At 39.2% G+C, this 144,179-nt stretch overlaps 3 protein-coding genes and 1 non-coding gene across 4 annotated transcripts; 1 reads left to right on the top strand and 3 right to left on the bottom strand.

Moving 5' to 3' along the window:
* Window positions 1–36,779: 36,779 nt before the first annotated feature.
* On the top strand, window positions 36,780–106,686 carry LOC139739250 (A disintegrin and metalloproteinase with thrombospondin motifs 3-like). Its single transcript, XM_071649868.1, is given in 24 exon segments — window positions 36,780–37,098; window positions 62,290–62,329; window positions 63,151–63,587; window positions 83,219–83,375; window positions 83,932–84,182; window positions 86,741–86,824; window positions 87,436–87,583; window positions 90,153–90,258; window positions 90,889–91,032; window positions 91,618–91,750; window positions 93,265–93,378; window positions 97,449–97,526; window positions 97,528–97,586; window positions 98,293–98,356; window positions 98,882–98,993; window positions 99,322–99,455; window positions 99,664–99,790; window positions 100,179–100,259; window positions 101,573–101,736; window positions 102,087–102,324; window positions 103,824–104,094; window positions 104,232–104,442; window positions 105,151–105,292; window positions 105,728–106,686. Coding segments are annotated over 24 exon segments (3,555 nt in total). The 5' UTR covers window positions 36,780–36,993; the 3' UTR covers window positions 105,883–106,686.
* A 5,028-nt stretch (window positions 106,687–111,714) lies between these two features.
* LOC139739241 (small ribosomal subunit protein RACK1-like) lies at window positions 111,715–125,440 on the bottom strand. Its single transcript, XM_071649861.1, has 7 exons — window positions 125,249–125,440; window positions 116,986–117,157; window positions 116,293–116,440; window positions 115,535–115,630; window positions 114,244–114,354; window positions 112,965–113,105; window positions 111,715–112,549 (listed from the first exon to the last, which is right to left on the bottom strand). The coding sequence occupies exons 1-7, from the start codon at window positions 125,364–125,366 to the stop codon at window positions 112,379–112,381; spliced, it is 957 nt and encodes a 318-aa protein (XP_071505962.1). The 5' UTR covers window positions 125,367–125,440; the 3' UTR covers window positions 111,715–112,378.
* Window positions 115,894–116,049, bottom strand: LOC139740064 (small nucleolar RNA SNORA17). The gene has a single exon (XR_011711540.1). It is a non-coding gene; the product is annotated as a small nucleolar RNA SNORA17 (small nucleolar RNA).
* Window positions 125,441–132,992: 7,552 nt separating the features above from the next.
* LOC139738757 (serine/threonine-protein phosphatase 2A catalytic subunit beta isoform) lies at window positions 132,993–143,773 on the bottom strand. The gene is made up of 7 exons (XM_071649399.1): window positions 143,534–143,773; window positions 140,942–141,151; window positions 137,167–137,340; window positions 135,475–135,564; window positions 134,917–135,078; window positions 134,253–134,371; window positions 132,993–133,227 (listed from the first exon to the last, which is right to left on the bottom strand). The coding sequence occupies exons 1-7, from the start codon at window positions 143,633–143,635 to the stop codon at window positions 133,155–133,157; spliced, it is 930 nt and encodes a 309-aa protein (XP_071505500.1). The 5' UTR covers window positions 143,636–143,773; the 3' UTR covers window positions 132,993–133,154.
* Between the last annotated feature and the right edge of the window lie 406 nt (window positions 143,774–144,179).

Here is a 144,179-nt window from a genome sequence, read left to right as displayed (position 1 = left end):
GAGAGAGAGAGAGAGAGAGAGAGAGAGAGAGAGAGAGAGAGGAGAGAATATATAACTCAATTGGTAGACGTATTGAGTACAGCATTATTGAATTGGACGTTAATACCCGATCATTAATCCAATTCTGTGTACTTCCGACAGGATTCTATGCGCATTGCAAAGGGTGGATGATAGTGGTCCTCCTTGGAGTGGGATGGCATCTTCTGAGGGAGGCATCTTTCTGGGCAGCAGGTGCTCCGGGGAGCATTGACAAGTTTTGGTTGTTTCAGGAGGCAAAGACATCTGGGGGGTAGTTTCTGAGTCCGGTGTCTGGAGAGATGAGAGAAGGGGTAATCAAGGGCACGAAGATCCGTGTCGTAGGGTGGAAATTAGGCGATTGGAAAGTAAGCTCACTGAGAGTAGATGATGTAAAACGCTGTCATGGAAACAAGATGACTGGGAGCGTATCATGTACTAGTTTAAGTACAGAAAAGAAGATAATCGTTTATATCAAGTTCCTATACAGTGTATCCGCTCTCCTCCGCAGATAGATTTTATCAGGGCTTGTTGAGTATTTCATTCTGATCCAATATAAAATGTTATTACAAATATTCGATGTCCGGAATGGAGCACGAGATATACAAAAAGCACCGACCTAGTTCATTAAAGCGAACAATGTTAGTCCGTTATAGATACTATTCACTGGGGGTTACTGCATGGCAGCTCCCGAGTTCAACAGAAAGTAAGGATATTTTCCCTTTTTTTAGCGTCGATATGCGCAGATGCATTTGCTCTTCAGGGTTGAATAGAAAGGAATATCTAGATGTATTGCGTTGTTAGGATTGTAAATTTGATGTCAAGGGGAGAGTTTGTCTTCTGTGTGGGACAACGGAATCTCAAAATAACACCCGAACTTTGCCTAGTCCACGTAATATGACGATCATGTACAAAGAGTACTGATGTATTCTTTTCAACGATTGAGCCATAAATTTCTTGTGTAAACCAATATTCAATTCCAATTCGATTTCAAAGTTTATTTCATTTTCCGACAAAACATATATTTCACTTCCTTTGATAACAGAGAATCAGGTAAAGTGAACATTGCAGAATAAAAAGACTATACAATAATTGAGGAACTGTAATATGATTGATATAAGTAGACTGCTAAGCCTGTTGGCCATCAGACATTTATTATTACCTATTATTACCTATAATTTTAAGTTTCAATTCTAAGCGTGGAACAAACATAATGTTTGTTCGTTTGTTGTACATGTCAAGTCCTCATTACAGTCTAAGTGGGGTTTCGCGTTGTCGAAAATGTGGAGTCTTGGTTATTTTTCTGAAATTGAAGACAACGTGCCTACCTTTTTCGAGGTTAAATGTCCTTGTGAAAGAATCATGGTAGTTCTATCGAGAAAATATAAATTGAAAATGTTGCTATATCAATTTGCTTTAAGATTTCCTATGACTTTCCCATTGAAATCTAAAGTGCTTCGCAACTCCTTATTGTCGCTTTATAGTGTTGAAATGCTTTCTTTCCTGTCATGACAAATTACAATTATTTTCCATGCCATTCAAGGATATTTGAGACGATTTCTTCATATCAATATATTTACACTGATAGTCATAGCAAGGTCTAGCTCAGGAAGCGAGCTCATGACAAGAACGTGGTCTCTAAAACCACGGACTACATGACAAACTTCTTCATTGCGTAACTTTTACAATTAGTCACGCAGTCATCTGTGACACCCCTGCACTTGCACCCTTTCCCCTTTTTTGTGAGTAAATGCTTGAGAATAGTTTTCTAGTCGTTTTGTCACGAAGAAAGGGCGTTCATCTCATTAAGCACCATTAGACATGATTATGTTTATTGTGACCGCCCCTGCAACCTGGAACATGTCATGAAAGAGATAATGCAATTATTTGCTCTAATTTGTATATCTATATGATTTATTGTTTTAATTTGTTTACAAAAGTTGATTTTGCTTAGAAAATCTTAATTTACCAAAATCTCTGTTATTGTTGCATTTCCGTTTGTACATTATATTCTTAAAAATAAAAAAAAAAAGTTGCGGAAATAAACTGACATGAAATTGAAATCCATATATTACCTGAACCAATCATGATTATATCAAGGTATAAAAACGAAATGCTTCAATTACCTTTTATGTGTTTTGGTTTATTCCTCAACATCAGACATGTGATGTTCTTTCACCTGCTCACTCTATGTCTCTGTGTTTTATCCTTTTTCAAAGCTTCCCTGTGCCTCTTTATTTCCATTGATTCCCCAAACTTCGATTTCATCGTTTTATTTCTATCTTTCTTAGTCGGGGATGCAGTTATGTCACAAGATCATTTGTCGTTTTATTTTTGCCTTTGTAAGTTCTCATGCCATCCGTCTTCTCTCTTATCGAGCTTAGCGTGCCATTTTTGTCCTCAAAACTCATCTCATCGCTTTTCCTCTCATTTTCCCCTCTGCTCTTCTTTCTTTACATCATCCGCTTTTTCATTTTCTACTTTCACTAACTGTGCTTTTAATAAATCATGCCGTTATAACTCGGGATGAAAAAGCCATAAATTTGTATTCCCTACAAAAACCCCTTCGAATTCAAGGATCGTCAAGGTTGATGAATTGTGCCGAAATATATCACAAATCAATTCTTTGTGGCGTTGAAAATGTTCAGCCTTTCGGCTGATTTGATGAGCTGGGATTCATAATTGACTTCCTTCCTTCCTTGTACATGGTGTTTCCTTTCAAAAATTGATTGGTGGAGGAGGGAATCACATTAGGACATCGTCTTCAAAAGGGTTTCCATCTAAATTATGCTCGTTAAAACTATTCCCATTATCACGAGGCCGAGGGAGAAAGCGTTTAGAGGCACAAAACCAAAATGCCTGACAGAACACTAGGGACCTTGAATACCCTGACTTTTGTCATGAATTCGTCTCTCACGCATGATTAAAGCTGCGCGAATTTGTCGTCGAAGTACACAAAGGCCCATCACAACAGTTTAGAAGATGAGAGATGGAAATCGTCAACATATTGCAATAAAAAATGCCCGGAAACTCGCTAAGCAATCAAAATAATTGTGGATGGAGTGTCACTTGACTTTCGAACAGGCACTGCATGTGTCGCTTGATATCTTACCTTGACCTCGGTCCTTAATCGTACATGTGGAGTATGATTGGTTGATAATGATGTCACAACGCCTCTATACTTTCCGCATCCTGTCTCCTTCCTTCTTTCCATCTCCCCCTCCCCCGTCATCACTTCTTCCCATACTTTCTCTTTATTGTTCTTCTGTTTCCTTCTTCTTCTTCTTCTTTTTTCCTCTCACTCTACAATCCATCTTTCTTCGCAAGTCTCATCTTCACTATGCGCTTCTTCTCACGTGTCAAAACGCACTCTTGACTTCTAAGCTTTGTTTAAACATTTGTGTCAAAATCACCAAGTACTCTTATCTAAACATTGTTAGTGCTAAAGTCACAAGATATTTCCTTTCATGTCTGGTATTTAATTTGATTATTTCAATTGATTTGATATAATTTTCCATAATCATTAATGATATACAAAGGAACCTACAATAAAAAAACAGTAAAAAATATAGAAACGATACATATTAGACAATTCTTCTCGAACTTGAAAAAAGGATGCAATAAATCATTATGGCGGGGACCCTTAAAAAGCATATCTTGCATAGTATAAGTTACGCATGAATTACGTAATGGACATGATATTGATAAATACAATACATCCTCCTTCTTAAATGGATAATTAAACACAAGCTGAAATTAATAGTATTTTCGTCTGAGCTTAGTACAGCTGTCTGTTTAGTCATTTTATGACCACGCAAGCCCGATAAAATTCTGAACGAAATAACTTCAAATATAGAGTAGCTGGTCTTGACTAAAGCTTCTAGAAATTCATGGGCGTCACCAGGGGGGGTGCGTTGGGTGCGAACGCACCCCCCTTCAGCCCCTTAAAAAAAAAAAAAAAAAAAAAAAATCAGTCTGAGAGCGACATCAACGCCGGACGCTAAATAATTATTTATTTATTTATTTTTTTTTTTTGCACCAGGGACAACAAATTCGTGGGCAAAAACAATTCGCACCCCTGGCTCTGGCAGCACTGATTTTATACATATCTACTAGTATACAGTGTTTACTATTTATCGACCGTACTGTACATCCGTACGGTACGGAGCACGTACACGTTTGCATGTTACGTGTGCTACTTACAAGTTAGTATAGGGTCTATGTACGTTACTTCTGACCAATCCATATTGCCAGCCCAAGTGCGAGCCTTAGCCTCATTAAAAATAAAGAATAAAAAAATGCCCACCTCCCTCCATAATTCCAGAGACGAGAAGAATTCCTTCTTACCTTTTTTTTTTTTTTTTTGGACAGAAAATGCCCCCATCAAAATATTGGAGGAGCAAGCATATTATAATTTTGCACCCCATAATCAATATTTAAAAATTAGTAAATGAGAAGATTTTTCTTGCTTTTGAAAGAAAAAAAAAAGTGGTGCCCCCATAAAAATATTGGAAGGCAAGCGCACCATTTGCCCCACCCCACATAATCATAATTCCCGCGATGAAAAGAAATTCTTGCTTTTTTGTTAGAAATATGTCCAATTATTTCACCCAAAAGCAGTGGCGTAGCTATGGAGGGGGTTTGAACCCCCCCCCCCACCCCCATCCGCTGGTTTAAAAAAAAAGAAGAAAAAAAGGTAATTCAAGGGTTAGTAAACTGCTTTTGAAATCGACATGAAATGGTGATCAAGAAATAATATATTTTCCTTTGATTTCTTTTAACCATAATTCAAGAGGTATAAAGTGTGAAACATTGTTCAAAATGCCCGGAGCCGACAAAAGATTGTGATTCAGCGTGATTCCTGGTTGACATTCTGCATAAAGCAGGATGTGCGCAGTGTACTCAGAACATCCGAACGGCAAACAGAGTCGGTGCAATTAAATGTTGCGCAATGTGATGTAGAATGTACACCTTTAACCTTACGCTTTGTTGTATCAAAGCTAGATCATTGATTTTGCAGTGTTGCTTTACATACTAGTCTATATAAAAATGTCTTGCATTGCCAATAAAAAGACTTGACCTGGGCTAATTCCTAACTTTTCCATGTATATAATACATACACACAAACAAACACTCACACTTAGGGGATGCTCTAAAGTGCAGATTTTGGACATCCTTCCCCTGCTTGGTCACTTCGATGCCACCTCGCTGGTCATACCTCCCCCAGTCATGAACATAAACCCACACCCTGGACTACCAGTGGCGGATCGAGGAGTGGGGGGACGCAACGGGCGTCCCCCCCCCCTTAATTTCCAATGCGAAAAATTATAGTTACAAACGGCAGTTTTTGGACTGTAAAATGTCAAAATTTTCAAGCTCGCTCGCTCCGCTCGCTCGCATTTAGTCGTAATGCCATTTTCCTGACGTTGCTGCCAGTAATTGCCAGCAGTTGCGCCCGTTGCGCCCCGTCCCTTTATTTCCAAAGCGAAAAAATATAGCTACAAACGGCAGTTTTGGGACTGTAAATAAAATGTCAATATTTTCAAGCTCGCTCTCTCCTCTCGCTCGCATTTAATTGTTATGTCATTAGCTGACAGTAATTGCCAGCAGTTACGCCCGATGCCCCCCCCCCCTAATTTCGAAAGCAAAAAAAAAAAATAGCTACAAACGGCGGTTTTTGGACTGTAAAATGTTAAAATTTTCAAGCTCGCTCGCATTTAATCTTTATGCAATTCTCCTGATGTTACTGCCAGTAATTGTCAGCAGTTGCGCCCGGTGCGCCCGATGCCCCCACCCCCTCTAATCTCCAAAGCGAAAAATATAGCTACAAACGGCAGCTTTTGGACTGTAAAGTGTCAAAATTTTCGAGCTCGCTCGCTCCGCTCGCTCGCATTTGATTGTCATATGCCATTCTCCTGATGTTGCTGCCAGTAATTGCCGGCAGTTGCGCCCGGTGCGCCCCCTCCTTTATTTCGAAAGCGAAGAAATATAGCTACAAATGGCAGTTTTTGGACTGTTAATGTCAAACATTTCAAGCTCGCTCTCTTCGCTCCCTCGCATTTAATCGCTATGCCATTCTCCTGATGTTGGTGCCAGTAATTGCCGGCAGTTGCGTCTGGTGCGCCCCCTTCCTTTATTTCCAAAGCGAAAATATAGCTACATAGGGCAGTTTTTGGACTGTAAAATGTCAACATTTTCAAGCTCGCTCTCTTCGCTTGCTCGCATCTAATCGCTATGTCATTCACCTGATGTTGCTGCCAGTAATTGCCAGCAGTTGTGCCCGGTGCGCCTCCCCCTTAAATTCCAAAGCGAAAAAATATAGCTACAAACGGCATTTTTTTTTACTGTAAAGTGTCAAAATTTTCAAGCTCGCTCACTCCGCTCGCTCGCGTTAAATTGCTATGCAATTTTCCTGATGTTGCTGCCAGCAATTTTTCATTTCACACCGTCATTCCATAATCCATTGATAGGGGGGACCACAACCTCCCCCCTTGTTCGCTCCGCTTGCTCGGGCTCGGTCGCGTTCATGACATTAGTGTAAGAATTAATACTAGAAGTTTATTTAAATGATACTGTTTATAGGCAAATTGTTCAATAACAATTTACTTCAAAATGTACTGATGCCTTCAACAAGTAGGACTGTTTCGAGTCGATAAAACACGCAAAAAAACCTGCATCAAATTGCACACTTTACAACAGCAAAATGCAAAAAGTGCTCACCGTGGGAGGGGGGGCACTCCCTCCCACATCCTCCCCCTCGCTCACTCCGCTCGCTCTTGCTTGGCCGCGTTCATGAAATTCAGTGTAAATATTAAAACAGGAAGTTTATTGGGATGATACTATTCTATAGGCAAATTGTTCAATAATAATCTACATCAAAATATACTTCTACCTTAACATGAGGGATTGGTTCAAGTCGATAAAACAAGCAAAAACAAGCATCAAATTGCACCATAATTACAACATCACAATGCAATTTCAGTTCTAACCGTGGGAGGGGGGTTGGATCCCTCCCACATCTTCCCCCTCGCTCGCTCCGCTTGCTCGGGCTCGGTCGCGTTCATGACATCAGTGTAAGAATCAATACAAGAAGTTTATTGAAATGATATGATTTATGGGCACATTGTTCAACAACAATTTCCATCAAAATGTACTGCTACCTTAAACAAGTGGGACTGTTTCAAGTCGATAAAAACACGTAAAAAAACTGCATCAAATTGCACCATTTACAACATCAAAATGCAAAAAGTTCTCACCGTGGGAGGAGTGGAAACAACAGGGACTTCCACACCCTCCCCCCCCCACCTTGCTCGCTCCCTCGCATACTAACACCCCCCCCCCCCCCCAAGATGAAATCCTAGCTACGCCGGTGCCCTTTCCCCGCTTGGTTTCCCTCAAAAAAAAAAGTCTGGGGATTGAGAGCTTCCTATATTCCAAATGTCTGTCCAAAAAATCGCGCTACATTTAGTGTCAAAACGCACCCCCCTTGAAAAAAAGCTGGTGACGCCCCTGAAATTACCCAGTTAATTGAATCAAAGTGCTTCGAAAGCTGGCCGATCAAAGACGCCACTGTATCACGTGACGTTCCCATAGCGAACGTGTCCCGAGTGGTGTTGCCGAGGTTTTGTCACAAGTTGTCAGGAGTTGTGAAGTGATTATTGCATTCCATCTTTATGTACACAGTTGTCATCGCAATATTTCTGACAATGTTGCATCACTCTTCGAAAAAAAAAATGACTGCCTTTTAAAGCCTAAGCTCACCTACACTCAAAAAGTTAAAAAGTTATCTTCGCACTCTATTCGCACCCTCCAAAGTTATAACAGTTATCTATGTATATTTCATTTCTTGCATATTCATATTCAAAAAGAATAAATGCATTTCTTTCTCTCTATCTCTGTCTGTCTGTTTGTCTCTTTCTCTCTTTCTATCTCTCTCTCTATATATATATACATATACACATATATATATGTATGTATATATATACATATTATATATTACATTGTATTATATCACATTATATAATATCAGATCATATACAGAATATATATATACATATATATGTTATATATTACATTGTGTTATATCACATTATGTATCAGATCATATATATATATATATATATATATATATGTGTGTGTGTGTGTGTGTGTGTGTGTGTGTGTGTATGTGTGTATGTGTGTGTGTGTGTGTGTGTGTGTGTGTGTGTGTATGTTTATATTTCTTCTGGTGTGCTAAGCAGATGAGAACCATAAGATGGTTATATCTACTCGTCGCAGTAAATATCGCCGTGTTATCTGTCGTCAGTCGTTAACATTGACATCTACCTAGCAGGGACAATTTACCCGAGCTCATCTCACATTCTGCACGCATCATCGCATTGCAATCAAACCATCAATACCAGGAAGAGGGAAATCCAGAGAGAACTGGGTCTTTCTTCACAATATTTCCCGCTAATCGCGTGGCGCTTTGAAAAATCGGTGATTAAAAGGCCGTATGGCGTATTTTGATTGCGCGACGTTATAGGCGGGGAAATATGGGGTAGAGTTATTGATTTCGAGCGGGGCTCAACCCACATCTGACTAGTATCTGCTTTAGAAGACTAGTTGGTAGAATCAGAGTGTGTTTATTGATTTGAAAACATGTGACATCGCCCTGAAAATGCGCTGATGAATTATCCATGGGTCTCTGCTATCACCCGCCCCGTAAAATCACGATTTATACATCCCTTGTAATTGTGTCGCGCAGGTAATGACATTAATTGCTATTAAAACGACCTTCCCTTATTCCCTTCAGAGGATGTGTCTCGCCGAATCCAATCTTACAGGGTATAGTCAATGTCATAACCGTCGTAGTTATCTGGGGTGGTGACGCGATTTCCCGCACATTGTTCTTAAAATGTCTAGCATGCTTAATGATCACTGATGAAAGTGTATTCTCTGTCATTTTCTGGCGCCAATCAATAGTTTGGCGCAATCAGGGACTTTCCATACAAGGTTTGATTCATCTCGATCGCTTAAAGTATACTGACGAAAAAGAGTGTCACGTGACTACCTGTAAATGTACAATATCGTAAGTTAGGTTAGAGCGTCGAAGCTCAACTAATGCATTTTCTTAACAGTTTGCAAAACTGTCTTGAAGGATAACGGCTTTATAGTTTACATAGCTACATTCTGAATGTGTTTTTTCATCCTTCCCTATATGGTCTTAAACTTTACTTGTAAACGTAAGAGTGGTGAGTTCTGATAGCTCTAACGCTGTTCGTGTCGTCTTATTTCTTTTCTCCAAGGAAATAAACATAGGAAAGACAATGAGACCCTCCACTGGGAAATAAATTACGCAGGGTACAAATAATTCATCAAAACAATGACGGAGAAACAAAGACACAAAGATGCAAAGATATATATATATATATATATATATATAGATATATATATATATATATATATATATATATATGCATACATATGTAATAGGTAGGCAGGTGAATAGATAAATTGGTATACGAAGAGAGAGATGTTTAAATAGGCAGATGAATAGATGTGTTTGTATGCCAGTACAAAGATGAACAAATATAGATATTACATTTTTATTTTCCATCCGAGTGTGAAACAAAATACAAAGCATGCTCATGCATTAAGTCTATAGAAGTCTATAGAAGTTTTACGCACAGATATCATTTTTGATGACGTTCACTTAGAGCGTGTATCTCATACAAAGTTTCTCGGTATTACAGTGGACGATAAACTTTCGTGGAAGCCTCATATTATTAATATTAGTAAAATAATTTCGCGTAATATTGGTATTATTAATAGACTTAAATCTCATATCCCGTTGTCTTCTTTGCTGACGTTATATTTTTCATTAATATTACTTTATTTAAATTATGGAATCTTAGCATGGGGCAGTGCCCATCAAACTTTATTAGATAAATTATTGTTATTACAAAAAAAAGGCACTTCGTATTATTCATGGCGTTTCTTCACGTTCCCATGCAGATCCATTATTTGTTAGATATAAGATTTTAAAAATCAAAGATTTGTTTTTCTTTCAGCTGGGTCAGTTTATGTTTAATTACAACACAAATGCACTTCCCAGCATTTTTGATTCAATGTTTCCACGAAATCAATCTGTTCATAATTATCCCACCAGGCGATCAAATGAGTTTCATTTACCCCTTCTGAGAACGTTATTGGCTCAAAATACATTTATATACACTGGCCCTAGATTTTGGAATTCTTTAAGTTGTGATAAAAAAAAAATCTTTATCTTTGCATTCGTTTAAGCGTAAGTTAAATTTTTTTTTGTTGAACTCATATTAAGATATATATGATTCCTTACTTAGCTGGTCTTTACAGCCTAAGGGTTCATCGTCAATCATTGATTTCATCATTGTGTATTTTTTACATTATCTGATCGAGCTGAAACACCTCAATTCCCTCTTCTGATCCAGATGTTCAGCGTATTGGCTTTTCCTTTCATTTCCTTTTTCTTTCTCTCCTTTCTTTCCATTATTCTTTTGTGTTTTATTACTGCAATGGTATACCCTACTGTAAAGTCATGTAATGTCGTTGTATTTCTACTGTCTTCTTCTGTCCTGTCTTGTTCTGTCCTGTCTTTGTAAAAAAAGGTTTAATGTATTCACAAGAATCCTTTGAGTGGTTCACAATTTACAAGCATGCTTCTCAGTGAACCTCTCAGTTCTTTCTTTTTGTTTTTTCTCCAAACATAACTTTGTATTTTGCCGGTATGCATGTATAATTTCGTATTTGTTAACCATTATCTACCATGTAAAGTCGATTACATGCCTATGTTATATCTTCTGATTCATTTCGTGTTATGTTTGCCGAAAAAGAAAGAAGGAATGAAATAAATGAAATGAAATGAAATGAAAATTACACAATCTTAAATTGTTTAATCAATTAAAAAAATCGCAAGACGCAGTGTGGATAGTAGAGTTTATGATAATTAAGTAGAATAACTAAGAAAACCATGTATATACTTTGAAGGTTGACAGAAAAGTAAATATGGAAAAGAGTAGTCCACTAAAAAGCAAGGCTTGTATCGTGGATCATTCAAAGCATAATGTGTACTGTAACTATATACATCATCATTCTTAACGGTAATTATTTTTAAAGTTCAAAACATGTGTGGTATATCATAATACAGTAAACTGATATTGTAGAAAAATATTTTAATCCGAGAATAGATTCACCTCATGAGAATGAAAAAGTTGATACTTAATTTTTTTACACAATGACTATGAGCAGCATTAATCAACTAAAAACTTCTCTCAGTCTTAAGCATGTCTGTATTCATAAATATGTTTGTCTGTTTTTATATTGTGTGGTAAGGACTGTCATTGTCTCTGTAAGACACCCGACGGCTTTCCGCACGTTGTTAATAAATGGGTAAATCAATACGGCCGTAAACTTGTCAACTACAAATTAGCGCGCCAAATTTATTCCGGTGTTTAATACTCAAAACGCCTGTTAATATTTCTATTGATATAGAATTGCCAATTTGTGGGTTTTCTGAAATCAGATACGGTCGGGGTGCTACTACCGGTGACTGGCATGATCTTGATAATGTATCACTGTCCAAAAAGAAGCTAAAAAACAAAGAACTCCCCCTGAGGAGAGAAAAAATACGTAAACCCGATACTAGAGTCTCCATTTCTTGGCATTTGATAAGTTTTGGATCCAATTTCATCCCTTGTGCCTGAATACAAATATGAAGGGCGGGAGCGAATGTATGAATTTTAACGTTCATTGAGGCAGGTTTCTGAGCCATATCAATTGCGATAATTGGAGGTAATTTGAAATTCCCGTCGGAAGGGGTTTTTGGCATACTTTGAGGTTGAAAATAACAATATGAAGTATAACTGAGATACAAGCAAAAAGGACGTGTTGAATATATCAAGAAATAAGTTGTTGTTTTTATAGTACGTGTTCACATACATTGGTCTTGCACCTCGGAAAATATCAAATATCTAATGAATATGAATTAGCAGCATTATAACGCGGAAAAATGACACAAGAATGATGGAAAAAGAACATTGCAAAGTTCTGTGAGCAAAAAGAAAGTGAATTATAGTAATTCTCTCAAGGTTTTGTAGATATAATTGTGAACAACATGTAATTCAAATCGCCAGTTGTAATTTGTTACACACGTCTTGGTGTGAAACAGACATTGAACAAAGCAATATAGGTCGAGGACTTAATAGCTTGACCTGTACTCTTGAAATGACATCACAAACACAACCGTGGACCCTGTTGCATATAGTTGAGATTAAACATACGTCAGAAAATCACACAGAAACAGGGTCCAGATCCGTTTGCATCATAGATTCGTTGGTCTTTAGGTGTCTCCCTTCAAGAGTTTACAATACCTGCCTTCCTACGAATTTCAGTAACTCTGAGACTTATCAATTACTGTGCATTCCATGGTGAACATTTGTATCTTGTGCATTTGCTGGTTGTCTCTCTGTAATTATATTTCATGGATATAAATTCCATGCTTTATTTTGTTGACGGAAAAATATAAGAATTGGATATGAATGCAAATATCAATATCTCTGATTTTAGATAATGATAAGTAAATAAGTACATATGTACAGAAGATCATTCAAAGATATAGATATTGATAGATATAGAAAAACTGAAACAGAAAATAAGTACGATGAAACGCAAGCTTAGTCTGAAGTGCCATGAATATACGATTGGATAAAAGTGCGGAAAGGCGGAAAGGCATTGACGAGGCTTGACCGAAAAGCAACGCGTATCGCTGCCTTGACGGAAGGAAAAGGAAAACAACAACAGAAAGAAATTACGAAAGTGATTACGGCAACAGAACAGCATGAATCGACGAGGAGATGTAGCTGATGGAGGACCGAATCGGCACGATTTTTTAATATCCCTCCTTCAGGTTTTTGTGACGGTGGTGTGATCCGGGTTTTGACGGGCTTTCAGCGCCTCACGTTTTCTCACTGCCCCGCCATGCAAACATGGATCTGTGTAGCACCGGGCAGATGAACAACTATTTGCACTTCATATATCCACTTTTTCAGTGAGTCTACGAGTCCATGAGTCTTACACAAGAAATCCGACAAGATGACATGGTCAGAAGAGCTCTCCGATCTTCAAAATCAGTGAGAAAAAAGAAATGGAGAATGACGAACAGGCAGGATGTTGTGCGCCTGAGAAGAAGATGAAATCTCTTCAACTTAATTGATAGCGATGTCTTGAAGTGGCATTCATGTCAAGTGCATGTTGATACTGGATGGATGTATAGGAGGAATATTCTATCAAAAGGGTGGAAGAACGAATATGATTCGGCTCTTAGAACAAGAATAACTTGAATCGGATGGGAACAGTTTCAGTATAAAATAGAAAAGAAACTCACAAGTGGTCAAGGTGATGATGAACGTCATTTGCTCCTAAAAATTACCCACCCTCCCCGTGCTTATTGTTTAACCTTATTGACTCACCTATCTCTTTTTTCTGACGGTGAATCCAATAATGTTTCATTCTCTGAAGAAGAGAGCTATGTGCTATATAAAAAAAACAAAAAAACAAACATACAACATGTAACAAGAGGAGAAGACACAATATCATCAGGACAGAATTTATTTTGTGGGACTGCATTCGTGAAAATGAAATGCGTGAAGTTGAAAATGAACAATATAATCAGTAAAGGTGTCAATAATCATCAGATGAGCGTAAGATAACAGAATGTTGTATGCATGAAAAGTTTGATGTGCTCAGTAAATTGTATTTCTTTTTAATGAATTATGATCTTGAATTAAATCTGAGCTGTACTGACATTTCCACTTCCGTTTCACAAAACCAATTACGACTTTCCTTTTCCTTTTTTTCACTTTTGGACAATATCTCCAGCTATTTCAGTCACGATATGGGATGATGGGAGGTAACGCTCCGGGGATCGCCAGCGATACCTCATCCTCCCCGCAGCTCTGGGGGCTCCGAGTCAAACGACTCGCTACTGACATATCGATCGCTATATGGACATCTCATTTTCGAATAATTTGCTTCAAGAAGCGTGACAACCCATATGACAAGTCCGAGACTGGGAATTTCATGCATCGGTAAAGGCTGTAAAAAACGGGAGAGTCTTTAACAATGGGGAAAAGGGGAAATAAAAATTGAGAAGAATTTTGAGCGGTTGACACTGTTCGAAGCACGCCTTCATTGCGGCTCCTCGCGCAATCACCTCCAATGTTTGGCTACGAACAACTGTGCAAATTCGGTGGATAGTAATCTTTTTGAAAAGCGTTATTTTATTCATGATTTGCGTGCATAGTAACTCGATCGGGTTGTCTATTGGGGAGAACCCCGTTGAGGAGTAATAACCGCCAGCTTTCAAACAATGCTATAGGTCGGGTCTTATCTTAGCGCAGAACCCGGATTGCTTATTTGGAGAATTTCGGCTGCTCCGTGTGGAATAAACGACGCTTCCTATCGGGGGCACAACCCTTTCACACTGCCATGCCACATCGTCGTGTGAGCATAGATTGGATGGACAGAGGGTGTGGGGTGGTCGGTAAGTTATAAAACAAAACTTTTGCTTTAGTGAGGGTCTAGTCCATTGTCGTTTTCTTACAAGAATAAAAACAGAGTTAAAGTGCACATTTCGTTCTGAGAGTGGTATTCATAGAAAAATTGCCTTGCCACTCAACGCAGACCAGCGGTGGATACGTATCTAATGATAGTTGAAAGGGACCACTTCATAAAATCAATTGACACATTTAAGCCAAAACTTTCGAAAAGTATATCGATGTTTGATCATTTAGAAAACGCTTTACGTATGTATCTTACAATAATTGGAAAAGAGAATAATTGTTTGTGTGTGCTGGCAAAAAAACAACAACAAGAATTTCTTCCTGGAAAAAAAAGAATCCACTACTGCATCCCACCATCAGCACCGATATGTTTTATTTTTATTATTTTCTCATTAACATTCTCTAAAGTTAGCATTGTGTACAGATGAGTTAGTTTCTCTCTCTCTCTCTCTCTCTCTCTCTCTCTGCATCACTGTGATTATCATTATTACCACCACACCCCCACCAAGACCACCGTCATCCTCGTCATCATCGTTGTCGTCATCATTATCATCATCAACAAAGGACTATCCATTATCACCTTTCTCGTCAATAATCTCTATGAATGTAATTTACTACAGCTAGTTTTCTCTGTGCAGCACGTTGATCATGATAAGTAGCAACAACACCATCACCAGCACTACTACCTCCATCATCAAATCATCATCACATCAACAACACCATCACCACTACTATACTACCTCCATCATCACATCATTATCATCACCATCATTATCATAATCATTACATCAACATCATCATCATTGTTATCATCATCAGAAGTAGTAGCAGCAGCAGCACCATTACCCAGCACTACTACCATCATCATCTCATCAACATCATCATCATCATCATCATCATCGTCATCATCATCATATTCTTACTGATATTCACTATCACCTTTTGCACCATAGCCACTATGAATATTAATCTTTTCTGTAGCTTAGTAGTATCTGTGTGTGAAATCTCTGATCATTATCACTAACACGAACACCAACACCATTACAATCATCATCAAATCCTTTTCCGCAAACAATCATAAAATCTGATTACACCAGATACATCATTAATGATATGATATATATTTCATTCATTCATTATTATGACACGCTTCGCTGGAAAGTCTGCTCTGCATTTGCATGGCTTGTTTCTATTTTGTTTTATGGACATTGCTACAGTAATGCCAAACAACTCTCACAAGAAAGCGATTTTAAAAGGTCTCAATACAAACCCTTATATACAAACAGCAAGACCTAAATAATTTGTACAATATCATTTTTTATCATTATAGTGGCACTCCTTAATATCTTAAGTACACAATGAAATCACAAAGATTCCCCACGGATTCCCAGCGATCTTTAAAGGACAAGTTCACCTTCATAAACATAAGGATTGAGAAAATGTAACAATATTAGTAGAACACATCAGTGAAAGTTTGAGGAAAATTGGACAACAAAAAGTTATGATTTTTTTAATTTTTTGTGTTGGAACCGCTGGATGAGGAGACTACTACAGCTTGTGAGTCATATGCGTACAACAGTATAAAGAAAATGTAAAAGAAAATTCAACATATTTTCACTTTTTTTCACATAATAAAAGAGCACTTGACTTGCCTCTTTCTAAGGGCAGGGGGAATGATATTACCCATAACATTTGTCGATAACGAGTCAGAGGAATGTATACTTTTTTCAAAAGATGGAATTTGTGAAATTCTCTTTATATTTTCCTTATATTGTTGTACACATGTGACATCTAAGTTATTCACACACTGCAGTAGTCTTCTCATCCAGGTAGTACTGCACAAAAACTTCAAAAATTCATAACTTTTGAACGGATTGTCTGATTTTCCTCAAACTTTCAATGATGTGTTCTACTAATATTGCTACATTCTCTCAATCCTTATGTTTATGAAGGTGAACTTGTCCTTTAATTCGTGCTTTACTGTAACAGCCAATCTATCACTACATAACATGTATTATTTCGTTATAATGGATTGCATAGATTGGAAATGGTTAAGGATGGCTGGGTTACATATTGGGCCTTGAAAAATATGCAATGCCCCGAACGAAAAAGCGATTCTCATGTTTGAATATTGCCATGATCGACCAATTCCACGTTCAGAATAATGATTTCACCTTATCATATTAAGGGATTATGACTGGCCTCAGACAAAGCATTCTGGGTAAGTGACTGGCTTTTGAGCAGCTGGCAAGAAAACAACAACAACAACAACAACAACAACAACAAAACAGAATAAAAACGAACCCGGAAAAAAACAACAACAACAAAACCCTTTTATGGATCATCTAGTTTGTGCGTGACACCTTGTAGATTTTTTTTTTGTCTCAATTATTTTTACAGCAACGAGGAAAAGACAAAAGTATGGTCATATATTTACCTTTAAAGATATTCTTTCCGGGCTTACTCTCAGAACGACTGTTGCTATACACCCTTTAATAGTACGCGAGTCCTGTAAACGAACTCCTTTATAGGCCCAATTGTTCCTTCATACCAGAAAAAAAAATCTATCACCATTACGATCAACATAACTTGGGGTTCATGCGCAACAACGAATACATGTATAATAATCATTATCTGTGTTATGAATTCTTTTCATAGACGAAAGCTTGATGAGCCTCTACCTGACCTTTTGTTACTGCCTTTTAAAAGGCAAAGACAAATATGCTTTTTTTTTCCTACTCTATAACTTCAGGAATTTATGAAAAAAGGAGGAGAAACAATAATTACATAAAACGATATTCCTAGAATCTCAATGACCGCATGTCAGTGACAGCAGTTTGAGTTCAGCAAGCTTTGAACGTAGATGGCGCCAACACACATTACGGGCTGGCAATGCTGGCAATTTTTCTATCTACTTTGCACACAACCTTTTGTTTTCCGTTAAACATTGTATTATAGTTATATTTTGTGTCATTACAATGTAACAATTTCATTTGATTTGTCTGAATAAAGGCTATAAAAAGCGTCCAAAAGAAAAATGCCAAAATAGATAACTGAACACTTGAACCGTCGAATTATCCACAAAATTTACAATTCAAAGAGACAACAGGAAGCAAGGAACGAAGTCAACAGAGAGAAAAAGAGTCAGACATACAGATAAACAGAACTTGCTGACCAAACAGTCGTCAACAGGAGCACACCAGAAATGAAATAACTCTAAAATGCTGTGAATATATAAATGCAGAGCATAAGGGTCATTACTTCGACATTACCGCTTACTTATACACTGTATATCTATCTGTTAATTACAGTATCATGTTTGCATTCATTGAATTATTCTGCAGGGTTGGCCTATTCAGATTTACATAACTACTTTACAAAGGTGCCCTGCAGTTTTACATGGATTCATACTGCATGAAAGTACACAGAACATAACTTACATAAATTAAACAAATCAAGTTACAAATAGAGATTGAATCAAACAATATACATTATATGTATCAAGCAGATACAAAGTCAGAATATCAAATATATTAGTTGAAGTGGAAGAAACCATGATATATGAACACACTCAAAAAAGGCAGAGGACCGAAAAAAAAGAGGAAGAAGATTAAAGAAATGCATTCATTGAATGGATACTGACTTGTGCATTTCCTTCCGCTCAAAAAAAAAAGCCAAATTCTAAAGCTTTGAAATATTTTTTAAAAGTATGGAATGACGTGCAATTCTGAACATTATAGGGAGTGCATTTTATAAGATAGTGGCAACATATTAATAGACAATTTTCTTTTATATTCCGTCCTTGGACGGGGTACAGCCAACAGAAACAAACGTACCAAACTAGCGTAGCATAGTACAGTAGTATTACTCGTAATTGTGATTAGACGTATACAACCTTGATTAATGCACATTGGATTATCTAGCATGATAGTCGCCCAAGTTGCCTTTATAATGAAAACATTTAAATTCTTTACTGAGCTTTGATGTGTCCTCGGTGTAAAAATGAGAAGGTGGTAATTTGATCGATCGATCGATCTATCGACTGGCCGTGCGTATGTTCAACACAAACAATAACAACAATAAACTCACTTCCTCTCTCATCATTGATATCTTATATGGAAAATCTCTCTACTTTAAGAGAGCAGGGCGATCAATGAAACACTCGGTGAAAGTTGGGCAAGAAAAGTGCAAAACTGTAATCATTTCTTTCTTTTTTTATCGCCACTCTAACAATGCGAAAAAGGCAAGAATCTTTTGAAATCTGAATTGTCACCGATATAAAAGTACAACAAATTCAACTCGATTTAAATTGCACAGCTAGTATTGGAAAAGGACAGGTACACTCTCTGCATGCTCTGTTAACAAACAAACAAACAAACAAACAAACAAACAAACAAACAAACAAAAAATCAAACATATACCATGTTCTGCTGGACAAAATAGAAATAATTTAACAAACGAAATAGAAAAATAGACATACTTATATAAATGACTTGTTAAATAGCATAATGAAAACGTGAATATATCTGCGTACATAATTGTGCTAAACTGTTGACCTGGCTATTTAGTGCTGCAATGCCCGTCACTCTCATAAGATTCATCTGAGGCGCCAAACACACATCTGGCTTTTCGCAGGCCCGGCTTTTCACTTGATTATGTGAAGGTGGCAAACAAGCATACTCTTATAGGAAGCATCAGCTGATGTACTGTATCAGCGAAAATTTGCGTGTGTGTGTGTGTGTGTGTGTGTGTGTGTGTGTGTGTGTGGGAGGGGGGTTCTCTTTTGCGTTAAGAGCTTAAAATCAAATTCTAGTGCAAAATCTACTTTAAACGTTGCCAATATACTATTTGAGCAATTGAAAAATCATCATATGTGGTTTGCTTATGTGATGCGCTATCATGGTAATTCTCCAAGCGCCCATACTATCATTATAGTTCATTGAGCCACAAAGGATCTGATTGTGCCCTGAAAATACATTCACAAACTTTATGTCTCACTTCAAAAAAGTGACATTACTCACCCCATGTTCCCTGCCACACCCTATACCAACAGGTCCTCAAAAGGATGAGCCTTGAAAGGTAACCAGTCAGTCACCCCGATGGTCGCACCGATGGCAAATAGGAAGTAATCAACAATCATTTGAGACTCACAAATTCGTTTCAATGACGACCATCTTGCCCAGCATAATGTAGAACCAACGTAGAGGACCCCATACCTAAGAATATGCTTGTGTTATTGATCGAGTAAGCAGTGATCAATCAATTATTGAGTTATCAATTTATTCATTTATCTATCTATTCTTTTTCCTTTTCATTTATGTGTTTTCAATTTATTTATTTACTTATTTTTATTGCAAGAGGGCATTTCGATGGCAATTCGTCTTATAATAATATGAAAACAAAAAATGTGAAGAATAGAAGAGTTATAAAGATTCCTCCGACAAATGTTCTCCAACTATCTAATGACAAGCAGTGAGTGATAATGACAACATTATTACAATGTATAATGATAATGACAACGTTATTATAATGATAATGACAACATTATTATAATGATAATGATAACAACGATAAGCAGAATGTCATAATGATGACGGTGATAATAACAATCAGAAGATGACCAGAATGTGAGATTAATATAGGAGAAACACCAGTTTTGCCATCAAGCTCTTACGTCATCAAAATCGACATCAATCAGAAAAAAAAACAAAAAGATGATTACCTTTGATTCCTTGGTCTATGTCGTGATAGATTAATGATCTCGCGATAACAAAAGGTTCAGAGGAATAGATGAACTTGTCTCAAAACCCAACAAACACAAAACTACTGAAAGAGGCGATCAGATGGGGTTTTGACCAGGAATCACTCATTACATGTGTGTGTGTGTGTGTGTGTGTGTGTGTGTGTGTGTGTGTGTGTGTGTGTGTGTGTGTGTGTGTGCGTGTGTGTGTGTGTGTGTTTGAATCAATAAATACCGATTAATTTTTCTATTACGTCCATGACCATGCTCGCCCAAAATAATCATTATATTTATCAATGCGTTCAAACAGGTTGTTGTAGATAGCGCAGTGCAGCTGAATAGCGGTAGATGACGAACTGTAAAGGAAGCGTACTGATACTAGAACAATCTTGCACATCTCTCAAAGTCTTGTTATTCGTTTTGTTTTGTTTTGTTTTTTCATTGTTCTACGGTATCCTTTTATCTCTGAAAACGTAATACCACACCAATACGCCTATGACTGCGAGTACTAGGATGACGACTGAGACGATGAGAGCGACGCAACAGCAGCGATGCTTTCTGATGTAATACCTCACCAGAAGTTTCCGTCCCGTCAGCTTGAACTCACGTGCCTGTAACCATGGTAACAGAAATAAGGACAGGATTATTGAAACTTGAACGTAACTGACTTTAAGGAAGATCACACATGCACAGACACCTTGTGTATTTAAGCTCATTTGTGTCAAAAGCAGTGTCTTTGTCATGATTTGTTTGTAATTTCACTATCTACAACAAAGCTACCCAACAGGGACGGGATTGATATCAGACTGATTTCAGACTGACTGAATGAAATGTTAATCCCCCCCCCCCCCAAAAAAAAAAAAAAATGCTGGGTAAGATGGGAGGCTAATATTATCAGAAGAGTTCTATATGTTTTGTTGCTTTGCACTTTTGTTTTTTCCCTTGCAAATCATAGCCACTTTAAATGTGATTCTGCCTCATGCAAACAGAATATTTTCTTTGGAAAAGGGACGCCCAAGTAGACAAAAAGCTCAACTGCATTTTTTTTTAATGTATGTCTTTATTGATGTTCATAACAGTTGCATAACAAAAATAAATACGATCAGAAATCACAGAATAATAATAGTGTAAAAAAGGGGGAGCGAAAAAAAAAGAAAAAAAGGTACAATATTTAAAAATAAAAAAGGGGGGTTGGGCCAAGTAACATTAGTTCAACTGCAATTTGCCGTTTACTGTTGTACATTCTTGTTTTAGATCAGTTCTAGCATCCAAGTGGAATTAACACCTTACGACTGTACCTCTTTGAATGTTTACAGTGTTTAGTATGTTTTATCGGCACTAGGGGGATTTATGATTATTGAGCATTTCATCTGGAGTGCTGCATAGCCGTCAAACATAAAGATAAGTTTAGGAACTGCACATTGATCTGTCCTTGATGCATTCAAAACACCCATGGTATCGTATGTCCCCCCCCCCAAAAAATAAAAAAATAAAAAAATAAATAAAAATAAAATAAAAATAAAAATAAAAATTATACAACGGTACCCTCAGCAATGATAACTTTAAAAACAGTGCTCAATCGAAATACAATTTCAGGGTATGAAACTTTAACTCATTGCTCACATCTTACAGACTTGACAGAAGACCACATTCGATTTGCTTCAGTGGTCGAAGAGAAATGAGGATCTTTGTAGAGGATGTCAGGAATCCCTTCCATCCAAGTTATCCTTTGTGTTCACACATTAATGTGCAGTTCCAAGAGCATCCAAGTGCTAAACTTGAGAGAAACAGACCCGTGAGATGTTTGTTTTACAACAATCCACATTTCTTTGTGATCATTTAACCAAACTGAATGGGGTTTTCTGCAAAATATAGGTAAGATGTTATATTTTTAGACCCTGCAATAGCATTCATAAAGTTTAATCATATTGAAAGTTATCAATGCGGAAATCCGTTGTTGTTGTTGTTGTTGTTGTTGTTGTTTGTTTTTTTTTTTTTTTTTTTTTTTTTTTTTTTTTGGGGGGGGGACATACTGTATATTGAAAAGTAAAGGCCGTGTCACACCTTTCCGGGTAAGCCTTGCGTGCGACTTGCGAAGAACAATTTTTACTACCCGGGGGTCCCCGCAGATGACCCGCACATGACAGTACCTAGCACGTATGTCACCCGTAGTCGCCCGGAGGTGTGCACGCAAATCCTTTTTACCCGCAACCATGTTTAGGCCCTGTCACACCTTTCCGGGCAAGCTACGCGGGCTTGTTGCGTGTGGGGATTTTCCAGCATACCGGACAATTTCTGAGGGCGGACAAGGATTTGGGCGAGTTTTGCATGTGTCTTACTTGCTGGACGCGTTTTACTTAAGTTCTGCTTGCGAGTATTCTGTGTGACCTGCGTGCCAGGCGCGTGGAGGCTGACAACTCAGTGAAGGAATTCCTCTGAAGGAATGGCAGAAGTCCCACAGAATGTCATTATCTTGGCCGCATAAGGGGACTGCGAAGTACCTGCGTGGGAGTTGCCTGCGAGGTGCTGCCGCTAAGGGCCTCCTACTGGCGTTCTGCATGGACCTCTGCGGGCAATCCCCGCGACTCACCCGGAAAAAGTTTTGGTCATGCTCAAAACTTGGCTGCGGGTAAATCGGACTTGCGTGCGCACTTCCGGGCACCTGCGGGCGAGATACGCGCTAGGTACTGTCAGGTGCGCACCAACTGCGGAGAGCTCCGGGTAGTAAATTTGTTTCCCCGCAAGTCAACCCGCAAAACTTCCCCAAATGCGGTATGACAAGGCCTTGAGCATGCTCAAAACTTGTTCCGAGTGAGTCGCGGGGGTTCGCCCGCAGAGGTACAGGCAGAACACCAGTAGGATACCCTTACCGACAGCACCTCGCAGGCAACTCCAACGCAGGTACTTCGCAGTACCCTAAGTGGCTCGTAACAGAGAACGGATCGGTTTAAAAGCTGTCACGCAGGTCACACGGAGTACATGCAAGTAGAAGGTAAGTAGCACGCATCTAGCAGGTAAGATACAAGTGCTAAGCTCGCAAACATTCTTGTCCCCCCGCAGAAAATTCTCCTGCGTGCTGGAAAACCCCTACTCGCAACAAGCCCGCGTAGATTGCCCGGAAAGGTGTGACACGGCCTTTAGAAATCTTGCACTTCATGTGGCATGGTTTGTTCAAACATCTGCAAATCTTAGAACAAGTACACTGTATACGAGTCTATACATCAAACCGATCCAACAGCGCTATAAGCATAACCAGAACTCACGAAGTTATCGTACAAGGTCTGTCTCTAGGCACGCGCGGGACGGGCCAGGCCACAAACTTGGCCAATTCGAGATTTAGATATCATAAGGAGGTATTCCTCACCGCCTGGACAAGGTTGTCTGAAGCAAGCTCCAAGTTATCTATGTTTTCACCCCTCTCTATGATCCTATCGACGCCGACACGCATAATGTCGACAATCTCGTCGACGTCTCTTTGCAGTTTTTCGATCGTTTTCCGATCTTCAGAGCCCGTGACGATGAAAATGTATCCGGGGTCGGAGTCGGGTTGCCTAATGCCATCCTTGGCATGAGCTTGATCTCCGTTGCAGCTGCCATCACCTGTAGGATCCTCATCAAAGGCTTGAATAGATGGACTTCTCACATCTAGTTGGTCATATCGCTCTTTCGATGTCTCCGGTACCTTGGTATTCTTCCTGTCCTACAACAACAAAATTGTGTTAGAAGGCGAGAAGATCACGAGTTATATCTGACACATGATAAACATAGAAAAGACACCTAACCTACGGTGCGGTGTCCTAGATTTACTGACTCTTTGGTCAAACTGCGGATCGCAATCAAGAACAGATAATTTCTCAAGTCTTCATAACGACCAGACCCAAGTTGACTGAGACCTGGCGACACGAAGTCAAGATTGTTGTAAAAATAAGAATTGCTTTGTCAAGAAACCAAGGTGAGGATAGCAAGTGTACCGAAATTTAGTACAAGGGAAGCCTAGCGTTGGATCTATTCACTATTCTTCGTAATGACCCACGAGATGAATTTATGTGAAACTAGAAACTTCGTTTGATATTTAAAGATATACTCAGAATTCTCTCAATAAATCTTTATACTTTTTTCTTCTCATGTCTTTTAATTGGCAGTACTATTTATTCTCAGTAAGATTTTAGAATGTTGAAGTATGTGTTTTAATCATGCAAATCTCTGTTGTTGTTGTTGTTTTTTCCTACCTGACGGCGACTGATACAACTTAATCTGAGGCATCGCAGACGACAATTCAACTTGGCGCGTCGTGTTTATTGTATTACTCTGTTATGATCTATTAGTCGAGTTGTCAATGGTATCCATCACAACGCAACGTTGTTGTGACACATACAAACGGAGATATCATTATCAAACAAACATCAAGCAGCCTCTATTCATTCCGTCATTAATAATGGCGCCGTCATGGACTGCACACGTCAGGGAGTTTGGGGTTTGAATGGGCTTTGAATATCAGAGAGGGCAGCATTGCACATCGGAACATAGGAGATGGAGGTAAGATTTGCGAATTCTTTTATGCAGTTCCCGAAACGCGGATTTAGACGAGAAATGTTAGAGGTTGCTTTGCAAACAATGAGACTCAATATAATGACATTAGAATCATGAATTGTGTAAAAAGATACGATATGTTTCTGTTGGAAGTAAAGAAACAAAAGAATAAATGAATGAATAAATGAATGGATGATTGATTGCGATATGATAATTAATAATGATAAAAATGATAATCATAAAATAAAATCAAAGTAAAACAGACATCTCAACACGTTGACAGAAAGAGATATACAACGTAAGCTTTAGTAAAATATATAATATATATATAATATATATATATAAATATTTATCTGTATTTTGTGTGAATGTGTGTGTGTGTGTTTTATGAATAGGACCATACCCTTCCAACCTCCTTTTCTGGGCCGATTAGCCTTTTTCGACTGAACAAATTTCACTACGTCATTTTAGCCTGCAACATAGGAGAAAAGCCTATCGTTTTTGATGGTTCATGAGAAATGCATAACCTTTCAGTGCTCATCAAGAACAAATACAGAAAAAAAAAAGTTCCGAAAAGGGTTACGTTTATCGCCATGAAAATGAAAACACAAAAATAATCATTTGAACTCACCGTTGAATTCACCCCAAAATTCACTTTTTTTAATACTTTCGACGATGCTTTAACTGATATGCATTTATATAACATATGTGATTATATATATACATAATTACATATGTGTGTGTGTGGGGGGGGGGATATTATGCTGGTCAAATAAGTGAAACGCTAGATATTATCGTCGCATGCAGATTCGATGCGGTAGCCATTGAAGTGCATGATTATTTTCATTGTCTTGTATGATTGCACTTGTACCGCAATATACCTGTGTACATGTCTAAACAATATACGGATAGACAGACGCATAGATCTGTTGTATATGTCATTCATAGCCGGAAGAGAGGAAGGAATTTCACAAATTGTCACCACCCCTCTTTTTTTTCCGCACCCCACAATTTTGATGGTGATCCAACAATTAGTCTACTCCCACTTTGTCTAATTGTTTAGTCTCGACTCATATGGTCTAATCCTGTTTCGTCTGCAACCAGCACGTCTAATGACCGTACAGTCCAATTGCCACTTAGCCTCATTACCAGTTGGTTTACTTCCAGATGGGTTATGCCCATGTCGTCTAAGACCCATAGTATATTAGACGAACTTGGAAAAATCCAAAATTGCGATTATTACACCATCTGGTCATTAGAGACGAAACGGAAATTAGCCAAAACTGGGCGTTAGACAAAGGGAGGATTGGACCAGATGGACACTGGACAAAATTGATAGTAGACCAAGTGAGTTTAGCCTTAGTGGTGTTAGACGAACTTGGAAGCAGACCATCTGATAGTAGACCAAATGATTAATGGCCATAAACCATTTTGATGAAGTGTACACATGCAGCAGACAATACGTGTAGTCTCTTTCAGCTCTGTGTGCTCGGGAACCTGACTAGGGTGGTAAAAGACCGTCAACATCACTTACCGATTTTCCTGGCATGGCGTCGAGCTTTCTTGCAGATCTAAAGTCCTCCTGCTCAGCTATACTTGCCCAATATATTAAGTCTGTGATGTCGTGAAAACACGACCAAGATTCCAAAGTGCCGTATTTTAACTCAAACGCTCAATGTTATGACTGCCGAATGGAAGACTTATCTGCGCATCGTGAGGTATCACCGTGTTTGAACAGGGAGGTAGTTTGAATCAGTCCTGTGAACACACTGTACCACGCAAGCTCAGCATCTCATTATGGAAACTCGGGGAATTCCAAACCCAAGAGTTGCCGCAGCATGGGCAACTAAGTTTTGATCGGAAAGACTGCAGACTTGGGAAACATATTAAAGACCAGGAAGGCGTGAAAAAATCGATCGTGATTCCTCGTTGTACGAAATGCACAATCCGAGTGTCAGGCACATTATGCACTTGTTTATGGCTACAGAGAAAAACACTACTGCCTTTTGCGGTTTGGAGGCATTGTGAAAGTACATGCATATATCCTGAAAAACACATTAATTAAGATAGATGAAGAAAAAAGAACCGTTGGTTTCGAAACTTACAGTAGGTTTAGCTAGAGACCCATTGTTCTGCACACCCGACAGAAACAAACAAAAACAAACAAACAAAACCCCGGATGCGCTATTGACAGGTAACTTTGGTCCGACGATGCCTGCACATTTGACCTACAAACAGTCAGTGTCACAGATGCGCATAAGAGTAATCAAAGATAAGGAAGAAATCTATTTTGTTTACACGCACCTGGATGAAACAGACTATCACATTAATCCTCCGTATCGGTCATGTTTCCAACAAGTGCATGCGCTGCCAAGACAAGCATGCTGTTAGGGGAATCCCCGGCGTTACGTCATATCTCACCAATGAACATCGTCTCACCATCAAGCATTCCTTGAAGGCATACCAAGGAGGTTAGGCATACCATGGAGGTTGGCTAACGTATGCTGGATAAGGAACCTGCATAAGAATGAGTTCAAGTGTCAGCAGGAAAGGGGGGGGGGGGCAAGGGGTATAAGCATAAAGGACTATAAATTCAAAGGTTTGTTTAAAAGGACATTCCAGACGATTTTTATGATTTCACATCATGAAGTATTATGTTGACAGTGCCATGTATAGATTTGTGAAATTTATTGCGATCTTAGAGCAGAAAAACCATAAGATATAATACACTGAACAAGGATGATGACACAGGAAGCTCACATATTCCAGTAATGTAGCAATGTAATTCAAGCATATAATACCCCTTTTCCTCAACTTCACCTTTGTAGAATTTATGCATGCTTTCTTCTTTTGTTCTGCTACCTTGAGCACCCACTGCTGTGTCATCATCCTCAATCACTGTGATTTGTGTAGCTATGCCCAGTATAACCGACTGAGAGATGTTCAGATGCTAAAGTCTGAAAATCATCCCTGAGTCTCATTTAAGTGTCATTTGAGATCACTAACCAAAATTCAAGATATCAATTTAGATTTTTGTTTTCATATTTCAGCCAACTCATTTGCATTTTTCTCGGTTTTAATGCTTGCAATAGTTTTAAGAGCTTTATCAACACACTGATAACGATTCAGAGTTTTCTCTGATAATCTAATCTATTCATGAATGACGTATATGATAATTTCGTGTTAAAAATGAATTTACGTCAGAAAAGGAGGAAGAGCTCGCTTGGGTCCAAGGCCGTCACAGCTTGTTGAGATTTGTTTATGAGTTTGGTTTTGTGTTGGCGTTGGTAGTATGGCAACTGATAATCAGAACGTGGGTCGTGCAAGGGTGTGTACTCTTGGTGTCCCGCGCAGCAGGCTACTAAAACACGGTTATCGCACGGGGATTACCCGCAGATGGCCTGACGGTCCCCAAGGCAGCCAAGGAAAGTTACCCACATTTTGTGGGTTCATTGAATGCAGAAATATTAGTCAGACACATAATGATAATGATGATGATAATGATGATGAAGAGGATGATGATGATGGTGGTGGTAGTAGTAATAATGATAATATCAATAATTATAATGATAATGATAAGAATAATTTGATTTTATTTTATTGTTCCACATTTCAAAACATCAAACATGATACGATCGATTGAACATAAGATCGAACATAGCGTCGTAATTACAAAGAATACAAGAGAAGACAATTTAACAAACATGAAATGTGGGGACCTACTAAAAAGCAAAGCTTGTAATGTATAGGTCCCTGTATATATGAAAGTGTTGGTCTTCTTAAACAACCTAGTAAAGAAAACTATGAAAGGAAGGAAAGGGACGTAAAAGAAAAGAGAGCGAAAAGAGCAACAGAAAAGAATAAAATACACGAAAGCATAGCGAAATACAAAGTAGCCACCTGTAACGCACTTACAAGACTCCTTGTCACCCGAGCAACACAGTTACGTAACTGTAAGAATGCGCAAAAATGCACATGATACATAATGATTCATTAATTCAGGAATAGCCTTGACATGACTCAGTAAAAGCCTTGACATAAATGACTCAGTAACTCAATAATAAAAGCGATAATAACAATAATATGATTTATATTGCGCCAAAGCCACTGTGTACAATACTCAAGGGATCAGTGAAATTAATTTTGATAAGACGGATAAAAAGGCTGCAATAATAACTTATGTCGGAGTACAAAGAAAATATAAGGAGAGTTTTATAATATCTCTACTTTTCTATGAAAAAGATAATAAAAGGGCTCTTTACTTTATGACTTCAAAAGGTATGATATTTTTGTGAGATTCCAAATTTTCTTTATATCACCCTACTATTGTGTCATCACAAATTGTTTTAGTATTCTCATCCAGCGATGACAGCGAGTGAATTTAACCGAACATGTAAGAGTTCATTACTTTGATGTATTTCTGAGAAATGTCTGCAATCACTGTTTGGAATGTGACCTTAGCGTCAGGTTTAATCGCGTGATTCGAAGCCGATCATCTTACAATACTATGTCGCAAGACTTTGAAAGCTTGGTGTGTTATTCCTCTGTAAATTCCTCGAGATATGAAACCAATCCTATTATCATTTCTGTTGCTTGTTACAAAACATAAAAAAACTGTCATCTCTTTTTTCCACGCAAAAGAGTCTTTCCTGAGATCTGAAAAGAAAAGAACAAAGAAAATGACATTTTCAATTTTTCATGTTTATGTATGCTGTTATGATCGCTATTCACTGAAATCTTATGCCGCATTCAAACACACACACTTATAATTCTCACTTAATGTGTCTTATCATTTCAGTCTAAAAATCAGTCTCGTAGATTTCAAATTTTTAACTAAATTATTTCATGGCAATCTCTAAGATTGAATTCTTCCAACTTTATCAGCATTAGGGTACCGTGAAAATGGTTGTATGTGTGTTTATATAGTTATGTTTTCATAGAAGGGGAAAATGTAGGTTAACATTCTGTTAGTGACACAGTACAGAAATGATGTTCAATAACGTGTCTGAAAACACTTTTCGGCACAACGTAGGCCTATCGCTAATTTTCTTGAAAGTTTTTACCAAACTTACTAAAAACCCCAAACAGCCATCAGCAAAACAGTCACAATCTTTCACAGACAGCAGGGAAACTTTTAGTTACTCAAATTGTTTGTCAGGAAATAAAACAAAAATACACTTGTAAATTTTTGCTTAGCCCCGGACCAACGGTGGGGCTAAGGGGGGGGGGGGGGGGCCCTTAGCCCCACCGTTGGTACGGGACTATCCTTAGCCCACTTTCTGTTTACACTCGTTTTTGCCAAAGTGGGCTAGCCCCACCGATAGTACGGTACTATCTGGCCCTGCAAAATAGCAGGGGTTAGCACCGCAATTGCGGTGCCAAGCAAGTGAGTGTAAACAGAACGAAAAAATAATCCTGGGCTAAGCGACGGAGACGAAGTCCGACCCTCACTGACCAATCAGAAACGAGGTAATCAAGTGCTGCCGGTGCGTGCGTGTACGTGTACAGTACACAGCGTAATTATGAATATTCATGTGGTTTGGAAAGTCCGGGGCTAAGAAATACGAGTGTAAAAAGGTCAGTTTTCTCCTTAGCCTCGGACAAGAGATAGTACGGGACTAATTGGCGAGTGTAAAAAGCTGAAAAAATTGGTACGGGACTAACGATAGTCCTGGGTCAGAGAAAGTCCGGGGTTAAGAAACACAAGTGTAAAAAGCCCTTTACATCCTCATGACCTATGACATCCAACAAGTAGTTGACGGTTTGAATCTTTTCGGGTCAAATGACAAAATATTGTGTAATTCCTGATCACTGGTTGTTTGGCAATCGGCAACTCTTCCAAACACACAGCAGCCGCTCACCAACAGATAACTCGGCCATCAATTGTGTGTGCGCGCACACGCGCGTGTATGTGTGTGTGTGTGTGTGTGTGTGTGTGTGTGTGTGTGTGTTGGGGGGGGGGGGGGGCTAATTTTCATAATCGTGATAAGGGCAGAAATCGGGGAGGGGGGGAGATGACTTGATCATGAGAGGGCGCTACATGATTAGCTGCAGTAGAGAAAGGACTTTGCCGGCACACCGTCGCCGTCGGCTCTGTCCGAGCTTTGTTCACTTTCAGAGATGAAGAAACAAAATATTGAAAACAGGAGGTTGTCTTTTCACCTGGTCGCTGCGAGTGGTTATACTGGGAAAATTATCGGTAAGAATGGGAGTTACTTTTGTTTGTACATGTATGTATTTAGCCAGGTCTCCACACTAACTTTTTTGTTTGGTGGCCCGATGGGACCACCAAAATCCTCAATTTCAAATTTTTGGTGGCCCGAGAGAAATATTTGGTGGCCCGAAAGAAAAACAATTAAAAGCATTAAAAGTCCAGTTTTTTTAATGAGCCAAATATTTAAGTTTTATCATAGTAAGAATTGGAATTTGGACATATCTACTCATAAATAAACCTCAACAAACTCACAACACTCACTCTCAGGCATTCATTCAGTCCTTCTCATCCATCCTTTAAACAAATTGATTTAAATGCTAGTTTCCTGCGCAAAAAGTAACGAAGTTTTTCAAAAAAATTTAGTGGCCCAAGGTGGGCCACCAAACTTGACCTTTTTTTAATTTTGGTGGCCCCGGGCCACCGGGCCACCGGGCCACCGGGCCACCGGGCCACCGTTAGTGTCGAGCCCTGATTTAGCACATGATAAAATTCTTCTTTCTGTCGGTGATAGGGACAGAGACAGAGAGCAGAATCCAGGCATTTAAGACCAAGTGCATGAGGAGACTGCTCTACATTTCCTACTACAGGGAGCACAAGACCAACAATTACGTGCGGAACCTGGTCACAAACCGAGTCGGAACCCCTATGGACCCCTGCCGGCGACGCCGGTCAGACGACGGAAGTTGGCATGGTATGGCCACGTCTTCCGTCACAGCACCCTATCCACACCCACATTACAGGGTACTGGTGAAACAGGGCGCAGACGAGGACGGCGGAAGAAAAGCTGGTTGAAACGATATAAAGGATTGGACCAGGATGACGATGTCGGATCTCCTGACGACCAACCGTTAACACCCACTAACAGAACGAACTGGAGAACGACTGCTTCATCTTTCTCACTCATACTTCCCCCACAACCCCAATATTGTTATGGGATTGAGTGAATGAGTGCGTGAGTGATAGCGACATTGGAACTGAGTGTTTTAGTGCATTTTCTCCTTTCAGACGCTACAATCACTTTTTCCCCCTCCACAACCATTTTCTGTTTCCCTTGATACGCTTCTGTCGAAGATCGCTGTCTCTGTTGTGCATTTTCGTTTGCTATTTTGTCTTCTATTTGTTCATCGTTTCCATTCCGTTTTGTCCCGTACAGCCTTTTCTTCAGTAGTTGTTTTGCTGTCTAGTCTTGTTTCATGTTTTTTCGCGTCTGTTAGTCTTGTCCATCCCGTTTTGTCCCGTACAGCCTTTTCTCCAGCAGTTGTTTTGTTGTCTAGTCTTGTCCTATGTTGTTCACGTCTGTAATAGTAAGTGTATTTATCTGTGATTCTAGTTCTCAGTGGGCTTCCAGACTTCTTCCTCTTTTTTCCCCTCTCCTATTGTATTTATAATGCTTTAATTAATTTTTCCATTGATGTTATTATTCCAGAGGGACCCACATTCTACAAGCTCTGTCTTTTTAGTGGGTCTCTCCATTTTTCGCACTTTAAGCAAAGTTATACATGTACTATATTTCGATCACTTCTGTTTTTTTTACTACAATGTATAATTACTATGTGGTCCTCCTCAATTGTTTTATATTCTTTTCGCCGATACATAATGTTCTGTTTACCTTATTCTCTGTTGTCAAAAGAAGTGTAACTTATATGTTTTGTCGAAAAATGAAATAAACTTTGAATTGAATTGAATTGAATTAGAAAAATCAAGGAAGAAGAGGAAGAAAAAAGAAAAGGAAGAGGGAAAAAAGGAGTAGAAGTGGTAGTAGTAAGTATAGCAGTAGAGTGAATGGAATAGAAGACGAACACGAGGAAAAGTAAAAGAAAACATTGATAGTACTGGCATCATTATGGAGTACGTGACGTCATATTGTTACACCCGGTGAATTAAATAACAAAGACCTGTCAAAAAAAGAACATCAAAGCGATGAAACCAAACGGCTTTTTATAGCATTATTATAGGTCATCACAAACATGGAATCAAAAGCTCGCTGCCATCAGAAACTTCGCAATGTGTACTTGGAACAAGGAGAATTAAATATCTTCCGTTAAACGTCTGCTTTTTGATTATAAACAAACAGGAACATAACTTAGCAGCACGCTCCCTTCTGTAAAGGATTTTTTATGATATAACCCTTTACTTTTGAGTTGCGTAGACTTTTTTAATTTGATTTAAAAGGCAAAATCAATGACATTTTCAGATCAAACCTTTTATTTTCTTTTTCTCTCAACATACACAATGTAATAACAAGTTTAGTTTAAAACTTCGTATACATGCTCTCAATGAGATGATTATCTTCAATTTTCATCATACTGTCACCGTTTGTGTACTCAAGATCATTTGTAACTTTGTTTTTGATATATCATATTCTGTGGAAGAAAAAAATATATAACTTGGATTAAACTGAGTTTAATTAAATTGAATTGAACTGAACAGAATGCCACAATCATGAGACCAAGAATGTCAGCAGTTGTTTTAATCATTACTCGTTTGACTGGTCACATCTATTCTTTCTTTGCTTCTCCATGTCATTGCAGTAAAAATAAAGCTACCATTTAGCAGATTTGTCTTTGAGGTTCATGAATATGAGTGAAGGACATTACGATCATGGGCACCATTCGAAAAGCATACATGCAGGTGTGTCCCCTCATCAAAAGGAGAACTCGAACCCTAATCACAGCCAAAGTAGGTACAACATGATATTCGCAATAGCGCCACCACGTGAAAGTTTTGCTCCGCTCTTCTCGAGCTCGCCCCGTACTTGGCTGTTCGGTGTAATAGTGGTGATAGAGATAATCACGGATTCACAGATTTATGGTATGCATGTCATAAAAGTCACATTTCAATGTTGGTTTATTTTTCCGTAACCACAAGATTATACATGTGTAAGTGGTTTTAGTGCATCAGATTTTTTGTATTGAACGTCTCTGTGTCTTCGAAACAAGCCTAGGGAAAGGAAAGAGCGAGTGAAGAAAGTTTCTTGACCTCACCAAGCAACTACACTTACAGCAATTTTCCTTCTTCAGCAGATGCCACTTCAAGTGATGAGGACTCATTCATTATTATTGTTGGTGCAACTAGAAGGGATCTGGAAGATGACAGAATATGTCTTACAAGTGTGTATATCTCAAGTAACCCTTGAACCCATTGCGTTTCTCTGTATGGTTCCTGTGCAAAGTACAAGAAAGTTAAAGATTCTCGTGTGGAACGGGTTAACTCTTGTAACTATATGCAGGGACAAGAAAATTTCAATCAGTTAGAAGTGATTTTTCAGCAACGTCCGATATGATTCATTCTAACCTTTGCAAGACGCTTGGGAGTAAAAGATGATAATACATGGTGCCATGTAGAAACATATCGACGAAATACTTTGAAAGTGCAGCACGCCCGAATCATACCTAAAAAATTGAGACGTCATGCAGTAAATCCTTTATCAAATCTTGTTTTGGGAAACAGAATACAAGAATAATTTCTAGGAAGCAATCTACTCATTCAGATGCGTCACTCCTGTATCGTTGACGTTAATACTTAAGCAATTCAAGAAGGAAAGAATTCTACTTTCTGTTTTCTGTCTTCTTCTCTCACTGTGGGATCCGAGCACGTGGGTGGAATCCCAAATCCAAGATGTTCTTCTCTCAAACCGCTCCTTTTCATCAAGGCCAGGTCGAAAATGTGACATCAGCGGCGATCGGGTGACAGGAGAATCTAATCTTGTCGAGGCTTGAATATGATGCCCATAACGAAAAATAGGGGAATAGAATCGAGGAGACTATACCTTGGGAAATAGAAGGGGCCGTCAGACGCTATATGATACATGACGTAAACCTCAATGTTTGTGGATGTCTTAAAGAGAGAAACTCAAATGCTGGAGACGTTAATAGTAAGAGATTGACTGAGTGATGAGGTGTGATGTGAGTCCAACGGACGGTCATTCACCCCGTTTAGCAGTGAGCTGAACGACTTTTTTTTTTTGTCTCGTTTAGCGTTTTCCTTGGGCTTGCTTCCATCTCGCTCCAGTCAATTTGCCCATGAAGATACTATATGGTTTAACTGTTGATCTCACTGCATAGCATTACTACAATAGCTCGGATTAATCTGTCTAATGCGTCAAAAATTAGAGGGCATTGCCCACAAAAAAATACACTAGACAATCACGTCAGACTTGGAGTATTTCGCTCAAACAGAAACGATAGCCAAACCGGAACATGTAAGATAATCATATCCGACAAAAGTGTAGATCATTTTGGTTTTCCAATCCTTTGTCGAAGTATTGAAGTTTTGTTGTATGTGCTCTATCCATTCATTTATCTGTCTATCTATCTATCTATTTATCTATTTATAGGTGGATAGATAGATAGATAGATAGATATCGATCGACTACTGTATATGCATCTGTACATGCGTGCTTACGTGTGTGTGAATGCGTGTGTATGCTTGTGTGGAAAGAGAAAGAGTTCTTTATAATCTCTACTAGCCATTTAGAAAAAAAAGGGAACGCGATCATGACAACCCAATGCTTTAGATTGCTGCTGTCAAAATTGTCTGAAACTTATCATATCAAAAATATCATTAACATTACTTTATTGAGTCATTTATTGGTATCCCCTCTTTAGATGTCTTAAGCCTTGCGTGCCATTTATATTAACGCTCTGCTTGCCACATTATATCACCTGCCTCTAGGTTGTGTGTGAGAGTTGTGCGCATTTGACTCATTGGCATGCAAGGAAAAGGTAAAACATGCTGCTGTCATAGCCATTAAGGGTTGGATTATTAGTGAAGAATGTTTGCTGTATACTTCTCTTCTAATGAAGTGTGTATCCACTGACTACAATCAAGTGTATATCCTGGTTAAAGTTATAACGCGAGCACAAGGTGCACGTGTTTGACTTTCCAAGTTGCCATGCCAAGATGGTTCCTCCCCTGGGCGAATTCATGTTTATTGAACACTTTTTTTTTGGGGGGGGGGGGAAGGGGTCAGAGTCACATGACCACACGGCATCCCTATAGCTACCACTGATCTCTCAGCCAGCAGTGTTGTTTTAGAGATCATTATCCATATTTTTAAAAATCCCTGCGAGATATAGTAAGCCTCCCAGACCGACCCAGGGCCGATCCCAGCCTTAGCCCGCAATTCCCGTCATGCGCTTGCCATCTGGAAGACCAACTCCTGCTGACTTTGCTTGATTTTCGGAAACTCACTTTTTTCCCCTCTCCACTTCCCCCAGATTTTTACCCTCAATTCGCTTTGACAGTCTCTCTCACTCTGTCTATCTTTCTACCTCCCTCTCTCTCTGTGTTTTACCTTCACAGATTCTCATAATCTGACACGAGCCTGCAATTGGACTTCCTATTTACAGCGTGGAGCCTTTCATTGCTCTGATTCCGTCATTGACCCCTTAGCTCTTATTCCTCCTGTCTTTCTGACAAACACACACTTTTATGTCCCATTCTCCCTTCTCTGGTTGCCCCTCTAGATCTACAGGTACTAGTGGCGCAGAGTTCGCGGATGTTGCTGCGTGGGACAAACGACCGACTTGTTGTCAGCGAGACTGGCACGCACAACACTCCTACTCGTACTCCCCAGCCCACTGTCATCATTCAGAGCGTAGCTGTCACTTCAACAGCATCACCTCGGCTGAAATCTGCTCTGGACACTCATATCACACGCATGCTGCAACCTTGGGAATTGCCGATGAGATATCGCTACACTATATGATACCAAACTTGTTCAACGTGAGCCAACCATTAACAGCGTGTACTTGCAAGTTTCCGTTTTTCCGGAAGATTATATACGAAAAAAAAAATATCGAAAGTAACTTTTCCATGACCGTGTGTTTTTCCTCATTTGGAACTACCATACTTACCACACAGCTGCTAACTGTGTGTCTGCCGCCTGTACTCTGATTGGCCTATAGAGGAGAATGAACGGGAGAACAACTTGGAAGACCGGTATACATGGTATAACACACATAATGAGGATTGTACTGTGTTTTGTGACCACATTGCTTCTTCTTGGTGTTACAAAGGTGAGTTTAGTGATTTGAAATCATAGCCCTGCTCTTCCACAAGAACACTTTCATGGGAGATGGCGCTGACTCGCAGCATTACATCCTTTCTCACAAAGATAGTTCAGGAATGATATTGGGATACACGTTTCGTTTCAATGCGCGTTTTACTTGCTGTCTTCGCTACATATGATACGTACGATATTCACAATCCAGACATGGTAGGCAGGAGATGTTTGGGTTCAGACCGTTCCGTGTCACAGAAAATTGAATAGTCTTATTAAAGACTTAATCATGTTAATGGTAAGGTTCTCTTGTAGAATGCTGAGGCAGGAGAAACTGGAAGGATTCCATTGATTTGTCTCTCCAAAACAAAGATTTAAAAGATGAGAAGGGGTCAGCAGGTCTGATGACAGAGATCGGGTGAATTATGACACGATGTTGCTCTCATCCAACGTGATATGCGGCAATGTCACAGCCAAATAAACACAGGAATGCTTGCTCCCGCGATGTAGGACCCCCCCCCCCCCCAACTGTATTCAAAGTTTAATGTCTGTATGTTTACCAAGATGTGCACTTGTAAACTGGAGGCAGATATGCTGCGTCACTTCGGTTGAAGCATTCAAATATGAATATCAACTTTCACACAGAAAAGAAAATATATTTGTACATTACTACATATTGATATAATGTTTATATTTGTTGAGATCCCCTCTCTGTGTTGTCGGTAAAAGTGCAGATCCCAAATATCATGGATGCAAAGTTTGGGAGATGGGTCAGAATTCAGAAAAGAGAATTAGGGAAATGCCATATCACAAAATGATGTACATGTGTTATTGCTATTTATGATGCTCAACCATATCAAACACTGCTCTTTGTGAACATGATGAATTATCCTGTAGAGGGTGGAGACTACCAGCTGAGTTCCGAATATTAACATCTGTATTTTTCTGTAAGTTTTCCACTTAATGTTCGATGGACGAAAGCTTGGTAGAGGATGAAATTGAGGACTTGAATATAATAGTAGCATAGCGGAAGATAATGCAGTACCAGTGGATATATAAGCAAGAGTTAACCCGTTTTTATAAGGCTGCCCTTTTATAAATAACCAAATGACAAAATCAAGCAAGCGAATGTCCTATAATAGTTCCTAACAGATCCATTTTATCGCTGACAAGAATTGAATTTTAAAACATTCGGACTTGTATTTCTTGCTTTGGTTTGGTGTTTTGACTTGTACGAACAAATTGACAACGCTCTTCGCAAATTTGATAGCACTCTGCTGGCTGTGGTCTGTTTCTTGTTGTTTTGATCGTGGGTTGTACGTTGAAATCTTTGTCTGGTAATCTCGCTCCTACGCATGTCATTATACAAGCCCTAAAGAAGGAAAAAGGAAGCGGCTTCAAGATAGGAGAGTCAGGTGGTATTACTGTATAAAGAGAGCGTGTGGTAGGTACTCGTACTCGTGCGAGCTGGGAAGCTCAGTCGTATTTTCCTTCCCTCGAGACAGGTGCATGGGTGACAGTGTTCCCCTCTCAAAGTTCCTGCCAACCTTCTTCTGGAAGGAAAACAGGTGAACTCAGTCAGCAAACAAGTGATTTTGTTTAATACGCTGCTGCGGTGAACAAGAGGAAGGCATTGCCTTATGTTATCATGTTGATGCTTTTTTTTTAGTTCTTGAATTGTTGTTGTTGTTGGTTTTTTGTTGTTGTTGAGGAAAATGGATTGGGGAACCATGCGTGAACTCTACTGAGTATAACTATTATGAACGCTTTGAAGAGTCTTTGCTTCCGTACATTCGTTTGATTGAAGACAAAAACGTGGCAATTCCCAGTGTGCCCGATAAGTCCGTATCCGGTTTCTCATTCGCTCCATGGTACAACTTGGCTTGTAAAGTACTTCAGATATTTGAAGTGGAATAACAGGTTTATCTTGTTAATTTCACTTCAAATAACGACATAATAACTACCTTAAAGGGGATGGCTAGTAACCGATCAGTGGGAATCAGTGGAAATGCTGAGGGATGATTGTTCCAATCCTTGTGGGATTCATTTAAGAGTACATTATATATCTATTCTTGTGTGAAAATTATTTGCTTCAGAATGGTCTCATATTCAAGTAATGTGCAGATTAATGCCCCGTCACTGACCAGGGACGCTTGCCTAGAAACATTAAACTGCACATTACTTGAATATGAGACCATTCTGAAGCAAATAATTTTCACACAAGAATAGATATATAATGTACTCTTAGATGAATCCCACAAGGATTGGAACAATCATCCCTCAGCATTCCCACTGATTCCCACTGTAATATTAAACGTATGTGTATTATGATATACGTAATTATGGAGAACTTTGCGACAAATCGTCAGTGTTTGCTGAAAAAAAAACCTTCAAAATTCAAGGTATTTCCTATTTTAACGAATCTTCCACCTTGTTGAATGATAGTATAGTGATATTATGCTTGATAGTCAGCTTGCATGAAAGAAAGCATGTGGGCTGGGAAGCGACACAGGATGAAAATACGTCATAAGTTGCTTCAGTTTCTCTCTCTGTTATCATTGATTATTGTGCGGATCAAATACGTTCGTTGGAATTTGATGCTTAATTTACCATCCTGACTGCGTCACAAGTGGATGTCTTTCAAAATGCCCTTTATATATATATATATATATATATATATATATATATATATATTATAACACATCAAAACTGGCGTATAGTGCTATTTCGTCATCCGGTTTCAATTTCCAAAATTTCCAATTTCCAATTTCAATTGATTTACCACATCACCCAGTGACAAACTCAACAACACGACTGAAACTTGGAAGGGCAAAAAGGGAAAGGGAAAACCTATGGGCCACTTTTTTTTTTCATTAGTGTTAGCAGTATTTTGTTTATAGGAATTTGATCAAACTGTGCGTTTTGACTTTTGACGAGTGCGTTTTGTAGAAGCCGATTCTTCTATTAAAGAAATCTCTCCGTTTAGTCTATTTCAAATGAGAAATACGAACGAATGTTGGGTTTTGTAGATTTTCTTTTTTCTTTTTCTTTAGTGTCGCATGAAAGATGAATCTTGCTCGTGACAAAATGCCGCAACAATGACGTCCTAGATCAGAATGTAAACATCACGTAATGGGGGCAATATCATGACGCATACAGGGTTAGAAAGCACATGAAATACATCAGAAATATCTTTATGTCTCAGTGATTGATGATCTAAACACTGCACTGCTAGTCACGTCCCCGCCACAACATTGACTACCCATAGGACACATTTGTTGCGAAAAAACCCCTAACAACCCGGAAGTGACTGAAACAAAGAAAAACAAACAAATATCAAACAAAACAACCAAACAAAAACAATACAAAGTACGAACAGTAACAAAACGCAAAACACAAGACAGACAAAACAAAACAAACAAAATTATACCTATAAAGTGTTTTGACTATATTAAACGTGTGAATGTCATTGAAATCTATTAGTATAGTAAAAGGCAACGTAAATGTAACGATTATATTACAGTTACTGGTATTTATGTTTAAATACGTTCAGTTGAAATAGACTGCGAAGGACAGGCGTAGGAAGACAATGTGGTAAAACCCAACATTCAAATTTATGATGACTTTAATAAACAAATGATTCTTTAAATAAAGAGCATTCAAATGGACGGAATGGTCCTAACATACTGTAGCAAGAAAGCTGTGAGTTTTTCAATACTTCACGGGTAGTTTACATGATAATGATGCAAAGGCGCAACCATGCGATGTGTAGATGAAGCTGTGAGGTGATGATGTAACTCCTCACAATCCTTATTCTCCCAATGATATCCACACAAACCCTCACTTATTTTTTTTTTTCCCAAGTGACATCGAGGAGAAGAACTTGTATCGTTCCCATCAAATTTTTAGTGTTTTTTATATACTCAGTGAACTCTATCTATGGTGTATTTTAGGGGTTGCCGGTTAAGTGTGTGTTTGTTTGTGTGTGTAAACGAATGGGAAAGTTAATGAAGAGTGACATTATCACCTCATTCAATTTTCATAGATAAAATGTGGAAAATATAGATGTGCAACTTTCACATTTCAAAAAGTTTGGGATTTCATGTCCAATGTTGAAACCCTTATACCATTCAGTCTACTTAATTTTACTTTGGTTTAAAATCTACATGACAATGGAGGGCACTGATAGCGGGCACTGTATTTTAAAGCGGAAGAGGCAGCAAAATAGAAAAAGAAAAAGAAGAAAAAAAAGGGGGTTTTCACAACTAAACGAGAGATAATTATCTTCGTGTTAATTCCCCAGACGTGAATCTCTCAAATTTTGAAAATTACTCGATATGGAAGCGACTAATATGAATACTTGCTGTCGTAACACAAATTTTCAAACGGATGGAGTTGTGCATGTCCGCCAGTAACGTAGGATGCAAGTTCCAATAGCTTGCCCATAGTCTGGCTGTGTGTAAGTTTAGTTGTATGATTCGCTAAAGCATCTATTTTATGTCAAGGTTGTTCATAGATTTGTGTAATACTATCCGTCCTGGGTTTTTTTCTCTCCTTTGAGAGAACCGTATATACTGAAAAAGTATACACACTTGATAATGATATACAGTGTAATGGCAAACTGAAAACGGAAGATGTAATTGTGATTATCTCTACTTGACGAAAGGTGGCACCTTGATTATCTCTAGCTCCGATGGCGTTACGTCAACAAAGAGGTCAGGTCAAACATCCAAACTTCCAACAATGCTATTGTAGACAGGCAATTTTGAAATTTGGGCTTCTGAGTAGCAGGTAGCGAGAGATGACTTCAGTTTTGGTGTAGAATATTCATGTGACATGGGAGGAAAATCCCAATTATGTGACGACACGTGGTATTGTTTTGTGGCAATGTGTATTACCGAATGCCGGCTGTTCATTCATGTTACATCCGCACAGTGTCAATCTTGCACTTTTCATCAAAGAGTATTCTTTATCCAGGGGAAGAAGAGTAATAAATAGGGAAGGGGATGTCATATTCTCATGAGAAATGAGAATGCTCGTTGTCTATTTTTTCCACTCTATGAATTGTGCTTCAAGCTGCCATATGCAGGAGAATGCACCTTCGGACTACCACAGTATACTGGCAGACATGGTGACTCGCTTCGCGCATTTTGTGGTATAGCGCGGCATTACGTAATTTGCGATAATGCACTGTTACAGTAGCAATTATCTATAGGTGAAGAATATTTTGATAAGGAACAAAAAGTGACATAACAACTTACCACCTCCTGACTTGATCGGCCATTCATTGACTGCTTCAAACCATGGAGCTATTATGTATAGTTACATGTTCAAACCAAGCTCCAAATGAAGATGGGTATAGGTAGAACGCTTTATCAGCTGATATTTTTTACCAGATTCATAGTGCTCATTTTTTTTTCCCGCAAATCTTTCTCCCACCTTTCTCTCTCTCCTTCTTCCTCTTCTTGGGAATGTCGTTCACTGGGAATCGAAGCTGATATCTCAAAGTTAGCGAACAAAACAACATTAATTGAGTGATTTTGGAATGGTCTAAGAATTATACAAAACATTACATGTGTATACGCGGTATTTGTGTTTGACAAATGAATTGTGTGAGTGAAATGATCCATACAAATTCTGCTCGAATCTTCCCTCTATTTCTCTTTTTCTAATAAGTGCAAAAAATGATGTTTAATCTGTCTATAGAATGGATTAATTTTGGTTATGCTATGATTAATGTCTAGGTATGTCGAAATAAATCATCGCTTAAAAAAAAGAAAAAAATATGTTCCTGCATCGTAAAGAGAATCATCACCAAATCATTAGAAGTGGGTGTTATTTTGCGTGATTCTCTTGGATTAAAATGGTTGTGAGTTGTGGTGTCAGCTATTTCCTACGCACGACCTCGAACACTGCCATCAACTCGGGCTACATTTTAGGCCGGCGTCCCGGTTTTTTTAATTGACGATTTGTCATGAATCTAGCCTTTTGTCAAGGCCCTCTCGCTGTATGGTGAAGAGAGCCCAGCTGAGTGGGGTTGCGCGAGGCGCGCTAGGCTGGGCTCGCTTCGCTCACCCATTACAGCGAGAGGGCCTTGACAAAAGGCTACCATGAATCTGGCGAAAGCTGTGTTATTTTAGGACGGAGTCATTGGCCTTGTATTCCTGGTTCAAGGCTTTGCTTATGCCATCACTACAGCTTAGCTTAGATGATGTACAAGTTGCAAACCCTTAAAGGACAAGTTCACTTTCATAGACATGTGGGTTGAGTGAATGCAGCAATGTTAGTAGAACACATCAGTGAGAGTTTGAGGAAAATCGGACAATCCGTTAAAAAGTTATGAATTTTTAAAGTTTCTGCTCAGTCACGGCTGGATGAAAAGACTACTATAGCTTATGATGTCACATGAGTTCAACGGTATAAAGAAAGAATAAAGAAAATTCAACATATTTCCATTTTTCTCGCATAACAAAAGAGCACTCGACTTCTCTCTTTCAGAAGGCAGGGGGAATAATATTACCCTTAACATACGTCAGTAGCAAGTCGAAGAACTGTGCACTTTATTCAAAAAGTAAAGTTTTGTGAAATTCTCTTTTTATTTTCCTTATATAGTTGTACGCATGTGACATCATAAACTGTAGTAGTCTTCTCTTCCAGCAGTGACTGTGCAGATACTTAAAATATTCGTAACTTTTGAACGGATTGTCCAATTTTCCTCAAACTTTCACTGATGTGTTCTACTAATATTGCTGCATTGTCTCAATCCTTATGTATATGAAGGTGGACTTGTCCTTTAATGTTTGATGAAAGTACTTCTTGCTTTACTATGCGGTCTAATCGCATGAAGCATGTTCGTGAGAATTAAATGCGTGAGATTAAAGGCATTATTTACCATTTGCAGATGAAACAGAACCCAGCTTTAGTGCTTCAAAATAGTTCCAAAATGTGAGTTATAGGGATAGAAACCACCAATGTGAAAAATATGTTAAGTACTGTCAAATACAAGCTGTGAACAAAGATTCAATTCCATTGTTTCTAGAATGAACCATCTACAGTTACTGTTTATTGAGAAAAATAGTGATAACTCCTTATATTTTAGGCTGTATTGCTAAATTTTAATATGGTAGGATGTTCTGTGATACAACTGATCTACACATGATCATGCATCAACTCGAACATTTTTAAATCTCTGCTCCCAATCCAAAATGGTAAACAGTACATTTAATACATCATCTCATCTGTCCCCTGTGGACTCTAGAAAGAATGAGATCATTACGTATAACTTTTCATAGTTCGTGTAATCATTATATGCGTCGATCATTCTGTGTTGTTTCTTCGTAACACTGCAGTCTCGCCCGACACTGCAGTACTGATATTATAGTATGTAGTGACTTTCCTTGGGCAGCTGGCAGCAGTGTATTTGATTTAAAAAAGCTTCCAAATTGTATGTAGGCATATGTATATTGCGTAGATCGCTTTTTACCTATATTGTTACGTATGCATGTATCAGTGACTCTCAATAATTTAGTAGGAAACATAGTGCTATCCTTCTTTCTTGAATCCGAATTACGATTTTTTGGAACATACACATTCATTTTACAATGCAGGCGTCACACTGTAACGAAAATTTTTGAGCAACGATTGACATACGATAAAGAAAATATTCAAATTCGGCTCTCTTCGTATAAACATCTTGTCATTCGTGAGGGCTGTAAAGCCATCGTATGACTACCGGTGGATTTTCTCAGGCTGCTAAAAACCGATCGTACCTGCTTCGGCCGTTGATCGTCTGCTAACCAAGTTTGGGCCAACTTCCCGCGAAATTTACAATTCTACATCTTATGCCAATATCGAGACACCGCCTTAAATTATAGAATCTTACGATTTTTCTCTTGTGGTTAATGTCCGTGGGAGTGTATACTTAATTCAAATGACTGACACAGTTCACGACTTGATGTATACCCAAAATTATCAGCAAAGTTTACCGACTTTGTAAAACGCCTCATTTACACACTTGACCCAATTTGCAGATTATTGCGGTAGTAACACTCCCTCTAGGTGTAATGCTAATCAGTATGGATGACTGTCACCATGGCAACGAAGGTAAACTTTCCTTCTTCACTCATTCACAACAAAAGATCGATTTCACACACTTTTATTGTTATCATTATTTTGGATGGAATACAACACATGTAGTACAGGTCGTATCAAATCTCCATGAATTGTGGTTATTACATTGACCAAAAGAAGATTATGTCATTTTGCCCACGCGTCTGGTCACGTCGGAAAAGCAATAGTAATCTCGGACCGTGTAGCCGGATGTTTGGTCTAAATATTCGATACAGGAGGATACACCCGAAAAGTGTTTTGCATTTTGTTGATCATTAGTTAGCAACGGTAGAACGAAGGTGATAAATTCCTAAAATTCCTTAAAAATATATAATCTTGAGTGTGCAACGTATTTTATTTAAAGAGTTTTCAGTATATATGTTTTGAAATTAGATTCGATGAAATGCTTGCTTATCAATGGCTTACTTTGACAAGACGTATTATGAAGAATCCTATCTTCATGTTCAAGTCGACGTATAAATGAAAAAAAAAGTTGACGTAAAAGATGAAAATACATTCACACAAACAAAACAGCAAATGGAAAAATGTGCCGGCAAAAGTACCTGACTCTGTCTTAGTTTAAATGATTTACATCTGAAAAAAAAAGTCGTATCGCTCGAGCTCGGATTTCACCTGTTAACGTGAAAAAGTTTGTTTTTTAATTGTCTTTTTATTTTCGATGTTTGCTCTCTGGTATGAATTCATAGTCATGACGCCACCATTTTTTGTTCAGTAAGTAAACACATTGAGTGACTTAACTTAAAAGACTATTACTTAATCCAATTAATTGCCTCGACAAGTGCATAAAAGTACATACGAATTGCAAATTAATGATTTGCATACTTACATTATATTTTAACACTTTGTTTGTCTTTTTTTTAACTTTACTATCCTGAAAACTGGGTAAAATGTTAAGTTTCTAATCCCAGAGTACAGTAGGCCTATAAAATTCAATTCAGGTAAACAAAATATATTCTTTAATCAGCCCAGGCCCACCACCACATTACTTACAAGTTTAGACAGAGTATCCGATCAAAACGAGGAAATAACAATTATGTGCATGCATGCAAATATAAATAATGCTTTTATACTTCCTTTCTGCCTGTGTATATCCAGCTTTGATAGAATACGTGATGCTACATTTTGGTAAAGGTGTCTATACGAAATGACAACATTTCGTTGACTAATCAAGCACATAATTACTCTCCAGCAATATAGAATTTTCGCGTTGAAATTATCCCATTTATATCTTAGCACGTTAATACAAAGCAGAACTAAACCCTTACGTACTATAATTCCAATGTGGAATGTGAATAACCTGATTCCGTTATACTTTTCCACATTATCATGATGGTTTATTACTTTTATTGTATTAATTTTGTATCTACTAGTAAGCTACAGGTAATGACGAACACTGAGACACTAATGCTAAGATCTTCTGTGTTTGTTACACTCCTTTCTCAACCTTTCTCAACGTTTTCGCTAAACTATAAGTTTGAATTGAAACTACAAAGAAGCTGTGCCTGACAAACTAAATTTAGAATGATATTTTATAGAGCTCAATACACCAAATTCTTTGACACTCTTCCATTCAGCATATTAAAGCAACATGAAGAACTTACTTTAGGTACTTCAATCCACTACCTCCTAGGCGGCATCCGACTGAGAAGCAGTGGATCTGCTTATGTGTGTCTGCCCTGTGGTCATTTTCGTGGTGTAATTAGTATCTCGCTGAAGCTTTGCTGTTTTACACGTCAGCATTGCTTTGAACGCCGCCTTGTAGTGTGGATGCTTGAAAGCATACAAGAACGGATTCACGCAGCCATTCATGAGGAGTAAGATACTGGTGTACAGGAGTCCTTTGTGACGCCATCTAATGCAGAAGGCGACCGAGGAAGGCAAGACGCAGCAGAAGAACGCGCAGACGATCTGGAAGAGGTTTTTGGTAACCTCGATTTCCCGCCTGTTGATTTGGACTCGCATTCTTTGCGCCGCAGTATCGCTGTCCCCCTGACTGATGGTACTCACCGATCCGTTCATGTACTTTGCATCCGGGGAGGGGATATCACTTGCTGTTGTCTGTAGAGTCATCGTGCTCGCTCCGTGAGGCGATTCACCTTTCGTGATCGACAACAGCTGTCGATGATGACGACGGATGTAACGCAAGATGTCGATGTAACACGCAGAAGTGATGATGATTGCCGGTAGTAAGGTCGTCATGGCAACCACCAAGGAATAGGAATCGGCCCAAGTACCATTCTCTCTAAAGCTACACAAATGTGGCAGGTTGCTGTATCCCAACTTGCCTGGCCCAAAGTACGGCACACCAGCACAAATGAAGATGCTGTAGGACCAGACGAAACTGATCATTAGTGCTGTGTTTCTCTTGTTGTAGACTCTTGCATACACATGTCTTGCCTTTGTGATGAGGAACCAGCGATTGATTGCAATCATCAGGAGAGTAAGGGCGCTCGTTCCGACTGCACCCATCACAGTACCGCCAATGATCTGACAGAACCAGTCCGGGAGAACTTTCCCCATCAACAGTGTGACAGAGTGGAACGGCATCGTCAGGCATGACAGGGAGTCGTTGATACTGAGGCTGACGACGAACACGTTCGTGGTCGTCCGGAGCTGGGGAGAAAAGACAACGGCGAGAGCAACCAGAAAGTTTCCGACGATGCCGCAAAGCGAGATCGCGGAGTAGGCTGTGGAGATGAAAATAAGTTCCGCTGACGAAAATGTTAGTGCAAGGTTTGGCAACGCGAGAATTAAATTTTCTTCTGCTGTGACATTTTCGAAGAGTGTTTCCCCCTGGCTGGAGATCGATGTAATTTCAGACGTTTCCATTGTCCCTATGGATAGGTTCAAACATAACAAAGAAGAGATTTATGATTATAGCAAACATTGAATTATGTTCGATCTGCCGAAAAACCGTGCCGTGCGTTAAATCATGGACCTACAGTAGGTCCATGGTTAAATGCATCGTGCTCTTTTTATGCTGTCAGAGCAAACTTGCGATGTTTGATAAACAAATCTTGCGATGTTAAATAAACAAATCACTTCAACAATCACATCGATGGGGTATGATCAGTTTATTGCTATTTACAAGCCGGTGTTGCAAAGCTTTCAAAACTTAAAAAACAAGTCAAAACTTAAAAACTCAAAAAATAAAAACAAAACAATCAAATTTCATGAAAAAAGGTTTACTTAATCAATAGTGGGTTGATGTATATACATAGGTCCAAATACTGGGTAAAAAATGCCCTTGTGGTTTTGCTATTCAACATTTTACTGAAAACAAAAATAACTTAGAATTGACATCATGATGATGTAGAAAAAATCAAGCTCTTCAACGTGATACCAATAACTCAATAACAATAGCGCCCTTCCGGTTCTCAGCCAACGATATGACACATAAACTTAAAATTATTCGCAATATTTTCTGAGACTTTCACAGTGGCTTGCAAATGAAGGGAGATCACTAATGTCGCTGTTATGAGTAAGAAATGTCGTTATAATTTTCGCTTGGACCAGTCATGTGTAATAGAAGAAATTAAATGAGGGATGGCGTAACGTTGTTTAAAATAAAATTTACCGTTTGGAATGTGCTTACCGTTCAAAATTCTCCAAGCAAATTGAACCACGTCTGGTTGATGAATTGACACTGAAAGATCTGCTGCTTTGATGATGATCGAAGCGTTTAAATATGACCAACGTAGTTAACAGCTCGATAAGTCACGTGACAGAACTATCTCCCCCTCCCCCATCTCTCTATTTGTCATGAACAAAGCCTAGATGAATGTCCCTGACTCCTGATAACTGTTTTGTTTAGTGCGCTATTAATGAGGAACGGGCGTGTTGGACACCCTCAAACGTCAGAAATGGTAGTGAGTAAAGCTCTCGGTGATTTAAAGATAGAGCAGAAAAAGAAGAAGAAAGAGAAGAGAAAAAAAAGAAAAAGAATTCCATATACGCTTCCAATAGTTCTTAATATTTTGCAGTGCATTCTTGAAGAAGAGATATAGTTTTTTATCTAAAGTCAAATGACTTCTTTAGGATTGAAGCAATAAGAATATCTTTTTAACGGGATCATGAATAAATACTTTCTGTATTTGAACGAATTATTCAGCACTCATATACTTGCAATTTGAAAGCGTTCTGAATCTTAATTTTAAAGGGAACTTTATTTTCAGTAGAAAACCTTTGATAGTATAGCATGTTGAAAAGACTGAAATTGATTTTTTTTTTCTCGGTGAAAGATGTTCACAAAAGACCAAAAGGTTTGGTGAATTGCAACTGGAAGGTGATATGCCAACAAAGAAATTTACTGTAAAATTTGTTTCCCGGAGAGACGTATACCACTTATTGAACTCAGTTCGGTTCAAGACTTGAGAAGGAATCCTCTTCCTTTTGTATTACAAATCAAGTGGTTTAAATATATCTTTCTCAATAGAATCTATTGAATAGCATCTAGAGCTCTGCCTTTTTCGTAACGTAAAAAGCTGAGGACATTGTGTGAAAGCTATTTTGTACGTGCTCTCTAACGATGATCTCTATGTATCAATTTTCCCCTATCTCACTACTTTGTAAATAAAGCATTTCACTCATTTTTTACATTCTATTTTAACTGTCCTTGGCAGTTTTTGTATGAGACGATCGAATACCGAGCAAAGAAATATAGTGAACATAGCCGTTAGTCCAATAAGTGGTTCGTGCAGAAATGTTTTTTAAATGAGCATCTTGAGGAATATGTTACAAAAAACACAAAAACGCACAACCCATTTCTTCAATGTTTCTTGGTTAGCCTGATTTTCGATTGAGCTGAATGCCGTTATTGTGACTGTAGGGAGGTGTGCTCGTTCTTCCCTGTGACAAAGCATTTCGAGAATTTTCACATTTTCTTTTTAAAAGGCACGAAGTATTAAAGATGTAATTGATAGTCTGTTTATTTGAGTCTCGCAGTTTCTGTCTGTTCCTGTTTTTAATTTGTAGGCGGGACGTTGGCCTACGAAATAGAATAAGAAAACAAAACAAAACAGCAACGCCATAGATGTTTACCACCATGTTTAAACAAACCAAAATATATTGGCTCCGATATTTCAATATCCATCGCCAGAATTTCCGCAGCACGGTTTATGGTCCAGACATGAACGCAGTGATTGTCGTTGCAATAGACCAATCAAGTCAAGTACTTGGATATGAATAAATAACTTTGCGTGATTTAACGAAATTAATTTTCGAACATGGAGGCCACATCATAGCAGACTTAACGATTTTAAAGTCCTGCTGCCCCAAATATAGATTGCATAATGTACTTCTTTTAAGGTTTCTGGCGTTCATGGACACGAATCTATATTTAAAAAAAAAGATCTTTTCTCGCAGGAAGTGAAAATAAAAATCATGTATCCTTCGCGTTCATTATTTAATTTTGATGAGTTTCAATTAACAAAAGCCATGATGACATGGGGTGGGTTGGAGTTAGTGTTAACGCTATGACCTCGGCTCATTCGAACGTGTGGTTGCTTTCAAAATCGCTAGTCGATAAACACATTTGAAACTTGTGAAGGTTGTGAAAGTGCCCCAACTTTAGCATTTCATGTTAGCCTTCTGATGGACATCTAAACATTTAATTCTTTTGAGATCTCTTTCTATTAAATGTTTTGTTTGTTTGTTTGAGATACTTTGTACTCAAGTCCGCTCATTTCGGCAGAGACTTCACCCTTCTCCATTCCATCCCCGATAAGGAGAATTTTATAATTTTGTTATTCTGATTTTGATTGTCAATTCACCATGGAAGTCTGCGCTGGACCTTGACAGTGTGCCTGTGAGTTTCTCGTCCTTCAACCGTAGAACTGACTTAAGACGAACCGTGCTATTGATGGGTTTGACACTCACCCCTCACCGCGCTACAGCAATTATCACCATTTCTCTATGAAGAAAGAAAAACATGATTATTAGATCAACATCATAGAGAGCAAGGGGGGGGGGGGAGGGAGTATGAGAACATTATTAATAATATACATGTAGTAGAAAAAATATTTTTTATTTCTTTTTTTTTCTCTGAACACATTTGGATGAGGGGAGTGGAAATGATCAGTAGTGTGATTCGTGAATGGCTACCTGGAGCTAAGGTTGTGAGTGCAAGACCCAACTCCTCTATTCAAGGGCGATGTCACTGGGTGATTTGACTAGAGCGCTGATCGCTAGCGCAAAGCAGGAGATTGTACAGTTTGGTTGAGATGGGGCTTCAAGTTTCTAACTTTTTTTTTTTTTTTTTTTGGGAGGGGGGAGGTAATGAGAAACCTCTTATGAAATATGAAAGAGGGTTTCAAAGTTTATTTGATGGAACTTTGTTTTGAAATGGCTGAGATATCCCAAACAAAGGTGGACCCCATTCTAATTATGGTGGTTTTATTTTACTTTGTTTTTGGATATGGTGCCCATCTCAACCATTTTAAAACCTATTTTCATCAAATAACATTTCATTGTAGGCCTAACTTAAATGGGCCTATCTCGCAAAACGTAAGAAGGTCACTCCTCATCTCAAGCAATACTACACTTTCCCTTTAACATACGCTCACAATTTAAGGACATTGAAAGTGTCGCCCAATGATACACGATTGGCTGTGACGTGTAGTGGTATCCATACTGATCCCCAATTAATTTCCCCAGCGCAGAATCAGGCGGCGGTATACATCGTGAGCAGAGTCTGATGAGAAAACCTGTGACCTCCCCGATATGAGTTAGATTTGAAATGGACTCTGAGGTTTGACATGACTTACAAACATTAAAGGGGAAATCCAGCTCAAAAATAAGTTAGTCTGATAAAAAAGTAAAATCTTACGAGTTCAACGGTAAAAATTTGACTGAAATCGGATGGAAAATGAGGAAGTTATGAAATTTTGAAGTTTTGCTAATTTCTGCAAAACAGTTCTTGTACAGTGGATATGAATATGAAAATGAGTGAGCTGACCATGTCATAACTCACAATTTTCCATTGATCGTGTACAAAAAATGACGAAAATTCAATGTTTGTGTCATTGAAGTCTGAAACATAATGTTATTCCTGGTTGAATAACTTCAGAATAGTGATCAGTTAGATATATCAGGATTTGAGCCTCGGGCATAATTGCGTTTGAATGAAAAACTGGAAATTTCAAAATTTTATGTACAAACTATTTATTGCAAATTGTGAGGAGATGACACGCACACTTTGCCGTTTGTATATTCATATTGACCGTTCAAGAATAATTATTGTTTCCTCAAAGATTAGCGAAACTTTAAACTGTCATAACTTCCTTATTTTTCATCCGATTTCAATCAAAATTTTACCGTTGAACTCGTAATACTTTACTATTTCGTATCAGACTAACTTACCTTTGGACTGGATTCCACCCCCCCCCCCCTTTAAGTAGTGGTAATTGATGATACATTGTATTTCCTAATGAAGATTTTATGAGATAGATCTGTTTGAGGTCACGGTCACTGGATTGACAATTGCGATATTCGTATCTGTGTCATTATGACTTTAAGCTGGTCCAAACATTATGTTTTATTTCTATTTCCATTGGTTATTATTATATAATGGGTGTCAGGGTTCTGTTTTTCAGTGGAATTATCCAAGAAGTAAGTTTAATATTTTGAAATAATTATGGTATTACCTGCCTGTGTTTTGACGAGAAATGCAGATGAGAGCCCGAGACAACCCAGTTCCCACTGAACGACCTACCAGCGCAGTGTCCTTGAAACGTTTACCTGCTGACTTTTCTTGACCTTGTTTACATTCTGGCTTTCATTCCATTCACAACGGGGTCATAGACTTCATATGAATTTCGTCTACACGCACGCAAACACAACACACAGAAACAATCACCAACACCCACAACCCCCATATCCACGCCAACTCTATAAGACTCACTTTCTCTGTCGTCTTTCCTTTAATTTCGTACCACTCTCTCCGTCCTTCTGCCTTCCCAATTCCCAAACCCGTGCATGAATTTTTCTTCTTTTATCTGTCTTATTCACAAATGTACTAGGCCTAGTATGTACTGATCATTGTCCAAAAGCTAAGAAACAGAGAGAGTAGAAAATGTAATAATTGTCTGTCTCCTAATTCGTCTTGGCCACTCTAATTGCCTGCAAGGCCAGATGTAATGAGTTTATTTCGTATAGCATCGAGCGAGACTAGAGCTGATTCATGTAGCTTCCAGGTCCATATTGGGAGAAGCGGAACTGCATGGCCGGGCTAGGCTCGTACTAGCCGCCAGCCTTGCTACAAAATGTGAAGCCGGTCCTCAGATGCCATGAATGACATCGGGTTGAGAGTTAGTCTCCGCAAAAAGACGTTTTAATCCTTGACTTAATACATAATCATGTACCGATACTATATTTCGATTTTCATCTACACAATCGACCAAGGAAACCTTTTAGCGCGTTTATAGCCCGCCGTAGCTCGCATTGGTAGTGTTTTTAGAAGTTTAGGGTATTACCACTTTGATTTTCATCAAGCAGTGGGATTGAATTAATGATAATGGGTAGTGAGATCCGTTAAGATATATAGAATGATAAAGTACAGCTGACAGCACGCCTAAACTAATATCAAACAATCTTTATTTCAGGTTCTGCTCTCGCGATGTTGTGCTCTAAAAAAGAAGACATATTTTTTTAATACATATTCATATATAAGATAGCCCTATTTCTGCTACAATTTAGCCTCGTAGTCTTAACTAGAGGTCCATCATGTTGTGGATATATAAACTATTGGTATTTTTGTTTGTATTTCTGACTGCTTCTCTCTACTCTCCGTATAGCCATGGATAAGTCCAATTTCACAGTGTTCTGTATTAGGCGCTGCAGCCAGTGCCCTGCCGCTGTAGTAAGTGCTTAGCAAGCAACCTTGGCGTGAACTTGCCACCAAATCTCCAATGTGACCCAAATGGAATTTCCGGATACATTCACAACTGAGGTGCTTCGGGAAGACCCGAACTTCCGATTTCACTCGATCGGATTTAATTGTTCATAGTCAGGTGGAAAGGAGGGATAGCGCTGCAGCTGCAGCAACATTGAAGCAACACGGACAATTTAACCATGGGGGCAACCAGCGTTAGAGAGAAGCGGTTCCCTGGCAGAAAATGTCAATTCAATGATGATTGTGAAGTTTGGGTGGATTAACATTACTTAGATTCGGTTAGGCTGACGTTTTGCCACTCTTTTGAATGGGTATGATTCGTATGTGTTGAGGGTATAGTTTTTCATTGACCAAACAAGCAGGGAAAGATGCGTGATAGTTGTCTTTGGTAGATGAAGAACGAGTAGAAATGAAATATCACTTTCGTGATATTCTTTTGTTTCTAATGTAGTACATTAAATTGATTTCATGAATTCTACTGTTACAATATTGCTTGGTCTTCTTTTATTTTCACATTTTATTATTAATGCTCAAGAGATCTGGACAAAGCATGTCGCTCATTACAATGAAAATGTGGTAAGATGACGTATGCTACGTTTAACTTGAGCAGTAGTTTGATAAGATACACAACTTAAAAATAACAAGTGTGCGCAAGGGTTAAATTAATGGACTGACAGTTGTTATGGTAGTTGGTAGTTAATCTCTGTTTAAAAACAATGAACAAAATATACGTAGCAATAACGTAAAATACGGATGGAGGGCCGTACTCAGTGATGACGACATGTCTAAGATGTTTTTCCAGAGGGATTCACTTAACAGGTAACCTGCATAATTATAACTTGCTATGTCACGAAAATGCAAAACTGAAATGTATAAGAACAACCACAAGAGGGCACAATACATTAAACATTTCGTTCATAATGATGAAAAAAAAAATTATTGTAATCATAAAAATGCATGTGCATGTCCTCTCCGAAAGACTAGGCCGTTTTCCTCGGTGTTACTGGCAACAATGGGCTCGAACCTAGAACCTCAAGTTTGAAACGTCACTTTCTGATGCAAGTGACCGGGAATTCTTCCTCCTCTTTCTGTCACTTGTGAGTTTCCAAATGACAGGACCATGCGCAGCTTCATCAACGAGTCTTTTGCCTTTCCTCTACCATTAGCACCAACTATTGAAGGTGTGTCATTTGTCGTATTGAATGCCGCATGTTCTGTCCACATTTGCTGCAGTTGAGATTAGAGAGTCCTTCATATAATATTATTACTCCCCCTCAATGCACAAATGCGGGCATCAATCGCAAATTTGTACGGTGATTGCGTTAACCTTACTTGTACTGTATAACACTTTTCGATTCTTTGTGATTAATCATTATAAAAAATAGAGTCAGTCAACGAGTGCTACTGAAAGACTTGTGTCTATAGATAACAAGCAATTTAATCTCAAGAGCTGTTAACAATAGACCACTTATATTCATTTTAGAACAGTGAGATATTATCAAGTGACAGCGCTCTCCTCTTTCGCATTTATTCAGCACAGGTTTGCAAAAATTGAGCAGACAGTTGAGGATGTGAACACAGCATGCATTGTTACTCTATCCAAAGTGTGCGGGATTGTGGTGTATTCAAATTGGTCATCATTTTCCCTGGGAGCTTGCACAGCAAAACGGGTCTTTAGATTGATTAGGGTCACCACCCGGAAGTTAATGCCACATCCACGTGTAGTTGCACACCTCATCGACACTTGTTCTGGTGCATGTCATTAAAAATTTCCGTCCACCTCTGTACCTAGTCGAAGATGAGAAGCACTCTACATTTCCAAATCAGAAGGGTGATATTGCAAACCTATCCGCCACCATGTGTTCGATTGACATTGTATTTTAATTCAATTCGTATATGACATCGGTAAGAAAATGAGCATGAATGGATGGAAAACATGCTCGAATTTCTTCTAGATTAAGTTCTTGCCTGCTCACCGCATCTTCCACGTATTTTTTGACGTGGAATTCAATTCGCTAAGGGTACTTTGCAGAGTTTCTGGGAGATGTTCCTGGGAGGCCATTTCCGAATTCCCTACAATATATAGTAGGTAAAAGTTTCGATTTGCTTCATGGGCTGTCTTGTCATGCCATTAAGCTTCACCAGCTCCATGGTCATACTCGCAAAGATGTGTGATCTCAGCATATGAGAGTAGGCCAACTTTATTCTTGGTGATTTGTAGGGGTGCCCATACAGTATACTGATCAAAAAGCATATTTTATAATTCTATGGGAAATTGTGAAATGTTATAGAACCTTGATTTTTTTATTTATTTATTTATTTTTTTTAATTTTTTTTTAATTTTTTTTTTTTTTTTTTTTGGGGGGGGGGGAGGAAAGTCGTACCCGTTGGATAGGAAGAGGAAGAGGTTTTTCCTAGAGGGGAAATTTTTGTGTTGACATCACCACCTCTTCTTCATATCACCAACAGTGACATCATTGTGCCAAGGAATCACAGTGACTCTGTCATCATTGTCTATAAGCTCTGGAAACCTCAACATAGCTGGGCCAAAATGTCATCAGTGTCGAGTGACTGGTCGCTACCCGCAAAGACACCCTCAAATCCTGGGGGAAAACAATCACAACAATGGGGGTACAGGTTGACGGGTTTGCATAGAATGACCTCATTCGGTCATTAGAATACAGACAAAATGTGACCAACAGATAGGTCATTGTATCCACTCTGCTCAGTCATCATGTAAAGCTAATATATACTTTGTGAAGAGAATAAACACTGCCTTATTTGTTGTCATCTTGCCTCCCATTAGAACAGTTTTGATGTTGGAATAGTTGATATTACAGTATAGACCTCGATTATCCTGCCATCGATTATCCGGATTCTCTGTTTTCAATATCCGGACGTCGACTGGCTGACATGTCTTTTTATGTTTTCATGCATTTGAGTGCCAATCTCACGCAAAATAAATAGAAGTTCAATACGTGTTAATACGTGCGAATACACGGCGGGACATATTCCAATGATCACAGCGGACTGTAACTTTGAAAGGTATGGTACAGTATTGGTGGAGATGAGGGGGCTTTTAACTTTTTGCGAGATACCAAGAAAGCACTTATGAAATAGTACAGAGTATATCATTTTAAGAGGAATTCAAAATTTATTTGATGAAAATCGGGTTTGGAATGACTGAAACATCCAAAAACAAAGTAAAACAAAACGATCGTAATAAAGTGTGGGTCCCACACTTATTAGAATTGCTCTGTTTTGGATATCTCAGCCATTTCAAAACCAATTTTCATCAAATAAACTTTGAATTCCTCATGTAATTACATGCTCTTTCATATTTCATAAGTGGTTTCTCATTATCTCACCAAAAAATGTTAGAAACCTGAAATTAGGTCTCAACCAAAACTATACTATCCCTTTAAGTCAGTTCGTGACTCTGAGACGATGCTAATGACTGGTGTCGTGCTTGTCACTAGCACTGAGTGCACAGCAGTGGTTACAGTACAATGCAGCGACACTATTCGACGAGTCGCAATAACGATCCCATTGTCTCAGTCAATATCAATCAAACAATCAATACATAAAGGGATATTTTAGTTATATTATTTCGTTTCATTTCGGTATCAATTTATGAAGAATGAAACATGACAATGGTAATATGCAGATAATCATAATATTAATGAATTCGTAATACCATGTGTATACCCACAGCATAAAATGCTAGAAAGTTGATCTTTATTTTCTAATAAAATAACATGGTAATTCCATGACGACGAAAGACTAAACATCAATCATTGATTGATTTAGGCGGCTTGTGTACGATGTCGTGTTTGAAACCTTTAGAGAAATTGCCATCCCACATACTGATTACTGTCAGTTGCTATTCGCTGAATCTAGAAGTACATTAGCCTGCTGCATATGCTATATTATATACTATGAATGGAGAAATATTTGAACATCAGTTTCTAGGCAATCATCAACCTCTAATAACCTTCATCAGGGAAACTTCAAGGGGAGTGCACCAACCCCTTGGTGCGAACCTAGACCCTGATCCATCAGTACGCAGCTGTGATCTAACTTAAACTTTGATCCTCTGTATAGAGCTGGTGTCCCTTTATTTACAGAAAGTCTGGGGCAGAGACAGAGAGAGGGAGACGAAGAGAGGCTGGCGGAGTTGGAGAGAACTGCATGCGCGCACGCGCACACACATATATACAAAACACAACAGCACACACATGAGACACATGAAGGGGGGGGGGGGGCAGAGATCATGCCATCACACAAGGGAGGTGACCTGGTGGGGACAACCCCAGATGTCATCCCCATGCAACCTGTCCCCCTCATCATCTACACCCCCATCCTCCATCCTGCCGATCCTGGAAAATTGGAAGTTGTACGAAAACTTGGCAATGTATCCCGCAGCGTATTAGGGGAGAGGAAGGCAGGGGAAGGCCAAGCACTCCGGAGAGAATTTGATCAAAGTCCTGCCACCAGCGAGCAAACCATCACATGGTGGGGTAAACTCTTGCGCAGCTGTTCGCGAGAAAAGTGAATTCCAAGAAATGAGTCTTGCTGTAAAGGGGAAAGTGTCTTCTTTACTTCTATGTTGCTATTGTACGTTTGTCATATTTACCGCCTGAAGCAATTTGATCATGGAGCATGGTTTCTGATTCGTGCACATTTCCTGACATAAGGGCTTTTTACACTTGTGTTTCTTAACCCCGGACTTTCTCTGACCCAGGACTATCGTTAGTCCCGTACCAATTTTTTCAGCTTTTTACACTCACCAATTAGTCCTGTACTATCTCTTGTCCGGGGCTAAGGAGAAAACTGACCTTTTTACACTCTTATTTCTTAGCCCCGGACTTTCCAAACCACATGAATATTCATAATTACGCTGTGTACTGTACACGTACACACACGCACCGGCAGCACTTGATTGCCTCGTTTCTGATTGGTCAGTGAGGGTCGGACTCCGTCTCCGTCGCTTAGCCCAGGATTATTTTTTCGTTCTGTTTACACTCACTTGCTTGGCACCGCAATTGCGGTGCTAACCCCTGCTATTTTGCAGGGCCAGATAGTACCGTACTATCGGTGGGGCTAGCCCACTTTGGCAAAAACGAGTGTAAACAGAAAGTGGGCTAAGGATAGTCCCGTACCAACGGTGGGGCTAAGGCCCCCCCCCCCCCTTAGCCCCACCGTTGGTCCGGGGCTAAGCAAAAATTTACAAGTGTAAAAAGCCCTAAAATAGATTAGTATTTCCAGTACCCTGTACGCTGAACGAATATCTGTGTTCAGCTAAAATGGATGACAGTGATTGTTTAAGACAGGCGTGGGTGGGGGAAACGAATACTGACTATCCCTGTGACCCGAAAGCGCAAATAACAACAAGCAGCAGATTACAATTTACCACTACAGGTCTGCATGAATTTTATCTCACACGGCTTGTAAAGTGCTGTCAGCTGAAAATGTAGGCCCATTCCCATTTGAATGAATCGGTACAACAAATTCAAGTTAAACATGTAAGTGGAGGGCCGGTATAGTAATCTCATATCCTTGGATTAGAACTCATGGATTTCGGGGGGGGGGGGGGGGGTCGAGAAATGTATGAGATTCCTTTCAGTAGAAGTGATGCCATACGAGTAGTGTTCACACTTTCCTACTGATGATTGAAACCTCTTAATCAATATTGGAATGTTTGAAGAGAATTAGGAGAATGACCAATGTCCTCAACTTCTGTTTAAACCAATTAAACTGTAAAGATTAAGTATGAAACAACATTTTGATGCATGATTTCATTTTTTGTAACCTTGGAGGGTGAAGAGAGTATGTCTGCTTTGATCACGAAAACTAGGTTATGATTGCGTCATGGAACAGGTGTACTGAATGCTACCTTAATGCCCTGAGTCTTTTCCTCGAGTCTTGAAATCCTCTCGAAAGTCTTTATGCTTCAATTATCATTGACAAGATTTATTGAGAGAGCTTCCTCCCTTTGATGTCCATCCGATTTGAGTCTCCAGAGTTGATCTTCAGCAATGATCTTGTCGGGTTTAATTGGTGGAAAATTGGGAGTGTCCATCAAGTTTGCCCTAAATACAGTTGCTTCCACAGAGTATAAAGTGATTCTCCACTGCGAAAAAAAAAAAAAAAAATCTTCTAATTTTTAATCTGCTGTCACGACATGCTCGTCTGGCCTTCGGTCAGTACAAGGTGATATGACTTAAACTGGAAGAATGCCAGGGAATTCTACTCACGTTCGTGACTTTCGTTGAATCTTCCAGGCGGATGCGTGTATACTATTGATGATATCAGTGTTTGTGACTTGTGCTCCGATGAACTGAATGAATTGGGGTCAGCCATTTTTCTTTTAGTTATTTTTGTTAGTTCTTTAGAATGTCATAAAGTCTATACATCAATTTGAACTTTTCCACCACGACAAAGGAGATTTATGTTCTCTGTGAAGAGGTTCTAAAACCTAGGAGATATAGGCAAGTACATTCTTGGTAAACCTGGCTATCACCAACAATTATGATTGATCTTCTGCGGCACCTACGTTATCACTCAAACAAGGGAGGTATTTCATCGCTGAATATCGCAATATTAAAGCCACAAACAAGTCATCACTTCAAACTGCTGTCAAACACAATGCATTATTTGTTTCGGAAGTGAATATCTTTGCGGAGTTCACGAACTCCCGATTGGACTTGACCAAGCTACTATAGTGAAAGGTTTCACTTCCGCTTGTGACGGACGGAGTGGTCAACTCCTATCGAACTCCAACCAAATCAGGTGCGGATCCAGGATTTCTGTAAAAAAAAAGGGGGCGCCTTTACAAAATTAAAAGGGGTCGCACGCCTTCCCCTCATTTTTTTTTTCTTTTTATTTCTGTTGTTTGAAGAAAACAAAAGGGGGCGCGCCCGGTGCGCTCCCCCTGGATCCGCCACTGCTGTCGTCGACCTTGAGGACAAACCACTCGTCATCTCCTCCTATTCAATACTTCGTGTGCCCGAGAATCTCATGCGATTTTGTACATAATATCTATGCACTCAACAGATGATATCCCTCCCCCGCCCTCCCAAACCCCGATCAACCGCTTCCCACTCCACAACAATCTCTGCCGGTTTTGTGGGATAAGAGTCTCCTACGCCGAATAGTTTACCAATGACTAATTCGATATCAGGCATCGTAAACGATTACGATGTCGTCATTTTAATGCGACAATGAACGCTAGTTCTGTTTTTTTGCGAAAACCAGAATGAAAGAAGTAGAATCAAGACACTTTTCTTTTACTCTCATCATCTCTCTCCGTCTCCCTCTTTTCCTCTCATCCCAAATGGGGGTAAAAGCTTTACCAGAAATGCTCTTTCACGATGGAGGTAAAAACGTTGACTGCGCAATCATTGGGTCGAGAGGTTAAACGTAGGAAGAATGACTCATGCAGCGGTGGAAACCATCATGGTAGGAGATAACTATGGGAAATCGTTTGACATTGTGTGAGGTGGCAGTTTTATTTGTATGAGCATTGTACCGAATACTTTTCACAGTGGATTTTCTCTTCCTATTCACGCCGGTACCCCTCATCCTGACGTCGACCATTGTATGATACTTCATGAAAACTATCGACCATGACCATTGATTCATAGAATTTGAAATATATTGAAACGTGATTGCTCAATAACCAATTGATATTTTTGTTTTGTTTTCTTTTCCTTTTCAAATGATCTACGCAGTGTTTAAAGCTGAATATCGAGGTGAAATCTAATGAGTATTCATACTGTCGTGTGGATCGTACAAGTGGAAGGAGGGGGGGGGGTCGCCTTGTCTGCATGAAAGACGCTTATACCGATGCAAGTGTGCATGACCTCAGTGATTTCACGTCTTTTAGTTGAGAGATGATATTAATCAGCAGTTTATTATGAATCACTTCTCGTCGAATGTTTTCATGCAGCCCTATTCAATAGATCTTCACCTCCCCTCCTCCTCCTTTGCATCTTGTACTTTTGTTGTGTATGTTTGTCTTTCTTCTTTTGGAATCATGTCAGCACGACGAGCAGTGTTTCACTAAGTAGTATTATTAATACTTCTTTGATCTCCACACGCTCAATTTTTCGTGGGTTTTTTTTTTTGTATACATGTTGGCCATATTTTCAGCGATTTTTTTTTTCTCTCATTTTCCCCCTGCAGGTACAGGGTGACTCAAATCGTAGACTGCACCCTAAACATGGTAAGTTATGTACCACGTAAGATAATCCTGCATTTTTGTATTCGCATTTTAGTTTTCGCAACAACTGATGTTGAATATTGTATCTTTTAGATTTGTTTTGTCGTAGATTCCACTGAAATTATGCCGAGGAAATGGTACGATTGGAAATTAAAAGAACACAATACGGATGATTATTGACGAATTTAGAAAACGGCGAAATGGAAATAGAAAAGGGGATCTTGCAGAACGCAGATATATTCCTTCTAGTTTGAAAGGGAAAAAAGGAATTCTGCACGGATTCAATCCAAAGGAAGAAAAAGTACAGTGGTAAGAAATGCTATGCTTATGATGGAGATGACGATATTGATTCATTGACTACAGAAATCAGCGATGATGTCGATATTGTAAAATGATAAACCAATGACGACGCTGTAATTTTAGTGCGTCTATTATGATCTCAGTATTTCGAAGGGAAATTAAATTGAGAATCCATTGACTTTTGTTCGTATACGAAAGTCAACGATAACACTTTGAAATTACGTTGTAATCCTGTGCACAACCTAGTCAATCTATTGTACAGTTACTGGATTCCGTTCGTTATCCCAAAGGTTCATTATTCCGGAGGTCTTTACATTTTCGGACTAATGAACCTTATTGCATTTTGGATGAACGAACCTTTGATATAACGACCCCCATTTCCTTTTCGGATTAACGAAGCTTCAGAATAACGAACGTTCTTTCATTTTCGGACTAACAAACCTTCAGAATAACGAACATCATCCCCAAATAACATTATATGTGGGCCTTTTAATTTTCCTAATTATTTTCCCAATCCTCTGCAGAACATCTATTCTCAAAGCTAGATGATTATCGGTTAGTACGGCCGTATCGTTCGACGGCGGACGGAGGATTTCTCACCCATGACCTCTCCACGGAAATCGAGGAGGATAGACTGGAATACCTCCGCATCAAACGAGATGAAGAACGTCATCGTCGAAGAAGACGCGACGTCAACGATGAGAGCGATGTATTCGTCGACGAGGGAGACGGTGTTGACGGGGCGGATCCCGTTTTTCATTTCTCGGTGGAAGCATTTGGAGCACATTTAGTCCTGAATGTATCAAGGTTTACCCGATTAGTGTCGCCGAGATTTCGGGTGGAGCGTTACCTTGACGACGGCAGCGTGGAAACGTTCACGCCCAGAACTAACTGTTTTTACAAAGGCGTCGTGTCAAACACCACAGTCTCGCGCGTTGCCATTAGCAACTGTCAAGGACTGGTAAGTTTTTTACATGACATCACCCTCTTCTATTTGATAGCTGGGAGCTTAGATTGTCACGCTTGATCCACAAAGAATATTTGAGATAGTGAATTAATTAAAGCCACTGAGATTTTCACACCATCATTATTGTCGATGTCAAAGTCTAATAGAATCTGTCTCTGGCTGCATTTCTCTTCGGTTTCCTCATCATGATTCTATCATGGTGAAGGCACCTTTTCTCTTACATATGAACACTTCTGTCACTTTGCTGCCATACTGATGCACAACATCCCTTGGATACCGTTGTTTTATCTAGCAACTGTGTGTGAGTTTGGATCGAACAAGGTTAAGGTTCCGTCACGTTTCCCGTAGGTCATTATTGCGTAGTAGCACGACGACGTCACATTCCAAATGCATAATGTGCAAAACATAATGTCATGTCTGATACATATTTGAGTAAAACGATTGTTATTGTGTTAAGAATCATGAGAAAACCATCTACTCACACAAAATTGAGTGTCAGAAGAAGACGGCAACGGGTCAAAACCAACACGGACACACACAAATACCCACAAAAAGATAAAAAACAAATCAACTAACTTGTCTTATGTTGCTGCAACTTCACATCATGTCTGCTGGTGTGCTTAGTTTAGAGGATGTGAAGTAAACTTGACGGTCATGCCAACTTAACACTCTCCACGACCTAGGCGTCAATGTCTTTCCACACATGTGTAAGAATAGACTGGAAGGTGTTTTGCTAGAGGCGACGAAGCAAGGGTGAATTATGGCATCCACTATCATGCGCCGCCTTCCGATTACGATACGGGGAAAATCGATAGGTTGGGTGAAGCGTGGCAGACGACACATCCTTTGACCTTAACCTTCACCCGCAACGGTGAAGCCATTCCTTGATTTGAGTGGCGCGCGTTTGTGTGAGAGCTGGTGTACATCCACATCTCGTCAGCGGATGTGGATGTCAAACGTGGTTAGGGGGATCTGACCAATGCTGATGATTGATATCAACTTCATCTCTCCAGGTCCGTCCTCAGAGTCAGGGATATGTGACTTAACCTGTGGGTTATCAATTATTATTTCTTAATTGACAGGAACCGATGCGATGTTATAAGTCATTATGCTTAAAGACAGGCAAGTTGCTATTACTGCAGTAAACATTGTACTGATGATGATAATTTGGGTGATATCAATGATGAGAGTCAGTTCCTTATAATTGTCATTCTTAGTATGAAGTATAATAAAACCGTATGATTTGTATAAACGCTGTAGTATTGTTATCTTTACAGGAATTGCGATAAGATTTCACAGAATTTTATCATAACTTAAAGCAATTCTAACCTCTTTCCCCTTCTAAAATCGGCCTGGTTACCTGCCGGCATGTCAGTGGGAATATCACTCTTTATGTCAGTGGGAATATCACTTTTTTTAACCATTATTGCTCTTGGGCAAGAATTTGTCAATTTCCTGCTCAGATCATATTGAGGAAGCCATTTGTCGCTCATCTCCAAATTCTCAACTGCCTTGTTTCCTGCCGCCCTTCAAGTATGATGTCTCCTGCATGTCATGTAGTGGACACTAGCAGACGGACGGATGAGGGAGGTCTCCTTCCCCCCCCCCCCCCCCCCGTCCTGAACAGAGGAAATTCTGTAGCATTTTCTTTCGTATATAGGTCCAAGGATTATAAGGAAAGAAAATGATCGGAAGAGTGTTGCAGTAAGAAAATGAACAAGAGAACGACTTAATTGTGACGACTGCACCCCATGGTCAATACTTGAGGATTGCAATCTTGTTCAATTTGTTCAGATATGGAAAAAAAGAGGAAAATTTATTTTGGTCAAGAGAGATGCAGGTTTGTTGTGATTCCTGAAGCAATTTAACCCTAACTAGGCCGGGCTATTTAGGTAGTTGATAGAGCCGGGGGGGGTAGTTGATAGAGCCCAGGCCCCCCCCCCCCCCCCCCCTCCAGATCTCGGCCGTCGACCGCGCGATCGCGACGAAAATTGGCGCACACATTGCCTATGATGTAATCTAAAATACCATGAAGTTAATTTTTCAAAAAAAATCATCATTTATGCTAAATTATGCTAATTTATGCATGATGATGCATAAAATCAGACTATTTGGTATAAATCACAAAAAAAAAACTCAAAACAGGCAGATTTTTTGTGTAAATATTCTTTTTAGTGTCCTTAGCAAATGTTATTAAAAAAAATTGTGATATCAGAAAAAATTCTTAAGTATTTTATTGTTTTTTTGAATTTCTTATGTATTTCTTTGTTTTTTCGACTTAATGTTTTTCATTGTTTTTTCGATGAAATTTGTCCGCGACATCGCTCCGAACAAGAAAATATGTTATTCATTGATTTTAATCAATAAAACACCAAAATAATCATGCTTTTATGAAATTTGCTAGTAAGCACAGTTTGCATTGAAATTGTACACGAATTAACGTTTTTGAGCAATTTTTGGTCTGACATGCATGTACATATTTATGCATAACTTCGGAACCGCGCGCCCGGGCGTCGCAAATTTGGTGTCAAAAGATGCGGGAGACTCGAAAGAAAAAAGTCATGAAACGTCGCGGCGATAGCTTTTTTCGATTGCGATACATCGCGCGGAACGTCGGGGGGGGGGGGGGGGGCGGCCCCCCCCCCCCCCCCCGGCCTAGTTAGGGTTAAACCTTAAAATCCCTAGTGCATAAAATCATCATTTAGTCATCATGTTAAGCAGTGATTTATTACATCACTGGTCACTCACTTCGGATTAATTTTCGATTTCATGATTAGAAAAGGATCCCCAGGTGTACGAGGATACGGAAACAGAGAGCAAACTGCCCATCGCAGGGGATGCCAAAATATCTACTCACTGTTTTGAAAGTCCGACCTTATCGTTAATATTTTTACTCTCAGTAATCACCCTCAATTAGAAAACTCATATTTCATGACTCTTCTTCGACTTCAACACCCAGTGGGAGATTACTTTCTCACAAAGCGTATAACAAAAGTCAAACATAAATTCATGTCGAAAAAAATTGTGTCATAATAATCCATTTTTGTAAGAGATGTGATTTTGTTCTATTTCCTCTTTATGATGCTATACGATAATGATTATTATAAACAAAATCTACAGGAAGAGTGAGAAAGGGGGATGGAGAGGAGAGAGTGGAATGGAATTCAGTCTCACATGTGCATTCCCGCTAAAGGCAGTCCCACAGGGCTGCAATAATTTTTTTAATGGATGTTTCAATCTTGTTACGTCTAGTTTCGTCGAGCATCATCGCTTCACGGTGGTGTTTCGGGTTTAGAATAGGTTGACAGAATCGAATAAAACGGTCGTTTGTCAATATGCATAATTGGTTCTATGAGTTCGTAAACTGATAGGTTTTCACGGTTAGGAAATATCCAAGTTTTTCCAGATTGAGGAGAAAACAAACTCTCACTGTCATGTTAATTTGCAGACGATATCACCTGAATTGGATCCTAGTTTCCCCTATGTTTACGTTCAGCAAGGTAATGAAGATACAGTCAGTCGAACATCTGGGTGTTCTTGCGGTACGGTATAAGACACACCATGGAATAACATTCTGGGCAGGTATACCTGGCGACCTAACTCTGTGACTATCGCAGGTAATGCTAGCGCGTGGGATGCAAATGATATTTTGATGTGTTAAGGCTGTAGAGGGTTAGCTTTGTGGAAGACATCTTTCCCTGCTTAGGGAATCCTCGACGACTCTAGTAGAACAAGTGCGTGGTCTTCGTGCGAGCAGTTTTAAAGAAACGTCACTCCATGTTCCATATTGAATTGTATTTATGACTTTTAATCAGGATGAGTTCATGACGTCATCGTATCGTAAGTCTCCCATTGGCTTGCACACGAATGCTTCCCATATTTCTTTGCTTTAAACTATTCTGATGTGGTAATGATAATGTAATGAGGAATCTATATGAGGTATAATAGTACAATAGCAGTTTTCCAGGGTACTCATCCCCCAAGGCACGCACCCCACCCCCACCCCAAAGGAAAACATAGAATTATGAGCAAACAAAAGAACGAACAAGCGAACAAATGAAAATATAATAAAGTGTTATAATCATGTCTGATGCCTACACCTTTATGAAAATTAGTGGGACGAAATATAAGAGGGCCTATTATTGTTCTTTCCCGGCACTACACAAAATTTTAATGCCTTAGCCTCTTTTGTTTTAATGTCCCATTTCATTTCAACCGTTTGTTTGAAGTTATTATATTGATCACAGTCAACGAGAAACATAGTGTGGAATTTTTCTTTTAGTATGCATGCAGTAACGTTTTGAACAGTCTCCCGCAAAAGTCGCTACGAATTGTCCGTGTACACATCTGAATACTTGAACTTTTTGACTTAGACGTCAAAACACAAGTCGGATCTCAGTATTTATGCATGTCTCCAGACATCTTGCTCGTTTTTTCCCCGCCGAGATTCCCCCGAGAATTTTGATTAGAGTTCTGACTGACAAGTGGAGAGAGATGCTGGTTTGTTTTAGGTAATCCTAGCTAAGACCCGGCCAGTGATGGCGAAAAGTTCTTAAGAAGAAGAACTTAAGAATGTTAGTTGCACGCATCATCAGATAGCGATGTTTGTTATCATATTCATGATCTTATCACTTCTATTGATCGTTACAGGGTCATGGGATCTAACCACACACTCTGCTACCAGCTGCGTTCGCACATTCTTGCGCGCAAATTATGTAAACCCGGAAGTTCTTTTCTAGGAACATGTTCTTTCTCTCTTATATATTTTTCTCACTTACTCGTAATTGAAACCATCCAATTTTCTGAAATTGTAGCTTAATGTAGTTTACAGCTTGTCCGTAACTGTTTTCAACTATATAATTATCCCTCTGTCAAATGTTATGGTTCCTGACATTTTACACTCTAAACTTGTCATCACGCGTAACCCGAGTAGAGAGATAGGCGGTAACGTGATAAGAGAATTAGGAATGTTTGAGTTTCTGTCTTCGAGCTATTTTGATAAACTTGGTCATGTTCTTTGGGTACTCCAGTTCTTTTTTTTTCTTTTAAACGGGCGGATGAGTCCCAGCGGCCCAACGTGCCCATTGCAACGTCACAAATATTTGAATGACGACATACGATGCTGGGGTCGTGACTTTGGACGACAACCTGCAGGCAGTGAACAGAGTACGGAATCTCACAAACAGAGGAGAGAGGGGGAGGGGCTGAGATAGATAGAGATATACACTGTAGTTAACTTTGTTTGTCAGTGTTTGAATAAAACTTGCCATCACACTGACTACGTAGGTGCAGTGTTAAAACCTTTAAAGTCATGAAATTTTGCAGGGAAGAATGTAATGCTGTTGCTGATGTTTTAAATTGTTCAACCAGTGGCGTGGAAAGAGAGAGACTATGATATAACGTAGAGATTAAGAACATAAACAGTGATGTGATCTACGTGAAAAAAAATTCCATTATGTCTTTGGTAGTTATACAACGGTTTGTATGAGTGTTGCAAAAATAATTTCTGAGGGAGTAATAGTATTAACAATTAAAAACATTTCATAACCTTTGTATTTTTCCGATATCAGCAGAAATTTGAACATTAAGCTAGTGCGGCTTCACTCTTTTCTATAAAGTCCACATGAATATGGAGCGGACTGCTAGATAGGATTCAAATTTGGGTTTACCAGATAACAAGAGTAGTGATATGTGGAGTCAACTTTCCTTGCTCTGAGAGGTGTGTAGCCAGCTAACCTTGCTGCCTTAAGAGTTGATAGGTCATTTCTCTCACCGCCAATAATTCCCTGTGACTGATGGTCCAACAGGCATGGGTTATCTCTGATTTCCGACCTTTGACCCTTTAGACAGATCAATCTCCATTATTTATATTTTTGTTCATGCAGCGACAGTTATTTCGCCCCATGATGGATTGCGTGCGAGGATCCGCATGTTAAAGAGTCTATGTCTCGCTGTTCAACGAGGGAGTAAACTCGGATGGAGATTTGTGTTACCATGGTGACGTCTGAACGGTCAGGTTTATCCATCCTCGTGAGGAAGACATAGGGAAGACAAACATCCGAACCAACTTTCCATACAGGCTTTGCGCCAACCGTAGCTTGGGTATGCAACATCCAGAATAGCATAGCACGGAATTTCATGTTTGCTTTGAATTTTCATAACAACTATTGACATTACAATCATCAACATTTCATCAATATTTTGAGCACAAATTTATTTGCTTCCTACGATTGGTCAACTGTATAATGGATCTTTTCATAATGTCAGCTTTTATGATGATTTGGTTCCTGTGAAATATACAGTAATATTTTACTGCTTCTGTAGGTGGATTGGAAGAATATATTGTTCTTCTTGTAGTTTTTCTTCGTCTGCATCTTCTTCTTCTTCTTCGTCTTCATCTGACTAACCATGTCACATGTCTCCTCTTTTTATGGCTCTCGTGGTGCTCTCCACCATGCGCTTTTTGCTTTTTTTTTCAAAGAAAGGAAACGACCAATGCAATCTGTAATTCGAATCGGATGAAATTTGTCACTTCCCAACGATGAGTTCACAAACATTGTGTCAATCATGCTTTTGAAAGGTGAAGGTTAGCGACGCTCACAACGGGACACAAAGAGGTGTTAGGGGAGAAATAATGAGACTGATCCCAGAAAGTTTGATATTCACTTAGGAGAAAAAGTTATGACCCAGTTGTAGAGCAGCGAGCATTTGTGGTGAGGTTGTCCATTCGCTAAGAGCCTCGGTTTGTTTGTTGTTTGTTTTTCACATGTTTCAATGGCTCGAATTTCTTCATATAACCATCATTGGTGGCGTGAGAATAGGTAGCCGTTTTTTTTTTCGTACTCTGCATTGCAGTTACCTTCCTGGTTTTATGGTGAAATTTCCTTGAACAAAAAATTCAGTGATTTTCTGGGTTTCATCATAATTCTTTTGGTTTTTTAGGTTAACAATGAAAGTGCCTTGGACTAGAAGAAGAAAATGTATTCTCATTTCAGTTTTGCAGAAATGTTTTCAATATTAGAAGCACATTAAAAATTTGAAGTTGAATAGTGATGTCATATAGATGACGCAGATTTGTGATTACATACATCAGATTGAAAGTCACACCACCTCAACCATCAGGTGTTCGTGATGATATTGGTGATCAGAGGGATTAAGCTTCCACAAAGTTCTTCGTAGTGATGTATCATGTTCTTTGTGGTAATGCTACGCTCGAGAATTATCCGCCGATTTCTAGGGTCTGTGACAGGGTCAAAGGCATTGTTGGTTTCTGCGTGCTTGTCACCCTTGTCACTCGGGGAGGCACAGTTTGAAGCAGGTGCACAATGCAAGTTATTTTCAGCCACGTTTTGTCGAATCGCATTAGACAGACTGTGGGGGTTTGAGCGGTCCTCGTCTGACCCTTGAACGCCTGTAGGGGTGCACCTTCTAAGTCAAGTACACCAATCTTTCTGTAAAGTACATACATGTAGAGTTAATCAGTTGCCTCCACTAGTATACTGTAGGACGACGACCATCACGAGAGTTCACTGATCATGATTAAAGCATTGCCAGTTTGCACCGAGCTGGAGCTTGCAAGGCGGGTCAGAAGTTCAACGGTAATGTAGACCTGTCGTAAATCTCAGTTTATTTTACGCGAGTGTCGACTCCACTGGATGGATGAACGGTTGTCAAGCGAAATCACCCGTGGAACAAGGAGACGCTCGTGTCTTTTTGTGCCGGAACAAGAACCCCTTCTGTTTCTAGTTTGGTTTCCCGGCACACTTCGAATCAAAAGACTTCAAAAGCACCGCGCTTCTTTACTGAGTATGACGGCTCACAGCTCCATGACGATTTATACGCCCATTTATAGTCCATTAGTAGGAGGGACCTGAGCATTCAGGTCTATTGTTAAGACAAGTTAGTGCCACACTTTTTTGTCTCCTTCTGAAGTACAGACCCCTCGAGTGAAATTCGAGGACTTTCTTTTGAATGTACTGAAATGTGACAAGCATAGTTCATTCATGACTGAGTAAAAGGCAATATAAACTGTCAGTTTTCAGAAGGAAGTTTAAAGTAAGACATCAGAGGACTTGTGCACAGACCCTATACGTAACTTGTCAAACACCAATGGAAGAACTGATACCGGTGGTTCTAATCTAAGAGCTCGTCCGCTGATGTCTTACGGCAGCTATAAAGAAGGATGACGAATAGATTTCATAGACAAACCCTGGATCAGATTTATCCCTGGCGGAATAGCTTGTCAATATAAACATCCTCCACTCAAAAGCATGAAGGTCTTATTCTGATTATGACTTTTTTATGGAGTTGAGAGGAAGAGCCCTTTCAAAAGAGAGATTATGATAACCCTTCAAAATGATATGAGATACGGCTGGTCAGATATCGACAGTTGTTAAAACCATTGTTTCAGTGTAATCATAAAGTAGGACGAATGTGATTCGACGGGAACGTAGCTGATCATGATAGAAGTCATTTCTTCAACGCTGTCATTACCACTATTATTAAGAAGACTGCATAAAAATGATCAATCATGGGTGTTTGTTTGTACCTCCATGGATTAATGATGGTCAATGACATAGGGCCTTTCAACCTGTGAAGTGGTGTTCTGGGGATGAGAGCATGGAGGTACCTCCGTGCTGAGAGTGAGAATTGGTTGCCTGGTGAGTACGATATGTCGGCCTACTTTGAAGTTTGACTCAAGCGTATCTTTTGCAATTATATTGTATCAGGGAGATGACTTCCACCTCGGTCACAGGGAAATAGCGCTTGCCTCTCTCGTAAGGATTGCGACCAAAGACTAGGTTCGAAGATGGTTCGAAGATGTTGACCTCTGCCCCATCTTCGGCCAAGTCATATCGGCTCCGGGCAGATAGCATCTCGTCATTCTCCCTCAGAGAGAAGAAAAGGGACACGTCTCGAGAGCTGTCATGTCGTATTTATCACTGGTCCTGGATGTCGATTGGAAAGAGACGTCAGATCCGAATCAGGGGAATGCTAATTGGGTAGCGGACCTACCCTCCCATCGGGACGGATCATCAACCTTTTCAGTGTGAAAAATGCATCTCTTATCCTGCGTGTCTGTGCGAAGCGTAATGTGATGTTTAATTGGAGTGGGATGGCTGCTTTGAATTAATAGAATCGACGAAGTTAATTAACTTGTTAATGCCCACATTATTGAGCCAATGTGTGTGTTTTTTCACTTTAAAGGGATAAATGACTTGAAACTTCACAACTACTTTTTCACGTTCTTTTTGCAATAGACCTACTTCTTTTCTCCTCGAGTTAACTACTTGAACAACAAGTTCTTCCTTCACAATTTATTTGAACTGTCTGCAAAATCATTCGGCAAGTATAACAACTCAGTCTGGGGACTGTATTTGGTTTTGATGTGCCCCAAACCTAAACAAATGAATGATTAAGAAAATGGATTGGATTGCCAGTTTAGACGTAGATTCGTAGATAAAAGGAGTAATTAGAATTAGCTATATAGCTAACTACATCAAATAACATGAGATGATAAAACAGCAAGAATTTCCTTGATGAAATCTTTGAGTACATCCATGAAACCACGACGATACACACGTCAGCGAAAGTGTTTTCCAAACCCAAATATCCGGAACTAATATTGTGTATAGTATTGGGGCTTTGAAGTAGCCGTCTTGGGAAGGTAACCGAGTTGATAATTTCATAGAATAGAAACCGAATTTGTTTGGGAAAATGTGAAATAATGTGATTACCCTTCAGGGCCCTGTTGCATAAAACCCTTACCGCTGGACTTACCGCTCCTTTCTAGCGGTAAGTCTTCAAATCAGCGGTAAATTTTATAATCCTTGATGCTGATTGGCTGTGATGCCTAATTTTGACGGTAGTTACCATTGAAATTCAATGGTAAGTTTTATGCAACGGGCCCCAGAACTCTCTCCTACACAGTCATCAAAAGAAAAGCTGAACAGCCGAGAACGAACGTTACGTTGTTCGCAGATGACGTCATTGTCCTGGGAGAAAGAGGATTTTTTTTTCGAAGTACCCTTTAAATGGCAGCATCTTGCCTAACATTTTTTTTTTCCATTTTGATAACAGTAATTTATATTTGTATGTTCTGTTAATGTCTACTCACTTTACTCGTAAATTAGCAACCACTACACAAACAATGTATTCACATCTACATGTATATAGTTTCAAATAGTTTGATAACGCAATGACTTGGAGCAATACTAGAAAAGAAAATATAGTCCTCAAATACAATACAGCTAATATCAGCAGAGCGTTCACAATAAACTCTATTAGATTATGATTATGTCTGAATCAACGGGATTTATGCCGCTTGTAAATTATTTTTCAATAGGGACGGCAGAATTCTACTGTTCAAGATTAATTTTTTAAATCTTCTGTTGTTCCCAGTATGTACTCCCGAATCATCCCGCTGATTTTCCAAGTGCAATTAGAGACCAATGTTGACGATAGAGGGCTTCTAGTTGTGACAGAAACATGATTCTTTCATAGTACGTGCGAGATGCGCTTAGCAGCGACACTCTGAGCAATGTATGTTTTGATTCGTGTGTAGGGCCCTACATCACATTGCATTCTAATATTCATGCCGCACACAGGGGGTTCAGTTTTGCACGCTATGTTGCGCGGAGAATTTGCAACATGATTTGAGTGTGCTTTTGAAGTTATGAAATCCTTAATGACGGGATAGGGGGGTGATGAACAGATATCGTGTTTCCTTGTCTTCCAGACGTGAACATCCCCTGCGTGTTATTGATCACAGTTTGTCATCCAGCTGTCGGTGCATCCCAGGAAACGAATTATGATCTATGTAGGTGGAGCTATTCATTCAAGCTTTCTCTCTTAGGGTTTTATTTTATCGCTGAGGATAAACCCTCCAGCTCTCACAAATCTTAAAAGGAAGGCTGAAAAGTGTAGACCTAATAGAAGAAAACCTAATGTCATTTACCCCGTATCGCCTTTAATGGTAGTTCTTCGTGTAATGTTGTTTTGTCTATGTGAGTGTGATTTTTGTGCATGGCATTGAACGAAATTCGAATAACGGATCATTAAAAATCAGAAGTGTAACAATTAATTAACATAGGAATTTGACTTATATATTGCAGTTTATGTCCATTTGATGAGAAAAACTAAAAGCATTCTAATCTTTGAGAGACAGTTTGCTGACTTATCACCTTGAGAAATAAGAGAAGCATTATATAGAAGCCCTCTGTGAGATTCCACGGATGCCATGGATAGTCCTGACAGCTTGTTGTGGGATCCAGTGTCGGACAGAGTCCCAATGTATTGCAAGATTTATATAAGTCGACGGCTGAACGTGCATTGAGCGATCATGTGCAGTCCTTGGGAAGACAGGATACAGATAAAGCAAACGCGACAAACTGCTATGACAAAAAAAGCGTTTTTTGTGTGTGTGTGTGTGTCTGTGGTTTTGTTTTGTTTTGTTTTGTTTTGTTTATGTTCTTGTTGCGCTGTTTTATTATGTTTCAGTTCTTTTTTTATGTTGTTGTTGTTTTTGTAAAACAGAGCTATCAGACTGAAGCCCAGACATTCAAACTATCCTGTATGAAGTCATTCATTTATGACCAACTTTAATAATGTTTGAGTTTCGTGAAATATTTGTTGCGTTTTTATGCAAGGTGTATCGTCATCGTCAATCTCTGTTGTTAGTATGAATTGTCAGAGATAATTATGTAATAATGAGTAGTCTTGAACTAACCTCAGAGACATTTTTTGCCAATTATTAATTGATTATAAATTAATCAAACAGTAATAATATATTAGGCATATATTAATTGTCAATCTTGTAATACTTTCAGTTCCAAACGTGATACGTCAGATCCCTCGCAGGCAGGATACATACGGGCATCGGATTAGGGTAGCAGTGTACGTGCCCCCCCCCCTTCCCCCTCCCCCTTTCTCTCTCTCTCTCCCTCTCAACCCCCCCCCCCCCCCCCCTCCCTTCTCTCGGTGTCCCAAGAACTAACGAAATGTGAACACTGATTGATGTGATTTACATTGCCAAAAAGCACACAACTCCAGCGCAGCGTGTTTTCGCACAAATGAAGTACAGAAAACACTTACTGATGAACTCCAGTGACGTCATTTCCTCTTTGCTTTGCCTTCTTTAATTCTATGACAGGATAATACAGCAATTCCATGGACTCCTTACTATGAATGAAACGGAGGATTGAGTGTATCAAAGCTCATGGGATTTATGACGAAAATAAAGGATGATAATGATTCTATTACGGTCAAACAAAAGGGATGATTTCTGGACAAATGGACAAATAAAAAAAGGTTCATTCCTTTTCAATCATATTTTGTTGTTGAAATTTTCATCTGCTTAAAAGCAAAAAAGAAAAAAAATACAGCTTACGTTTCATGTTCGGCTTGAAGTGATTGTGCAGAGACTTGACGCACATTCGTGTCTGACAAATCCACTTGCTTTACTTTCGTTCCCCAAGTATCCCGCGAGTTTGCGGGTCACTGTCTGTCCATGACCCGCCTGAAACGCGACATCTTTTTTTTTTCGGGAAAGCACTCATAAGAACATCACAATCATTCAAATAAAGAGCGTTCCTTTCTCTTTTCTCTACCATTCCCAAGAAGACATCATGCAAAATGTGTAGAAGGAGAAGTTGTTGAAAGGAAGCTCCGAGAGACTGAAGTTTAAAACTCATATTGTTTTTTTGAATTAACCATTGAAAAAAGAAAAAAAATCACATTAGCCAAATGCTGCGTTCAGTGTTTGTGCGTGTACTATACAATCTAGAGAAAGTTAGGTGGGACCTTCTTAGCTCTTACAAGCTACTCCTCATGATCAAGAATGTGTCAACAGTAATCAACTTTTTCAAACTTTTCCAAACTACACCAAACGGAAGTAGCTTCTCTTAATCAAGTTTCGCCCCAAAAACTTTACACTCAATTTTGGTCTTGTTTGATCATATGCTATCATCCCAGTTCTCTATGCTCTTCCCACCTCCCTGATTGACCTGTACTCAACTACATTTTTTTTTAGTACATGGCGCCTCGTTGCTTTCCCTCCGGGAGAGGAGGTTCAAATCTTTCTGTTCTCCACGAATTTCCGGTTTGTGTGTGTTTTTGTATAGGAAGGAGACACATCATGTTTGGATGACGTTGAAACGGGCACGCCACATATTGCTGGTGAGGCAATCCTATTGCACGCGCCTGACACGCATGAAACTCACTTCTTGGTTCACTCCTTGGTTGTGCGTGAAAGCCATGGTTCAAAGTTAACATACTTTCTGTTTTCAACGTCTCCCTTTGATGTGCCGACAAGTGGGCCATCACCATGGAGATTACGATCTCCGTTATGAATTGTCATGGCAAAGTCATCGAGCGAAGAAGCTGCTAGTGATGTGCTTGATTTGGTTTCTGTGATTTTCCTCATAGATAGTTCGTAGCGTCAAACCGCAAGAACCCGTCCACATGCGACGAAGAACCTATCTCAACTTTCAATGTAATACCACCTAAATACACTTTCATCCCCACGTACCTGTGATGTCACTAGCTGTGTCACAACGAGACCTACTTTTGAGAACGTGTTTTTCCCAGTCTCTTTTATCATTTGAAGTTAAACTTGTGGTTAGCTAGCTAATTACGTCCTTTTCACTTGTATTAACATTGAATAATGCTGAACTTGTCAAGCAGCTTTATTTATTTATTTATTTATTTATTTATTTATTTATTTATTTGTTTGTTTATTTATTTATTTATTTGTTTATTTATTTATTTATTTATTTATTTATTTATTTCTTTCTTTCTTTCTTTCTTTCTTTCTTTCTTTCTTTCTTTCTTTCTTTATTTATTTATTTATTTATTTATTTATTTATTTATTTATTTATTTATTTATTTTTGTACAGATAATTATGTCAAGAAATTGCCTCCAGAAACCGGATCTCTTTACGAATTGAATGGAGGGAAACAAACACGTGATTACATGCACCTAACATGCCTATTTTATTAGGTAGGCCTTAACACCACATTAACATTCGTACCGCTACAGCTCACCAGACAGGTCCGTTTAGGAAGTACATTCAGATCAGATCGAGGAGTAAATATCTAGCTCCTTGGTCTGACTGATATAAGCGTGGCTAGGTTGTTTCCCACACGACAAACTGCGCCCCCGTATTTCCAGGGTGCGCAGAGATCAAGTTCTCACAGGTCTAATTGATCCCAGCTGATGACGTGACGCAGCATTAAAGAAAAAAAGAAAATCAAGGTTGATTTCGATCATGTTAGTTAACGCTTGATTTTGGATGTGGTTTTGCAGGAACGACGATTACGGCACTGCTCTTCATATTGTATTCGATCTGTTTAAAGAGTTTCGTGCGTCTACGCATGAAAGTTTTGCTGAATAAATAGGTAGGCCTACATGTTATTGTATATGATCGCATCGTAAACCCTCGTAAGTGCATGCTTCTTCTGTCGCATGTTTTCCTAGACTTGTGCCATCCCCACGGTGTCTGCCAATGAAGTCCTTTGTGTTGTAACATGTGAGTCCGTGGTTGAATATCATAAGCCAGGAGAATTCCATATATGTCGTCTCCTTCAATTAGAAGAAAAAAGATAGATAAGTAGGTAGATAGATAGATAGATAGCTTGATAGATATATAGATAGCTAGATAGATGGACAGATTGATTGATTGACTGACTGAGTGATTGATTGATTGATTAATTAATAGATTAGTTGATTGATTGTTTGTTTGATTGATTGATTGATTGACCGACCGACTGACTGGTTAATATTGGATTAATTGATTGATTGATTGATTGATTGATAAATATCTGGACATTTAGACGAATAGGTGGTAAGAAAGATGGAGACAAGAACAATGGTATAATAAGTTGATTTTGAAAAAATTGATGCACCATTAATAGCTCATAATGGACAGATGTTTTACACATATCCACGGATCTAGTTTGTGGTTTCCTTCAAGTGACTCATATTCAAGACTCATAAGGCAACAACATTCATTTCCGGAAAACAGACATGCACGGTGCTGGCCTCGAAATAGATCTGAACAGATGTACTCCATAAATCGGACAAAAAGTAACATGGATGGAAAGTAAAAATTGCTGGGAGGCGATATCAACCGTATGGTTTATATTCATCGTCTTCCCGTTGGTAATACATGTTAATCTTCAGATATCATGAATGACCTCAACAACACTAATTTCTGTTGCCACTGTCTCGATAGAATGCCGGCATGTTGCTAGATTTCTGAAATTTAAAAATAATCAATTTTTACATGGACTTCCTGGGTTTTTTTTTCTAAATACGCAACTGCGAATCTTAGAACTCATCGCCGAATGCTTCAGCTTTTCCAAGTTAACATGGCCATGCACAATAGAAAAGGAACTTACTAATATCGCTTCATGACGTTTGGTGTAGGCATTTGGAATGATTGTAAAAACCCCTCATTCTATAGTGAAATCATTGTAATATTTTTTATTCGAAGCGGGACCATTTTTCCGACAATGCGGGCGCCATACAGATCATTGAACTAGATTCCCTTTATACTGACTCTACATGGAACCATTGAATTTTAGTGTCCCATCCCCTACATCACGAAAAGACAAGGAGAATTGGGATGAGAAGAATACGGGGTATGGGGGGGGGGGAACACGGTGAAGTAATACGATATTTCTGAGGGAAAAGAAAATATTACAGTGTACTTCCAATTACTTTCGCATAAGATTACATCTCTTGATAAAAAAAAGCAAAGAAATAATTTTATAATCACGGGTTTCTTGGCTCCGTTAGCGTTTCACGAGTATATATCACTTTGCTAGTTAAGACAACATGCACCTGTTGTTTGGTCACGTTATAAGAGCATTGCGTTTCATTCCCTTGGAGTCGTGTTTAACCAACTCTCTCCCTCTCTCGTACCGTCTCTATCTCTCTCTTTAGAACTCATGTGATACTGCATGTCACTCCCCTGCCCTTGCTTTACCCTACGGAGAAAGTTGTTTTGAATGAGTGACGATTCCACTTATTTAAACAATAACAACAACAACAACAATAACAAAATAAGACTGTGAGACGATCATGACCATTGATTGCCAGTAGGTCAATTGCCTCCATGCTAGGAGAGACGCTCTAGTACTGGCACCTGCTTAGGACCCCCACCCCCCTTGAACCATGCTTACAGTTGTTTTGAACACATGGACAATTTTAGGCGAATTTCGGGGAAACAAAATGATATTGTAATGATGAATGTGTACAGGCCTATCTACTTAGCATAGTAACAATACAGTATGCATTGGCAGGTTCCATTAATTTTTGTAACTTTAGCAGAAATATGGAGTTTTGGAGAAATCCTTGAATTTTAGAAATAAGGAAGGAAAAGTGAAAATAAGGAATTTCTTGGCATATAACGCATTGACAGGTGTGAGGCCTTACATGCAGAGAAATAGAAGCAACAGGTACCCCGATACCTGGAATAGCCTAACTATAGAGATAGAGGTGCAACTGCCATTTTGCCATTGTTTTCATATCAGCTGTGGTCCAGCTCATAGCAAAGGATGGATTAGACACCAAACTACCATATTCCACAAGAACATCAGCAGCAAAAATCAGAATACAATACATTACGTTGAGGCAGTTTCCGTGACGAACAAGAACAAAACATCTCTTGAACAAAATCAGAAATTGGGGGATTTCCGTCATGCACCGCTTCCTCGTATCAATATCAACTATTATACGGTTGTCAAAAGAGATGAATAAATGCGCAACAGATTCCTTCAACGTTCAGTTTAAGCATGTTGAGAGTCTCACATTACTCCTGCATACTTTTGCCTTTGACCTCCAGAAAAATGTACAGAAAAATAAGAACAAAGAAGTTACAAGAAACGCATCCTGTTCACAGATTTGTCTAAACCAGATGTGAGCCTTTCGCAGAAAACATTTCGCGGAATCATTTTATATTCCAACCAATCCATTCATCCCCACTGTCTGTTCTCTGTCAAAGAGTTATTAAGGTGTTGTGCCAAACAACTTCTAACAGGCCACAGGATATAGCATATCTATTTCCGCCACCCTTGAAAAGATAGTTATCTGTGAACTCAAATGAAATAGACGCAGACATTTCGATTATGAGATATATGCACCATGCAATTGACTCTGAAACCCAGAGAATTGTCATCCCATGCTCCTATCATTTCGCCTTCGAGCTACATGTCGGGATAAAGATAATGCAAGATCATCGTTTCCCCGGAAATCATGAAATCATTGACGGGTCAAGGATTTGGCATCTTTCAGGATAATAGATAGAGTACCGAAGTGTTGATGTCACAGCCTTTTGCTATAGTAGGGAGGTGGTCCCTCTTCCACCTCCCTGGTTATAGCTTGGATCGGAACGAGGTGCGAGCATGGTTAGCAACAATTTTTTCACAGATACTCGGACCAGGTGATGTTCCTTGGTACCAGTTTCAATAGTTATGAATGGCCATGACATCATACTTTGTTGTCCATAACGATTATGATCTAATGAGCACGTGCGCATTTAAATTACTCGGCCACAAAAGTTTTCTGGGAACTGGAGGAAAGATTTGTTTGCACTAGAAGCAACAGGTATCTCTGATTTCTTTTTGGGTCATAAATGAAATTATCCGCGATTGGATGGTGTGTTTCTCGGCAATTAATACAGAGAGTTCTGAATTTTACTCGTGCATGCGTGCGCGAGACGTGTGCGTGTGTTTGTGTGTGTTTGTGTCTGTGTGTGAAGAAGTATTTCTTTTCATCAAGTTCATAACTAATGGAACACATTTTAATGTTTTACGTGGAAATGAGACGATGTAAAACCCTTATTGAAGTAATGACGACATCTACGTTCGAGTCCTGCAATGACCGCAGCTTTTCTACCTACACAATCAGCATTAAATATAACTTCTTGTTATATTCCGTAGAACTACTAGACTCTGGCGCCACTCTGTAACATGTCATAAATTGTATTATCATTTCTTCGTATTTCTAGTCCTTGGTAAGATAACGATGACGATTTTGTTTTTTGCTTGCGTCTTTGAATTGTGTCGTGCACCCAAGATTTGCTTTTCCAGAGTCAAATGTGGAGATTTCAGTCGCATTTTTATTAAAATTGAAAGATTCTAAGCCCGACGAAATCCCCCTGGTCCTTTCCGACAGCGTTTAGAGGAAAGATGAATGCCTTTCTTAACGGATGTTGATTGAAGACCCTTTCTGTCGATATCAAGTAGGATCAGACAAAATCACCCAACTTCGTTTAAGTGGTATTATCTCTGTCCAGTCTGATTCGGGACTCTGTATTAATCGTGACAAGAAATCTTGTTCCAGGGGTGTCTCAGGTTGACCGGGAGTCGCGCCTCCTCCCACTGACTCAACCGCAGTCCGGAGGCAGAAATGATAAGGAGATTTACACGATGATCCAACGCCTCTTCACTCCTCCTCCCGCCCTCTCGCCCCTCTAGCCCCTTAATGGCGGTTGGGAATCTGGAGACTTCGGCCAAAGTCCCATAAAACACTGCAAGGCAGTCCCATGCATCAAAGGAGATACCGACCCACTCATCCTTGGTTTGAATTCTCTTTCAGTTTGTCGCAGAAAAACAAAACACAATATAACACAAAACTGACGTGAAGCATAAACTTAAATATTTCTAGGAGAGAGATAACTTCCGCTCAAAGGTCAGGAAGTGAAAATACTGACATCACTCACGTACTAAACCTTTCTTACTACGTACTACAAACACAATTACCGTCACCTCCACTATCATTCATGATGCTCCTTTTTCTTCATCATCAGCATCTCAATCTCCTCTTCCGTCGTCTTCGAAATCCACTCCGCCTGCTTCTTGTGCTTTCTGGGTTTTGTTGGGGTTTTTTCAGTCGCCGATTCCTTTCTGTAGATTAAGAACATACTCCTAATTAGCGATGTATGTCTCGAGTTTCAGCAGGGAGCTACTCTCTTATTTCACTGCTGCTTGTCAACATTAAAATACCATATCACGCCATGTTCGATATGACACCAGCTTATCAAAAATAATGTCACCAAAACGAGACTACTTAATGAGAAAGTTATTGAATGATAAACTTCTTCTTCTTTTTTTCATTGGCTACCACGCCGTTACGTTTCAAGAATTACGTTTGTGTTTTTTACAGTCTTTCATGTTGATTTTATTTCATTTTCTCATATTCCATCCACTGGTATTATCAGCTCACCAAGATATATTATCACGAGCGTGATCAAGATTGATTTACACTCTTACCGTTACTATCAATGTGTGATCAGGTAACCTCTAATGCCAAGACATTGCAATGAAAGCAAACAGTCGTCATACCTGCCTGTCCCGCTTCATTCTCATATTTCTCTCGTAAACTTTCGAAAGAGTATCAGTGAGAAAATTATGAATGCAAAGCCCTTAACATATGACGTTTATGTTCAGACATGATGACAGTTTGATGAGTTTCACAACGCTACGAGTGACGATTCATTGCGCTCATTGTATGAGAACAAAATCTAACAGCAGTACGAACTATTGAGAAATGCAATCAAGGCGTAATGGTATATTGTATTATTGTCATGATCGCCATAATTATTATACTTGTCTCATGACAGAGTGGCTACATTCAGACCGATGACGATGAATACGTCATCGAGCCCCTCGAGGCAGACGACGAGACGGCTTTCAACCTGACCGAGGGACACCTGCACGTCTTGTACCGAAGGCGGGACTTTCGGTCCAATAGCACTGGGCTTGGTACTGCCAGTGGAAGTAAGTCGGCTTTGCTTTTGCTCTTCTTTTCCTGACTAAAAGGAAATTCTCTCCTCCTTCTTTCTTGTCTTAGTCGCTTCAACTCTACTCCTCTTCCTCCTCCTCTTCTTTTCCCGCCAGTAAAATACTTGACTTTGTTTAACCTCGTCGCTTTTCACTTGATCTGCTTTGCGTTTCTTTCCTTGTCTTCTTGGAAGTCTTTTCTCAATTACCTGAAATGTTGAATCTTTTAAGATGGAGCTCAAATTGTAGCATTGCTACAGGAACGTAAGGTGTTGTTTTTGACATTTCTACAAGTGGACACATGAGCCTTTGCTATTCTTTGGTTGAAGATGAATAAGAGAAGATGAAAGCTTTTTCTTTTTTTCGTGTGAAGTGATAGAATGACATAATATGTTAACGTTCTAACTTGCGTTGGAGACCTGTCCGTAGATCAGTAAAAGGGGGAAATAAAATCATTACCTTTAACCAGGGAAACGATGCAAGAGTCGGGATCACGATATTACCATTTACTGACTGTCCTTTTCTCCCTCGCACACTATTCTGTTTTCATTAGCAACATTTTCTAGCAATCTAGTCAATGACACCGATACAAACCTGTCGGACTTCGACCCAGAGGACGATGAGTACGACAGGCTTGCCGAAGAACCGGCGACTCAACGACATCGTGAGAAGCGACGATCACGATCACGATATGCAGCAGGGCGACAGAACTTCGTGGAGACTATGATCACCGTCGACCACGCCATGCACTCATTCCATGGCGGCGGGGCGGTCAACATCTACCTCATCACAATGATTCATATTGTAAGTAATCTGGCAACAATCAGCAATGTGCAACCCAGTGCTTTGCGCGTAGCGCACGATACTTATGCGGGAGAGAGTGCAATGATAACTATATCTTCACTTTAAATTGTTATTTTTCATTCGTGGCCTTGTTGTAAGACCTGTAGACCCTATAGGCTGAAGTTTATATGTTTGCTTGTATTTGCTCATCCTCCGTCCCCCCCCCCCCAACATCATTTCGTATTTTTGTATCAATTATAATTTGGTGTCAAATAAGTTCGAATGAAGCATTTTTTTTTTTGTGAGTGTCTATGAGGTATTAGAGGCATCTTTTGTGACCACATTGCTCCTTACGCTCATTGCATGTAGTCGAATCCTCCATTCGTCATCAGGCGAATGATTAACGAATGGAAGTCATATTACGACCATATTACCTCTGTTGCAAAGGGGCAATACAGCAGGCCATATTTGTTTTATATACTGATTCCTGTCTTACCAAATCATAGACAAGAACGACAAGTATTTTCGCCTTTTTTTCGTATCTTTATTGTGCAAGACAATTATATTCCAAGAGCAACCAAGTGGATCGGCACGACAAGCGCAGCTTAGTGCCAAACGTCACATCAAGAAATTGACAAGACTTGACAAGATATACGAATGGGACAATTCCCTTTAAGCTATTCGTTATCTCTTGGATGTTCGGCTCCAACATCGACTGGTATTCCTTAACGACCAACCAGTTTGTCCGCGCTAGCATTCCTCAGATGCCAGTGTCAATGGGGGATTTGGTTAATCGCGTCGCGGATTATGAGCAGCAAAACATTTCTGTGATTTCTAACATACATCTTTTGTGTGGATAAACGATCCACGCTAAATCGTGATACATAATACCTCGGGTTTTTGAAGGACATCAATCGATTTCCGTCCAAATGGTACAGACTCATCCTGAAAGATTTGAAATATGAGCAGGAGAAAGTATGTCAGCCATCTTAATTCAAAGTTGTTGACTGACTTGTCCTCAGCCGGCCGTGCACGACCTTTTGAAAAGAAGCTAAGCACTATTGATACAGTGTGAATAGACACAGTGCATCTTTACAGTGTGAATAGACATATCACTTTCCGTCCACTATTCAATGTCAATTCACATGACGTACACTGCATGTCGATATCTTTAGTGTTAATATCAATCGATGGGCACTGTAGTGTTAATCAGCATTCAATGTGAATAGGTGCATTACTTCATTATAAACCGTGCAGTATGAACACGTCTGAATAATAAGAAGAAAATATGAATATCAATGCTGTGTTAAGCTGTGCGGTTGACTGTGTAGTGTAGAACGATAAACGCGGTGGACCGCGTGGAACTAGTTCAGTCACATATAGTTCAAAGATAAATTCTTTGCTATGAAAAAATGAATTATTTGATTTCATTATTTCGAGTGAAAATTTGTCACTGACGTTTGAAACCTCCCATTATACCCAATAGTGTGTGAAAATCAGAACAAAATGAATAAATGGGGAATTCCCTATAGCAATCGTAAGTGGCCAAACATAACACCGAAGGTTTATCGCTTCTTTTCACGACAAGACGAAACTGTAATAATATGGCCAGAATCGAATATCCACTTTATCATTTTTATGTGATAAAAAAGGATGTCATCATATCAATCAATGTCAAACATAATGTATTCAAAATATAGCTGTGTAACGGGATATGACGACAGATTAAGTGATAATATGCCGCCGACAGAATATGATAGCTTCGGAAAAGCTATACTTGTCTTTTGTTTGGTTCGTTTTGTTATATTTCGTTTCGGGTGATTTTCAATCCATGCCTTGTAAAAAGTAGTTACTTTTAACCCGACATCCAAGATATTGTAACTCCTCATGGATTCAAGAAATGGCGTACCCGATATTACAACCTGTAGGTTAATTGATTCGTCCAATGTTTTAGCGTCATCAGTTTTCACGACTTGTCCGAATAATGACCGAAAATTTGTTACCACATTAGAATTGATCACACGTTTTTAGGATGAACGCTGTGAAGGGCAGAACGTTCCAATGTAAGAACAATACACCAATTTATACCATACCAGTAAATAACCACCTTGAATTATTTTCATCTGTTGAAAAAAAGAAAAAGAAAATGATTATTACGCATGAGATTGCTGGCATCTATTCGAATGTATGACCTAATTGAGATGTAATCATATGGATGCCAAAAGATACAAGATATGTATATTTTTTCAGCTAGAATTTTAAACGTTTTACAACAATTACATAAGACTTTTTACTTCACCCTTTGGTGGTATGGGATCTGTACACATATCAAGGAGGTTGAATGTTTCTCACAGGTTTTATTAGATTTCACAAATATTGGTCAACTCGACAGTTTCTAGATGGAGTTCATCACAACAATTTGAAAGAGAACGATATACATAAAAACCAATTACACAAACAAATTGAACACCTTCACCTCTAGAAAGTGACAACTTCTGCTCATTTTCCCCAAGTAAGATGTTACAACTCCTTTACACCCTTTAACTCGTTCTTCTATTTAACTTGATACCACTCCACAGGTAAACACCGCCTATGAACACCATACCTTGGACGCGAACATTCAGTTTGTTGTGGTCAGGATCGTACTACTCAATAAGCAGCAGGTAAGAAGACCTCTCCCCGATCAGTTCGGGGATGATGGTGACGGATGATTGCTCGGGTTCGGATTTCAGCAGCACTGACAAACAACCCTCTATCTGGGTGGCAGGCATTGAACAGAAGATCTTGCTCCAAGAAACGGGTCAAAGAGATGGTAGTAAAGCAACTCTTGGAGGCATTTATGTTGACATCGCTTGACAGATCTTTCTTGAACGGAATGTTTACTTCGTCCAGCACAAAATGATATTTGGTCTTATCAGCTCTTCTAAACTACTACTTAGTATTTTATCGATGTGTAATATGACGATGCTTATTTGTATCTACATGTTTGCTGTATGCATTGTTTAAAGTAAAATCATAGAAATTATACTCCGGACTGCGAAAGGATTTGGTGTGAAATGTTATATACCGTGGCGTTTAATGGGTAGAGTAGTTGCGATCTTGTCACCATAGCGGTGAATGTGTAAGTTCTTTCTCAGCGGTTTATGTTGAAATCCTCTTCGTGTTTCATTGTATTTCCCATGTTAACTTCATCGTTGCATTTCCATCACGTGAATTTGTTATCGTCATTACAAATTTCGTTCTTACACCTCACCCTTTCCCGACTCTCAAATAGTCCAGATATATGGTGGTTGAGAACAATGCTCCGGCCAGTTTGACCAACGTGTGCCGATGGGCAGCCACTCAGACCACCCGTGACGACACTGCCCCAGAGCATCACGACCACGCCATCTTTGTGACTAAAGAAAACTTTGGTCCTGCTGGTAAGTTGCCATGGAATCATCATCATATACTCAATCTCAACCAACCATACATTATATATCTTCAACGCTCGCTTCCTCTCGATTTTCAAACCCACTCAAAAGATTACAAACTGGATTTTTATGTCCGTGTTAGACGGTTAGGCCTACAGGAAAGGGTAATTCAGAGCCTTTCGTGGTAGGAAAGGCTGTTATTGGCGTCCGTTTATGAGGCTTTGGAATCTGTCAATTACATGACGAATGCCATCATAACCATAGGAAAAGATAACTTCACATCGTTCCCGTAGAGATGAGGCAGAGTTATAGAATGCTGTGACGGTCCATCAAACGACTGCTGACCTAACCTTTGATTGGGTCGTTATAGATGTGAGATATCTTGCAGCTACGAAGATGGAACGTGAGAAAGCATTTCAGCCTGCAAGTCAACATTCCAGACAGGGACTGATAGATTCTATGAGCTCTCTTTGGAAACCTCGCCATGTGTATGTTGACTGTCAGCTTTTAAACGCCGATCGCCAGAGGCTGCCATATTTATGGTCCTATTTACACACTCCTCGATCCACGCACCGTGTTTTTACCGAGGCGAGGCGAGGCGTGCTTTTTATCATTTATTTTTTTCCCCTGTATATGAAGGCTTCGATACAGTATCACAAGTTTTGCTCTAATTATACATAATTCAGGTCACTTAAGGAAATTTAGTGTTATTGATGATACTGGATGATGTGACATATGCCCCAACCTATGTGACACATCGCGTTATGAGACCTGGGTATAAAGCTGTTAGTTAGAACGTAGCTAATTTCCGTCCCATGAATTCAGGGAAATTTTGGGTCAGCGTTTTCCACATCTCGTATAATTCAATCCAGAATGACGTTGTCTGGGAGATGTCTCTGACATTAGAGGGCCAAAAGTGGCCTTTTGATTTCATTAGATATTAAGAGGGGGAAAGGAAGCGGACACAATCATTGAAACGACTTCCCAGCTAGAAAACATTGCTGGTCAAAGGATGACTATCCTTCATCTACTGACCTCGACACTGGCAGTAAAACCAGTCGCCATGTCGGAAACAGCTGGTTCAAAAACCCCGAGATCTCTCAATTTACTCTTTTAAGCTGATGCACATAGGAGCGCCCTCCAGTGGAAAAGGATGTTAAATCGTAGTTACGGCCAATCATCTGCCAAGTACCGCCAAACCGGGGGCTCTATAACTCTCTAGAACTAGATTGGTGATGATAGCTCTACCGTCCTTCTCAGAAGTCATGTACAACAGTAGCCTGACGTCATTTTTGTCGTCGTAACAGTTCCTAGCGACGCGACGTCGTCTTAATGTCAAGAGACATAAAACCTAAGTAGGTCAAGTGTGGGCAAAGGGCTTTGAATTATTCGTTGGTTGGCTTATACTTGTGTTTATTCTCCGATTTCTGGAACCATGGGGGGCAATTACTTGGCCCTCCCGAAACTCGTCTTCGTGGTTTGACAGTGAGAATGGCAGGATTGTTCGATGTGCTCTGTTTGCTGTGTGTTTGTGGATATGCATAGTTGCTGTTTTTCATGGTAACAGTGCTCATGTTCGGAAGGATGTGGCTAAGATTGAGTCATCGGCCATAAGGAGACGTTACTAGTACTCTGCAAGGCGGGAATGTTCATGCAGTTTGCCACTCGGGGGTCCAAAAACGATGTTCGGTATACTTGGAAAGAGTTCACGTACAGAAACAGCTAATGCAATGTATTGCTTGAAACTTGGTGTTCCCTCAATCATTGTGCGGTTTTTGTGGAACAAAATAAAGTAATAGAAAGCTAGAGATTTGTGGGGAAAAGAATGCATTCACATTTCAAACAATGAGAAGCGATTTTAATCTGATTCTTCAGGAAAAAAATAGTGATGAATCATGTTCTTTAGTGCTCTGTAATTTCATGAGGTGTATAGAAATTCTGCCAACTAATATCAATCATGAAATAGGTTTTGCAGAATGGGTTTAGATTTTTATCATAATGTATTCGGAAATTTTCAAAACAGAATCAATTTTGCAACGTGCACTTTAGGAAAGATCGACCGTGCTTCTCTTCAGACAAAAGTTAGAAGCAGATGTTTGGAACAACGCCATATTTTCCTCTCTCCTTTCATTACCTCGTAAAATGGTGTTTGAGTGTGTATGCTTGAAAAACTGACACTGTTTAAACGTACATAATATTATAACAAAATTATATCGTGATTTGTGCAATACATTGTCTGTTACGGACTTGGTGTGTGCCATCGGCTTGTATGATGTGATGCTGCACATGGGAGTAATGTAAGTAGGTGTTTACTGCCTTGGTTACAGATATAGCAACAACAGATTCAAAGGTAAATCAAGGTCACCTGGACACCACTGAATATCTGAGATGTTAATAATTCTGTCAAATATAAATAGAGCAAGAAATATGTGATTAGCTTAGTTCACTGAGAACGGCAGCCAAATGTTGTGAAAATAAGGTTTCCCAGCAGATGAGTATAGTAATGAAAATATACTAGTATATACCTTTCATGGGTTTATAGGGATTCAATTTGGATTGGTTTATTCTTGTTGCCTAGGTTACGCCCCTGTAACGGGCATGTGCGCCATCACACGGAGCTGCTCACTGAACAAGGATGAGGGTCTCCTATCCTCTTTTGTCATCGCCCACGAGTCCGGCCATGTGTGAGTTGAGAATCGGCACCTCAGCTTCATAATCAGGATAACTCCAGGCTTCATAGCTGCAGAAGTATTTGTTTTAGTCCTTAAAATTAGTCCTTAAAAAGAGTAAAAGCAATATGCTTCAGAGTATAGGAGGAGATCCAGGAGGGGAGACGAGAGAGGGCAGGAGATATGGAATGATAGGACTGATAGGAGTAAGAAAGATAGACGGAGTAGTGGTAGTGTGGAAGAAGGAGGAGGAGAAGAACAAGAAATAAAGAAGAAATTAGTAGTTGTAGTAGTAGTGGTAATGGTATTATTATTATTATTATTAGTAGTAGTAGTAGTAGTAGTAGTAGAAGTAGTAGTAGTAGCGGTAGTAGTAGTAGTAGTAGTAGTAGTAAGTAGTAGCAGAAGAAGAAGAAGTAGTAGTAGTAGTGGTAGTAGTAGTAGTAGAAGTAGTAGAATGAGAATAAAAGTTTGTAGTTTGTGATGTGACTGTAACAGAAAATATAAGAAAAGAAAAAAATTGAGAGAAACTGCAATAATGAATACAGCAAAGATTCCTAAACACACTATTATTTCGAAGAAAGAGGCAGTTTATGATCGTTTCCTCTCGACTGCTGACCGTCACGTCTTTCATCTTCTTGACAGGTTTGGCATGGAGCATGACGGACAGGGTAACGCCTGTGAGGATGATGCCACCAGGGGATCCATCATGGCGCCCGTTGTCATATCAACCTACATCCACTACTTCTGGTCTAAATGCAGCAGACGTGAGCTCCATCGTTACCTGTCGTGAGTTTCCTGGGTTTTTTGTTTTTTATTTCGGTTTTTGTTTTGTTACAGTTTATCTTTGTTGTTGACTTGTTTTTCCTTTCATTATTTAAGATGGATGTGGAGGAGAGCCGTCTTTTTATTACGATTATCTTTCTTTCTTTTTTTAAATACACTTCCATCATCTTTAAAAGTACTCTTGTCCCTTATTAACCTGAGTGAATATGTATGTTTCCTTAGAAAAAAACACACAACACTTTCAATGAGTTGTGTGTTGGTTTAGTGTGAACCACATGCTAAAATTTTTGGATGAAGATGTTTTGCTGTGCTGCTGATATCGCACAATGTCATCGGTTTGCATGGCTTGGACAACCCCCGATGAACGAAACAGTATTCGTGTGTAAACATTTGTGAAACCGCATTGAAATTAATGTATGTTACTGAATGACGAATGGTTACCTTAAACTAAAAGTTAGTGCTATTTTGTACAAGTTTTCCCATTTCAACAGTCCTTTTTAAGGACTTTTAAAACTAAAAGTGTGGGGTTTTTTCACTCCGTCCCCAAATTTCTCTTCTTACGAAGTCTATTATAAACATTCTTTTCAGACGATATTACTGCTTATGGGACGATCCGTTTGATGGTGGATATCCAGAGATACGCGGTTATCCGGGCCAACGCTATACCATGGACGAACAATGTCGCTTTGATTTCGGACATGGCTATCGTACGTGTACCGCGGTGAGTAACAATCTGAAGAAGAATACCAAACACATCAAATTGCACAAACATTAATGACCACGGGACGTGTTTCATAAATATTCATCCCCCTACTGGGGTGCTTGTTGTTGTAGAACCTTTCTTCTTTTAGCAGTGGGACATCATTGTTTACGATAATTGATTTGCTAACTTCAAATTAAAACCAATACTGTGACTGAAAGCAGTCTTGAAGCAATAGAATTCAGAGATTTGAACTGAGAGCCTATAGTATGAAGTGATTAACTCGGTGTTTCAGTCACAGTCACAATCTCTTCGCTGATTTTCTAAATTTCGGAAATAGAATATGGGACCAATGTTTCTCAAAGGATGTTAGTAGTCAGCACAAAATACATTGAGCAGGTATCGAACATACGAAAATTTCCCCTAATGAAGCTTTTCTGTGCCCTGAAATAAATCGAAGATAGTAATTTTGCGTATGGCAATGGTAAGTTTCACAACTCCCAAAAGGTAGTGAAAGTTTCAATATCAAATTTGTGGAACAGCGCAAGACGAAGAATGAATGGAATACACACTTTTTTGTGAATTCCAAATGACAATGCAGTTTTGAGACAAGGAATCGGAGGAATGGGGAGGGGTTGTGTAGGAGAGAGAGGGCAAAATAGACAAGTCAAAAAAGACCTTTGAATACAACAATTGATTAGTCGAATAGTTCAACTTTCATTTAGAAAACTGGCCATAGTAATTATAGAGCATGTTTTTCCTTCCACTACCATGGCATTTTAGTTTTATTACAATCCCTGTGAAGAACTCTGGTGCATGCATCCCACAAGCTACAACTGTCGATCGCGCAACGGTCCTCCCCTCGATGGCACTGCCTGTGGACCCGGCATGGTAAGGCAGCAGTGTCTGCTGAAGTTCGGTGAAAGGGTTCTAGAGCCAGATCTACGATGTGAACTAGACTGAATGCAACATTTCGCCAAAAGGAAAACAAATGAACTGAAATGAAAAGGGAAAGCACTTGAAGAGTTTGTTCGCAAAAAACGATAAGTCCATATTTGCCAAATGGAGATATTTGCGATTAAAGGTCAAGAAAAATAAAGAGAATAATAAGAATTTTTTTTTTACCATAACTTCAAAAATGTACCGTTATATGTAGTGACCAATATATCGTTTAAAAGGTATTATTTTGTACTTTATGACAGAGAACGTACTTCAAAATCTTCAAAAATGGACTTATCGGTTTTTTTGCGAACAAACTCTTCACTTCTAGTGTTTATATTGCAATATACACACATTTATTTGTTTCTCAGAGCAACCAACAACCCTCGGAAACACACCGTTTATTTTTTGAAGCCAACAAACGAGGATTCTAGTCATTGTAAATTTCCCGAATGTTTTTATTACAAGCTTTATATTCTTCCATGATTTATGTCCTATATCTGGCTTTACAACCTTTTTGCTGCTTGTGTATCGATGTTGAGATTATTATGTTTCTGTATTGTTTGTTTTTATATCCATTTTGTCTTCCTTAACAGTTCAACGATTACAATCGCTGCGAGCAGTTGTGGTGCATGCACCCACGCAAAAAGTTTTTATGTCGGTCCAAGAAAGGGCCGCCCTTAGACGGATCTACATGCGGTCCGGGTATGGTAAGATGGCATGCGTATATGTGCACGCTGGCCATGCGAATATTGTGTATGGTGTTTGTCTCCTCGGAATGCCGCATTGATGAACGTGTAGAATAGTCACCATCACGTGATGAATGGTATAATATTTAAAACATATTTTGTGATTGGTGGAATCGGGACCACATGACATTCCCTGTTGCTGTTATAGTGCACTAGCAAGTAGCAAGTTCTAGCACAGTTAGCATGCCTGGTCAGTGACGGGGCATTAAACTGCACATTACTTGAATATGAGACCGTTCTGAAGCAAATAATTTTCACACAACAATAGATATATAATGTACTCTTAAATGAATCTCACAAGAATTGGAACAATCATCCCCCAGCATTCGCACTGATTCCCACTGATCAGTTACTAGCCTTCCCCTTTAAGTAAACCTGCACTCGGACAAATTAGGCGGTTGTCGTGTGTGAAACCTACAATATTGTTCCTGCGAGATCGAGCTCAGTGAATTTAAGGAAGCTAATCCCCATTTTGTGGCTAACGTTTGCCTATCACAGCACTACAGCTTCCACTGAAGTAAAATGTGAAATCACATTATAAAAGTGAGTAGGATATCACATTATAAAAGTGAGTGGGTCTGTAACCATAAACTGCTCTAATATTATGTAACTAGGTGATTGGATGTCCGTGACTTTGATTCTGACTTGTTTGAGGTACTTATGCATGAGTGATATTAGCACTTTTGGCCCCTGTAGAGATAAATTATGAGCTGATGCAATCAATGAATTTAGTCAGTGAGAGCATAGATGTTGTTGGAAATGGTTATAATTAGATAACGGAATAAATACAAGTAATCGCTTCCAATCTAACTTCGAGCCCTATGTAGAAGCATCTACTCAGTTTTAAAGGGACACACATCTTTTTTAGAGCATGCTACTGGAATGTGATGGGATTACTGTCAGAATTGCACGTATAGCACGAGAGTGGGAATGTGTATATATGCTTGGTGGAGATAAAAGCATCAATATTGATCAGACAACAAACAATCTCAGCTGGAATCCGGCAAAGAGTCAAAGAAAATGTTTTCTCGCCTTATCATCATCCAACATGCCACAAGGAGAAGCTTTTTACATTGTTGTCCTGAACTATTATCACTCTATTCGCGCCATACCCATAATTTGTACACGAGAAAGTGTGCATTGAACTTTGTCTCTCTCGAGGGAGAAAACCGACTTTATAGGGCCAGCAAATCGATTGATGTGATAGAATGGGGGAAAATGAAATGCAAATACATCTTACAGTATATCATCAATCACAATACTATGGCTGCGTGGGAGCGCAATGATTGTTGATAGATTTTCCAGCACCTGTAGATTTGTCACAATTTCCACCTTTCTTGTGAACGTATTAACTTTCCGAGGGATGCAACCACTTGAAGTATCCTTTGTCTTGGTGTGTTTTGAGCAAGAGGATTATTTGGAGCACGATTGTTTGCGCGCTGTTTGGGGCAAGAAAGGAGAGGCTTTGATGCATCGGTGTTCCGAAATTATTCACAACTTATTCCGTCGCTGGAAACAAGACGGACGAAAATCAACGGAATATGTCAGGTTTAATGTGCAACTCCATACTATTTTCAAATTGACCTCAGTAAGTGGAGTGAACTTAGACGAACAGAGTGATAACAAACCGGACATATAAGGAAGTGATCCTGGCACTACAAAGTTCCATATGTTTCATTATTTCAAAAATAGTGACATTGGGTCGCAACCACACTGATAAGTCAAAACAGGGAATGATATCACTATCTCCCCACACTCTGATTGGTTTCTACACAAAAGAAACCTTTCTCTCTGAAATTTGTCAATGCTGGGTATCACAAGACTTCAATCATATGATGTGAAAAAGATGACAGTATATAGCTCTTGTTGATCTTGTATAAAATAAGCTCCACAAAATGAAGCGGAGATTTATGTAAAGGTCAATAAGAGGCTCTTTGTGAGGTGATGATGTGGTCAGTTGCTGCTAGTTTTACTGTTCCGTATAAATATTTCCAAAATGTGAACTTCCATAACTTTTCAATTCAATTCAATAGTTTATTTATTCCATCAAAAAACAAACATGATTCAAAGCGGTACATGTGTCAATTTGACTTTCATTCAACTTGCCGGTAATTAGATCCGACTTGACATCTCAACCATTCTCTTTGTTTGGTAGTTTCGCTATATCTATTAAAGCCAACGTAAGCTTGAAGTCGAATTGCACTTTAAGGATCGACCCACTTCTGTAACCCATGGTAACCTCACGAATGAAAGTTGAGAATGGAGTCGTGTTCAAGGACGCAAGATACTCTCACTGAAAGCGCAGTGAGGAATCTACTTAATCACGTGATCTCCCAGTGATATCGACGCTCACAAAGTACATTAGCCTAGCATGCCGTCTGCAATGCACTGTCACCATGAGTGTGCTTGGAATAACCTTTGACCTCTGCGTATCTTCCAGCATCCCAACCTAAACCATTGTCGATGGTCATGTCGTTAAACCAATATTGTATTTCGTGTGATTTACCATGCATTTATACGCACCGTGCAATGTCCTCGTAACAGTGATGCGTTTACAGTTTTCTATGTTATTGTAATACATAAAAAGGGAAGCTCACTGCTACGAGACTACTCTCCAAAAATGTCTTGCAATATTCCTGAAGTGTTGTGTATAGGTTGCAATAGACGTGTTTTAACCCTATTCCAACTGGGGGGGGGGGGGGGTCAAATTGACCCCCCCCCCCGCGTTTCGCGCTACGATTCCGCAACGCACGACGATTTTGCCGCGTCGTTTCATGACTTTTTTCATTGAAGTCTCCCGCATATTTTGAGACCAAATTTGCGACGTCCGGGTACACTGATCTGAAGTTACGTAATGTTTTGCGTATGCATGTCAACCCAAAAACGGCTCAAATTCATGATATCGTGTGCAAATCCAATGCAAATTGTGTTTTTTGTTAAATTGATACAAATTAGATTATTTTAACTTTTAACCACAGAAATGAATCAATTCTAATGTAGATAAGTTTGAAAAAGTGCCCGCAACAAATTTTGGCGAAAAAACAAAAGAAACAAAAGGTCGAAAAAACAATAAATACATAAGAAATTAACAAAACAATAAAAAACAAAAGAAATTGATTTTGATTTCGCTATTTTTTTAAAGAAAATTGTTCGATGTGTCTTGAGGAACTCTGACACATAAATTTAGGGATCCTTCAGTCATTTTAATGGAGTTATAAGTGAAAATATGATTTCATGCGTAAATTTGCATAATTAATTTACTAAGGATAGAGAGCCAATATTTTTCTATTGTATGACCATGTAATCTTGTAGTTGACATCCGGCTCTATCTTAAGGCAAAGTTTCAAGGCGATCGCGCGATCGGCGGCCGAGATCTGAAGGGGGGGTGTCAAATTGATCCCCCCCCCCCCCCCAGTAAAAACTTGGGTCTCAAATAGCCCAGTTGAAATAGGGTTAACGTAGATGTTGCATAATATTATGCTAAATGGATGACATTTTCACGCTTCCGTTTTGTTGGAAATATTGTTGGTCTGCGTTGTTAGTGTATGCCCTACGGCGTTTTAGACAATCATTGATAACACAGAACTGTGACATTTTGAGTAATCTACATATGCGTCAAAATTTAGTTGTACTTTCACTGAATAGAATGTACCACGATATTTGAAAGTTATTCTGAAAATAATCTATAAAGGAATTTGATATATAATCGAGAACCAACCACGCAAACCAATGAAGACAAGTGACATTCGTGTGGTATGGAAACTCGTCTCTTTGGTTGAAGTTTTATTAATCGCATAAGTCGTTCACGTGTAGTATCCGGACAGGAAAATGCCTCTTTCCTTCGAATGTGATGATCAAACTCCACACACCCCCAGAGAGAAATTGGTGAATTCATGATTGAATTATCTGTCATTGGTTTGTCCATGTTCCATTCATTATGCGCTGAATTCGTCACCACTTAACGTCGTAGTGTGCATCGTCATCCCGTCACTCAAACTGATGTTTAAAGTTTTCTTCTTCTACCCCATCAGTGGTGCGTGCAGGGGAGATGTCGGTACTCCCAGAACCAGATAGATGGTCACTGGAGCGCTTGGAGCCAGTGGTCGGAGGTGTCCGTACACCTGTGGCACAGGGGCTCAGTACAGGTCCAGGACTTGCGACAATCCCAGGTCAGTGAGGGTCGAGAAGCCCTGTAGCAGTTTATCTCTCCTCTTACGAGAAGATGCCAATCTCTGCGCTTCGATCAGTGCCGGAACATGATTCGTCTGAAGAGTTACTCGAGTTCCGCTGCACCCCCAGTTTCGTTTCATTGGTTAATAACGGCAGTCTTGTCATACAACATTGCACGAACAATTATACATTGTACCAAGGTATTCACTGTTTACTGGCTGTGGCAGTGTATGATGCTGAACAAATGGAGAAGTGTAATGTTGATATGAACAATGAATAACTGTCAATCCTTTGAATTATGAGCCATCCATCCATCATTGATGGCAAGTTTAATAAAGGTAGCTTGTTTGGATTAAAGGAATGATACGATTAATGAAGTAGATATGATATGTAAATTTTCGTTTAAGACTGTTCTTATCAAAGTCCAATAACTTCACAGTCCTGTGCTATCGTCCATGTCTGACTCTTATTTGTTTACATTCAACACGTTGGAATGATATTTACCCTTCCCTTGGTCTATCATAGTATGTGCGAATTCCTTTCAAAAAAGAACGCCGTACTTCTGTCACACACATTGTTTTACTCCTATTACTACATGGCGATCCTTTACTTATTGGTAGGCTTATCATTATTTTCAGTCAGAAGTACTTTGAACACATTATCTCGTAACTTTCGTTTCTTATTACCACCTTCTCTCATTTCTAGACCTCAATATGGCGGGCGAGACTGCGTCGGGAAGGCCGAGGAGTATCGTTTGTGCAATACCAGGGTACAGACTAATTACTACCATTTTTATAAATAAGATGTTTCGTACGTATGGGATTGTGGTGTGTTACTGATGTCAGTATGAACTCAAATCAAATCTTGCCTCGTCTTTTCCGAGCTATGGGTGTTGTAAAGTGAAATAAAATCTATTTTTGTATAAACTAATGCCATTTCACAGAGAGAGAGAAGTATATACTCATTACAGCTTGGTTCCAAAATTTCTCTTAGCTCGATAGTGACTTAGGGTAGATAGTTAGTCTCCTTCCACAACCCTGGTTTGGAAATCTCGATAGAAGTTACAGAAAAGCTATTTTACCAACTGGAAGATTTACACCCGCAGAGGAATGTTACAGTCACTACTTGATACTTGTTTGTTTGTTTGTTTGTTTTTTGGGTTTGTTTTTTTAAACGATCTGTCAAATTCCCAAACGCTGACTTAGTTGGAGATTTGTCAATAATAGTGAAACAGCATTGATTAGTTAGAGGATAATGTATGATAAATTGTTTGGACCATCACCTTTTCCAACAGGAGTGTCCTGGCGGGCCCGTTGACAAGCGAGCTGAGCAGTGTTTGGCTTTCTTCACAAACTGGGTTCACCGTAGCAAGAGGCACGTCTGGCTACCTTATGAAAACAGGAATAGTAAGTGATTCTCTTGTTCGTGATGAAAAATGTTATTGATCTACAAACAAAAGTTGTGGCTCTTTTCACAGTTCCCTCGCTACATAGATATTATAGATGAATCTTTAGTTCCATAGAAACCAACCAAAACCTGATCTGCGGTTTCGTTTCATTTCGTTTTGTTTTGTTTTTATAAAAGAGGTACAGCAAACATTAATCACAATGATTGCAAGGTAGGCAGTAAAATTGCCTTAAATATTTGGCTATATCTCATTAGAGAAGTTAGAAAGTAAATGATATGAAAATGAATACTTATCACAGTAGCTCTGTATGATTATGTGATCATTAGAAACACTCCGATGTCGACTGACGTGTGCTTCTGAAGAGACGGGCGAGGTGGCGATGTCAGAATATAACGTGACCGACGGCACGCCGTTCTCGTACGATAACCCGGAGAGCATTTGCATCCAGGGCAAGCAAGTCGTAAGTAGATCTCAGCTCCTCCTCAGTAGCGATGAACAGTGTGTGTGTGTGTGTGTGTGTGTGTGTGTGTGTGTGTGTGTGTGTGTGTGTGTTCTATATCGTCCGATGATGATAACCTGTATCACTGCCTCCATATTATGACGATTTGATTATGGTTCATAATTAGGGTGCTTTATCTGTTCCTACGTGATTTTCTCATTTTTCTCAGTCCGTGGGTTGTGATAACCGGCTCGGCTCCAAAGTGAAATTTGACAAGTGTGGAGAATGCGGCGGGGATGGCTCCAGCTGTAAACGGGTTAAACTAGATATCAGCGACGATGCCTCGAAAAAGAGAAGTGAGTTTTCAGTATTTAACAATACCGTAATTAGTATGTGCATCCATTGTAATGATAAAAGTAAAATGATGGAATTTGTAAATTGATGGCCAAATAGATAGAGAAATTGGTGCATAGAGTTATACATACACAGAGTGATTCATTCGTCGATTAATTGAGGAATGCAATTAGAACGTATAGTTTCTTATCGAATATCAATAGACTTCTTGCAATATTTCAACGTGTACGCGCTCTCTTTGCTTCTTGTTCTCATTCTAATCCTCATGTGGACGATAATCCACCTGGTGTACTCATCTTGTCTCGGCTCCCCAGTGGTTGTTGATGAACAACCTGCAGAGAGCATTTTAAACAATCTTTATTCGTTTCTGTGAACTTTTTTCTGTTTCAGGGTACAAGAAGATTTTCTCGCTCATGCCAGCTATACGAAGCGTAGATGTCAAGAAAACTGTTTCATCAACTCACTTTCTAGGTAAGTATTTGTAGGTGCAATACTTGGTGATCGAGGAGTGGGGCGATTGATCCTATGAATAAATTACGTTTCCATGATTTATCAAAATACCTCTGGAGTGTTCCGATTCGTCATCCTTACAAAATAGAATATCCCGAAATATGTAGTCCTCAATGTGACAAGTCAATTTTGCAGACACCATGTTACCACTTCCACGTCAATAACTGCAGAGTTGTTTGTTTATACTCGTCTGTTTACCGCCACATGTGTCCAGTAATAGCTACCATTAATTGCAAATTTGTATAATAGCAGGTCAGTCAGGCCGACCTGTCTTTATGCTGTGAACGTGTATTACAATGTGACAAAGCACATACAGATATCAAATTATGTCTTCATTCGGAAGCTAGTATCTTGTCTTCATCAAAGTCAAAAGCAGAATAACAGGATATAAAAGCCCGGTCACACAGCGCTTTACGGCTTAATCACGGCCAAAACACGTCAAAAAGTGGTCTCCTGTGAAGCAGACGATGTTGTTCGCGTTGATGTCGAGTTTAAGACGAGCTACAGTCGATTTATAGACGTGGAAGGACGCGGGGAAAAATCGGAAGGGCGTCGGACGCGGCAAAAAGTTTTGAACTGTTCAAAATTTTATTCCGCGGACAACCACGGGCGGCACACGTGGTAAAGACGTGCAACACACGTGAAACACACGTGATAATCCGTGTTCCGGCAGTGATTAAAACTTGGGGAGACGCGGTAAGACGCGAAAGTTTAGCGGTCTGTCACGGGCAGAGCACGGTCATCTGACGCGTGTTACGCGTTGATATCACGGGAAATAGCGTGTGTTTAGCGGGTTATCACTGACAAATGGATTTTTCCGCGTACATACACGTGGCTGGACGTAGTTAGCCGTGCTTAGGCAGTGCTTCAGGAGTGGAACAGCCGCCAACGGCCATACCCCGTACAAAGCACGGCCAAACCAAAATTGACCAAAAAATTACCACTTACGACCACGTCCACCAGATTTTCATAACTTTTTATACGTGATTTAAACGTGGAGTGCTGTGTGACCGGGACTTAAACTGAACGAAGAAGTGCATATCACCATGATACGGCATGACTTTCTTAATCAGAGAGGATGTAAATCATGTAATACATTTGCAAATTCCACTACCATACTCGGATAACACGAAATATCCACAGCTTGCAGTGCTGTGAATCCACCTAAAGTAAACAAATCCAGGACGCACTACCGGTACCGTGCGAAGTCTGAGTAGTATGGATTCCACCGCCAGGTTTCTTAACTTTGATTCCATTTTCTTCTAATCATGCAGCAATAAAAACCGCGGACTCAGGGAAATATGTCCTCAACCCCGGAAGGAGAAGATCCGAGCCCAGGGACTTCGTCATAGATGGCGCCCGATTTTCCTATGACGTCAGCGATAATCGTGAAAGGCTGGTCAGCAAAGGACCAATAGGAAAAGAGCTCTATTTGATGGTGAGGGCAAAATCTTCATGAAGTGTTGATAGAAGAGATGGTTTATATCAATCAATGCAATTTCTTTAAAAAATTATGGATGTTTGTAAACATTTTCTCCATAGTGGTACTCTAAAAACACAATAAATCATAAAGTTATCTTGGCTTGCTCTTTTTCTCGGGAGTTCATTTTTATCAAAATGTAATTTTCGACATAAATGTATGCTTCTTGGAGTGGAACGGAATAATAGACAAGAAGATGCTTTAATACGCAAACTTGAAACTAAAAATTTGTGCTGTACAGGCTCATTACAATTTCAATGACAAATCACGATTGACTTTTATTACCCCGTAATTGTGTTTGTCCGTAGGCCTACATCACCAGGGATACCAATACACTCAACTACAGCGTGACTTACTTCGAGTCGCGAAACTCGGCAGTCACTCCGGAACCGGGGTCGAGCGTCGATGTCGCCGTTGACGGTAATACCCATACAGGGAACACGCCACCAATAGTGAACGTGATCGATCCGTCGATCGGGCCTGACGAACCGGAATACGAGTGGCGCGAGGTTGGCTGGACGAAATGTAACAGAAAGTGTGGCGGAGGTAAGCCGGAAACTCGTCTATGTAGTGTCCATCTAATGCTTTTGGAGGACATTTTGCAACACCAGTGGATGATTCACTGATTATTACTAATGAGTGAAGATGATTATGGATTATGGGAACACTTTTATGGTGGGTATGGATCCGGATTCTTGACCCCCTCACTGCCGGTAACTTTGGAAAGTATGTGCTGCGTTAAGGGGTTTTCTGTGCCGATCGACGCTCAAAGCACACAAAGGGTTAAACACGGGATCCTTGGTTCAAATTCCGTTCGTATCCTCTTTGACAGGATACTTTGATACTTCATACCAAGGTACGATTTGATAGTTATATGAATGGATACTGACCAGGTTGGAGTAGTGATAATGGCAGAGCTCTCTGGAAAATCACTGCTAATGTTAAAGAGGCCAAATTTGGTAGTTAAAGAGGGATTGCAAGTTCAAGCAAAATTTCAAACTGTTTCAATTTTTCGAAAGATAAACTCTTTAGATGTAGTATAAAACATTTATCTTTCACTACATACGTAATTATGAAGAAATAATGACAGTTTCAGAGAGTGCTTCCTCGCCAAAATTGGAAAACGGCCCTTGATCTAATTTATGAGATGTTTTGAGATGTTTTGCGTTCTGAGATGTTTTTACGCGAACATGAAATCCCCTCTACCACCTGCGATGATCTGTGTGACTAATATGATGTTCATATTAAGAATTACTCATCACCGTCTTAGACTCATCCAAACGAGCCAGGTCTCTCAGAGTCGGTAATAAGCTCCCTTAAAACGTGAATATCTCGTCATGTCCTTTCCAGAGAATAACTATCCTTTCGTTTAGAATTATTTTTATGAATAAATAATCCCGTGAAATTTCCTTGATTCTGATTTATGAAAACCTAACGCTAACTCACTGACCTACAGAAGTCATAGATCGGACATGATACAAACCTATATGTAAAATTGTACAGGGAATGGATGCTCTCCAGTCAACTGAATTCTTTGACTTTTTATCTGGCAGCCGAATAAGAGGACATCGATTTAAGATTTTAAAGAAAATGTCAAGGAAAAGTTGAGGCAATCCTCTTATTCTCGAAGAGTAATGTCAGAATGGAACAGTCTACCATCCTATGTAGTAGAGAGCACTTCAATCAACACATTCAAAACAAATCTTAAGAAATTCACATTCAAAACAAATCTAAAGAAATTTTGGGCAAGTTCCGGTAAGATAGATGACAATAACCCTGATGAAGTTTTCAAATGTCCATGTACTCCAGCTGCACAGAGCGTATCAGGCAGAAATTAATCATATTTATTGGTGCAGAAGGGCAAACAAGTTTGGTATAACTTTAAGCCCACTTCCAAGGTATGATTTCTAAGGTATGGATATTGGCACCCATGTATCGTCGTTATAAACTCAACCGTGAAGCAATTTTTTTTTTTGGCTTCCACAGATTTGTTGTTGTTGTTGTTGTTTATGCTCTCCCATTTAATAATTACATTATATACACAGGTTATTCTTTCTTCAGACATCAATGTTTTCGACGAGCCACTTCAGTCACGGTGAAGAAATCATTTTGCGGGATGGACGACTACAATCCCAAGGGTCAGAGAAAGCGGTGTAACACGCACGAGTGCGGCACAACGCCATCCCAGGACGCCACAACTTCCCAGCCACCGATCCCCAGAAGTAGGGACGGAGTGGAACCAACTACGCAGCTTCCTACCACAACCACGCAACCACCAACTACAACAGAACCTCCTACAACTTTGCCTCCACCGACGTAAGTAATTTTTCCTTTGTTTTGTATTTCGAAAACATATTTTAAATCACCCACCACTCTTCACTTATATGTATAATACTGTTAACTCAGACAATAGAATAACTGCTTGTGTCTGGATTCTCTTGGATATATACTAGGTACGAGTGGAGTATTCTCGATTGGGGTGAATGTTCTGAGACATGCGGTATCAACGGGTTCAGGCGGCGAGAGGTGCAGTGTGTGGAAGTTCGGGACGAGGAGCGGACGGGAGTGGATCCCTCCATGTGCTTGCCACCTCAGCCGTCAGACAACGAGGCGTGTAACAGGGGACCATGCCCTGCTGACTGGGTCACAGGCACATGGTCAGAGGTAAGTCTGCATATCAGGTGTAAAACTTGTGCAACTTGTGTGGGCCCTTATCCCAGATGTGTGGCATTTGTATTGATGCTTGACGGGAGTAGGGGTCCAACTGGAGGTACCATGTACCTACTGTTGAATTTAGGATTACTGTTGGCTTTTAGAAGCTTTGTAATTTGAGGGAATTAACAGAGTTGATACTGTAGTTGTGTATATTGATCGTACGATCTTCTTCTGATGGCTGCTCCTGTGCTCCTTGATGTCATTCCATCATACCATTCCTCATCCCTTTATCCATCTTGTGGGTATAATTCAGTATACCAAAAGTTACTACCAAAGGTTTCACTGAAACTGTTTCGTCACCTCTGCCGAATTTTCTTTATTCGCCTTAGCCGTTTGTTCTTCGTTATCAGTTGTCCTTTCTTTTTGATGGTTTGCAGTGCATTACGTAGATATACATTTTTGGAGAAGAGTGTTTGGCGTTTCGACCAGTATATTTTGGTCTCCGTCACTGCCACAATCAACCAAGAAGGAATCTACATGTACATCGCAAATTAACAGAGCCAGAGCCTGTCACCATGTAAATTAAAATATACATTTCTTCTGTGTTATCGTGTGTTCCCGATGATGAGGACATGCTAAAGTTGTCCATCGAAATACTCATCGATATCTTTCCTCTTTACTAATCATGAGATCCTCCTTTGCTTATGTTTTCAACAGTGTTCTGCTACTTGTGGAACTGGCACCAAGACGAGATCAGTGACGTGTGAGCCGGCAGACGGTGGGGGCGTCCCAGGGTCCTTCCATTGTTTCACAGAGCGACCACCCTCGTCAAAGTCATGTGAGATGGACCCGTGTGCGCGTGAGTGTTTCCCCTCGACCTTAGGTGTTTCCCATTTTTATCACATTCAGGTTAAATCAGCTCAGTTCATTAGGTGAAGTTTCCATTTGTAGGTTTCACTCAGCGCCTTGTTTTACAACAGTTTGTGCTGAAGGAGCTACTAAGTACTTCGGGACATGGGTGATTCTATATAAAACAGTGGAATCCATGAATTAATCCATAGCACCATAGGAACTGCTAGTGATCTGAAAGATGATTTTGATGATGGAAGCGTTGTTTATCTACGCCATTGAAATAATATGGTAATCTTCATAACCTTGTGATTTCGACTGTTGCTAATAAATTAGGTTGTGGTGTTTGTTGCTCTAAAATTGTACGCTGAGTTAAATGTGTACTGTTGCTCTATTTTGTTGTGCAGATAATCATTGTTGGTCGTTTTCTTTCCTGTCCCCCTAGCTGGAGAATGTCAGCCGTTGGACTCGGTCATCTGCAAACGCAACAAATATAGGATATACTGCAAGATGCCACGCTACGAGGAGATATGCTGCACCACGTGTAAGGAGCAGAAACAATTGTTACGTCAGCAGCGGTCTGGCAACCGCGAAGCATGAACTGGGCCAACAAAGTGATGAGCTGAAAGACCCATAGAAACCTCGCTGACATCACTGTAAGGCACATATTTATTGACTGTATTTATTATTTGAAAAGTTCTCCAGAATCGTCAGTGTAACAGAGGATGTTGTCTCCTTCATCTTTCAGCTGCGTCATTTCGTCTGTCAAGATCTGAAGGAATACTAGTGATCATAATCACGTGACTGCGTGACCTGATTTAAAAAAGAAGAAGAGAGAATTAATAGGAATTATTCTAGATAACGAGATTGACTTTCAATGTTTGGATAAGTTTCTCTCCTAGGTATTTTGCTTAAATTACCTTTTTATTCTTTAGGATTCTTGGTTTCTTTGTGCTACCCAAAATAAGGGGTATAGGATGGTTTTGTGGCATCATTTTGGCAAGTAGTTTATGACAATTACTTCATTTTGACCAAATGTTCTTGATCTGTAACATTTGTATCAATGCTGACAGACAAAACAACAGTGTAACATTTAAAACAACAGTTTCTTTTTATGTGCACTCTCTATTAAATGTCAGTTAATTGGGTAAGCCATGATAGCCGGATTTTAACATTTCTATGATGTCACGACAGGCTATGTGACGTCAAGACAGGTCATGTGGTTATGTATTCTTTGAAGGTGGTGAGATATTCTCTTTCAGTGTACGCGGGATGGCATTTTCGATTGAGTGTGGTATGTACATTGTACTAAGCTATACAGAAGAAAAAAAAATAAAGTTGATGCAAAGTGTTATACTAATATCCTGTGAAGATCTAGTTGACAATACCACGATCATTGTGGAATGGGGGTGATAGTTGTGAATTTTTATATCAAGAGAATTATTTGAATTCAATAGAATTTCATTCTTGAGAATATTTCCAGGAAACCTCAATTTGATGTCTCTCTCTTCATACATGTAGAGTCATCATGATGATGGCCAATACAATGCATGCCTGAGGCTTGGTCTTACAACCCTAGTTGGTGTTCTGACCTCGGCGGAAACTGCGTGCGCTCATTTTTCATATTTCACAAATATTGTGTGATGTTATATATGAACAAAGTGATCGGATTATTTTTATTTTTCACGATGCAACCACATTTCCATGTGTTTTTGCCTTGAAATGAAACAGTGGAAACATTCAGGGAGATTTTCTCTGTACTGAGCAATACTTTATCGAGGTCTTTATCCTTGTAAATCATTGATTCATCTTTACCAATCGGTTGGTCGACAGAAAGACGAATACCACGTTATACTGCTGTGCAGTAAATTATATTGAATTATCCAGTTGGTGCTGGACCTAATAACGCGCTAAGTGCCTCTCAGAAGTATTGTCTTGTCTATACGTAGCTGGTGTTTTAGTGTTTGTCCTATGTCGAAAAGGTTTTTTTTCAGTCATCGAAAATTACCTTTTATATTGTTTCTGTTGTTTTCGTAAGTAGCACAGTATTATAGTAAAATGTAAGCGAATGGATATACACTGTACTTGGTCAAATCGCTGGGTACATTGCAAATATGCTGGCTTTCACTACTGTGTGTCGTGGGTATGTCCCCAAAGAGGAATCTTATGCAAACTGTGCTTGTCATTGCACACAACGTTACAAACTTGGACATTGCAGTAAAACAAAACATTGTAAGTTTATATTTTGACTGATATACCATTTTATACTTATCGAAAATATAAATTTGAAAAGGTTAAAATCTTGTGAAAGATTTCAAGTAGCTTGATTATTGGTTGTCTGAAAATGATTTGAGCTGAAATTTATAACATCAGCTGTACAGAAAGGTTTAATTGGGTGGAGATCCATAAATCCATGTCTCACAACACGCCAATTACAGCAAATGGGGCTTTAGGTTGCACAATCAAAACAATATATATATATATATATATATATATATATATATATATATATATATCATATATATATATATATATATATATATATATATATACATATATATATACATATATATATATATATATAGATAGATATATATAGATATATATCTTCAAATGAAATGACAATGAATCATTAACAAATTATTTACTTAGTACTGTATTTACAGTGATTTACAGTTTATATCGATACTTTCTTGGTGATTTGTTTGATGGTGATTATGGCGTATTCCATGGTATTCTTCAAAGAAAAAATAATACTGATCGTCTGCAGAAATAATTATGTAGCAGAAATGAGATTTTTTGGAGAATGAAATCTGTTAGTATGCCTCTACTCATGTGATACATTGGACCAAGGTTATAGGTTCTCGTGAATCGAGGAGACAGAAACATTCTACGGTCTAGCTTCTGAATCCATCATTAACTATCGTGCCTGTACTTTTTTTTTTTTTTTGTTGTTCTCTCGTATTAGTATACTAAACGTTAGTCATCGGGCTGGAGGCTTTCCCTCAGCATAAGATCGTGTATCGCAGTGAGATAATCAAGCGCGAGTGAACGCTGCTCTTATAAAGCAACTATTGGATGTAAATACGTGTAAACTATAACTTAAATTCATAATGTACATTACATTGTAGACACAAGCAAATCGTAGATTGCTGCGCTAGTCAATTGCAAAAATGCAAAGAACTTGGCCTTCATTAACAATTTTGCTATGCAAAGTGTATAATACTTTTGTATTTTCCTTTTGTTCATCTGCTTGTGGTCTTATTGTAGATTGTTGCTACACCTCGAACAATTAGCTTTGCGTTCACGGCTTTGCCAAAAAGGGATTCTCATTTACTAGTAATTGTCTTCCTATCGTTTTTCAGTTTCACTTGTAAAAACTTTGTTTCGTAAATTTAATCAAACATTTTGATGAACAGGAATAAAATCCAGGCATATGAGAAATACTAATTGTTTTCCTATTATTGTCTCTATCTGTAAACCCCGATTTCATGGCGACAAATGTTTGCAATGAAGTGCACCATTGTATAAAGACTCAATGCAACCGATGTTAGATCACACTGGGACAGCAAGAACGTTTTAAACATTTGAATGCCAGAAAGTTCCTCGTCTATAAGGTTACAAGTCGAAAGTAGACACTCCTAGATTCACCTGTGTCGCTTTCCTCGTGTTCTTCATACCAAAAGAGCAGACATTTAGATTTTATATCGATAATGTCTTCTATACAAGTTTGTTTCATTGCAACTGATTGACAAATTGCTCTACATCCACGTACATAAGCACCGAATTAAACAGTGTAGCACTGGTAACAAACATCATGGGCAGGAATCAAACCAACGACCTCATCATCACCGGACAGGTCATTGGTTCGAATCCAGCCGGAGCATGTATGCCCATTATGTTAATCATGGCTACTATGCTAAAACACTAATTAATTCGGTGCAGAAAACAACTCGGCGCAAGAATGTAATTAATTTGAATAAGTTTGTTTCATTTATTCAAGAATACTATTTTTCATAGAATTTCTTAGTTTTATCGTGTGATGGCGTATTACACACATTACATGTGTAAGGAGAGATACTTCTATCTTCTATTTTATCAGTTTCTTGTTGATATCATTACATTTTGTATTATTATTATTATTATTCTTATTATCATTATTACATTATTGTTATCATTATTATTATTATTATTATTATTATTATTATTATTATTATTATTATTATTATTATTATTATTATTATTATTATTATTATTATTATTGATCTAGAATTAACAGAGTCAAGCTATTAGCGCAGAGTTTAAAAAGGATGCAGGGGAAAATAATGCAATTTTTAAAAGGATTGTGACTCAAGAAAGAGGTGCGTTTTGAACATTTTCTTGAATCGGTCTAATGAATACGCAGATATAAAACATGTTTAGTTTATTCCATAATGATTAAATGTATTTTTCTTCAGAAGAACAAGTATTAATGCTACGGCTCAGAGATGTGGATTTTCGTGCACTTCTTATCCCAAGCATCTATTTCAAAAATAACTTGATCAGTTCTGTGTGTTTGCTGCATTTTCCTTACTTGTGCAGACAGCGCAATGTTCAAAACATTCATGAGGATGCACGTACAGTTCAACCAGTTTTATCCCGTGATGAGAAAGATAAAAGATAGATGCATGGATATATAGGTAGATATCATAGCGGGGGAGGGAGAGGAAGCTACATAAGATATGCGTATTCTTACCATGGAGACACAAGATATGTTCATACTTTCAAAGGTGAAGTGTCAAGGGAATACCGTCAGAGGGTGGATAACTATCGAGATTCCATCAGCGAGGAGTGTGCATATAATGGATATCAAAATCATGTGGCAATCAAACTGGGATAAGGCCCTCATCGGACGTGTTCAGTTACTCATGTGATATCATGTGTTACCATGATGTACAACCACTGGCAAGAAGTGTAGATTCGCATCCAAAACTTGAGTTCCCTCAGTTCCATCCGCAATACACTATCTCTTTGTACCGGAAGTTCTCCAATTTTGCAATTTTGTGTGAAAGAAATGGAAGCGTTCAGTTTATGTTCTCTCTACCTGAAGTCAAGTTTAGTAACCTTAGCAACATTGAGATGCTATGTTATATCCTGGTGTATTTGCCAGGAATGTACAAATGTAAAATAAACATTTCATATCAAGTATTAAAATTTTGAATCACTACTTCTGTTATTAATGTGCTGTCGCATTTTCTTTTCTTTTTTGTAAATGACTTTGGTCTATAAAGTTCCAAAATCTAAGCTTAACTGAGCAATAAATTTGTTTTCATCTCACTGTGTAGATTGATTTAATACTGTGATGGTATAGTTTTAGTTGAGATGGAGGATTCAGATTATAACTTTTTGAGGGATAATTAGAAACCATTTACGAAATATCAAAGAGCATACAATTCTATGAGGTATTCAAAGTTTATTTGATGAAAATCGTTTTGAAGTGGCCAAGATATCCGAATACAAAGTAAAACTGAGTAGTCTTAGTAAAAGGTGGGTCCCATCTTTTATTAGGACCTCTTTGTTTTTGGATATCTCAGCCATTTCAAAACAAATTTTCATCAAATTAAATTTGAATTCCTTGTAGAATTAAATGTTTTTACACATTCATAAGAAGCTTCTCATTACTGTATCTCACAAACATGTTGCAAACCTGAAGCCCCATCTCAACCAAAGTTATACCATCCCTTTAAACATGTACATACAATGTATCTTGAACCTGTGAGACAGAGTGGTGGCTTGTTCTTACAAGCCGAAAGAAAATACTTGCACCTGCACCTAAACTTGCGCAATAATATTCTCATTGCAGTCTTGTCTGTAGAGATGTAGTTGTGATGATTAGTGATAGGGATGTGTACCGTCATTCTTGCATCTGATCAACAGCATCATTTTGCATTAAGTGGCAGCAACCTTGCTGTAAGGGGAAATGTTGAAACTCTACCCGACACTTCCTGCAGTAACAAATAACCAACACCTGCTCTCAACACTTCGTCCTAAATTCATGCCATATTCATCAATAGTCATTTTGACACAAAGAACATCTCCCTCTTCTCCAGTGCAGCTAACCATAATTCCTGCATTTTTTTCCATGCTTTGTGATCGATATTCTCAATTAGACACCCAACCACTCATACCATATCGTTATGTTTCAAATACACAAGACTACAAGCTACGCTCAGACAAGCATTCAACTTACAGGTCTGACACAGGCAAATTCTGTTATAACAAGCACAAATTTACATTCTTCAGATACAAAGAGTAACCAAAAAAAAAGTGTGAAGATGACTTTTTATGACATTTCACTGTGTTGAGCAAATGTAGCTATTCCATATAACCACATGATAACAGAGTTTGCCTGTACATCGAAAGACTGAAGGAAAAAATCAAGACATTACATGATTGGCGTGTGACAAGGATTTTCCTTGTTTATTCATAGCTTGACACAAAATTGCTGTGACAATATACAATGTACTTCTCTTCTGAACTCCATTGTTATGTGTCGGTAAAAACAGCCAGCATCCAGGCACATCTTTCTTGAGAATGGACAATCGTCTCCTAGACTGGACTTTCTTTGCACTTTGTAACTCACTGAAGTAGTCTTCCTTAAATTTGAAATATATTGTGAAACTTATTTGAACTTCGGCTTTTTTATATGTGCTGTAGTAAAAAGGCTTGAAACCATCCATCCAAAGGCTCTATGAATGTGTGTAGAATAATAGAATAGTACTTCAGTAGATCATATAACATACTGCCCCTGGCCAGAGCTTTTGATCAATTAGATATGGATATCATTCAAGCAATAATACAGCTCATGGAATTGGGAGTTTCTCTGATGAATGAACTAAAGGGAAAAATCATGATTGGCTTTCGCTTGTGGATGTTCCATGATGTCCCCATCAACAATGATTTTCTTCAAATAGCCATGGGCTTTGTTGACATTGCCCACTGGTTTCGAGTTTCACATGTGGAATTAGTGGAAGCCTATGCTGCACACTTTACTATGGATGCTAGCATGACATAGTTGACTGGGCGATCAATTTGAGGGATGGGAAGCAGCAAGCGTCTAGCTGCTAGCGATGGTGACCTGCCACACACGGATGAGGTTGTCCGTGTATCCGGCAAACAGAGTCTGGCCGTCAGCTGACCAGGCCAAACTGATGCATTCAGTCCTGCGGTTTGAGGGTCCAACAACCTCTGGTCGGAGCTCATCCACAGTCGACTTGGTCTCCAGATCCTGCAAGCATTCAGAAAATCAAGACCACTACATTAAAATGTTTTCTACAAATGAAAATGCAGAACAAAATGCCATCCAAGTACTGAATCCACACCGATTCGAGAAAGGCTTCAATTTGCTTACCAGTATGTCAAGAATGATCTTTGAACACAGTGAAACCTTTTGTTTAGGGAATGACATAGCCAACCACACTACTCAGATAATGTTTTTGTGGGACGATGACTGCACACATTTGTTGACAGAACTTCAAAGCTTAACATTTATCAGGTGATTTTATAAGCAGACTAATAATAAGCATAATAGCTACAGACTGAGAATAGTTTGTTACGTTTATGTTGTCACAAGCTTGAAGCACAAGCTAAATAAACAAAGAGTGTCATACAGCAGTCACACTGACAGAATACTTCTCACTTACCCAGATCTTGATGGTGGGTCCAGCGGCAGCGCAGAGCCAGTAGCGGTTGGGGCTGAAGCACAGGGCGTTGATGCCTTCCTGACTGTCCAGAGTGTACAGATGTTTGCCCTCATTCAAGTCCCACAGCATGGAGAGACCGTCCTGACAGTAGCAGGGGGTAGCAGGGAGAAATTGCAGAGTCATGAAATCCATTTACAATTACAATAATCACTAGGACTTGCCCACTTTACAAGCACTACGACAGACTGGACATGTATTACAGAAATACCTCGTTACAAGGTACGCCTGTAACAAGGTGACTTTGGCGGTGAGATAACTGTATTCTGCTGTATTTTAGTGTGTTAACGAGGTACTGGATATAACAAGGTAAAATTGGTGGTCCCAGCAACCATGTTAGAAGGGGCTTCTGTGTTTTACATATATCTGCTTGTTATAGCTACACCTGCACTTATAGTGTCACATGCCTTCTCACCCCTTTCTCATCAGAGCTTGCTGTCTGCATATGTAGATACTTCTTTTGAACATTTTGTGATGTCAGTCACTATCTCAATCATAAGTGAGTCATATGCCCTTCCAGTTCACAATGAAACACGTGGGGAAATCTTTCGAAGTTGTAACAGGTCAATTCATCACAGCCAAGCACTGCTTCTGAGGAAATATCGCTTCGTGATTGTTTCCCTGTTGGGTTGGATAACCATTCATTCGCAAGGACAGTGGTACAAACCTATTAACAACTATACATATTCCTCTTCTATCCCTTACTACTATGCAGTCAAAGGCTGTATTCAAGTGCTCAAAACATGAACCGAACCAAGACGTAACCTAACCATACTATGCCAGATGGGAACATTCAAGCGTTCTGTAGAGATAGAGCACCCCATGAGCTATTTTTGGACTCCAAGTCAGAGGTGTCACACGTTTTGCAGCAACCTACATATTATGTGCTTGTTGATGCAACATACAGATGTCCATAAGATGGAGAATCAACCCTTTGTATTGTGACATAGTGCGTGCCAGGCGCATTCTTTCCATGTCAACAGCTTGTTTGGTACGCTTTTGGACTACTTTGCGTTCAGAGCGCTCTTCGGCATGGTACTTTTGGAGAACACTAATAAGTGGTCCACTTTGGCGTCGGCACGGTACTGTACGGTATGCTTTAGGAGAGCGCTGAAACGCACCAAAGTCATGACTAGCTCTCACCTAGCACCAGCGTAAATAAGCATACTTTACTCACACACACACACACACACACAAAAAACCCCAACAAATCAGGACCTACCTTGCCTCCTGATGCACAGAGAGAGCCATCTGGTGAGACTGTCACACAGTTCAGGTAGCAGTGGTGACCGTAGTGGTTGGTCTTCAGACGACAGTTGGTCAGGTTCCACACCTGGGAAAACAAGAGAAATACAGAGAATTAAAGACACTTGTCTAATATTCTCAATGGTACGTCAATAGAAAGGTCAAATTTTGCTCACTAAGTTGTATACTGATGATTAGATGGATGAAAAAGCACTCAAGTATACAACATTCTGGAGCACTATGCTGTCACTACGAAGCTATCTCTTAACGAATTTTCAATATGCCAATTTTACAATACAGTTTCTTCTCACCTCTTGCCATGGATGGAAAAATTAGCATTGTAAATGAGGTTACTTCAACTTTTCACTCTTTAGCAGTACCTAGCATTCATTTTCAACAAAGCTGTTGCCATAGCTTCATATTTACTCAATATCAGTAACATCAGTCACCTGTAGGGAGCATGCAGCTATGATTTCTCAGATTGAAAACGTTTTTGGAGCCTTGAACGCTGGTCTAAGTGGCCACAGAAAATTAAGACTATAGCGAGACACTACAGACAGTTCTGACACACAAAACAGGCAAGCTAATACAGACATGGTAAATTTGATACTGCTTCATGTGGGCAAATGAACTTCAAATCACAGTATTTGACTCCAAAACCAGTCAGTTTCCAAAAGAATGGAAAACGTAATGCCGTTTTCAAAGCATTAAAAACCATAAGTCATGAGCATTTACATGTTTATATCCTTATTACCCAATGATAAGGTTCATTAGTCCAGTGCTTTGAACTATCACACTTTCATCAGCATATAAGTTTACTAGAAATCAGGCACTTAAACCATTCAAAAAGTTCTGTGACAAACAGTTTGTGGGACCAAAAACAAAAATAACACAAAACACCCTAATTCTAAACTTTGAAATTTAGCAACAATAACAGTAATATACGAGAACAGGGGCACTAACTACAGTAACCTTTGTATTGTGCTAACAATGATAACACTAGTGTTCTGGTTCATAGCTGATAAGAGATGACAAACACTTGAACACTTGCAGGCTATAAATGTCCATATAACTTGCTAATATCAGTACATCACTTGCAGCATAGAACATACTCTATCACAATATGTTTATACCAGTCACACACCAGTCATGACTGAAGTAAGGATTGCAAGCTACGTACACTGTTCTTTCCTTATCTGAACATCACAACATGACGTGGAAATCTGAACATAATGGCAAGACCGACACGGACCGTCCATTCCAATTACCTTGACAACCCTGTCCCAGCCACCAGAGACGATGATGGGGTTTTGTGAGTTTGGAGAGAAGCGTACACAGGACACCCAGTCTGTGTGGCAATCATCCTGTGAGAGTCAAAGAGAACAGCAAGATGGCATTCACGTTAAAACAGCACAAAGAACTTCCAGCTTGGCATCAATTATGTCGTAAATTTGTATATCACTACAGCACATGGACTCCATACCATTAAAAGCTTTCCTACTTCCTTTCTCATTTTTTCTATCATTTGGCTCATTTTTCCTTTCCATACATGAAAAAAAAAAGTTATATGTAGGCTTATGATCATAATATCTTGCTGTTATTTGTGTAGGAAATAGCAAAAAGTGGACATGTGGGAGTGCATTTCACACGCTTGTGACACTTAGTTCCCAGAAACTAGGCACTTTGACACAAGCATGCAGACAGACTCCAGTTTTCTTTGTGCCCATCACAGCCCCAGAAGGACACAGTGAACAGCCCTTCTGGGAACGCCTCGATGGGCAATACCTTAATCAGTACTGATCAATTTACAACTGGCTAAAATCTAACTACACCACATCACTAGACATTAGTCAATCCACAAAGCTGTACCAACAGACATATTAGCTATGTTCAAACATCTCATTCACTTTCAACCACATACATTAATTGTGCTGTTATTTTATTTTGTAAAACCATTCTTCTCTACTTCTCCTGAACTGGCATTCAAGTTTTAATCACATGTGAAACATATTGTCGTTTTCCTTACATAGATGGTGTACTTGCAGACGCCCAGGGTGTTCCACAGCTTGATGGTGTCGTCCCTGGAGCCAGACACAATCTGACGGTTGTCAGCTGAGAAGGCAACACTCAGAACGTCCTTGGTGTGACCCACAAATCTTCGTGTAGTCTTGCCACTACCCAAAAGACAGGAGAATATGCAATTTGTTATTCACACTACTATACATAAAGGCAACAATTATGGATCAATGGACAAAATATAAGTGGTGGCTCAATCAGGAAAGGCAATGAGTAACACATATAAACTTGCAGTATGTAGTTCAGAATTCTTTTAAAATGACATTTCAAATAATTTTCTGTCTGCACAAGATTTCAACTTTTATGAAAAAAAAGACCAACAAAACTCATCACATAGCCGGTACAGAATTTGTCCAATCGAATAAAGCCATGAGAAATAAGAATGCAAAAAAAGAACACTCCTAGTAAAACAATGCAGTTCTCCCATGGCAAGCTGTCATTAATACTTGTATATTAACATTATCCTTCATTCTTGGCAATCTCTGATTTTGCGAGGGCAGCAAAACGTAAATTTAACGACTGTGACCCGTACGCCTCACCACCCAAATATACAGCAGTCCATTTACGTGCTTAAATACTGTATAGCTATGTATACACAACAACGAAAAAACAAAAAACAAAACAAAACATGTAAAATCATTACCTATTGAGATCCCACAGACGGAGGGTGGTGTCCCAGGATCCAGTCAGAGCAAATTGGCCATCAGAAGACATGACCACATCAGACACAAAGTGGTTGTGTCCACGCAGGGCTTTCCTTGGGGTTCCATAGCTCATGTCATCACGAGGAAGGTCCCACACTATCACCGTCTTGTCTGAAATGATTTTCCATATATAACATTGTCATACACAAGCATGGACTAATCTGAATTGATTTCACATGAAGCATAGTTATGACAGCATACACCCATTTTTTCAAAAAGTGAATCTCACTTGAGTATTTCATAATTGAAAAGCAACTTAAATAAAGTGGCTAATGGAAATGTTAGTCATAAGGCAAATGACATCTCAGTGCTTTGGAGAATTATAATCAGATTTGCTGATAAATCTTACCATCCTTTGAAGAGGTTATTGGAAGAACAGGATGTTATTATTAAACTTTGCACATGTTTTGTACATTGTAGACACTCTACTGTCATTATATTGTGATTGATAGCAATTGATATTTGTCTCTGAACAAACCACACTAGCTTTTACAAAAACTAACATCACAAGCAAAAGGGAAGCTCATATTGGAAACTATTGCAATATTTGTATCATAGCCAAGTGATATACTGTGTATACAATGTAGATTCTAGTACTTCTACTCTAGATAAGCAATGAACGTTTTGATCTTGTCAATGGATCAACACTCATGTAGTTCATGGTTAGCTATAGAACCACTCTTCACCATCTGATGCTGTTTTCTTCATTTGAAAATAAATTTGTGCTGTGGTGTGAAGCACTCCCTGCACCTAAGTCTGCTCAAGTCCTGCGGGTAATGCACTTGTCAATGTAAAGTCCCACCCTGTTATCCATGGGCATGGGTGTGTCATTTCCTGGTTTGGTCAGTCAAATTTGTGACCCATGTGTGCGTCATTTAACAAGGTTTGTCTGTTAGTGTTAGCTATGGAAAAGATTACTACATCTCTTCACGACAAAAAAAAAAAAATCAATCAAATGTCCCCACAACCCTACAAATACTAGACGGTGACAACTAGTAGTATGGCAAAGCCATGTTTGCATGCATGCTGGAGCCACATATTAGAGTTGGTGAGAGCTTCTTGACAATCTCAAAGCTGAAAGCTTCTTGTGGTTTCACACTTGGCAAAACAGCATGATACTTCTAAAAATTCCAAATAATTTTAATCATCTCTAAACCATGATTAATTTTCAGTCTATCTAATAATCAAAGGATGTTTGTCTTCTGCTTGTAAAAGACACGATTCCTTTGTAGAACGCAAACTACGGTACATGTAGACATTGTGTTCAACCGAGGAAGAAATATACACACAAGGCATGCCTTTCGCACATCGGCACACAAACAGCTAGCATGTATCGATTACCGTAAAGTTCCGTGTATAAGACGCACTATTTTTTCGTCGAAAAACGTTGAAAATCGGGGGTGCGTCGTATACACGGGTACAGTCGAATCACGGAAAAAAATCCGCCATGTACACTCAATTTTATAAGGCTAACTTGGGGCCATGTATGCCCATCGACGTTTGGAAGGTAAGCAATCACTAAAACTTACGGATAAAAGAGCGATCTTTCAATCTGGACACACACAAAAGCTGCAAATACGAGATAAACTTACATTGGCCTTGTGCAGTAACGATATATCAATCTGGCCATAGACAACAGCTGTAACAGCACTGCTGTATGCTACCGATGTCAGTCTACCAAGCTACCAACAGCCAACCTAGTAGCTGGAATATGCGATGTACAGGTATCATTACTAAATTACCGATACCGTAAAACTTATCAATGTACTAGTATCAATATGGCCATAGACAAAAGCTGTAAAATACGTAGTAGGATCGACACTCTGTCACCATAAATATGAACGATGTGTGAAGCATGCATGCATATCCATGTCGTTCGTTTGCTCTTCATTTCACGAGTGCGAGGCCAGCTAGGATAGCATAGCTACACTGTAGCTAGCTAGCTAGTTAGCTAGCAAGCCTTTGGCAAAGGCAGCAGCTGCAGAGAGGCTTTTTTGCAATGGACTCGCGTGCACACAGCGATCGGATCGAAGCGCGCTTGCCCATTGCGCGCTGTGTGTGCAAGTCCATTGCTCTCTGTGTGCGTGTGCTGAAATTATAGCGAGCTGCCTTTTGCAAAAGGCTAGCACTGTGCATACAAGCATGGTACAAGAGACCAAGGAGTGTGTTTGAAGCTCCTTGAAGAGACACACATGATTGTTACTGGTAACAGTGCATGAGTGTAATCAAGGAGGTACTTGCCTAGTACCTCCTTGGTGTAATTACCGTACGCACCGTACGTCTTGCCGTATGATCCCTCTGCTACACTTGTTGATGTTTTTCTTATTTTTCGTTATGAACCTTCCAGTCTGACATGTGTCAATATGCGAGACACCCTCTGCTATGTATGACAGCGAAGATCGTACTGTACACTCATGAGTACGATATGCATGACACATGTACCACGATTGAAAGGCGAAACAATAGCAAGTGAGTACCGAGACAAGTCTCGCATTTTGCGTCTTCCATATTTTGTTGATGTCCGATGAATACCGTTAAAAGAAAATATAAAAGGAAACGAAAAATAGAGCAAATACATGCTACATTCTAGGGAAATTTTGAGCTGAAATAGTATGTATGACACACGCAATATTTGCGTGGACATTTTCGTGGTTTTTTTTTTTTTTAATTCTAGGTCCGAAATTAGGGGTGCGTCTTATACACGGGTGCGTCTTATACACGGAACTTTACGGTACACAGAAAATGGATTATCGTAGTGGATGAGTGACTGATTATGGAAAAGGGTAGGGGAAACTGGAATATCTACAAATCATGTTTATGAACCAAAAGAAAATGAAAACGCTTGAATAATGCTTGAATAAAATGCCTGCAAAAGTCATTTTCATATTTATGGATGTGTGTCAAAATTTTTAATCTGGTGCATGTTATGTTACCAAGGATGTCTGTCGTATTTGTGATTGAGGTGTGCATCACCTTTAATTTTTTTTTTTCCGTGAAATAAAAGGTGATTGGCTTAAAGGGGTGCGTCAATTTAACCCAAGTAACGTCAATTACAGTGCACTCCCGTTACAACGAACACGGTTATGACGAAATTTCGTTATAACGAAGTAAATCTTCTGGTCCCAAAATTATCACCATTAAAGTCTATGGTGCAAAATTCGCTTGTAACGAACACGGTTATAACGAAATTTCCGTTATAACGAAGTCTTTTCCGAGCGCCAAAGACAAAGAAAAACAAAAGAAATGTGCTCCGTTATAACGAAATGCGAATTGCTTTCGAAAATACGTAGCGGAACAAGCATTTATGGCGTCTCTGCATGGGTGAACGCTTCACACCACTGTGTGTTCGCTCCTTGTGTCATGCACAGTTTCTGAAGGGAACTTGCGTTTATTATTGTAATACAGTTATCCCATCACATTTCACATAGCTTTCCAGTGTATGATGAATATTCAGCAAACAGAATATGATACATATACAACCGTACATGGTTTTCTTGTTTTCGTTATATATTGTATTTGTTCGGTTATAACGAAAGAAAACTGCTGGTCCCGAGCATTTCGTTTTAACGGGAGTGCACTGTACCGTATGGTCGCCATTGCGGTAAGGTCGCCAGACATTCACATCGCATGTAACGCGCGCCGCGATCGGAGATGACCTTGGGCGACGGATTTTCATCACTCTCAAAATACATTCGTAATTCACCTTTTTCCTCCGTAAAAACTCAAATAATTGTAATCAAAATATATTTTACCATATGTAACAGGTGTTCAAACCATTTTTAATGCGAGGATGTTTTTGATTTAGAATGGATTTCACGTTGCAGACTGAGGGAGGTTTTCAAATGCGGTGACTGACAATGCCTCCTTCATTGAAGTGTGTGTATAACACACACGCTAGAATATGTGGCAGGCTATCGGCTATGGGTGGCGAACTAATTCAGTGCCGATATTAGTTCGCCCACCCAGAAGTGCATAGGAATTACACACAAGTGGCGACCATACGGTAATTGACGTTAGAATTGTAGAGTTTCTACGGTAAACAAAAAACAAAAAACCGACCATGATGCAGTACGCACCCAGGGGTCAGGGGGAAGTGGGGTGGGTCTTAATACAGACAAGTGCATAAGTCCAACTAAAGGCAATTGTGCACTTTACGGCCCTATATTAGGGTGTCTGATCGCGCACTGCCAACCTTCGGACAAAACGCGCCCCTATCTTACAACACGCAAGCCCCATAGAACACAATGGAGTCGCGCGCCTACGCTGTTTTGACCCCGCGTTTTGTGCTAAAAAATCGCATTTATTGCAAAATCCCCGGTCCATGCCGCTATCGAATCCTAACAAATTTGGTATCATATGAAAGAGGAAGTTTTGCTCCATAATCTATCAAAGCGCTGGTACATGACTCCGACGATAAATTGGTGTAAATGTCGTTAGAATCACACCTATCTCGATATCTCGGCGTCTGCTTCGCTACTTGTACCAGTGTGTGGCATGCGAGTAGTTTAGGATGTGCTGAATCCGATGGTGAGGTCGGTTTTTCGCTAGCTCCACGTCTTGGACCGGGGATATTGCCTAGAAGATACCCCTTGCAATAACTTTTTGATCTCAGCGAACGTGTTAGGCGTGGCTTCGTATGCAACAACCATAGTAACGTCCGAGCAAATACGCTCATACATATGTAAATCTACACGCATTCGCCGCCACATGGCGCGCATGCAGCTAGCTCGCGCGCTGTGTGTGTCTGTGTGTATCTCACGGACCTACACGTGTAGGTCGGCAGTGTGTCTACCGTCGCAAGGTAGCTACGTAGCTACATACAATGTACGTGTACGTGTACGAGTACGTGCGCGCGCGCACACACTTGCCACTGAAAACAGACTGAGCTAGCTAGCTAGCTGTCACGTCGCTTCTTCGCTTGCGATAGTTCTACAGCACGGAGTTCTATGGGGTTACGATTGCCCAGCATTCACATAATGTGCATGTATGTAACACGCTCGTAAACCACCTGGCGCATCAGTTTCAACGTAGTCAAAGTACATGTACTATTACTGGATTGATAATGATCATAACAGGCCTACAGTGTATGAGTTAGCAATCTAAACGAATGACCATGTAGAGTCATATTTATTTTTTTTAATACTTCAATAGAAAAGTGCACTAATGATGCACGAGTTACAGTCTTTCTCGCGATCTTATGCAGCACAACAGTGTAGGCCTAGGCTACACAACGCACCATATCAGGCAAGTCAATTGTGAAGCGGTACCGCGGTGGAAGGTAGGTACAAATACCGATTTTTACGACTGAACTTCCAATCGACAAAAAAGGGCAAACAACGATTTTGGAAGCTATACTCTTCAGCCACGAATGGTGGTAAAGTGGCATTCATGGCTAAATAGCCATATAACATTTTCACATGAACTGCCATAGATTTCGACAGCATCGACGTGTTATGTAGTCGTCGCATTCAGTATAGCCAGCTGTGTACGTGTGTACACACGTACGTAGTGTAGCGCATATAGCGTGTGTGTACAGTGTGTAGGTAGTACAAGATATAATCTCTTTGTACAAAACACACAAATGCACGCTCGCTAGCTCGTCCGCCGATGCGTTGGCTGGGCCGGAATGCATGGAACGCTGTAGACAGAAAGATCCGTCTGTCCGGAGGACTCTTTTTATATTTTGCCATTAACGCTGTCCTCCGTAGACAGACGGAAGGTTGCAGTACCCATTGCTGTGTGGATGTTCTTAACCACTGTCTCTATGGAAAATTGGGTGAGGTACCTCACCCTTCTCGATTGCGTCTAATTCACGGCCCTAGGTCGGCAAATTTAAGCTTGCATAGTGAAATTAGCTCTTTAAGAATACATTAAACTCACCAGATTAATGAATAATCCAAAACTTTAGTAGAGTTTTCAACGTAAAACACAGCCTGTCGGGTCGTCACGTTCAAACTGCAGAAGCATACACTATGAATCTATTAGCCAATCACATGCGAGGTAGTTTCTACGTGTTTGTTTTACTAAAACAGGTACCTCGCATGTGATTGGCTTACAGATTCAAAATGGCGACTTACAGCTTGCGAAAGGCGATGTTGCGATATCGATAAAATGTCTGCGTTATAACCGAGTTTATGTGAGTATTTCGATTGCACAATTGAGAAATTTATCCCAAATATTGCTGCATAATGTGTCATGTCATGTCAAACTTGTTTGAATGTAAAAAAGCTGTCTGAAATTTGGTTTATCGTAACGTTTGATCTGTGCGCGACTGCTCCACACAGGAGCCGCAATCATTGACTTCGGTCTGTATACGGAGGGGATCCGTGAAGCCAGACGCAGTCTCCGCGGAACATTCCCCGACGGACAGATACAGACCGATCTTTCGGTCAAGGAACGCTGCTGAGCGCTGTATACATACGCACAACATGTATTATGACGACACGAGGGGGAGTGGCTTCTGCGCTGGTTACGCGTTTTAGCAATCCGCTGTACGCTCATTAACCGGTCGCTGGCGATCTGCACGCGAATGCTACTTACCGGCCTTGTTTGCAAACATGATTTGGACACATTTTCGTGCGTGCTCGTCAAAAAAAAGTTGTAATATTGCAGTGATTTGAAAGTTGAATTTCTCGAGATAGAATAATTATTTTGCCATGAAATTTGAAATATATGCTAATGACATATTTTTCTTTCATATGAAATAGTTTATAATCCACCTTTTATAGAATTTCAAAAGTTGCAAAAATGCTACAGACACCCTACCTATATTATCGGTACCTTAATCGCTGTATGCCAAGGTGATATCCCGTGAACCACCACGCACTGAGCAGCTGGCGAGCTTTTCTTGCTGTATGGAACGCCGTTTGACAAGTGATAAGGTCACTAAGTAAAAGCCCGCCTCACTCGCTGCGCTTGTGCGGAGCGGACACATCGAACACAGCGCGAACCAACCACGCTGGCGAGGCTTGCGTGTGTGTGAGTGTGTGTGTGTGTGTCCATGTAATGGCTGCCCGTAAATCAGTAGCCATACACACTTCGCACGGCGTCTGGTTGGGCTCGGGGAACGGTATTGGAGGCCTGGACGAAATAAACACTAACAGACTGACAAATCGGGATAAGATTTTGGGTTTTTTCATTGTAATTTCACAGAATAATTTCGCCAAGGCCGCGAGTGGACATATGTCCTCTGAAATAGGTTAATTAGTGATCTCCTATTTAAGATATAACGCAAAATTCATTTATTTAAAATCATGATTGTAGCACAGAAGTTTACCGTTGTGTTCCGTTGTGTGCCAATGCACAGCACCTTCTGTTTGTCTGCTAGCGGGGGTCTCTGCTCGCGCTCGATCACGCCGCGCCTCGCAGGGAAAGGCGTTTATAGAGCAACCATGTGGCGTACCGTAAGTGCTTTCATCATGCACACACCACAGTTCAGTGGCACACACACACACAGGTACACACACGTTGACACATTCACACACACACTGCGTCCCATCGAGAAATCTCGTACATAATATGTACACATGCATACACAGTACTAGTACAGTGCTAGTGCCGCCGGAAGACTCGCTGTCGAACCTGCGGTGCCTGATAGGTACTCGAATTCGCATGCACTGCTCGATTAGGGTAAAATCTCGCACCGATAATATAGGGCCGTAAAGTGCACAATTGCCCAACTAAATTTACAATTGTAAGATACCACATTGATAGCAGCATATTTCATTGTCATGATCAATTACCACATTGATTACTAGTTTCAGTGTTCTACATCCCTCCCCTATTCCCACCTCCAAACATAGGTTCCCACTCATTTCATTGCAGTTATGTAGGACCGGTTTTTATACATGGGTTTATATGTGGTACCGGTAAATGGTAAAAATACTAAAACTACACAATAAAAGTTTAAAATACTTTACACCACCATACAGCTGGCACCCACTACTTTTTTATCATCTCGTTTGGCCAATGTTTCAGCGCATGTGCTATCTCTGACACACTTGCTTCCAGGTTTGCATGTGGACCGTGTTTTGTGGTAGAGTCTAGCAATGGAATGAGTATGACGTCTATGTAGTACGTGCATGTGTAGGCGTTATAGTGTAAAGTGTGTGTGGCAAAACTTCGATTTACGTTGTTTCATTCATTTACAGGCATGACACAGGCATATGTGTAACACTGCTATCATTTATGGCTGCTGCTCACCTCGGGACGATGACAAAATCATGTCAGGAACCATGGGTGTCGTGGCAATCTGGGTTACCCAGTCAGAGTGCCCTTTCAGGGTTCCTTGAAGACGAAGTTGTTCTGGTGGTCCAGACATTTTGGCTGTTTTTCCAACAGATTACGATGGATTTTGAGAAAGGCAGCGGCCTTTCAGTATTGCAGGTTCGGCTTGCCTGTAGAAAAGACCGATAACGTGTGATTGTTCGGAACTAGACAGTTCCTCCACTGATGAGATGCACGAATCTATGGTGGCTGTCAAGGGTAAAACACAGAAGAAAAATCGAACGATGCGTTAAAATGCGTTTCGGCCATTGAAGAGCAATTCTGTATAGTCTTGTTTTGGGTCTGCTATAGAAGCAGATCTCAAAGTTTAACATTAGTATTGTACCTTGGTCGCTGATGAAGAAACCGTTTACTAACCTGCACAAGTCTCACGCGTTAGACGTGAGCCTCGGGAGTCTCTCTCACATTTATACCCCTGACAAGTTTTCCACGCCTCACAAAAAGACTTCCCCCCCCCCAAAAAAAAAAATATATATAATAAAATAAAAAAATATATATATATTAGAGTAAGCTAAAATATCATATTTACTATGTGCCAGATCTCACAATTTACAGCTAAGAAATGTGAAAGCTCCGTATTTTTGTTTTTGCTTTGTTTTTGTTGGAGACGATAGACTGCCAAGGTATAAAACTAATGTGTATTGAGATTTAATATCTCGAGACAGCTGATTTATAAACGTATGATATCGTGTGGGTTAGTGCAAAGTCTATTGTTTTCATATGGTCAAGCTTCGGAGGAATCATCTCCTACACGTACAGAGAGTACCACATTTTGCTCCAAACACTGCTCATTATCATGATGGAAGCTGTCAGAAGTTTCCAGTCTTGTTCTGGAAGCCCTTTACAATACCTTTGCCAATTTTATTCTCTGCGTCACAACTTGAAATCACAAGATTTAAACTCTTTAAAAAAAAAACGCCAACAAAACACATCAATATACAGCCAGTGTAGAATTTGTCCAATCGAATAAAGTCATGAGAATCAAGAATGAAAAAAAAAGAACATTCCTAGTAAAAGGCAATGCAGTTCTCTAATAGCAGGTTGTCATTATCATTTTTATTAACATTATCATTAATTCTTGGCAATCTCCCATTTTGCGAGGGCATCATTTTTCCATTTAAAAGTAAACTTAACGACTGTTACATGAAATACATTTGTATGTAATTCAAATCATGGCATTTGAAAGTGTCACATATTTGCAGAAAAGAGAAAGTTGCAACCAAACAGTACAGTAGTGATGACGTCACATCGCGGAGGTTTCCCATTTCTGCACACTTATATTATCACTCTGGTTTTTATAGAATAAAAGGGAAAATCAAGCAGTACCAAATAAGAATTGTGTTTGCAGAACTAAATGATAGAAATTCTGGGGTGAAGTGATCTGATGTTTTTGAATCATTTATCTAACACATTTCTACGAAACAACGATTTTGTACCGTATATATATATATATATATTATATGTGTGTGTGTGTGTGTGTGTGTGTGTGTGTGTACTGTTTATTCAAACAAATGGAAGAATTGTAATGTGGTGGGATCCTCATCTCATCTGATCTGTATAAATGTGGATATAAAAAAAAGTGAAACACTAAAATTCTTTTACAGTATTTTTATTTTGTGATTTTCATGAAAATTCTGTCATTTTGAAAGCCTTTTTACGTTATTACATATATTTATTATTATCATTTTGAGCAGTGTCAATGATTACGTTTTCTGTAAAATGTGACACTGTGACCAATGTATGCCATGTATACGTTTTCCACAAGGGCATTCAAACTGGCACATGTTAAGGGGGGGGGGGGGTGTGACTTGATTATCAATGTGAAATAAAGTTTATGTACACAGCCCAAAGAATAGCTGCTACCAATCTAGCTGGGAGGAAACAATCTTGTGCAGGAATATAATTGCCGCTACTCAAAATGTTATGTTCAGCCTGACTTTGGTGTGTTTTGTCTGCTAGCATCTAGCTTCAAGCAACAAGGTTTGAAATGGATTTGTACATTTGCAGAGGTGAGAAATGTGCCATGCAACAAATAAATACATTGTACCTATGGTTGTGATGACTTATTAATATTCCACACATTACCACTCAATAATGGAAAGAAAGACCAATAATTCACACTTAGAGCATTGCTTTATTTTTTTTCTTAAACACGTGAAAACAATTTTCTCTCTCACTCTCAGACCTAAATGATGTCACAAGCATGGAAAGTAACAAACGTTTTTGAATAAATGTAATTTGATGGTATGCAATGCAATTACAGAGGGGTAAATACAAGTCTGTTACCAAATATGAACATAGAGAGTATTCAGTCAAATATACACAAATGGACACAAATTTGGGAATTACACAAAGTTTAAAACTGCCTCTACATAAATCAATAGTTCCTTTTTTTCTGATCTAGCTGAATGGTGTCCTTATTCAGAAGCATCTGGCACATTAGCAAATAATGATAACTGTCAACCTTTGTATATTTGCAAGTGTCAGTCAGACAGAAAATCTTGAAAATAAATCTGTACTGCACATAAATTTCTGGAAGTAGTGCGCCTCTTACGTGATGAAGTGCAGAAGAAAAGGGCAAAGTTTGCGCATAAATTATGAATGTGACAGTGCTGGTGATGTTCATGCAATGTACAGGTGTCTGTTTTACAACCTAACCTGAAATAGACTGATGCACACATACGGTCAATCAAAGCATATTGTATTGACTTGCTGCCTTGAACCTAATGAATGGTGTTTTCTTTAGAAAAGTAGCTACTTAATATTCCTTCTTGGGAGTCAATTAAAGCTTCATGAAAACAAACTGTTCTGCTGATATATAATGTACTTGAGAAGTTTCACTAATGTTACTTGTGTTAACAAAATACAATGTCACATGAAATTATTCATGTCATAACAAGAAAAAACTAGAAATGTCGCTATGGCGACTGGTATGCCTCCGCCATAATGCATGATTCTCCTAATAGGTCTATAGTACATGTGGACAATGTGTGATTACATTTTCACAAAATTGGCAAAATATTAAAATGACATGTTTGTCACAAATGTATTGAATGTTTACCTTCCTTGACCTATGTTTAATTGGATGAATAGGAGAGCATGTATTTGGGATTTAAGGACTTTAACTTGACATTGACCATTTCATAAGTTTATGCACTGAGTAATTTTCAAGGTATGGAGAAAAAGCGCAATTTCTGTATTGAACAGTAAATTGTTATCATTTTCATCTGGCCTTTGATTTATAAGAGAATCACTGTCAGGCAGAACAGCATGTACTAGGTTTCAAGATAACTTGAGCCACTTCCGAGATATGGAGAAAGAAGTAAGTTCAGCACTTTCACTTGATCTTTGACCTTTTGACCTTTGACGTTCTTGGCAAAAAAAAAACAAATCCCAGAGAATCTCTATTGGGTTATACATGCATACATCGAGTTTAAAAAAAATCCTGCTGGCATTGCATAAATATCAGGAAAATAGTAACATTTTGAAGTATTGCCCTTGACCTTTGACCCCTGACCTTTGACCCCATAAACCCTAAATTCCCTAGATAACCACTGCCAGTCAGTAGATGCATATATACTATGTTCCATGAAGATACCTTGAACAATTTCCAAGATACAGAGAAAAAAGTGAAATTTTAACATTTTGCTTGACCTTTTGACCTTTGACCTTTTGACCTCATGACCCCAAACTTTCACCAGAGAATCTTAATTGAGTAGTACATGTATACACTAAGTTTCAAGAAAATATCTTTAGGCATTGCATAGATATGGGGGAAATAGTAAAATTTTAAGCATTTGACCTTGACCTTTTGACCTTTGACCTTGAGCATGTGCACCCAAAAGTTGATAGGCACAACTTCACCCCCTAATACACATACATGCCAAGTTTCATTAGGATACCTCAAAAGGTTTTGGTAGTTACCCTGTCCACAAAATTCATTACGGACGGACGGACGGACAACCCGAAAACATAATGCCTCCGGCACCACTTCGTGGCGGAGGCATAAAAATGCATGGTGCTAAAATAATGTGCTTAAGCATTCCAGACATACAACATACTTTGGATATGAACAAAAATACTGACGGCTCTTACATGAATTCGTAGGCAGCGCAGGGTAATCCTACGGCAATGACGCTCTGCTCCAAGGAAAAACAGAATTTATTGGCTACCACTGTACATATAATATCAATGGAATTTACTATGACTTTCACCTACATGACTTTCACTCCAACAAAGGAGTAAGCACTCAAAGAAAAAGATAAAACACTGTGTGAGTGTAGCACAATGAAACACAGAAGAGTCAAATTTTGAGCAATTCAGGACATATTTGAAGAAAGATTTGAACATTATCAAGTCCATCGGTAGATAAACAAAGCATTTCAGGGGCAGCCATGATAACTGTCTCAAGACTCCTAGGCTATCACTGCTTGTGTGATACCCATTAAACCCGATGTTTTTGGCATGAAATGCCATCGTCTCTCAGAATACTGTTTAAAAAAAAAATTATTTTCATACCTATATAATATGATGAACACTATGCACTTACAAATCTATCTAGATAGAGGAACTGATTCCTATCTCATAAGAAAAGACTAAAATTTGAGGTCTTTTCATCCATTGTAACTTGACAAAGATTCTAAATAAGATGCATCATGCTCAACACACAGGACTGCTGTTTCAAGGTCCCCTAGTAAGAATGCCATTTTCAAAGATTACTGATAATATTGAATAATTCAAATTTTCCTGACATTTGTCTGGTATTGCTCAAACTTTTGCTGAACTGCATTTGGTTTCTTTGATATCAATTATTCCAGCTTTCAAAACAGGTGAAGTCTCCTCTAAAGTATACATTGCTGACACATCCGCATTTCTCATTGGTGAAAGAACGCACGCTTGTAGTATGTTACACAGCTCTGTGCCTTGAACTTTGTTTTAAAGGCATTTTCCAATTCAAAGAACAGTAAAGTTCATTCCTTGTAACATGAGTGCATTAGATAGCATATACGGATAAAATGACAGAAACTGTTCTGCAGAGTGATATGAAAATGTGTGCATACAAAGTGGGAGTGAGTAAACATGATTACTGCTTGCACAATGCAGATATTCAATATGAGAATCCGCGAACTAAATTCTTCCTTAAACTGAACCGGTCAGAAAGGACAATGCCCACATACTGTGAGTATGCATGCGGATATCTTTCACCATTTCCTAAACTTCACTGGTGTCTTTCCATCATTCCTATAGCTGATGCTGATGAGTGAGCACTGCTACCTACTTAGTAATGAATAATAAAAACATACAAAACTTCTTATTTATTTTTTCTTAAAATCACGCTGCAGCCTGCAAAGATTATTCTTTCACATGTGTAAATGCACTTCACATGGATCAAATACACAGTTTCTGTAAAGCTGCTTTCTATTTCACAGCTAGGCTGCAAGTCATTACATAGATATGTTCACAAATGTATTTGCCTTTGTTACAGCTTCTGGACAATTGCCACTCACATAGCTGGCCAATAAGAAAAATAATAATGAAATTAAATATCCCCAATGTGGCTCAATGCATTACAACACCAATACTTCATACATTAAATTTGTTCTTACAACACATTCAGCAAATACATTTGTGAACATTACAAACACTAAAACACATAACACAAAGACATCTTTTTACCAATGTTAAGTTCTTATACAGTAAATCCCACCTGGCAAATCCCTTTCAAGACAGGTCTCATGTGATCTAACAACTTTATAAATACACTGTAATAAGTAATTGCAATAAACACTTTCTTCAAGGAGCAATCCTGATTCATTTTCCCTCCTCGATAACATATTAAGGATCTTCTTTTTTTTTCTTTTTAAGCCACAATTATCACTTAAAACAGAGTACATATGTAGCATTTCAATATTACAAAATCAGTGACATTTACGATTCTTTGGGAATAGTTTCATCTATCTTACACATGTAGATGTCCTTCAAACATTCACTAATATGGTGACTTGAGTAACTGCCAGTGCAGACTCTGTCTATATGAAACTGAATTATGATTAAAATATTCAAGGAATGAATTTACACCCACATTCCACTGAGTAATGTCAAACGAATAGTAGTTTATTACGTACTGCAAAACATTTTGACTCAATCTGCTTAAATCGTTGCCTCTACAAGTCGTTTCTATCCATTCAATGTTATCTTAACTTGTCACGGAAGGAAAACTACCCTACACCAGAAGAAGAGTCAAATCTCATCAACAAAAGTATCATGGTCTACTCGCACGTATCTTGAAAAGATGCCAGATACACTGGACAGTTGGCAAATTTATTTCTATAACTTATACTTTTTCATTTACATGGTGTGTTGAGATTATCTGAAACAGTAAAACAGTGATAAACTGCTGCACATCACAGGAGGAAACACGTCAACGGATTCAACTACACTCAGTCCTTGGAAATGTTTACCAATTCTTGAAACAAAACCAAAGAAAAAATATCAAAATAAAAAGAACTTACAATTAAGATAGACATTTTGTGTTTTTAGACAAATGAGTCTTTGTTAGTCTTTAACCTTTTGATACACATCAACACATAAGCATTGAACTTCTCATATTTGTAATTACCTTTCAAGTATGTTTTACAAAGGGATTGATTCAAGTAAAAATGCAGAAATAAGACCTGAACTAGAAACCTGTTGAATGGCTATGTAGATGTCAGTATCAGTATTAGTATGGCAGTATCAGAGAAACGTGTACTAGATATCAGAAATCAATTCTGCTTTGGAGGTTCCACAGATGCTGAAAGTAAAGTTCACTATCATCTGTTCTTACCAGAATTTCCCACATCTAATTGTTGTTGTTTTTCTTCTCCTTATTTTAGAATCTGTCATGGAATTGCAAACTTTTCATCTAAAAAATAAATAAATAAATAAAACTGAGCATGGTCTCACTGGTATCATTGGAAATAAAAGAAAAAATTACTATCATATCCCATCCCCACCATCCGGTTGCATTTTTATCTCACAAAGAATTTTAAGATCATGCCTTTCAAGGAAGGACATACCAATCTCTTTTTCTCAATTCAACTTCAGTCTTGATACCAGTTTGCAGGAAGGACACACTTTCGACGGGAACAAGCATCAGTACAGAAATTTACTGATGACAATAGAGGGTGTTAAAGTTATATTTGGTAATCATACCCTCTTTGTGATATTCACAGGTCATACCATGCAGACATCATATGAAATAATTGAAACATACACATTCATTTCCAAATGTAGAGATCAATATTTGGGTACAGATGTTAAAACATCCTTGGATAATCTGAGAAAAAGAAAAAAGAGGAATACCAAAGCAGCATACTAATGTTTCTCTTAGCTTCTCTGCAACTAAACACTTGTCATATGGTAATGATAGCATTATTCCCACCTGAATGCCAACAAGATACGAGGACACATTAGCCAGTATCACATTACCATGAATAGTTACTGTCAGTCGTGTCCTCGGCACTCCACACAGCGGAACTGACACAACCTGGATATTGATATAGCAGAGAACGACTACAAATGATTTTAAACAAAACTCTTTCCATTTGAGCCCATAACATTCTTTGAACAAACAGAAAAACAAACGAAGGAAATTACCTTCTGTATTTAATTTGGGGAGAAGCTAAAGGAAACATTGTCTAAATTTGTACTGATCTCTCTTTGAAGGATTACCAAGTGATTGCCAAAGAGACAGGGAGATCTAATAATCCATGTCATGTTAGTCTGAAGGGATGATAAGGTCAGATGAGAACCCTTCAGGCTGCTTTTCCCCTCAATCTTCTCACAGGAAGTAGTCTGGGGTACGTCGGGTCACGTGGGGCTCTCCTCTTCTAGGGGCTGGGTCAAATTGCAAGCTGAGGGTGAATAAAGAGTATAGGATCAGTAAGCAGCAACACTCAAAATCACAGAATATGATGGCAGCTATTGAAAAAGCTGTTATTTTTGCAAATTTTGCAAATTCAACAATACATGAAAATATCATCACACGCTAGGGTATTTGTGCACTTACGATAACCATGAAGTCAAATCGCGAAAACAAGATCTCATGAAAACGTCTGTGACCTCCTCATTCGGGAAAATATTTGTATACAATAATTACAGCTTTTACAGTATATTGGTGCCGATTTGCAGAAATAGAAAAACTTCAGTTTGTAACTACTGGGGAAGTTTGAAAATTGTATCTGAAAAAAATCTCCAGAGCTGGCAAAGGGTCTTGTCACATTTCCAAAATAGCTTTTCAAGCCCAATGATGCTGATTTTCTGTGATTCAGGCAAAAAGTAGGATTCATTAATCTATACTAAGTGTGGTGTGCAGTGCAAATTGGAAAAAGAACTTTTTCAGATATGTCACAAGTTTACGAGCAGATAAGCACACAGAAATTCTTGGTACATGCCAATGAGCACCCAAGACTCATTGTCAACTAGAGCACACTAGGCCTTTGATCTACAGTCTTTCATCAATAAAGACATGACTGTGGTTCTTGTACAACATCTAAGTTAGTGTGCCAATGCCATCACAGAATCTGAGCAGCTATTGGGACTTTCCTCAAAAGATTTTTGTAAGTAAGAGTTGGGTAATACTGTAAATGTTTAAAAGAAGATATTAGAAAGAGAAGACTTTCTTCAATATTATCCCTAATGAGTTCATTTTTTTTTCCCCACTGAGCACCTGGTTCCTGAGACTACCCCTTAACTGTTTAAATCTTCACAATCAAGGTAATTCAATGCTACATTCATAAAGTCTGGATGTCCTCAAACAAGGAAATATGAGTTTGAATGGGGGGTGGGGGGAGCAGGAATCATACAGGGTCAAGGATCGATTTGAAAAACACAGTCCTGATCATTTAAAGATTAGCCATAGTGTTGTAGAGATACTTACAAGGAATACTTCAAAGCATCATCCAATTCCATGATAGCTGCCTGGTTGCCACATCTATAGCAGTAGTTTGGAGCACTGAATATGGTCACAACATTCCTGTCATGACACCAGTTGTAACCCTAGGAAAAAAAATACAACACATAAAAATCATGAACATCACTTCTTCCTACATTCACAGACAAACAAAGCAATCAACAATTACACCATTCACAATATTTCCTGAAAACAATTTTCTTTTCATTCAGTATTAAAGCATCACATTTTCAATATATCTATTCAAAACAAACTTGTACCTTTGAAAAATTCTCTACCAATGTGAGTATGCATCAAATCACATCATTTAACAATAGCTTAAAAGGTCTTGATTCCCATCTACAATAGGCTTTCATAATAATGCATGGCATACTAAAAAATATATGAAAATAAGATATGGAAAACAATGGCATATCAACAGACTCCTTGTTTATCTCTGTACTTGTTTACTTAATATCTGAACATATTTGTTCTTTTGTTTTGTTTGTTTCTTTGGGAGGAGATATAAGCATGTGGATACGAATGCACCAAGTAACCAAAGTAGGTCATCTCTTGATAGACATTTTTCAGCACTATTTCCTCAAAAGATGTTCAAGAGCATCAGCTAGGAAAGAAAATTTGTCATGTTTACCTCCATGACGAGTTGATGGGCTCTCGAGATGAGCGTCAGTCCATTAGTGTGGTTGAAAGTCTCTGAGATGTCTTGACCAAATGTATAGCCAGCACCGCGAGGAGAGATGCCCCAGCCACCTCGGTCATCTGGGTCTGACCACAGAAGGTCACACATGGGACCCTGTTCATGTAAAGATGAAAAACACATGGTTATGCTGTGAAAATGCACACAAATATTCTAATAAATTAGGAATGAAAATGATGTATTACCAACAATGGTTGTATATTCAGGTGTGAATTGCATGTACTGTGTCATCACACACAATAGACAGCTATTGTAATGACACATAACTGGATTGCATCTTCTTTAAGGTAACAGTAAATTTGAATATCACTAAAAAAACAACAACAACAACACCACAATATGAGAAAGCTTCATAGAACAAGAAAGGGACTCAACACTCATTCATACAACTAATAAACATTTTAAAGACTAATGCACAGCACAAAAATATCAACAAATTGAATAATATCTTTTTAATGAATTTGAAAAGAGCCAATTTTTACATCAACTTACCTCATGTGGTACTTCTTGGATGCGATCCAAAGCACGGATGTGATCTAAAGTATCAATGGAGGGCGACAGACCACCATGGAGACAGAATATCTGAGCAGGAAACAAAAAACAACAGACAGCAATTCATAATTTTTTGCTGTTACTCAGAATTCATCATAAGAATACTCTGCAAAAAATCATCACAAGAGTAATATGCTATCATATTCACTAAAGCAAACAGAGTGGAACTATAATAACTAATGAACAATTGTATGAACAAGAAAAAATGTACTCTACAACTTGCATAGTAAGCAACTGCTTATTTTGGATTCCCTGAAATAGACATGTTGTGATGGTTCATGTGTACAGTGTACATGTGCTTCCTTTGGTGACATTCATTGCTGGATATCAACTTTCTGCGCCTGTTTATCAACATTTGGAGTTTTAAAAAGCAACCAAAAAAAATCATAAAAGACATTGAAGCACTGCATGCTCATAAATCAATAACGTTAAGGTACAACACAATCTGCATTGGTTTGAACAACTGCTGGCTTCTTATCATATACAGCAGCGACTGACTCACAGAGGTTAAAAGAGCAAAGCATTAAGTTGGTCAAGTGGCACACTGCCAAATGAACTTTGATCAGTTACAATAGTATGAGTTTATTATTTACATGCTAAATAAAGAGTATGACAACAGCGTCTTGCGAAATACTTGATCCAACATGCAAACTTCAGTGTACACTACACAGCATTTGCTGAAATTGCATGCAAACAGGGCATGAATATACCTTACAAGTATGAGTCATAGCGAAACATAGTACCCTTTGTTTACATTCTAGACAAGTCCCTTGATCACTATTTGAAATAATTTCAACTTGATATACTGTACAATGTATGTACAACCACCATTTCATAAAATATAGTCAAAATCTTTTATAACATTCATACATTGTAGAAATCCCCAGTGACAGTAGCTAGCTGACTTGTTAATACATGTCCAATACATGTATTGTGCACTCCCGTTGTAACGAAATGCTCGGGACCGGCAGTTTTCTTTCGTTATAACGAAATTTCGTTATAACCGAACAAAGACAATACATAACGTAAACAATGAAACCACGCATATATATCATATTCTGCTTACTGAATACTTATCATACACTGAAAAGATATGTGAAATGGGATGGGATTATTGTATTATATTAAATGCAAGTTCCCCTCAGAAAGTGTGCGTGACGCACGGAGCGAACACAGTTCGCCCATGCAGAGACGCTATAAATGCTTGTTCCGCTACATATTTTCGAAAGCAATTCGCATTTCGTTATAACGGAGCACATTTCTTTTGTTTTTCTTTGTCAGTGGCGCTCGAAAAAGACTTCGTTATAACGTACATTTCGCTATAACCGTGTTCGTTGTAAGCGAATTTTGTACCATAGACCTTAATGGTGATAATTTTGGGACCAGAAGTTTTACTTCGTTGTAACGAAATTTCGTTATAACCGTGTTCGTTGTAATGAGAGTGCACTGTAATACATGTGTACAATTGATTGAATGAAGCCAGGTATACACTGTACACTCACCGACAGTACTCTGAAATTGCAAGACAATAGCATTACACATAACGGAAGGACATGGAGCATTTAAGTAGTCAATAAAGAGAAAAATTGATCACCACTGAAATGAAAACAGTCATGCTAATGAAACTCTTACCTGCCCATCTACCAGTGCTGTGAGCGGTAAAAAGTCGAAGAGATCTGTGAAGTACTTCCAAACATTGGCATTGCCATACTTCCGTAGACATTCGTCGTAGAAGCCATAGACTTGTGTGATCTGCCGGCTCTCATGGTTGCCCCTCAAAATAGTTATTCGTTCCCTGTACCTAACCTGTTGCATACAGAAAGAAGGTCGTAATTCCCATTAATCACAGGCACAAAAACACTATACACATTTCTATGCATACACTTTATGAGTCTGCAACCCGTTTCTGACATTATCACAGGAATCTGCAGTTTCATCAAATTCTAGCCGTAAGCCAACATCTTTCCTTTATAAGCCCAAAATATAATGGCATTTAGGACAGGGTAGGCTAATGAATGTCTTTGACTCCATTTAAATTCACATGCTAAGCAGCTTCATCACGTAACATGCACAGATTCTGGTACACACGTACAATGTAGCACAGGAAACAAACAATACTGGGTACATCTGGCATAAACAGATGAAACTGACAAAGATTTTGCAATCTTACAATGTATACACTCAGCAATAAAATAAACCACATTTTAGTCAGCCATACAGGAAGTGATGTGGTGCATGCATGCAGTCTTTTACCGATAAGTAGAATAACATACATAATGTGTATAGGCATTGTATACACATTGTTACCTCCGCCAAGGGAAGAGGTTATGTTATCGTTACTGTTGGTTTGTTCGTTCGTTCATTAGTTCGTTCATTTGTCTGTGCGCAAAATAACTCAAAAAGTAGATAACGGATTGGGATGAAACTTGCAGGAAAGGTTGAGAATGACACAAGTAACAAACGATTAACTTTTGGTAGTGATCAGAGAATTTTGGGGGAATCTATGAAGGATCTTTGATATTTCGGCAGTTACAGGTAGGGTCAATGAACTTGCAAGTTCAGGCTGCGCGTATTTGAGGTTTGCATGCGCACACTAAAGTGCGTGCTCTAGTTTCTGCTAGGGTGAGGCGCGCTGTGCAACTGAGGGTTTATGACGTAACAAAGGCTTCTACTGTACATTGGGAAATCGGGAGACTTTCAGCACACTATTATAAACACTTTCAGCATAACTACGTATGGGTGGAAATCACTGATATATATGGAAGAACAAGATCAGTGATGGAAATGAGCTGCATGCTTGGCGGAGGTCTGCGCTCTTAGAGTGCTTCTCTAGTTATAGATGCGCTTAGTCCCTGATAAATTTCATGGGCATTGGGAAGTGTTGTACTTGTAGCTACAGATGTAGCCTTCACATGGGTCTCACAAAGGCAAAGGAAGTGAACTATGAGTCACAATCAATTACAGGCTCTACACAAATACTTCACCAGACAATTGCTTTCCTCTATGGTAGAGGCTGACAGCTGGAGTACACGTAACCTAGAACCCTAGGAGTAAGGCTTTTCCCCCCACTGCAGTAGTGCAAAACTGCACATATTACTGTAAAACACATTTTCGCAGCATGAAATTTTCGCAAATTGGAGCCGACAGCCTTTCTCGCGGCATGAAATTGTTGTGAGTTGCCTCTAACATTTAATGCGTATAGTGTAGACAAGAACTTTCATGTGCATTTTAATTTCGCGAATCTTGGCTCTCGCGAAATTTAAAGGCGCATAGTCCTGGTAGTGTAGAGGGTGCTGTTGATGATACTGCCGATCACTTGTAGAAGTATACGAAGATTGCCAAAGTTGAGCAGTCATCAAGAGTAAAGCGCGTAGGTGTTGCTGGTTAACGTTGCCTTCGTTGTCTTCTCTGCGCATCACGCAGTCTGTAGTAATGCCAGGGTGCGTGCATATGTGCTTCTTAGTACAGGCCTCGAATTAACCGATGGCCACTGACGGCCATGGCCATCGGTGCCCCTCTCGTTGGCCGTAATGCCTTTTTTTCCTTGATCAAAGTTACGGCCCCAAAAAATGTGCCCTCTTTCTTGTGGCCGTGGTGCCCTTTTAGAATGAAAGTTATTATTTATGACGTATAATATGCCCTTTCTCAAAGTCTACACTTTAATAAGCTTGAACAACTTTCCTGATCTCAAATATCATACCTTCAGTTCAATCGCGTCCCAATATATCTGATTCAAACTCAAAGTATCTTTCCGAGATACGAGACGACGTGTACGTACATGTACGCCCGAACGGCTTTTACCGTCCTGACTGCCTCCGCAGCGCAGCAGCCATAGAGTTACTAGCTACAACTGTAGGCAGCGGCGGGCTGGAGCAAGTGGTCGCAAGCCATGCTAAAAAATGCCAGGCCTGTCGGACGGCTGCAAGCATTGCCATCTCTCTCGCTCTGCATTCATGCCCACATGCTCAAAGCAAAATGGCACCGGAAGTGCTCCAAAGCGAGCGTGGCGTATGCGTTGAGAACGTACTGTATTACAGAACCTACATCGTATTGCGTATGGCCTACTGCCTAACGTCGTCTGCTGCGGAGAGATCTTATGCGTGCTTGCGCTGCTGGAGTGTAGCAGCACGGTCCATAGCATACAGCTCTATGGGGCATTCACATCACGTATAAACACTCAACATGCCCTTTCCAATGTGGCCTTGGTGCCCCTCTGACTGACATAAGTGCCCTTTAATGGCTAGCCTCTTGGAAAAAGTGCCCTTTTCTAAATGGCCTTGCCCCTCCAAAATCCTATTTCAAGGCCTGTTAGTATGACATCACAAAAGAAGTTTGCTAAAGCTGTCATTCCCCTCAGCCGAATCATGAGCCGAACTGTGATTGCACCACTGACTACAGTGGATCGGACTTCTTCGGGCTTGGGGAAATGGGCCAAAACGTAAACGCTCAAAAGAGTCGATAGCGTAGGTCTCTATAAGAAACTTGCGCTGTGCGACTGCGTATGCATTTGACCTAACCACAGGGACCATTTGCATTTAAAATGCATGCGAATATTCCTCATTTTGCAGTATTTGATACAATTGTGCAACGTACATGTAGGTGGGCTAGAAATTTCTTTCAAATACAAACAAATCTAGAAGTTTAATGCAAGTGTAAGAGATCTTGGAAAAGATCTTGACAAGACTCAGGAACCATCTACTTATGCAAGTTATTCTTTGAGGTTGAACACATGTTTCTTGATTTTTTTTTTTCCCCAAACATGTCTTGTTAGTACAGTTTGACCTCGATTATCCGGCCATGTCGGGTCCGGCGCTCATCCGGATAAGCAAATTGGCCGGATATGGGAGACACAATGTTAATGTATTATATAGCTGCCGTCCAAGCTGCCGTCCCAGTGCACTGGCAGCTAGGCAGGTAGCGTACCCCGCAACGGTGGTGTAATCTATGCTAGCCTGCGCAAAATTGTAGTCCCTTCTTCACAAAAATAAAGTATATCTTTACATGTATGTGAAAATCATACATGTTTTACCTCATTAGATATTGAGAAACCTATCATGCACATCTTATGAAATTAGTGAAATAGATCCATGAAAAGATGTTAAAGTCGCAGTTTTTTCTCAATTTTTGGATGAAAAAAAAAAATCCTTCATTGCGTGAACGCGTCCCGATAATAGAGATTTCCGGATAAAAGGAGGCCGGATAATCGAGATCGAACTGTATCATGTACTGTACAACACCCCCCCCCCCCCCTCCCCTCTCCTTTTCCTTCCTCATTATCATTGACATTGCTTTTGTACTTTAATAGTGCATCCTTCATGCTCATGATATCATCATTATACCTATTTTACTGCTGCACTCAGGGAAAAGGTGAACACAGAATGATATCAGTGAAGTATTGACTACAAACCTTTAAACAGACCAGAAGTGTCACAGTTTCCACAGAATAATAGCCCCTATCTACATAGTCGCCCATGAAAAGGTAGTTTGTGTCTGGAGACCGTCCTCCTATACGAAAGAGTTCCATGAGATCATGAAATTGGCCGTGGACATCTCCGCAGACTGTGACAGGGCATTTGACTTCTTGTACATTGGACTCCTTGGTGAGGATTTCTTTTGCCTGTTGAAGATTAAAGAAGATATCCAAATCAGTTATTAAATATAACCAATAACATCAACCCAGCAAATAAATACAGTAAACAGACACAGACACATGCATATTTGTAAAAATTATTCACATCAGCAATTCAATTTGCAACTTTATAAGTAAATGTATTTCCAGTACTATCATTTGGAGCTGTGTCATAGAGCATGTTCATGAGTGTACACTAGAGTTTGTACATGACTGCAGTGTTACACACACAATGTATTGTACACAATGTACCTCATACACATGCTCACAGAACATGAGCCTAATCTGAAATCTTATTGACTCCAAGTGTCAACCTGAACTTTATCAACTACATGTACAATAGAGATACAAGTGGCAAAATGAGCTGAAACGTCAGACTACGAAAATGGGTACAATCAAATCAACATGAAAAGATATAACTATGAAAACAAACGGAAAATACATGAATTAGACAAATCAGTTCATTTTTTGAGCACAAGAGTGAAAGTACACTTGTATCTTTGACAATCTGGACTATAATTTTTCATCAAAAAATAATCTCAGAAGAATGAAATCTAACAAATAATTCGTACAGATACAGAAGGTGATCCAAAGGATGCTCGGATCACCTGATAAAAAGATTCAGTCATACAAGTATCACTAGATACAGAACCATGAAACTGAAGAGAGTGTTCATCAAAAATAAAGCTGAACATGTCAAATTGTAGTAGGTGTACTTTCATGTACAGTACTGTACAACAGAAGTTGTTCACATGTACATACATGTACTGTAAAAAATTTTCAGCCAAAACTGCCTTGTATTGTTCTGATCTTGGAAAATCTGGTGTAGTCATTTGATCTTACCCAAAACATGTGGCATTTGAAAGTGAAAGTATATATACATGTACAACTACAGTGTATACATGTAAGTACTATTACCAGGTACATGTGTACATACTGTACATAGAATAAAACAATTTAAATTTATACATGTCATATATGAAAGCAGGGCTGCCAACTCTCACTCATTGAGAGTGAGACTCACTCATATTGGTCCTTTCTCACTCTAAAACTTTATGTCATTTGCATGCATTTCTATTGATCTCACTCATTTTGCCTCCTAAATCATAGCATTGGCCTATGGGAGTCTCACTCTCAACTTGTTTCCAATGTTGGCAGCCCTGTGAAAGTAAGGTCATTTGCAGCAAAAAAAAAAAAAAAAAATGATATGACTATAACATGGACCACATATTAGTGGTGAACAGGTATACAAGTACATGTAGTCAAAGGATTGAAGTATTTGTAGTATGTACATGTAAATGTACAACTGTACATGTATAGCCCAATCCGCAGAGTGCATATCACATACTACAGTACAATCATGAAGAAAATAACCTAATTTTTCTTACAATGGTTTTCAGTTCACTCTATAGTTACGATGCACAAAATATTGGTATCCTGACCAGACTCGGGAGGGCATGAATGCAATTCAAAATAATAATATAATGCGGATCACTTTCAAGGTGCAATCAACCAGGTCACCTCCCTCCCCCTCCCCATTTCCATCCCTCCCCCCCCCCCCCAATACTCAGGCCCATAGCACCCAGCACACATCATCATCTGGACATATGCAGTAAAAACTAAAATTAAATATGATTATCTGCCTTCTCCAGGCTGCTTTTGTTTTTATGGCACTCACAAAAAAACAAAACAAAAAACCTGGGTATTATTTTCAGAGTTTGTGAACGTGCTCTTTATACTTTTTAAAATTGTCCACACAGTACAGATAGAACCTACATTACAACAGAAACTTATTGGCAGAGCTGCCCATGCATAGTGAGGGAGAGGTAGGCATGTATGTCTCACACTCTCTGTAATTCATGTCATTCACTTCCTTGACTTCTGCTTATTATGATGTCTTTGACTCGTGAGATCATGGAGATGGTGTTGTACTAGGCCTAGGCATACCTACATGTAAATACGGTATTTGAACGCTACTGGACCCAGTCGTCCCCAACCCAGGTTAAATTACACCTTTTTCTAATTGATACTAATGATAGCTTTCGGACAGACGTCTAACCATGCTATTGCTGTAATCATGAATGTAAATTATTCTGTGTGTGACTCACATGTGTTAAAGTTACGCTCGGATATTGCCGTGTTCATACGCTTTATTCTATCAGACTATAACAAGCATAAATATAGACTAGGCCTATTTCTTTTTCCTTCCTTGTTTGGTTCGAAGAAGTGCACCGCAGCGCAAGCAGCGTATTAACACTTGAAGAATACGAAACCGATAGTTGGGATTTGGAAGGACATGCAAGATGCGCTTTCTACACACGTTTTATACGTTTACACACAGTAACAACGCGTTACCACACCGGCTCTTACCAGTTCACAGAGATGCTTGACTTGACTCTCTGGTAGCTGCTTGCAATCGTTAAGCTGTTCAATAGCTGCGTCTAACTCTTTCGCAGACGCTGTATCCGTCATGTTGATTATTAGTTGTATTTCTACAATCCAAACAACTCTTTCGCACTATTTATCACGTTGTTGGCACACGAAATGATGCAATTTTGCAGGGGGTAGGCCTTATATGTGTGGAGGGACAGCCACTACGCTTCGCGACGAATTGTACCAACGGACTATCAAACAAACATGGCGGCGCTAGCCTGATTGACCCGCCGTTCCTCTGACGTCACCGGTGGCGAGGCGGATTACAAGATGTAATGCGTAGTGTGTGTATCGCGTACGGGAAGCGTTTTTTTTTAAGACGGCACAGATTGGGGCATGGCGCGTGTTAAACCTATGGGAAAAACGTTGGGTTAGGGTTTTTGGTTATGGTTATGGTTAGGGTTAGGGTTAGGCTTGGGGTTAGGGTTAGGGTTAGGGTTAGGGTTAGGGTTTGATGGTTAGGGTTAGGATTAGGATTAGGGTTAGGTTTAGGGATAGGGTCCCCGATAGATTTTTAGTTTCCCCAATCTGTGCCGTCTAAAAAAAACACGCGTACGGGAACTAGCTTGGTGAACGATGTGAA

This window comes from Diadema antillarum, unplaced genomic scaffold, assembly GCF_040938485.1.
Source record: "Diadema antillarum isolate AM-2024a unplaced genomic scaffold, OU_Dant_1.0 scf00000029, whole genome shotgun sequence".
NCBI lineage: Eukaryota > Metazoa > Echinodermata > Echinoidea > Diadematoida > Diadematidae > Diadema > Diadema antillarum.
Note: the sequence above shows the minus strand (reverse complement) of the source record. Positions and strands in the feature narration are given on the sequence as shown.

Coding starts and splice junctions, on each gene's coding strand:
- LOC139738757 (XM_071649399.1), bottom strand. CDS start 143,635: ATGACGGATACAGCGTCTGCGAAAGAGTTAGACGCAGCTATTGAACAG. Junction 135,079..135,474: donor TCCAAGAAGTACCACATGAG/GTAAGTTGATGT, acceptor TTACATGAACAG/GGTCCCATGTGTGACCTTCT. Junction 133,228..134,252: donor GATGCTTTGAAGTATTCCTT/GTAAGTATCTCT, acceptor ATTCACCCTCAG/CTTGCAATTTGACCCAGCCC.
- LOC139739241 (XM_071649861.1), bottom strand. CDS start 125,366: ATGTCTGGACCACCAGAACAACTTCGTCTTCAAGGAACCCTGAAAGGG. Junction 117,158..125,248: donor GATTTTGTCATCGTCCCGAG/GTGAGCAGCAGC, acceptor AAATCATTTCAG/ACAAGACGGTGATAGTGTGG. Junction 112,550..112,964: donor GACCCACCATCAAGATCTGG/GTAAGTGAGAAG, acceptor GAATGCTTGCAG/GATCTGGAGACCAAGTCGAC.